We start from the raw sequence: 141,636 nt of genomic DNA on the forward strand, positions 1-141,636 counted from the left end.
ATTCCTTTGCCATGTCGTCATAGTATCTCTCTGATAGATACTTCTTCCTGAATAGTCTCTCAAACTCACTCCAAGTCAACTCCTCTCGAATTCCCTTGACATTCTTTACATCTTCCCACCAAATGTCTGCTTTACCTTTAAGACTAAAAGTCACTATCATGGCTTTCATGCTATTTAAGTAATCATGGAATCTAAAGAACTTATTCATCCCAAGAAACCATGCTTTTGCAACACATGACTTCTTCATTTCCCCATCAAATGTAGGTGCCTTTGCTTTCTTTAACTCATCTAGCAAATATCCCCTATCACTCCTCCTGTAAGGATGATAACAACGATGACCATGATATGTGTCTGAACCAGAACTAGAGTAAATAACATGTCCACTACATCATCTATCGGGTGTATCCAAGAATTCACCATCTCTGACCGTGTCATCTCTATCCAACTTGTGCCCACCATGAGACCTACTACCATATGCTCCATTAGTCCTATCCTCTTGTCCATGATTGATCCTAAGTGGTCTCTGTCTTTGCAAATTTGACAAGCTCTGAAGAATCACTGCATTGAACTCTACTTGTTTCTCATGTCCCCTAGCAAGTCTCTCTTGTGATTGAATGATTCAATCATTATCTTATTTGTAACTCCTTATTTCTACCTTCAAACTTATTAGAGTGTCTGCTATGTTAGGAGAATATCCCTCACCATGTTGCTCATCTGATCTATAGCGAGAATCTCGTGAGTTGTAGTCTACCATCTTGATAGTCATATTTGATCTTCTCTTCCTGCAAGTTATATCATGTCAGCTAAACCAAATCATAAACAAACCAACGTACCTCAGTGTGGTTCACGGGAGGATATCTCGTCTGCAAGATTGACTAGATTAGCACAATCATGTATAATCATAATCATCACAATATATAGACATCATCTTAATCAACATCCAGTTACCATGCATGATGCCACAACTACAACATCAACCAGACACAATGCATGCATAACAACATGTGTACGACACACATGCATACACAATACATACAAACACTAACATGAATTCACGATGAACACATTCTGACAACAACACCATCAACTTATGCATGACATCACAACGATATACATGACCACCACCATGCATACACAACAAGCACATAGACCACAAGCATAAGCACACATATGCATATGCAACCAACATGCACACATGACAACACATTCATCCAAGGAGAATAAAAACCAGACATCACCCAAGGAGAACGAAACCATGCTCTGATACCACTTTGTAACACCCTCCTCCCACATTTACCCAAGCTAACCAGTCCATCAGGGTAAACATGTGATGAAGAGTTACTATGATATGATTCAACTCCCCAAGTACAATTAAGGAAGTGGAACCGACATGACAAGACCAATCTGACCTTCCACACACGCTGCAAAACCTTCAGAAGCCAACCAACCCTTCTAGGTGACCAACTTGCTTTTTCACTACCCCATAGCCTTGGGTTCTCCCATGACAAGGAATGCTTGCGACTAGGACCCTCTAGTCATTGCCACAATAGAGCATCCATGCGACTGTGGCCTTTTCCAAGCAGTTTTGTGCTAGTGACTCCAGATTTTGTGCCACTTTTTCAAGGTCAGTACTCGGGCCACTGCCTAGAACTCCATGAGACTTCCAGAAATGACAATAACATCGAAATAAGGATACTAATGCAAACACTTGAATAAGGACTTGATCCAACCCCTACTACCCATGACAGACATTTCGTCAAACATATCACAAATATGTAATCTACAGGTCACAACAACAAATCTTAGCATAGGGGTCTCATACTTATCTGAGAATCATCAAAGAGGACTGGTATCTCCTCATAATAGCCACATTATTATCTATTAGGTCATTCATTCACTAACATTTCAGATACTAACCAAAACATGATGAGAGCCACACATAATAACTGTCATAAAACATACTTATAACCAACAAATAACCAAAGATATATCAATGAGGAAACAACCATTAAAGCCACATAATATCAAACACAGTTACTTATGAAAGTACCAAGGAAAAGGAGCTTTTATTAACATATGCAAATCTAGCCAAGTTAGGGACTTCCACGTACCACTCGACCATAAACTGAGGTGAACTAAATCTCTCTTTTAGCGAATCGCCATATTCTGAGCATGAATGTGGTATCTCCCAAAAGAAATCAAACCAAACCAAACCAAGGCTTCTAGAGTCAAACCCGCCTTAAACCTTAACTAGTGATTCCACCTCACGGTCGAACATCACTAACCATCACCAAATCGGTCTCTACTCAAGTTTTTCAGGGATCCAGAGCGTTTGTTCCAACCAAGGCTTCCAGGACCAGTAACTCAACCCACAACTATTGTTAGGCTCCAGACCGTTTGTCCAACTAGGGCTTCCAGAACTAGTAACTCAACCCACCAAAGGCTCCAGAGTGTTTTTCCAACCAAGGCTTCCAGGACTAGTAACTCAACCCAAGTTGTTACAAGGCTTCCAGAGTGTTTGTCCAACCCAGGCTCCAGGAACTAGTAATTCAACCCACAACCATAGGAACATGAGAACCAACCAGAAAACAAAAGGAAAGAAACCCACAACACCATGGCTATCTAGGAAATGGCAAGGCTAGGAAAAACCATTGTCAATCCAGGTAATCCTCCATGTCAATAGCATATCATGACCAACCAACCACATGCATGTGCCATGCATGCCAAAATTAACAAGGAAATCATATATGTAACTCGGTACCTATAAGAAAACCCGTTGTAGTTGTTGATATCGATGTCCTCTTGTGCTTTCCTCCTCTTCTTTTGCCTTCTTTCTCCAAATCCCAAGTATACCACATTCCTCCAAGAGTGCTCCAAGAAACTATGTGTGTCCAAGAGTATGATAGAGAGAGTAGAAAATGAGAGCTCCAAAACTGAATTGACAAAAAGCTACAAACTGATCCTCATAAGCCTTTTTATTAATTAGGCCTCTATTTTCTTCAATTTTCCATTATTTTCCTTCTCACATGTAACTTGTGACATTTCTCCTTCCTTGTCTCCTCTTTTCCATTATTTTCATAAATAAAATCCCAATTAATGCCACTTTTCCTTTCCAAATCCTTTGCCATTGCCTTTGACAATTTCCATATACATTAATTGATCACAAGTGATCCCATCACTTATGTTTTTTCCCAACATTCAGCTTGGAATACATTGCCCATGAAATTGGTTATTATTTTGCCTTTATTAACTTTATTACATGGATTTTTTACCAAGGTTGTTACAAAAAAAGACTGCAATTGCTCCCTTGTAGGCACCATGCATGCAACTAGAGGGTTTTAGTTGAATTCTAGCAATGTTGTGCCAGCGTCTAGGAGATAAGGGCACCAAAACAGAGTTTTATCTCAAGGCTTGGGCGCCTAGAAGGGTGGTTTATCCCTTGGGGGTCGTGTAGCACTTGAGGGAAGTCACTAAGAGTTTTGTCTTGTCAATTCCACTTCCTTAAGGTTATCTAGGAGGTTGAATCATATCATAGTAACTCTTCATCACATGTTTACCCCGACAGGCCAGTAACTTGGGTAAATGTGGGAGGAGGGTGTTACAAGAAAAATGTGAGTCTTTACAATAAGGTTGTAACAACACTATGGTACAAAAAGGTTCAAGTCTGAAACTGTGAGACCAACTTTAAAAGTGTATACTATAGTCAAAAGGAAGTATCTAACATTGTGGACCAATCTGTAGTCAAAGTCAAGTAAGTGTTTTTTCTTATGTCTTTATCATCTAACAATATGTTTTTAAGTTTGCCAGGAAGAACTACAAATGGAACATCAAATCGAAGGTACATAATTTTGAAGTATGTATAGTATAAAGTTTGATATCTATATGATTCTAGGGTTGGCTAGATATTGATATTTAGAGTTTGTAGAGATTACATAAAAAAACCTCATATTATTTGCTTGTTCCAAACCATGAAATCTAAAGTCTATAGGACAACTCCTTATGAAAAATAGAATTGTATGATATTTATATTTTGACATAATACTAATTACAATCCCTTGGAATTCATTCAAAGTAATATCCTCTTGAATTTAGATTTGAAAAACCCTAGTGTCTTCTTGGAAGTTCCAGTCAAAATTTTGTAGGTATATGGTGACTTATGGATCAAATACTTATAGCACAAGTTAACAAACAAGGGGATAAAAATACTTCAAAGGGACCCCTTCATTAAGCTTACCAAGTTTGTAAAAAGAAGTAATTCAAGGTATGTATAAAGACTTATAGTAAATCTTCTTCATATTACAAGGTACGATCATTTTAAAAGATTGTTCTACATTATTAACTCTTTCATGTCAATGTTTTTTAATCACGAGGATTCTTGTTTGGATAATTAATCTTAAGGTTGAATCTACCCTTATTATCTCTTGTTTTTTTGCTCACCTTGGTGAAACCTTGACCTTTCACTGTGAAATCATAGCCTTTCAATGTTAAGGGTATGTTAATGTTAATATTGAAACCCTAGTCTACTTAAGGGTTATTGATAAAGTCTAAAACATATAATGAAATCTTATTCTTTTGAAGTTTAGGTTTTGGATAATGTCTTGATAAAAACATTTGTCCTTTAGGGTTTACTGTTAATGTCTAGATCATATAATGAAACCCTATGTGTATATGCGTTTGTATGATTGAAACCCTAGCCTGGTCAAAATTGTTGTATATCTAACTTTGATGTATTGATGTTTGATATGAGATTCTAGTGCATGATAATGAAATCCTAGATATGTACATGTGAGTATGATAACTTAATTATCGATACTCATGTTTTAGTTTGTGAAATCTAGGGTTTCTAACAAAACCCTAGTAGAGATTGGTATTCTAGAACATGATGATATTATTTTCGATTATTAAATAATTTAGCTTAGATGATGAAAATCTAGGGTTTGCAACAAACTCTAGTAGAGTCAAACATGTAATTTTTAGATGAATAGTACTATGGTTGAATTATTATTGCTAATATCTAAGGCTTTGTGGCTCAAAGTTGAAGTCTAGGGTTTATGACAAAACCCTAGAAATAAGTTGATGTCTAGAATGTAAAAAGATGTGTCTCTTGCCGATTATGAACCTAACCAGGTTTAGGCATCTAATATCTAGAGTTTGAATGTTTTGATGATTCCATTGAAATAACCTCATGCTTTTATTTGGTTGTACTTCCTATTAAAGGTTTTGCAGGTACAAGATCTTCAAGATGTTGAGGATGTCTGATAATAATGATGAGCATGATGAAGGAAGCTATAAATGATGATGATCAAGATGACCTTGATGCCATGAGAAAGAATGAAGCCTAAAAATATTGAAGTATATCCAACATTTTTGTTCTTCCTTAATTGAGAGGGAGCATGGTTAGAAGAAAGGGCTACATCTCCCCAATTGAGAGGGAGGGCATATTATCACAATCATAATGAACACCTTGAAGTAAGAATGAATTTAAATAAATGAAAATACTACAAATGAATGTTTGTTGATAAGTATTGAGACTGGATTTGGTGTTGCTAAAGAAATGGAAAAGGAAAAATTCCAATAAAATTGAAGATTATATAACCAACATCAAAATTATTGAGGACCCCTAAGGTTTGTGTTTATTTGTATATATATACTTAAAGTTTTATTACTGATTAGGGTTGTGATTGTGTAGGATCTCTTCATAAAAGGGCTTAACATTTGAAGCATGCTTGGATTGGTGAATATATATATATGATAAGAATAGATGAAGCATCTTATGGCAAGATTCTTGGGAGGACATCTGGAGGACCTATGTGTTTATGTCTAGATCCTAAAGTAAGGAGGGTGGTGTTGGTCTTGGAGCTCCGACCTTGGATACGCACCTAGATCCCTGGGTTGGTGGTAGAGCTTAAAAGCATGATGGTACCGAGAGTGGCTAAAGCTTGAGTCCATCTTAGTCCCACCCGATTAGAGTACCGGGGTCAGGTGTCTAATCTGTAGCACTACATGTGCTAGAAATCTTCACAGTTCATATTGTTGGAAATACTGAGAGGGGGGTGAATCAGTATTTCTTTTTCTCACTATTGTTTTACTAGTTAAAACATATATGTTCAGAACACAAAATGAACAGCAGGAATAAATGCTTTTATTAATATAACTATGCAGTAAAATAAATACAATAAATAGAATGTCACAATTGGTTGCCAAGCTCCAACTTGGACTTTGGTGAGGCTCCAACCTCCTGAGCACCAACTCTATTTTCCCAAGACACCAATCTTGGACTTAGGAGCACCAACTCCCAAGGACTTCAATTCTGAGGCTCCAACCTCTTCGGTATACACTGGTGTGCTGCTGTGCTCTTTTCAGCTTCCACTGCTTCTGCTGCCCCTTTTCTTCTGCTGCTTCCACTATCTCATGCTCAAGTTATGCCATCCACCAACGACACCTACAGTTCTCTGTTTTTGCTGCTTTTATATGCTCCATCCCCCTGTCCATTCGTTTCCTCTTACATGCTGACTCTTTGGCTTCCTCCTCACTTGATCGCTTGACACTTCGGCTTCCATTCCTTTGCTTCTTCTATCTTACAGGCTTTATCGGAAGCGTTCTTTAGGCCGAAAGCCTTTTATAACCATGGACTTACTAGGAATCGAAGCCACCTTTTATCGGTGCTTTATAATCAACCATCGGAAGCCACCAACCAAGCCTTTAATCAACCATCACCGAGCGCTTTAATCAACCCGCCACACTTATAGACATATATGGAATTACCATAAAACCCCTCATGGCCATATGTAACCATATAATATCAATATACAGAACTAACATAAAATCCGCTTAACTCAATGTACACGGATCTCAAGGATTATATGGCTGCTTTCATAAATTTGGCGGGTCCGGATTTCGCAACCATAACAAAACTCTTAAGGCCTGACCTCCGATGAGGAGCGGACCCGATGCTCTTTTAGACTCCCTTCTATACTGGTTTCGGGTCCGATGTATATCGGCACTCGCTGTAAACAATAGTCCCGATCCTCCGACGGAACGCGAACCCGACGCCTTCTTATACTCCCGTCTCTATATTGAATTCGGGTCCGGGATATCGGCAGGTTCGCTTCAGCGGATTTGTAAGGCGAAGGTTTAGCGGACCCGATCTCCCTTTAGGCTGCTCTCTAATATGATTTCGGCTCCGGATGATTTCGGCGATCACTATAAAGAATAGACCCATTCCTCCGATGTAACGCGGACCCGATGCCTCCTTACATTTCTTTCTAAAATGACTTCGGGTCCGGGATATCGGGGTTATCACGGCCTCTTGCGATGCGATAGTTCTGCGGACCTGACGGCCCATTCAATTGTTCTGTATATTATTTCGGCTCTGTTTATGGGCGTACAGTCCTAAGCTCTTGCGGACCCGATAACCTTTAATGACCCGTTCTATAATGATTTTGGGTCCGGCTTTTCGGCAGGTTCGCATCGGCAGTTTTGTAATACAAAGGGTCTGCAGACCTGACGCTCCTTTAGGCTCTGTTTTATAATATTTCGGCTCCAATTATCGGCGATGTCACATATTGCTTCCCCCGATCCTTCCGACGCGATCACTCCGATATTCCGATTGCCGATTAGATCTTCGTCGTTCATTATTCTTTCAGATCGGACGATCAGCGCTAAATCGCATATCTCATCCTCCATTCTCCATTCCCCGATCGCCGATTTGGCGAAATATATATATATATATATATATATATGCCATCGGGTCCATATGTGCCGAAACACATTTAACTTGTGTTGTTTCCGCCAAAAAGGAAAAGGCCTTTGATTATTATAAATGCATATATGTAGATTTTGGGCGCTCAAACACTCCCGATAACATTAATACATGCATATGTGGGTTTCCATTGCCCGAACAACTCCCAATAGTATTAATGAAGGCATATATGGGTTTTGATCACCCGAACAGCTCCCGATAATGTTATCTGAGGCATATATGGCTCTGTTTGCTTCATTTGCTCCTCCGATGGCTCCTCTTGCTCCGATATGCTCCAATAGCTCCTCCGATGGCTCCTCTTGCTCTGGCACTCCTCCAATATGGCTCCTCTTGCTCTGATATATGTGGCTCCTCCGATATGGTCTGCTCCTCTTGGCTCCGATATGTCTGTCTCCTCCTCTTGAATATTGCCATATTAACATCAATGACAATCTGTGTCCAACAATCTCCCCCTTTGTTATTGATGGCAATATTCTTCTGCTTTCTCCCCCTTTGACATCAATGGCAAAGGAATGCATACGAACTCCCCCTGTCAAGTTGCTCCCCCTATCCTGCTGCATCTTTATGAATAGACTTGAGTGATGATAAAGAAATAACCCCCATCTTTTGTCGTAGGTGTTCGAATGCTTCCCGAGGAAGAGGTTTAGTGAAAATATCAGCTATCTGCTCCTTAGTACTTATATATTCCAGAGCGATGTTTTGTTCAGCTACTTTCTCACAGAGGAAATGATACTTGATTGGTATATGTTTGGTTCTTGAGTGCATCACTGGATTTTTACTGAGACTGATAGCACTAGTGTTGTCACAATATACAGTAATTGGTTGATCTGTACATATGTTTACATCCTTTAGCGCTTCCTTCATCCATAGCATCTAAGTACAACAGTCTGCTGCAGCAATATACTCGGCTTCGGTTGTGGATAATGATATGGATGACTGTTTTTTGCTGAGCCAGGATACCAAACAGTCTCCTAGGAAGAATGCATTTCCACTAGTACTTTTCCGATCATCTATATTTCCAGCCCAATCAGCATTAGTGTATGCAGTTACAGTCAATGTTGAACTCTTTGGGTACCAGAGACCAAAATCAGAAGTTCCCTTCAAATATCTGAGAATTCTTTTTACAGCGAATAAATGAGATTGTTTGGGAGCCGATTGAAATCTTCCCACCATTCCTACTGCTTGCATTATGTCAGGTCGTGTAGATGTTAAGTATAGGAGGGCTCCAATCATTGACCTGTAATGAGTTGCATCTACTAGAGGGGAGTCATCATCTTTGCTCTGTTTGTAGTTTGTGGTCATGGGGGTGCTCATGGGTGCACAGTCCTCCATTCCATATTTTTTGAGCATGTCTTTTAGATATTTGGCTTGAGATATATACAATCCTGCTCTGGTTTGAGATACTTGAAGTCCAAGGAAGTGGGATAGTTCACCTATCATTGACATCTCAAATTCTTTATCATGCTTTGAGAAAATTCATGGCTCATTTCATCATTATTACTAGCAAAAATCAGATCATCGACATAAACAAGAGCAACTAGTAACTTACCTTGATCTGTCTTTATGTATAGATTGCTTCCAGCCACTCCCTTTTTGAAGCCTTATTGTTGGAGATAGTTATCCAGTCTTGCATACCAAGCTCTAGGAGCTTGTTTCAGCCCATACAAAGCCTTTTTCAACTTACAGACTAGGTCCTTTCCTGCTGTCAGATCAAAACCTTCTGGCTGCTCCATGTAGACTTCCTCCTTGAGTTCCCCATTTAGAAATGTTGATTTCACGTCCATTTGATAGATTTTGAATCCTTTCGAGCAAGCAAATGCTAAAAACATCCTGATAGCTTCCATACGGGCCACTAGTGCAAACGTCTCTTCAAAGTCAACTCCTTAAATTTGCAAATAGCCTTTGCAAACAAGTCTTGCCTTGTTTCTGATAACCTGTCCTTCCTCATTCATTTTATTTTTGAACACCCATTTGGTTCCTATTATGTTTTTGTCCTTCGGATGAGGTACTAGCTCCCATGTCTTGTTCTTCTCAATTTGGGACATTTCTTCTTCCATTGCTTTTACCCAATGAGGATCCTTACTTGCTTCTGTGAATGTTTCTGGTTCTATCATAGATAGGAGGGCAATGGCTTTTCTCTTGGGTGAGGTTGTTATCCTTCTTCTGGTCTGCACACCTTCATATTTATCGCCAATGATCTGTTCTTCTGGATGGTATCTTTCTACATACTTCATCTTTCAAGGAGTATGAGACGGTTCTCTTTCCTCTTCTTCTTCTTCATCATCTATCTCTTCTTCTTTAGATTCTTCTTCTTCAATGAGAAAGTCATCTTCCTGTTCTTCAATTTCCTTTTCTGGAAGATCTTCGTCAAGCCTTGCTCCGTGGAGAGTATCCAAGAAATATCCCCTCATCAACCCGAGAATCAAATTTTCCAGGTGAACCATCATTTATTTTTATGAAGCACTTGCTTCCAAATATTTTGAAGTACTTCACCGAAGCAGGTCTTCCTTTCCATAGCTCATAAGGAGTTTTGTCACAATTTGGTCTTAACTGAGTCTGATTCAATGTATAGATAGCTGTCCCTACTGCTTCCCTCCATAATTTAGGTTGTAGGTCTGCTGCTAACAGCATGGTTCTTGCCATTTCTTGGATAGTTCGGTTTCGTCTTTCAACTACCCCATTTTGCTGAGGTGTTCTGGCAGCCGAGAATTCCCTTTTAATTCCATGAATATTGCAGAACTCACTGAACTCGTTTGATGTGAATTCTCCTCCTCTGTCTGTTCTGAGACACTTAATTTTTGAATCTTTTACGTTTTCTATAAGGACTTTTAGATTCTTAGAACACTCAAAAGTTTCAGATTTATACTTTATGAAATATATCCACATCATTCTAGTATAATCATCAACAAGTAACACAAAGTACCTTTCTCCTTGGAGTGCTTGATTTCTAGTTGGCCCACACACATCAGCGTGGATGATCTCCAAGGGCTTTGATGTACAGTGTTCCTTTGTCTTGTGGTTGGTTCTGGTCTGTTTTCCATGTTGACATGGACCACACACTGCTTGCTTTGGTTTGGACAACCTTGGGATGTCTTGTACAGCTTTGATTTTGCTGATATTGACCAGATTTTCGAAGCTGGTATGTCCAAGTCTCTTCTTTTTCCTTAAGCTTTGTTTCCAAGAGATCTTCTCTCCTTCTTATTTCCTCGTTTTCCACTTTGAGAGAGATAATTTTGTTCCGTAGTTTCTCGTTCTCTTCAATGGCACTTATTAACAGTTCATCCACATTTCCTTCTTGCCCCGAGTCATCATCATCTGTGAGTGCCATGAATAATGCTTCTTGGCTTTCATCATGATCGCTTTCCTCATCTGATTTCTTTTTGATGACCATAAACTCATCCTCATCAGACTCATCTTGCTTGGAGAGAAGGTTTTTCTTATTGAACCCTTTCTTTTTGTATGTCATTCTTTTAGAATTTCTTTCATCATCACTGTCATGTTTATGAGGACATTTTGCTGCATATTGACCTATTTTACCACATTTAAAACAGATAAGAGGATACTTGCCTTTAAGCTTAGATCCTCTCTTCAGCTTTCATACATATTGAGCCAATTCGGATTCCACATCTGACTGATCACTACAGTCATTCCTTTCTTTCCCTTTCTTTGACTTTGAGGTCTTGAATGCTGCATCTTTGGAGCTAGGTCCACCTTTCCTCATTTCATAGGCAGTAAGAATTCCATGGAGTTCATCCATTTTAAGGGTGTCAAGATCCTTTGATTCTTCTATAGCACTTATTTTGGAGTCAAATCTGTCTGGAAGGGACCTTAATACCTTTTGTACAATAGTACTTTCTTCAACCTTTGCGTCCAATCCTTTCAGGGAATTTACCACTTCAGCTACTCGGAGGAGGTATGCTGCAATATCTTCTTCCTCTTCCATCTTCAAACTTTCAAATTGTCTTCTGTGAGTTTGAAGCTTTGCCTTTTTGACTTTTGAGTCTCCATCGTACAAGCTAACTAGCTTCTCCCACATTTCTTTGGCAGAGTTACAGTGCATGATTTTTGTAAACTCGGAATCAGTGATTCCACTAGTGATGGAGTTCATGGCCTTTGCATTTGCAATGTAGGCTTTCCTCTCGTCTTGGTCTGTTGGAAGAGTGGAAGTCGCTTGGTATTCAGTTTGACAAAAATGCCAGACTTCAGGTCCAAGGGACATTAAATACTAAGTCATTCTTTTCTTCCAAAAACCAAAGTTAGTGCCATCGAACAGAGGAGGTTTTCCTGATGCTTCATGATTTCTCATCATGGTTGCTAATCCTTCTTCAAGCTGTTAGGCTAGAATGAAGAAGCCTGCTCTGATACCAATTGTTGGAAATACTGAGAGGGGGGTGAATCAGTATTTCTTTTTCTCACTATTGTTTTACTAGTTAAAACATATATGTTCAGAACACAAAATGAACAGCAGGAATAAATGCTTTTATTAATATAACTGTGCAGTAAAATAAATACAATAAATAGAATGTCACAATTGGTTGCCAAGCTCCAACTTGGACTTTGGTGAGGCTCCAACCTCCTGAGCACCAACGCTATTTTGCCAAGACACCAATCTTGGACTTAGGAGCACCAACTCCCAAGGACTTCAATCCTTTTCAATTCTGAGGCTCCAACCTCTTTGGTATACACTGGTGTGCTGCTGCGCTCTTTTCAGCTTCCACTGCTTCTGCTGCCCCCTTTTCTTCTGCTGCTTCCACTATCTCATGCTCAAGTTATGCTATCCACCAACGACACCTACAGTTCTCTGTTTTTGCTACTTTTATATGCTCCATCCCCTTGTCCATTCGTTTCCTCTTACATGCTGACTCTTTGGCTTCCTCCTCATTTGATCGCTTGACACTTCGGCTTCCATTCCTTTGCTTCTTCTGTCTTACAGGCTTTATCGGAAGCGTTCTTTAGGCCGAAAACCTTTTATAACCATGGACTTACTAGGAATCGAAGCCACCTTTTATCGGTGCTTTATAATCAACCATCGGAAGCCACCAACCGAGCCTTTAATCAACCATCACCGAGCGCTTTAATCAATCCGCCACACTTATAGACATATATGGAATTACCATAAAACCCCTCATGGCCATATGTAACCATATAATATCAATACACAGAACTAGCATAAAATCTGCTTAACTCAATGTACGCGGATCTCAAGGATTATATGGCTGCTTTCATAAATTCGGCGGGTCCGGATTTCGCAACCATAACAAAACTCTTAAGGCCTGACCTCCGATGAGGAGCGGACCCGATGCTCTTTTAGACTCCCTTCTATACTGGTTTCGGGTCCGATGTATATCGGCACTCGCTGTAAACAATAGTCCCAATCCTCCGACGGAACGCGGACCCGACGCCTTCTTATACTCCCGTCTCTATATTGAATTCGGGTCCAGGATATCGGCAGGTTCGCTTCGGCGGATTTGTAACGCGAAGGTTTAGCGGACCCGATCTCCCTTTAGGCTGCTCTCTAATATGATTTCGGCTCCGGATGATTTCGGCGATCGCTATAAAGAATAGACCCATTCCTCCGATGTAACGTGGACCCGATGCCTCCTTACATTTCTTTCTAAAATGACTTCGGGTCCGGGATATCGGGGTTATCGCGGCCTCTTGCGATGCGATAGTTCTGCGGACTCGACGGCCCATTCAATTGTTCTGTATATTATTTCGGCTCCGTTTATGGGCATACAGTCCTAAGCTCTTGTGGACCCGATAACCTTTAATGACCCGTTCTATAATGATTTCGGGTCCGGCTTTTCGGCAGGTTCGCATCGGCAGTTTTGTAATACAAAGGGTATGCGGACCTGACGCTCCTTTAGGCTCTGTTTTATAATATTTTGGCTCCAATTATCTGCGATGTCACATATCGCTTCCCCCGATCCTTCCGACGCGATCACTCTGATATGCCGATTGCCGATTAGATCTCCGTTGTTCATTATTCTTTCAGATCGGACGGTCAGCGCTAAATCGCATATCGCGTCCATCGCATATCGCATCCTCCATTCTCCATTCCCCGATCGCCGATTTGGCGAAATATATATATAGATATATATATATATATATATATGTATATATATATATATATATATGTGTATATATATATATATGTGTATATATATATATATGTGTGTATATATATATATATGTGTGTGTATATATATATATGTGTGTGTATATATATATATATGTGTGTGTATATATATATATATGTGTGTATATATATATATATGTGTGTGTATATATATATATGTGTGTGTATATATATATATGTGTGTGTATATATATATATGTGTGTATATATATATATATATGTGTGTATATATATATATATATGTGTGTATATATATATATATGTGTGTATATATATATATATATATATATATATATATATATATATATATATATATATATATATATATATATATATACATATATATATATATATACATATATATATATGTGTATATATATATACATATATGTGTATATACATATATATATGTGTATATACATATATATATATGTATATATACATATATATATATGTATATACATATATATATATGTATATACATATATATATATATATACATATATATATATATATACATATATATATATATATATATATATGCCATCGGGTCCATATGTGCCGAAACACATTTAACTTGTGTTGTTTCCGCCAAAAAGGAAAAGGCCTTTGATTATTATAAATGCATATATGTAGATTTTGGGCGCTCAAACACTCCCGATAACATTAATACATGCATATGTGGGTTTCCATTGCCCGAACAACTCCCGATAGTATTAATGAAGGCATATATGGGTTTTGATCGCCCGAACAGCTCCCGATAATGTTATCTGAGGCATATATGGCTCTCTTTGCTTCATTTGCTCCTCCGATGGCTCCTCTTGCTCCGATATGCTCCGATAGCTCCTCCGATGGCTCCTCTTGCTCTGGCACTCCTCCGATATGGCTCCTCTTGCTCTAATATATGTGGCTCCTCCGATATGGTCTGCTCCTCTTGGCTTCGATATGCTCTGTCTCCTCCTCTTGAATATTGCCATATTGACATCAATGACAATCTGTGTCCAACACATATCATTTTGAGATCTTCCATGTACCTCTATGTGTGTGTCAATATCAATACCTCCCTAGTTAAGAGGAAGTGTCGAAGAATGTAACTAGTGTTGGTCTTCATAATTAAATTTGAGTCATGTATCTATCAAAAGAAAGAAAGGAAAATTATTTATAACAGAAAAAAATTATTGACTTATTAAAGCATGGTTTTCAAGCTTCGGTCAATGGTCAATAGGTCAAAGCATCCATTGAGTTCCCTAGGATCTTTGTTGATTCAAAATCAAAATTATTATGTAAGAAATGCTTCTTGGGTTAATAGTGTCAAAGAAATAAATCTATTTTGTCTTGTCAAACCCTCCTCCCTCAAATCGGCCTCAAATTAATCTTCTACAAGCTATTACTCATGCCGACTCATTTATAGGCAACAACAACTCTAAATACCCATGTGAACTCGACCCAGTTGAGGTGCAGGTCAAAGAAAATTTAGATGGGTTAAAAAACAGTAAAGTCAAGAATTATAGGACAATGAAGTTAAGTATTACAAACATTGAAGGTAAGGACAATGAAGTTAAGTTTTGCAGGACCAAAGTATTATAGGACTGAGGTATCATTGCGGGATCAAAGTATTATAGGACTATGGTATCACATCATTGCAAGAATGAAGTGTTGAGTAGAGGACTCATGACCGAAGCATGTTATGAATATAGGATCAAAGCATTATATGATTACAAAACTAAAACATGATATAACTACAAGACTGATGTTATCTATGATCACGAGACTGAAATCCTATATGAATGCAAAAGCTATATGACTGCAAAGAAGGATGAACATATCGATGAACTAATTGTTGACTCATGGACTAGCAAATGTATTATTTATGAGCAAGGCTGACTTGATGGATGGAAGTTGTTATTGGTCTAGGTGTCAAGGGTCTTGGTCTATCTCATCTTAATTTACTAGTGAAGAGTTTGGACTAGGTTTTCCCCTGTAAAGGGGTTTTGCTTTGGTTGTGTGCCTACATTTTGTGTCCCTTATCATTATCTTCATTCTTTTTCCATTTGTCTCGATGAAAAAAACATTATAAATTATAAGAAAAACTAATAAGAAGAAAAGAGCAATCACAAGAAAATCACGAGAAATCTAAGAGAAATCTATCTAAAAAATCTAATCACCAGGATGCCCTTGATTTCTCAAGATTGGAAGGGTTAACTTCCTCAAGGAAACACACTTTTTAAATTTCAATGCAATCCTTGCTAGGGAAACTAGTAATTCAGTTGAGCTCATAGCTCTTAAGCTAACCCTTACTTTTGTTGCAAAAAAAAAGATGCAACAAAGATACAAAACTTTGGGGACTCCCTTTTGGTGATTAATTGGATGTTATGTAAAAATGCTCAGGAAATTCTTATGTCGAGGCTTATGTTCAAGATGATTCAAATCATTAAGTTTTATTTTAATAATATCTGTTTTCATCATGTATACACAGAAAGGAATGATATGGTTATTAGGCTATCAAAGGAAGTATTGTTATAAGATGTTGGTAGATGACATATTTGAGAGGAAGAGAAGGGTCTTTTTTTAAATATGGTCTTGGATTTTTCTTTTAATTCTATGGGTCAGTGTAGGTTCAGTTGTGGTTGTTTTGAATCTAGTGAACTAAGGTACATTAAGACATTTTTTTTTTGTATTTAGTGGAAGTAAAATTTGAATGATATTTTATATTATATGTTTAATCCTTTCAAGAAGGTTTTAGGCTTAGTCATTGTAGGTACCATCACTATGACGCCAAATTTTATTTGATTTTTTACCCATAAGTAATGTGGTTAAGTTTCAAAATGTCATCATAAGCAAATAAATATTTCATTTTGAACTAAGCGTTCACTAGAAACTTCCATCATGAAGATCAAACGATAATTAAAACCCATCAACATTGGAAAATAAATAGATATTAAATCATATACATCAATAGTCCATAATGAACAATTCAACCCTCATAACATTTAATTTTACAAGCTAGTAATTATTTATACAATAACACACATGTAATAGAATTTTACGGAACACGAAGTATCGTTCACCAAGGGTGGAGATTCTATCTCGGCTTGTTGCTTTTTTTTCTTCCTTGTTGTTGTCCACGTACATATCTGAAGGATGTTGCATCATGAATGAGCGTCATTGACTTACCGATTGACCTCCTAGCCTAGTCCATGGGTACTCTTCTTCCCCACGAACCCCCGAGTTGCAATGGGGCAGTAAAGTAGAGGAAGAATACTAGCCGATGGAGGAGAGCACTCTTGGCTTAAGATTTCTCTCTCTAATGACTCCACATCACCAAACTCATTATAGGTTTTGTATTCACTCACAATAGCATTATGTAATCCATCCAACAATAGGGAAAAAGGAGATCCCTCTTTCATAGTTGTCTCCTTCTTTTATAGGAGGCTTCATATGTGACACTTGGCACTTCATGCATAGATAATTTATTTTATTAATCTAAAAGTTTGATTATTCAACCACCCATGTATTATACAGTAATTTGTCGCACTCCCTGTCTCAGACCCTGAGCTGTTGAACTTTGTTGAAAATGTCGCAAAGCGACAAAAACTGTCAATGAATTCACCATGAAAAACATTGATCAGAGCATCCCTGAAGAAAAGAAGAAGAAATGCCTTGAAGTAATTTTGGAAGAGCTTGTCAAAAACCCTATTTGCAAGGCCAACGATACTTTTAGCAGGAAAACTCGTGTTGGTACCCTTTGGTCTAACTAGTGACTAGCGCTAACAATGTGACTTTGGATAGGAAAATCCACACTAATCCTCTTCAGGCAGTTTCTCCAAAAATGGAGCAGAAGCTTCTCTTACTAGAAGCCTCGAGAACGACGAGCTGGTTATTGTTGAATAAGGATATGGTTGAGTTCTCCCATTTTGAGTCCTTGATCCTACCTTTAGGGATATTCCCCTTAAGATGTGGACCTTCTTCCCCCTTTTGTGGATCTTTAACTCCCTCTCCTTCCCTATAAATGCATTCCCTTACACCCTCAAATGGTTGGTCAGACTAGATTGGTCATGCTGCTACTAAATTGTGCCTAATTGCTTCCAAATTGTGAAGGAGAAAGGAGAGCTTGAGAAGTCTTAGCTTGGTGTTATGCTCTTGACTTGCAAGAAGATACCAAAATACCAAATATGCGAAGAAATAAACCCAGAACACGGAACAATAAGAAATAACAGCAACTATTTTATTATTCAGGAAGGAAAGCAATGTTCACTTGCCTCTTCGAGGGGGCAACCTCCAATAGAGTTGGGCTCAATTACAAAATAAGACACGATGCTCCTCGAGGGGAGTCTCTATCCTTTATATAGGATTCATACATGCAATACCATGGTTCTTATTAATACCATCTATCTAATACCATGGCCCATTTGCAACTAACTGTGGTTCCTTCTTTAAATGCGGGTCAACCAGTTACAATTATTAATATGGGCTTTATTGACTCTTTACTTAACTATAAGTATGACTTGATCCTATTACATAAATAAAGGGGTTAGGATTGGACCCTAACATGCCCTCCCCCATAAGAATAGCCTTGTCCTCAAGGTTGAAGCTGCGGAAACTGCTGAAGGACAGTAGCTGGTTCCCAGGTCGCATCTTCCGGAGAGGTATCTTTCCACTTGACGAGGACTTCCTTGATTGTGCAGTCGCGCAGGTGCAGTTCTCGTGTGTCAAGAACCTGTTCAGGTTGAAGCCAGATTGACCCTTCTTCATCCAATTCAGGTAGACTGATTTGAATTCGGCAATGGTTCCCAATCACTTTCTTGAGGCATGAGACATGGAAGACTGGATGGATTTTTGCAATGGGTGGCAAAGCTAGCTTGTAGGCAACTTCTCAAATGCGTTGAAGTACTTGATACAATCTGTAGAATTTTGGAGATAATTTCTGACAACCCTTGTCTTTGAGTGATTTTTGCTTATATGGTTGCAGCCTCAAAAATACCTGATCCCCTTCTTGAAATTGGCGTTCTGAACGATGTTGAACTACCTGTTGCTTCATGCGGTTTTGAGCTTGATGGAGATTCTCTCAGAGGTGGACCAGCATGGTTGTGCGGTTCTGTAGGAGTTGATCCACTGCTTGTACCTTCGAGCATCCCTTGATATAAGAAGTAGGTGAAGGAGGGAGTTGACCATAAACTACTTCATATGGAGTCATTTTGGTGGTGGCATGATAGTTGGTGTTATACCACCATTCAGCTAGAGCTAACCACTGTACCCATAGATGTTGCTTTTCTAAAGTGAAACACCTAAGGTAGGTCTCCAGACATTTTTTGACTGCATCTACTTGACCATCAGTTTGGGGATGATATGAAGTACTGAGTTGTAGTTGGGTACCTTGTAGCCTGAAGAGTTCCTGCCAAAAGTTAATAGTGAAGATCGGGTCACAATCAGACACAATGGAAGTGGGCATGCCATGCAATTTGAAGATCTGGTCCATGAAAGATTGAGCTACCAAAGTCAGTGTAAAAGGGTGGGGTAGGGCGCAAAAATGAGCATACTTAGAAAGTCTGTCCACAACCACCATGATGACTAACTTGTTGCCTGACTTCGGAAGACCCGTAATGAAGTCCATAGAAACCTCCATCCAGATTGAGGCCGAAATGGGCAATGGCTATAATGTGCCTGGGGATTTGATTGTTTCTCCTTTGTGGCGCTGACATACGTCACACTCAGCTACAAAAGTAAGAATGTCCTTTTTCATGTCTATCTAAAAGAATGAACGTCGAGTGCGAGCATAAGTCTTATGAAATCTTGAATGGCCTGCAGTGGGAGATGAGTGTAACTCTACTAAAATGCGACTCTTGAGAGTGGATGTTGGTGATATCACGACTATGTCCTTGTAGTGAAGAATCTCATCCTGCCAAGAGTAGCCCGCTGTGGAATTTGGATCTGCCTGCAATTTATTAATGAGTTGGGAGAGAAAAGGATGTGAAAACCATTCCTTGCAAGCCTCTTCAATCCATTCTATAATGGGAAGGGAGATTGCGAGCAGGGTGCTTTCCTCCTCAAATTGGCGTAATAACGCATCTGCTACGACAAGTTCGCGCCCTTTCTTGTAAATTATCTCATAATCATATCCCAGCATTTTGTCGAGCCATTTATTTTGTTGTGGCGAGGATATACGTTGCTCCAAAAAATATTTAAGGCTTTGATGGTCTGTGTGGATTTGGAAATGCCGACCCAATAAGGTTGGTCGCCAGGTATCAACTGCATGTAAGATGGCCATCATCTCCTTCTCATAGGTAGATTGTCCCAGATTTGTCCCACTTAGTTATTGGCTAGTGAAGGCCAAGGGTCAACCTTCCTGCATTAAGACCGCCCTAATACCCGTACCTGAAGCATCACATTCAATCACAAAAGATTTGGTGAAGTCGGGTAGTGCTAATACGGGAGTGGAACACATGGCATGTTTGAGAGCTATAAATGCCTGTTAAGCTTCATCATTCCAGAGAAATGAATTTTTCTTGAGGATGTGAGTGAGGGTCTAGCAATGCGACCATAATTGTGGACAAATTTGCGATAGTAGCCAATGAGAGCCAAAAATCCTCTCAAGCTCTTCAAGGTCTTTGGTTGAGGCCAATCCTGAATTGCCTAGATCTTTTTGGGGTCCACCCTGACACCTTCACGCCCCACAATGTGGCCCAAATACTCAACTTCTTCCATGCCAAAAGAGCACTTGGACATCTTGACAAATAATTTATGCTTCTGGAGCAGTTGCAAGAGCAGATCTACATGCTGAAGATGTGTGGCCCAGGTGCGGATGTAGATGAGGATGTCATCAAAGAAGACAAGGACAAATTTTATGAGATATGATTTGAGCAGGTGGTTCATGAGGCTCTCAAAAGTGAATGGGGCATTACAAAAACCAAATGGAATGATCAGGAACTCATAATGGCCTTCATGAGTTCGGAAAGCAATCTTTGGAATGTCTACTTCTTTCATGCGAATTTGGTGATAGCTCAAGCGAAGGTCGAGCTTAGTAAAGAATCGAGCCCCATTTAGTTCATCCAGCAAATCATCGACAACCGGGATGAGAAATTTATCTTTGATCATCAACTTGTTGAGGGACCTAAAGTCTGGACACATATGCCATTCCCCATATTTCTTGAGCACCATGACCACAGGTGATGAATAAGGACTAATGCTAGGACGAATGACGCCTGCTTCCAAGAGTTCCTTGATTATTTTTTCAATTTCATTCTTTTGGGTGAACGGATATCTATATGGGTGCATATTTGGTGGTTGGGCCCCTGGGACCAAAGTAATGCTATGATCATGTTCCCCTCTCGAGGGTGGAAGCTCATGAGGCTTGTCAAAGACTGGCAGATGGTTGTTTAAGATCTATTGCATCTCAGGATGAATATGAAGAGAAGTGGGTTCGAAGGCCTGGATGGCATTAAATTGGGCTATAACTCCATGGTGGCCCTTTTTTAACAATTTTTCCATCCTATGTGAGTTGATGATAGAGGGATCACCCGCCTGGAGTCCGCGGAGGGTATGTGTGTGGTTGTTTTGCTTAAATCTCATATATAACTCCTAGAAATCCATTATGATTGGGCCGAGTGTGCGGAGCCATTCAGCACCCAAGACAATGTCACACCCTCCCATGTGTATGGCAAACATGTGGGTCTTTAACTGATAATCCCCCATTTGAAGTTTGACATTTTCACAGCGGCCTTCACATTTCATTGTCCCCCCATCAGCAATTTGGACCTGGAAGTTAGAGACTGCTCTAACAAAACAATGCACTGCTTCCGCGACTCTTTGATGGATAAAGTTATGCATACTGCCACTATCAATCAAGACTACTATAGGGCGATGCTTAATAAAACCTCTAATTTTGAGAGTTTGGGGAGAAGAAATCCTTGCCAAAGCATGAAGCGAGATAACTGGTTCTTCAGGTACATTGTCCAGCTGGTTGTCCTCATCTTCCTCCTCTGGTTCCTCAAGTGGTGGGGCTTCCTCCGATGAACTGTGATCAGTAGCATCAATTTGAAAGAATTTGGGCTCCTTGCATTTATGCCCGGGGGAGTATTTCTCATCACAGTAGTAACACAATCCTTGCTTTCTTCTTTCTGCCATTTCCGCTGGTGACACCTTTTGAACCTTGAGTGTTTGGGTAGTGCTTTGAGCCTGGGTGGGGCGACCCTTGGCTATGAAATTTGGGCAATTGGACTGGGCTGCTAACGCACATTCTACTTCATGAGCTATCTTGCAAGCATCCAGCCATGAGGTTGGGTGTTACAGCCAGACATGGGCTCGTATGGATTCTTTGAGGCCACTGACAAAACATTCCAAGTAGAACTGATCGTGTAGACCTCATGTGCGGAAGGCTAAGGCTTCAAAGGCTGTAATATATTCGTTCACTGTTCATGTCTGTTGGAGTTTAGTGAGACGACCCAAAAAGTTAGATTCGTGGTCAAAGCGATCCGTAAGAGCTTTTGCGAATTTCTGCCAAGTCACAGGCCTTCCATAGCAACGTTGATGCCACTGCCACCATTGCCATCTTTCATTGTCCAAGTACATGCTACCCACACTAAGTTGAGTCACATCATCTCTGATGTGATTCAGTGTGAAATATTGCTCCATTTTTGCTAGCCATGTGGTCGGATGAGAGCCATCAAATTTATAAATGTCCAGCTTGGGTGGTCGTGTCTGGGACTGTTGGTGGTTGCCAAAGAGGTGAAGAGAATGGCTAGAATCGCCCTCAATGTTTTCATTGAAAGCATATTCCTCCGAGTGTTCCGTCGACTTTCCCTTTGCGAGTGTGTCAGATAAGGTCTTGAGCGATGACAGTACTGCATCCAACTTTGTTTCAAGGCTGTCGATCTTCTCATTGGCCATAGCTTGAGTTCTAGTTTGTACCATGCACCAATCTAGTGCACTTTAAAATTTGGGACCGCCCGAAATTTTTGACGCTAAAAAGTGAATGGTACCACCTTGTTCAGCTCGTCGACCTGATTCTTATGGGCTAAGTCTCCTATAAGAAGGGATTCGACTACTGCAGTATTCCTAAGCGAGGAGTAAAAAAAAAAAGAGTCAGTTCTACCCATTGTCCTGCGAGAATTGCGCCCAGGTATAAGGGCCCACACAAATAGTCTGATCTGTCGACTCCCTCAACTGTAGAGTATGAGTAGGAATGTGGCAGTGATCAAACCCCTGCTACTATATTTGACTGGCGGATCTGATTTTGGCAACTGCTACCGAACCCAACGGCTAGATCTGAATGGCGAATCTGATAAATCTGATTGGCATATCTGATAGATCTAAATGGCAGAACTGATTGTTGCGGCTGCGATAAAACCCCACCTGCTAGACCTAATCTGGCAAAGATGATGCGTGATCTAGAGAGAGATCCGGAAACTATGGTCTCAAGGAGTGTCAGGTGCTACAGATCGCAATATACATAAGGGTCTGACAGTAGTACCCCAATTACACCCTAGTTTATCTCAAATTGACTCTTACATGGAGATCCTTGTGTTGGCTCTTGCCAATGGAGGTTCTATCATGAAACTAAATTTCTCTAATTTAAGTTATTATTCTTTATTTTCATTCACCTCCCTTTTTACTTAAGGAGATTAAACTATAATAGGATTAATGTTTTTAATTAATTATACATCCATTCCACCTTTTTCTTATTAAAACCTTGCACACTTTGGAGTTACTTTATATGCACATTATCTATCTAAGATTTTCCAAACGTGGGTAGGGCAGAGTTCTCAATTGATCTAATCTTTTTTATTTCTTCGTATTTTCCCTATACCCCAAGGTTTACTCTTGATTTAGTTGACTTGGTTTTAAAATATTACTTACTTCATTATGTGAATTAGTATGATTACCATATTTTAATTATATTTTAGCATTTTCTTCTTGATTCAAAGGGTGCCAAGTCGATCGTGCCCTTCAAGAACTTTCGTTTGAAGTTCCAAGGGTGCCATGCCAATCAGTTTCTTCTTGATTCCAAGGGTGCCAAGTTAGTCGTTCTCTTCAAGAACTTCCCTTTTTTTGAAGTTCCAGGGGTGCCACACCACTTGCCCTTTAAGCATCCATTGACTATGAGGCAGAAAACTAGGTGCCATGACAGAGACCATTATCATCTCCTATGTCGCCCTTTATAGTGAAACTAATGGTGATCCGGATTAAGGAAGTTATCCTCTCTTATGTCGCCCTCTCTAGTCAAACTAATGGTGTTGGGCATCAAGGAATCATCCTTGATGCACGCCCCCCAATAAAATCCTCGTGAGTGACCCAATCTAGGGTCTGCCCCCACGACATCATGATCTTCAAGGCAAAAGTATCCCAACACATTTTAGACCAAGTCATAGTAGGAGTGCTTGTGGGTGGAATCAGGACACTGTCCCACCCCTCCCATGATGTTCCATCTATTTGTACAACCCAATCACTCATGCGTGAGTCGTTCGACCAAGCAACTAACTTGTGCCTGCAACCACTAACATGTCATTAGAATTCACAATAGATTTATTTTTTTTATTTTTATTTTGAGACAATAGTATGTAACTCAAACCAAACTAGGTGTTGTTGACTCATCACATGCAAGAGCATATGGGTAGTCTCCTTCTGTTGTGGCCAGCAACAACCCCCCCCCTTGTTCATTTAAGTGTTGTCCAAAATACTAAATGAATGGGGACCCTTAGTTAAATTTCAGAAAAAAAAAAAAAAAAAAAAAAGCAAGAGTTTCCTTTCTTCAAAATAAGGTTACCATCGTAAGCTTAGGAAGGTCTTTTGAATATTTTTTAACCTAAGTCTATGATAAGGGAAATATCTTTAAAGCCGCATTGCAAAAAAGATAGGAAATACCTCCATTTCTCTATAATATCGGTATGCGCAAGACTCTCGTGTTAAGCATAATATCGCATCGCAATAAAGTAATACTCATAAGAAAAAAACTTCAAGATTTACCTATCTGCGATAACACCGATCGCAAGATCGCATATCGCAGAAATGAGCTGACAAGATTCGGCAAACATTAAACTTCTGCGACCTGCGATGTTGCGATCGCTGCGATGTTATATTCGTATGTTTGCGCGATCTGCGATGTTACGTAAGCAAATAATAAATCACTTCATCACGAATCCTTCGGGCACGCTATTCAAAGAAAAGCCACTTACCATAATCTGACTCAAGATCATGCGCTTTTAATAATAGTAAAGGAATTAGTTGTCAGCTATTAAATGAAATGAAGACGCGTGCTTTTGTAAAGAATTACTTCACGTAAGGTGGCATATTTGATATATCTGTTGCATTTAAAACTCTCCCATCACCTTTCTTGATCAGTCATTTCCATTTCACTCGTAGCTGCAGGAACGAAGAACTAAAGACGATTCAAAGCCAAACGCAGGAAGAAATGGGAAAGAAAAATAAAGCTCAAGGCTCTGAGGCGAAGGAAAAGACGAAGGAGATGGCGCCTTTGTATAGAGACACAGCCTGTAACAGAGACGCAGGGATATCGACATGGGAAAGCATGTACAGACTGCTTGAAGAAGAGAATCCCAGAATAATGAAGGTTGTTGTTGTCGCGGGCTCACAACGCTCTTCCGAGGCGTCCTTAGAGGAGCTAGCATTTTCATTTCTTCACCAGATAGCAGCAAGGCCCAAAATTCTACCATATACGGATATGATCAAGTGGATACTTGACAATGCAGAGATGAACAACAGACAATTCAAGATTCAAGTACATGGGCTCATTGGATCATTCGCTGCACAAGATTTAAAGCTTATGTATCATCTTCCTGAACCGCAGGCGACTTACAATGCACAATTCGTTAAGAAATTTGTGGCAGAGAACCCAAACCTAGCAGAGACCACCAAAGATTGGTCCAGAAAAGAGGAGCCACTCAAAAAAGACAAAAACGGTATGTATAGCACTGGTTCCCTCACCTCTCCGTATTGTTTTGCTGCGTCCATGCTTTGTAGATTATTTGGGATGCCGGATATCAATAAGTTTTTGTCTGAATGGCTACCATTAATAGATGCTGCCACAAATTTCGATATTATGGATTGGGCCAAGATCTTTTCTGATAATCTATACACGGCTATTATCAATTACCGGTCTAAAAGATCCTTATCTCAAAGGATCTATCCTCCTTTTTATCTGTCCGCATATGTTATGGATTCTATTTGTTATGTGTCTAAATTTCCCACTATGGGTTGGAAATGGACTACCCAGGACCCTTTACCTATCCATGTTTATCACAAGATGTTATGGGATTCTTAGTTCGTCCCACACTTCTACCAGATTTGTCACGGGCTTATCTTACCCTTGTATAGAATGATGTATGATGAAGACCCCCCGAGGTGCTCACCCGAGGCACAGATAGATATCATCCCCATCGCAAGATGGTTCGGGGAAGAATGGTTCACCTATATTAGAGTGTTTGGAAGCACTGTACCTCCTCATGTCCTGCCTCTATATATCCTCGATAAACTTTTGGCTCGGGAAATTGCATATCAAACCTGTTCAGAAGGCGGCCTGACCAAAGACCTAAAAGACAAAAAGAAGGCCATATGGCCTCAGTTTCCTGTAGCTTGTGGGGCCTTTTCATTGTTCGATGTAGGTCACGCTTTCACCGAAGTGGAGAATGTGACGTGTCTACAATTATTTAAATTCCCAACAAGGCCATTTGACCCAAATGAAGTTGCCCAAGATTTCACAACGAACGTCAAAATAAAAGTATTCGTTGGAAAGAAAGATCTGTTTAATGATTTATTTCAGAGTAAAAGCTCACTCCAGGAAATTTTGCGGGAAGCTCAGTCGAAGTTATCTCCAGATGACCTCCAAAGATTCATGTTATACAGGGAAAGAAGGCTGGCCAGTGTTCCTCTAGAGAAGCTGCGACTGCCTGCCAGAGAACTAACTCCAAGCGTTAGCCTCAGTGGAAACTCTAGCACTTCCAGATCTAAATCTAACACTGCGCAAGGAGTGCCTGAACATTCTAAAGGGTCTGGAAGCGACCAAGGAAAGAACGAAGAAACAGCTAAGGATACGGCTCAGTCAAGTGCAATGTCGCAACAGCAGGTTATCGCCTCCCCGCCAAGAGATGTCCCCCCTCTTGTCATTGAAGCACCACCTGTCACAACAAAATTGGACAAAGAATGGGAAACCTTCAATGAGCTGATCAATCTTGAAGGGCAAGCCCCAAGAACACCTGTGAACAATACACAGGTAGCGCAAGAAGTGGTTTCGACCATAGTCAGCAGTGTCACAGAAACGGAGCACATTCTTGTCGCTCCACCTTCTGAGCTTCTACTTAATGTAGAAGAAATTCCCCCACTGGACGTATTCTATAGTCCCCAACATAAAGCAGTTGTAAGGAAACAGAGGAAGAAAAGAAAACTAGAAAATACACTATCACAAGATGCTGAACATTTGGACGTCTTATGGAAAGACCCCAACAATAACCCAACTGAAAATCTCACTAAGTTGTCTCAGATCGCAAGAGCATATGCTTCTGCAACTATTGATAAGGCATCGGAAGTTCAGCAACTGTTGAAAGAACAAGAAGATCAAATACAGCTACTACAACAACAATTGCAGCAAGCCAATGCTAATATTGAAGCTTCCAAACAGCTCGAGAAGTTGCAGGAAGACTTTCAACAGATACAGATAGGCTATCAAAGAAGTCTAGACGAGAAAGGAAAACAATTGCAAATTTTACAAGAAATGCATAAAGATGAGCCTAATCTTGCGGAATTTATTTCAGAATCTATTGGCTTAAATGAGCAACTACTGTAGCAACAGGAAGAGTTGGGACGTAAGATATCACAGTGGAGTCATTATTGCGAGCTGAGCGATAAAATCACCAATCAAGTGGTAGACTTGCGGAGTGACTATGATCAGAGTGACAGACGAGTGACGGAATACTTAGCTTGTAGGATGAAGATGAAGGGAAAAGAGCAAGTGCACACAGAATAAACGAGAATCATAAAGAATTGCTCTTTAATAAATGGGACGATCAAATCGGGCATGCGGAACAAGCAGCGGAGACAGCGGCCGCGCAAGCAAGCATTCTTATCGACTGTGTAAATGAGAATTTACACAGGGCCAATTTAATCGAAGAGACCACCCCGGGGTACCTACCAAATAAACTACGACTGGAAGCAGAATGGAAGCAGAAGGCGCAGGAAAAGGGAAAAGCGATCCAAGCATTAAATAGGTTAAATTGGGAGTGTTACTGGGCATACTTGGTCAAGCGGCATAGTCAATGGATGATTGTGAAATGCATCATAAACGCGGCCGAAAAAGTAGTCCAGCTCTCATAGATTCTGTTTTCGCAGCCCAGCTCAGCGCAGAAGTCAGCCAGCCGACTCTCCTCAAGCCCATGATGAACACTTGCAGCTTTAAAGACCAAATTCAGAAGTAGCCTTATTTTAGAATGTTGTTTTTTCTTTAAAATTAGATTAGAAAAAGGACGGTCATTTGAAAACCGCATCCTAAATTTTGTAAATACACTATTATTAGAATTAGGAAGTAGTATTTTAACCCTTCTCATTGCATTTGGAGAGGGGTCCAGAAATTTGTCAAAAACTTGTCCTCGAAACATACACTTCTGCACCCTCAGAGGAGGTTTTGATGAATGAACGGATCGAGATTTATTAAAGTTTTGCATTTGATGTCTGCTACTGATGTTGCACTTTTGTACTCTTAGTAGATGTTAGAACAAGTAGAGATAAATCGTTTTTGCTTGAAGCTTATGAGTAGGATTAGTCATAAATGGTACTTTTATCTCTTGGCCATTTCTGCTTATATTCTTAAAATGATATACAATTTTTAGTTGTTTATATGTTACTGCATGAATGTGTGAGTTACCATTTGGCACTTTTGTACGGTGGAGTCATTTATTTATGTTTGATATATGAATAGCTTATTATGCGATATGCTGTTCACAACTGTTTTGCCTAACTTTTTGTGCAAAGTGGTTTATCTTAATTGATTTCTATTCTTATGATAGCTGAATGATCTTTATTACCAGTTATTGTTTGAAATCTCTTTAGATCGCATAATAGAAGAAATACACCCCGAGTTAGCATAGCTTAGATGTGTTGTTTCCCATTAGATTACAATAGCATAGAGTTAGTTTAAAAGTTTGAATTAAATTAGCTTTAAGTATTCTTAGATCAGCAACATCCAACTCTGCACACACACACATACACCCTTAGATTGGGAAACTGGTCCCATTATCCCCAATCGGACCCGCTATACCAAACAGATAAGGAGCTGCCAACCAAGGTCCGGACCGGGTGGGTATCCCCCTTGTTGTCGACCCGATTTTCGGGGCTTCAACATATTTGGCGCTAGAAGGAGGGCCTGAACATAGTGTCTGTTGGAATGATTTTCAATTGTAACATTTGAATCAGGATGGCTGCTCACAAACTTCCCATTTGGAGTTGCATCCATGTTTCTACCTCTTCGAACACTCCACCTGAAGTGGTAAGACTCTTGTCTCAGGTAAAATTCAATGGTAAGAATAATTCTTCTGCTTTTAATCATGCTCTTCAATTTATTCAAAGAGTTTCAAGTTCAGATGTTCAAAGAATTGATGAAGGCGTTTTATGCAGAATTTTTACTCTTACATTCACGGCGGAAGCTAGAAAATGGTGCAGAACCCTCCTAGTTGCCTCAATTCACAGCTGGGACCAATTCTTCAAGACTTTCATTTGTGAATTTGATTGTTATGACTATGACCAGGTATATGATGAAATTGATTATCTACGGAAACAAGATGAATCTGTTAGGGATTTTAATATGCGATTTCATCTTAATTGTCTAAAGTATGATCTTGAAAGTGAACTCATGGATGAAGAATCTTCAGATATGCTGAGCATTCCCTGCCTCCTATGTCTGATCAAGCAAAAATTAGTCCAAGCTTTGTCTCATTTTATTCTAATATGAATGAGAATTCCAATTTGAATATACAAATCAGCCATGATGAAGAAAGTTCCCAAAGCCTAGGAGACATGTATGCTCTAATGCAAGAAGACAAAAGCGAGGATGTTGGAGGAAAGCCTGCTTTGGAACCAGGAGATGACTTTGACACAAGGTCAGATAATATCGTTGCAAATCAACAAATGCAGATGCCAAGGTTAGAACAACAAACTATTTCTCTTTCAAAAAGTATCAGTACACAAAGGTATGATCTAAAGCCCGATGTCTATGAGGAATCTGATGAACAAAGATTTTTCCATGATGATATTTTCAAATGCATTGTTCCAGAATCGCATTTTTCTCTTTATCCTGATGTTTTTAGTGATGATAATTTTTCCCCTCTCAATATTAAAGATATCTCAAAAAGAACAGAGGATTATTCAAATGAGTCATCATTAGGTTTTCAAGATAAAAAGACAGCTATAGTACATCCTTTGATCATTTTCAAACAAGAACCACTTGACCTTCCTTGTCTAAAAATATATGACAAAAAAGAGAAATCTAGGGAAACCTGTAAAATCATTTATGATAGCTACTTTGACAACGATGATGTTGTTGATTTATCCCAAGTAACTCAACAAAGCTCAGATAATGAGAGATATTCTAATTCAGGAATCATATCAGTCAATCCTCATTTCAAAGTAAAAGATCATTTGCATGATTTTACTATCCAAGACAATACCCTAATCTATGATTCATATCATGAGGAAACCCCCATGCCTGTTCACAATGATAACTTGTCTTTGATTCACAAGACGGAATTCGAAATTGCTCGGATCCCATAATTCTGGCCAGTTCTTGTGAAAAACAAGATATTCCAAGTCAATCCCAGTTGTGTTGTAACATTATTTGTACAGATAATCATTTCTTTCTTTCTCACTTGCACTCATTTTGTACAAAATCGGATTGTGTTTTAAATTTTCAGACTTTTGATAGATTACTATGGTATGTTGAGCACCTTATCAAAGAACATTCGAAAGATGTGCTACCATTTTGGAAAACTAAACTGTGTCAAGGAAGTATAGAACTTTTTCAATTCCAAGATCAATCAATACCAGACTTCCTTAAAAAACTTCTTTGGCATCCAAAACACCATCAACGAAGGAAAGTACCTTTCGAAACTTGTCGGCAATTTGCGCCAATTGATAAATCTCTTTCCAGAAATTTCCATCTATTCTTCATTGATTTATTTAGTGATTTATATATGGAAACTTTCCTTTTACAAGAAATTGCTAAAAGCTTGACTTTAACGCACAGTAGGTTACAGGCCATTAAAACTGAAAAATCATATTCGCAACCTGGCTTGTCATCTTTCATATTACGAGATCATCAATCCATAACAGAAATTCATCCTGATTTTTATGATCCAATAGGTATCCAGTTGGAAAGAAGTTTTCATAAGAAAGAAATTTCAGACAGAATTCCAACTGAAGTTACACATTCTTATTCCACATCCAACATTAACAGTCCAAGAAAAGTTTTGTTCTTAACACTGATGTTTGAAAGTTACATACGTGTAGGAATAAAAATGAAAAGATGGTTCCATTGGAAATATCATTTCACCTAGTTAATTTTATGTATATAGTTAGAATAGGAGTAGGAGTAATTTAGCTAGGTTATTAGGTTTATAATTTACTTTTAATAGTTGGTAGGCAAAATAAGAGAAGAGATTATCCCTATTCTGTACATAATCCTAGGGAATGTCTATCTCTCATTTCGTTAAATATTTTTCTCCATAATAAAATTTGCTATGGTTAACAACATTTGACATTTACTAAAGACACCTTTTCTCTATCAAGATTTTGAACTTATGCTTCTATAAATAGCAAATCTTTTGGAAACTTGATCTTTATTATCAATCGAACTTTAACCCAGATATGATACTAGTTTCAACTCCAAGAAATTTGAAGAAAGCAATCTTAGTGAAGAAATTGTTTTATGTCAGTACAATGAAAGGCATCAATAACAAAATAAGGATTCCCTGTAGAAACAGCCATTTCCAAAAACCTCTATTATTGTCGTCCAGAACTTTCTTAAGAAAAAAAGTTGACTTCCTCCCCGCTAAAGAAAATCGCAGCATTTAGAAAAAAAACCCAAGGATACACTATATCTTGAAGAATAAGAGGTCTCATCACGAGCCGGCTTATCATGATCACAGATATTATAACTTGCTGACTTTGCCATTACTGTCCACCAAAACAGGGCAACGACTTAAGATTATTGAAATCACAAGACAAGGGGTCTCATCGCGAGCCAGCTTGTTCAGCAAAAGTGTAAATCAAGTGAATGACTGTGTCATAATTTGGCTACCAAACCAAGACATTGTTCTTTAAGAATAAAAAAAGGAAAAAGTATCAATCTGGGTTTTTTCTTTAAGAGTTGTAGATCACCTTAAGCAGGATAAAGGATCATTACTGGGTAATAGGTAACCCTGTCGAGGCTATGGACGCCTGCTGGCAGCAGAGGCTCTACCTGCGACAAAGGAGCATATTTAAAAGGCTACCACACAGGGAAGACTTTATTTTATTTTTTTTACAAGACCAAGTAATGGCGGATGTAAATGCAAGGACAAGCTGAGGATACAAGTAATTAAAATAGAAAGAGGTTGAAACAAAATATCATTGACAGTTTGAAGTACAATATGCTTTATCTTTTTATAATAAAGTTTAAGTTTTCTGAGAAAAAAAAAATTGTTTCGGAAGTTTGAAAACGTCAATAGAAGATCAGAGATAACTGGTTCTCCCAAGTGAATCGCCAATTGTTGTGGCCAGCAACACCCCCCACCCCCTTGTTCATTTAAGTGTTGTCCAAAATACTAAATGAATGGGGACTCTTAGTTAAATTTTAGAAAAAAAAAAAGCAAGAGTTTCCTTGCTTCAAAATAAGGTTACCATCGTAAGCTTAGGAAGGTCTTTTGAATATTTTTTAACCTAAGTCTATGATAAGGGAAATATCTTTAAAGCCGCGTTGCAAAAAAGATAGGAAATACCTCCATTTCTCTATAATATCGGTATGCGCAAGACTCTCGTGTTAAGCATAATATCGCATCGCAATAAAGTAATACTCATAAGGAAAAAACTTCAACATTTACCGATCTGCGATAACACTGATCGCAAGATCGCATATCGCAGAAATGAGCTGACAAGATTCGGCAAACATTAAACTTCTGTGACCTGCGATGTTGTGATCGCTGCGATGTTATATTCGTATGTTTGCGCAATCTGCGATGTTACGTAAGCAAATCATAAATCACTTCATCACGAATCCTTCGAGCACACTATGCAAAGAAAAGCCACTTACCATAATCTGACTCAAGATCATGCGCTTTTAATGATAGTAAAGGAATTAGTTGTCAGCTATTAAATGAAATGAAGACGCGTGCTTTTGTAAAGAATTACTTCACGTAAGGTGGCATATTTGATATATCTGTTGCATTTAAAACTCTCCCATCACCTTTCTTGATCAGTCATTTCCATTTCACTCGTAAGCTGCAGGAACGAAGAACTAAAGACGATTCAAAGCCAAACACAGGAAGAAATGGGAAAGAAAAATAAAGCTCAAGGCTCTGAGGCGAAGGAAAAGACGAAGGAGATGGCGCCTTTGTATACAGACACAGCCTATAACAGAGACGCAGGGATATCGACATGGGAAAGCATGTACAGACTGCTTGAAGAAGAGAATCCCAGAATAATGAAGGTTGCTGCTGTCGCGGGCTCACAACGCTCTTCCGAGGCGTCCTTAGAGGAGCTAGCATGTTCATTTCTTCACCGGATAGCAGCAAGGCCCAAAATTCTACCATATACGGATATGATCAAGTGGATACTTGACAATGCAGAGATGAACAACAGACAATTCAAGATTCAAGGACATGGGCTCATCGGATCATTCGCTGCACAAGATTTAAAGCTTATGTATCATCTTCCTAAACCGCAGGCGACTTACAATGCACAATTCGTTAAGAAATTTGTGGCAGAGAACCCAAACCTAGCAGAGACCACCAAAGATTGGTCCAGAAAAGAGGAGCCACTCAAAAAAGACAAAAACGGTATGTACAACACTAGTTCCCTCACCTCTCTGTATTGTTTTGCTACGGCCATGCTTTGTAGATTATTTGGGATGTCGGATATCAATAAGTTTTTGTCTGAATGGCTACCATTAATAGATGTTGCCACAAATGTCGATATTATGGATTGGGCCAAGATCTTTTCTGATAATCTATACACGGCTATTATCAATTACCGGTCTAAAAGATCCTTATCTCAAAGGATCTATCCTCCTTTTTATCTGTCCGCATATGTTATGGATTCTATTTGTTATGTGTCTAAATTTCCCACTATGGGTTGGAAATGGACTACCCAGGACCCATTACCTATCCATGTTTATCATAAGATGTTATGGGATTCTCAGTTCGTCCCACACTTCTACCAGATTTGTCACGGGCTTATCTTACCCTTGTATAGAATGATGTATGATGAAGACCCCCCGAGGTGCTCACCCGAGGCACAGATAGATATCATCCCCATCGCAAGATGGTTCGAGGAAGAATGGTTCACCTATATTAGAGTGTTTGGAAGCACTGTACCTCCTCATGTCCTGCCTCTGTATATCCCCGATAAACTTTTGGCTCGGGAAATTGCATATCAAACCTGTTCAGAAGGCGGCCTGACCAAAGACCTAAAAGACAAAAGGAAGGCCATATGGCCTCAGTTTCCTATAGCTTGTGGGGCCTTTTCATTGTTCGATGTAGGTCACGCTTTCACCGAAGTGGAGAATGTGACGTGTCTACAATTATTTAAATTCCCAGCAAGGCCATTTGACCCAAATGAAGTTGCCCAAGATTTCACAACGAACGTCAAAATAAAAGTATTCGTTGGAAAGAAAGATCTGTTTGATGATTTATTTCAGAGTAAAAGCTCACTCCAGGAAATTTTGCGGGAAGCTCAGTCGAAGTTATCTCCAGATGACCTCCAAAGATTCATGTTATACAGGGAAAGAAGGCTGGCCAGTGTTCCTCTGGAGAAGCTGCAACTGCCTGCCAGAGAACCAACTCCAAGCGTTAGCCTCAGTGGAAACTCTAGAACTTCCAGATCTAAATCTAACACTGCGCAAGGAGTGCCTGAACATTCTAAAGGGTCTGGAAGCGACCAAGGAAAGAACGAAGAAACAGCTAAGGATACGGCTCATTCAAGTGCAATGTCGCAACAGCAGGTTATCGCCTCCCCGCCAAGAGATGTCCCGCCTCTTGTCATTGAAGCGCCACCCGTCACAACAGAACTGGACAAAGAATGGGAAACCTTCAATGCGCTGATCAATCTTGAAGGGCAAGCCCCAAGAACACCTGTGAACAATACACAGGTAGCACAAGAAGTGGTTTCGACCATAGTCAGCAGTGTCACAGAAACGGAGCACATTCCTGTCGCTCCACCTTCTGAGCTTCTACTTAATGTAGAAGAAATTCCCCCACTGGACGTATTCTATAGTCCCCAACATAAAGCAATTGTAAGGAGACAGAGGAAGAAAAGAAAACTAGAAAATACATTGTCACAAGATGCTGAACATTTGGACGTCTTATGGAAAGACCCCAACAATAACCCAACTGAAAATCTCACTAAGTTGTCTCAGATCGCAGGAGCATATGCTTCTGCAACTATTGACAAGGCATCGGAAGTTCAACAACTGTTGAAAGAACAAGAAGATCAAATACAGCTACTACAACGACAATTGCAGCAAGCCAATGCTAATATTGAAGCTTCCAAACAGCTCGAGAAGTTGTAGGAAGACTTTCAACAGATGGAGATAGGCTATCAAAGAAGTCTAGACGAGAAAGGAAAACAATTGCAAATTTTACAAGAAATGCATAAAGATGAGCCTAAGCTTGCGGAATTTATTTCAGAATCTATTGGCTTAAATGAGCAACTATTGCAGCAACAGGATGAGTTGGGACGTAAGATATCACAGTGGAGTCACTATTGCGAGCTGAGCGATAAAATCACCAATCAAGTGGTAGACTTGCGGAGTGACTATGATCAGAGTGACGGACGAGTGACGGAATACTTAGCTTGTAGGATGAAGATGAAGGGAAAAGAGCAAGTGCACCCAGAATAAACGAGAATCATAAAGAATTGCTCTTTAATAAATGGGACAATCAAATCGGTCAAGCGGAACAAGCAGCGGAGACAGCGGCCACGCAAGCAAGCATTCTTATCGACTTTGTAAATGAGAATTTACACAGGGCCAATTTAATCGAAGAGACCACCCCGGGGTACCTACCAAATAAACTACGACTGGAAGCAGAATGGAAGCAGAAGGCGCAGGAAAAGGGAAAAGCGATCCAAGCATTAAATAGGTTAAATTGGGAGTGTTACTGGGCATACTTGGTCAAGCTGCATAGTCAATGGATGATTGTGAAATGCATCATAAACGCGGCCGAAAAAGTAGTCCAGCTCTCATAGATTCTGTTTTCGCAGCCCAGCTCAGCACAGAAGTCAGCCAGCCGACTCTCCTCAAGCCCATGATGAACACTTGCAGCTTTAAAGACCAAATTCAGAAGTAGCCTTATTTTAGAATGTTGTTTTTTCTTTAAAATTAGATTAGAAAAAGGACGGTCATTTGAAAACCGCATCCTAAATTTTGTAAATACACTATTATTAGAATTAGGAAGTAGTATTTTAACCCTTCTCATTGCATTTGGAGAGGGGTCCAGAAATTTGTCAAAAACTTGTCCTCGAAACATACACTTCTGCACCCTCAGAGGAGGTTTTGATGAATGAACGGATCGAGATTTATTAAAGTTTTGCATTTGATGTTTGCTACTGATCATGCACTTTTGTACTCTTAGTAGATGTTAGAACAAGTAGAGATAAATCGTTTTTGCTTGAAGCTTATGAGTAGGATTAGTCATAAATGGTACTTTTATCTCTTGGCCATTTCTGCTTATATTCTTAAAATGATATACAATTTTTAGTTGTTTATATGTTACTGCATGAATGTGTGAGTTACCATTTGGCACTTTTGTACGGTGGAGTCATTTATTTATGTTTGATATATGAATAGCTTATTATGCGATATGCTGTTCACAACTGTTTTGCCTAACTTTTTGTGCAAAGTGGTTTATCTTAATTGATTTCTATTCTTATGATAGCTGAATGATCTTTATTACCAGTTATTGTTTGAAATCTCTTTAGATCGCATAATAGAAGAAATACACCCCGAGTTAGCATAGCTTAGATGTGTTGTTTCCCATTAGATTACAATAGCATAGAGTTAGTTTAAAAGTTTGAATTAAATTAGCTTTAAGTATTCTTAGATCAGCAACATCCAACTCTGCACACACACACATACACCCTTAGATTGGGAAACTGGTCCCATTATCCCCAGTCGGACCCGCTATACCAAACGGATAAGGAGCTGCCAACCAAGGTCCGGACCGGGTGGGTATCCCCCTTGTTGTCGACCCGATTTTCGGGGCTTCAACACCTTCCACACTCAATAATCATCAATAACACTTGATCCATAATATTAGTCACCAATATAGTTTTGTAAGCTAAATCATCATCATGACATAATCATCAATATCTTTGTAACTATGAGCAAGAATTAATGTAAATAGACACATAATGGATCCATCATATAATTAAACATAGACATAAAACACATCCATCACAATTATTATCATCTTAACATCAACTAGAAAAGCAATTAATATCACATCCACTCATAGTAAGAGTCAAATATCTAAATCCTCAACCTGAGGTCCTTGAAGAATAATGTATCAAGGCTAATGTCATATCAGAGTCAGTCAACCAGAGTGGGCACTACGATCTTAACATCTAAGCACATACAAACTTTGTAGGATATAGGTGATTTGGGCATGAACTTATAAAGGTTAATTTTTTATATATTAAAGTACTTTGAAATGGACTTATTGAGTTGTCATAGATAATAACTTTGTAAGTTATACAAGGGCCTTTTTTAGATAAAATATTTGCAAATTCTATAGGTTTTATGAGTATTTATGAGGAATGTAATTTTGATTAAGTGTAAATATAATTACAAATTGTTTAGTTTTTATATATATATGAGAGAGAGAGAGAGAAATCAATAATTATCACAAATTTCATTTGTGCCTAAAAGTAATTTTAAAGGAAAACTTCTCGACCAAAACAAAAATTAGCTAAAAAAATTTTGGTGAAAAATCTCATGATAATCTATATAGTATTTGTATCACTTGAAAGAGACTTTGCGAGTGGGTGTAACTTTTCCCTTTAATAATTCCTTGATGAACATGTTTGGGCCATTAATAATTCATATATTTAAAGTTGAGGTGGGTAGGGCATGTTGGAAATACTAAAAGGGGGTGAATCAATATTTATTTTGAAGAAGAATCACAAAGCCATATAACCATATGTACGGCAAATTAACACACAAAAAGTAAATTGGCGGAAAAGGCAGAGAGCCATCATGTGGTCTCTCATGCTCATGTAATTCACATTATTCAAAAAATTCAATAATACATTTAAATACATGAGTAAGTGGTCTTAAGATAGTGTGTTTATCTTAGACTCACTTGGTTTAGACAATTTCTCAACTTACACACTAATTTAGGAGAGCTAGTTGGAGAGAATATCTCATCCAAACTAGACTCCTTAGTTTGAGGAATTATCATGATTTTATTTATTTAATTTAATAATTGGATTTATTATTGATTTTGAAGAGAGTGAGGTTAACATTCCCCCCGTCAATGATAAATCCAAAACGAACAAGGAACCACATTCCAAGTTCTCAAGTTGATCCTTAAAAAACATTTGCCTGAAAAACCGCCAAAGTTGGATGTTGAAGAAACTACAATATGAAGAGACCATGAGTCAGCTGCATGACTGATTCATCTCTGAATGTTGCTTGACAACTCCATCATGTGCCAAGCCACAAAAGGATCCAACTGTCCTTTGCTTGAAAACAACATCTAGTGTCCACTGACACAATTTGATGAACGCCCATTGGCGTATTTGCTGATGATGATCGCCCACTGGCTGATGAAGATGCCCACTGGTTGCTTCGCTGATGTTGTCGAGACTTTCAATCTGACAACCACTTGTCAATTTCATTGACATTTTCCCCCCTTTGTTAGCTGAAAGGAGAGGCAATCTTCTCCAAAATATATCTGAACTCCCCCTCTGTAGGTGGAGGAGTATTTCACTGGTGTACTCCCCCGTTCAACTGCACGAGAGTACCATCTTCATTTGACTGTTGGCTGCAATATGTGTGAGTGAATCCGATTGTAAAACTTGTACAATCTTCTGGCTGTGGATGACCATTCCTAGGGATCAATCCATGAATAATTTATCTTCAATCTGGCTGACTGTTGTTGGTTGCAACATTTCTCTAATGTATGATTTGACTTGTCGCAATGGCTACAAGGATGGAGATCAAAACATTGATTTTCCAGATGACTGGTTCTTTGACAATGAGAACATTTCGGTTTGTCTGCAACTTGAGTTTGTGTGCATTTATGTTTGTCTGCAACTTCAGTTTGTGTGCATTGACGTCGGTCTGCAAGTTGCTGAGAACTTGCTGAGGTGATTTGTTCAAGTAATCCGACACTGACGAACTGAATGGGCTTTGAATAATCAGGGATATGTAAGTTGTCGTTATCTTTGACATATCCTAAGCCGCATCAATTTCGATTACTTTGAATTTCTTCCCATGGCTTGATGATGGGTTTGGAAGAAAGTTGAACTGGAACAACTTCAACACTTGAAGCTGGTTGGATGAATGAAGTCGAATGATCAGTTGTCTCTGGATTGGTCAAAGACTTGGAAGCAACACGCTTCTCTTGCAACTCATTTCTCTGCAGTTGCGACTCCAGTTGAAGGAACTCAATTGTTTCATGTGCATGTTGAATATGCACTTGAATGTCAGCAAGAGTTGTTTTGTTGATGTTCACCATGTCGCCAGCTGATGATAAAATCAAATTGGTAAGAATCTTTAACAACTAAATGCTTGTCGCCATGTGAACTTGTTGGAACTCACACTCGCTTGCTTTTAATATTTGTTGGATTTGCAGAACTCGCTCGCTTGATGTTTGAATGATTCTTCCATGCTCACTTGAACTTGTTTTAACAATTGATTGTTTGACCTCACACTTTCTTGCTTTCATGCTCGCTTGATGATGATCGCTTTGCTTGAATGCTTCATTGACACTTTGTGAATGCTTCAATCAACTTCACACTGGCTCGTTTGTTGTAGATGTCGTGCTTTGAACTTTCACACTTGATTTTGACACGCTTGCTTTCTTTGTTGTTTAAGTGACACGCTCGCTTGCTTGGTTGTTTGAATGACACGCTCGCTTGCTTTGATTGTTTGAAGGATGATTGCTTGCTAGATGGCTTGCTTGATTGATTGCTGAAACTTGTGCTTTCTTGAATGTACTCACTGAATGTGATGATTTGTAAAAAAAGGAAAGGGTGTCGAACACTGTCGAAAATGCACCCAAGAGACAAATGGCAAGTTCAATCTTGATGACTCGGTTGAAGACTTACTTGACTTAATGTATTCACCTTAACAATTCAAATTATGGTGTCGGTTACAATCGAGAATGCACCCTTACAATTCAACTTAATTTGAATTTGATTACAATCCAACTTACAAATTATGAATTGCAAGTTATAGTTTTGTATTGAGCTTATTAAAAAATGGTGCAAGTGTAATTTCCAAAAAAATGTTGATGTAGATGACAGCTTGATTGGATGTTGATGTAGAAATGTCGTTGACAACTTGATTATGTATTGTTTCTTCTTGATTGCTTGTAGTTTGCTTGATTACATAAGCTTGAATGGAATTGATTATGTGTGTGCAATTTGCTCATGTGTTGTATGCTACATGTGTACCATATTAGAAAGATAGCACATGAAGGTTAGTGTCAAAACTAGACACAAAACAAAAACAATATCAAGAATCATGCGCCATCACAAACATACGAATGGTGTACCTAAGATCCCCTTATTCAATTTCGGGCGGATCTAGGACACAATCACCACCAAAAAGATATGTTTTATTTAAATATGAGAGTACATCAACCTTCACCTTCACAACATCGTGAATGAAATTTCTTCAACAATGAGAATGCTAAGCTCACAACCCCTTGAAGCAACTTGTCTTCAAAAATAAATGTACACTGACTCAATCTGCTAAAAATAAAGCTTTCTTCAAAATACAACAATGAGCTTCCCTTTTAAAAATCTTCACTTATCACTCCAAATTAAAAACAAAAAAACAAAAAACAAAAAACAAAAAAACATCTTATCTCTCCAAAAGAAATACTTTATAACCTTCACATACCCACTTCCTCTTCTTTTTAAATGTTTTACTTTTTTTTCCAAAAAGTAAAAACATTGAATAATAAAAGTTTTGTTTTAACCATTAAAAAAATATTCCCATATGTTTCTTATAACTAAAATTCGTGGGTCTGAACATTATTTATGAAGCACTCAAGACACACTTTGTCCTCAATTTATAAATACAATTAAAGAGAATTTAATGATACCTTCCTCCTTTTTGTGCATGTGGCCATGGACTAGAACTTCATGCTCTTCACTCAATACGTGGTTCTTGATTACAAAATGTTTCCATCAACGCTGCATTGGAACAAAAACAGTCAATTTCTACACCGATTCTCGGTTCTGTCCACAAGTTCTCTAGCTCAACGCACAAGATAGTTCTCGATTTCTACACCAATTTTCGGTTTTGTCCACAAGTTCTTTGGCTCAACGCACAAGACAGTTCTAAGGCAACCTGGTAATAAAAAAGCATTGACAGCATCCTTGATGATCTAAATCGGCTTGTCCACTGTACGTATGTGACACGACATGCCATGTGATGAAATATTTGTGAGTTTATCTTTTCCGAATTATACACGCAAATAATGTGACTCGTCATTATTGAATAATGCGTACATGTATGCATTTCAATATCAACACCACGCCAACGCATAGATTTGGAATCTAAATTCATTTTCAGCTCCCTCAGTAAATGGTATATTGTTTACTTGTGGCATTTTGTCGATTGGAAGGTTTGTGCAAACTTTTCATTATTGGACCTCACGACCCGGAAGATGCCACATTAGCCAACCAGAATACTCTCTGCCTTCAATGTAACTTTTGATAGATGGTGGTGTACCTACACCAGCAGGACATTAGCGGAGCACAACCCTGCTGCCTTCCCTCACTTCCTCCTTTCTCTGTGAAAGGTTATCTTTGGCGGTGGTAGCTATTTGAAACAGAGACTGGTGATGGATTAGCAGCCCAGAAAGGCAAGGCATGGGAGAATACTGGGAACTGTTTGTTTTGTAAGATGAGAAGCTTGTGGCTTACATATTCGTGCAAAGATAGCCAGGTTCATGCCCTCAACCCCATTGAAAGGACTCCCCGGACCTGACTCCAAGTTGAAAGAGGAAAGCTTGCGAAAATGTCTTGCTCCGATCCTTCCTCCTTTTACAATTAATCACTTACCAAACTTGCAGAACCTCCCATAGAGCAGAATTCCAAACCACTAGACTATGTAGAAGTGCTAGCTCAAATTCATGAAGAACTCGAAGCTTCTTCCAACCATGGAAAGTCAAACCTTTATTCATTGCAATCTCCTGTTTTCAGGGGCCTTGGTGAAGTGAAACTACTCCGGCGGAGTCTCAAATCTACCTAGAAACATGCTAGTACTATTCATGATAAGCTTGTGTATGCAGCCTGGCTGAAACATGAGAAACAAGGGGAGGAGATGATCAGTGACCTACTCTCTCAGTATAGCAAATGCATGCAGGAATTTACTCCCTTGGATATTATTTCAGAATTTTCACCAAAAGCAGCTTCAAATGATTTCTCATATTCTCCCATTTCGAAAAACTGGGAACCTCTACTTCAATGTGGCTCTGATACCACATGAAGAAGAATCACAAAGCCATATAGCCGTATGCACAACAAATTAACACACAAAAATTAAACTGACGAAAAAGGCAGAGAGCCATCATGTGGTCTCTCATGCTCATGTAATTCATATTATTCAAAAAATTTAATAATACATTTAAATACATGAGTAAGTGGTCTTAAGATAGTGCGTCTATCTTAGACTCACTTGGTTGAGACAATTTCTCAACTTACACACTAGTTTAGGAGTAGTTGGAGAGAATTTCTCATCCAAACTAGACTCCTTAGTTTGAGGAATTCTCTTTTCCAAAGAGAAAAATTGTAATCTTTCATTTATGTAAGAAAAATTACATGTAGTAGATGCCTGAGGCATATGCCTTATCTGTATGATCAGTCTAGTTCTTTATACATATTTTGCGATAGCAAAAACTTGACCTTGCCGGCCATTTTCAAAAAATAATACTGTCTATTTTGTCATAGCAAAAAAATATACAAGTTCCAGAATCTATGTATAATAAAAAAACATCAGCTGTAGCTACATAGTAGTCTATGGTTGATCCACCCTGTGGTAGTCCTGGTCTATGTACGGTCTGTGATGGTATTGATAGACCTCTGTGTCCCACTGTTCACTGATTATCCACATGCCTCGGGGAAGTAGCGAGCCCTCCTTGGAAAGCTTGTCAGCATCCTCATTGTATTCCCTGTGTATATGTTGACAAGAGATCATATTAAAGCCTGTTTTGAGATTAAGCACATCATTTAGAATATTTTGAAGAGAAATGGCATGGCATTGATTTATTGCATTGAACCAGTTTATGATGATTTGGGAGTCTCCAAAGATCTGAACAGAAATGCAGTTATGCGCAAGGGTGAAATGCAACAGGTGTCTGAGTGTAAGGAGCTCAACAAAATTATTAGTTCCTTCGCCCAGGCCAAGCTTGACTTTGTAATGGTGTTGTTCTGAGATATATAGGCAAACCCCCCCCCCCGGACATCCGTGAGGTTGTGCTGCCCCATCGAAGAAGGCCCATGGCCGGGTTTTATCTATATTACCAGGTCCTGTTATAGTGTGAGTGCGTGGTGGCACATCCTCAAGGACATCATGGAAGGCGGACATTGCCTGAGCAGAGAGAAATTGCCAGTTGACAAGCTGATTTTTGAAGATATAGCGGTTGTGCCCAAGCCAAATAGTCCAGCAGAGTATAAGGGGAAGGCATTGGTCTTTTTCCTTTTGATGGGCGATGATCCAGCTATTCTAGGCTTGTATGAGAGAAGGTCCCTGCCATGTGTTTCTAATTGAGAGTTGTTGAGTGATGGCTTGCCAGAAATGAGAGACTTGTGGACAGTGCAGAAACAAATGTTCGTTTGATTCGGATGCCTGTTGGCAGAGAACGCACCAGCTCGGCCCATATACAGATCTATGCATGAGCGCCTCTCCCATGGGGGTTTTGTTGTTTAGGACAGACCACATGAATAACCAGGTTCGAGGGGGAGCTTTAAGCTTCCAAAGCTGTTGCCACTAGCTATGGGGATGATTGGGCTTTCTGGCCTGAATAAGATGCAAGTATCCTAGCTTTGGGTTATATATCTCATGCTCAAGAGGGGTCCAAACTAGAGCGTCAGGTTCCTGATTGAGTATGATATGTGCCTCCTATAGAGCCCCTATGAATAAATCCCAAGATTGCTGCCACTGTGCAGGGATATCGAGATCATGTGTTGATCTCTAGTGCTGTCTGAGATAGGATCGATGGTCTTGATCTGCAATATGGGCTATCATCTTGACCTCCCTGCAATTTAGGAATTGAATGAGCTCCGGAGGGAGAATGTGTCGTTGCCCCCGCCTATCCACAGGTCAACACCAATTCTTAACGAAGAGCCATTGTTTATGCGCCATGACAGATCCACTCTTATGAAAGGCATAGTTTGTAAGATAGATTTCCAAACAATGGATATTCCTGCACTAGGCCAAGTTTGTTTCCGAGCCCAGTCCATGATCTGGAGTGGCCAGATGTACTTATGAAATGACACTGTTGTCCAGAGGTTGCTAGCAGTAAGGAGAGTCCAACTCATCTTTGCTGCTAGTGATTTTGCAAAGTAAGGCAGCTCTTTAATCCCCCAACCCCCCCATTTCTTTGGTAGGGCAATGTTTTTCCAGGATACCCAAGCGAATATTTTACCTTCCTTGTGCCCTTTCCAAAGGTATCGGCTACAGAGCTGTTGAATTCGGCTGAGGATCCCCTAGGGGATCCATGCAAGGGACATCCAGTATACGGGGGTGGCTTCCAGAACAGATTTGATCAGGACAAGTCGCCCTGCTCTAGAGAGTAGTCTGTGATTCCAACTTTTTAGCCTCTTTTCTAGCTTGACTACTAACCAGATCCAGTCAGCGATCCTATAGCTGTTTGGTTTTATCCGGAATCCCAGATATTTGAGTCCATCCGAAAGATTGTGGGGGGAGTACTGAAAATGAAGATTGACAGCTCTAGCTTCATGAGGTGTAATGTGAGACAAAGTGATGGTGGACTTGGTTTGATTCACTGTCATGCCAGTGGCTTTTTCAAAAAGGCTGAGGATCTCATGGAAAGTGGTCGAATCCTTGACACTGCCATCTAAGAATATCAGAACATCGTCAATGAAAATTAGGTGGGTGAGGTATAGGAGATCAATCAATTTAAGGCCCTTTAATCTACCCCCCCCCCCCCCTCTTTACCGAAGGCAATAAGTCTGTTGAGCCCCTCCATCACCAAGAGGAATAAGAGGGGAGACAGGGGACAGCCTTGCCTCAATCCTCGCTCAGCATGGAAGAAGTGTGATGTTGAGCCATTGATTAGTATGCTATAGGTGACGGTGTTGATACAACAGATGATCCAGTTGATGAAATCAATAGGGAAGCCTAAGTGGATGAGGATCATCTTAATGAAGAGCCAAGATACACAGTCAAAGGCTTTGGCAAGGTCAATCTTGAGAATAATGGCTTTCAGGTCTTTTGATTTAAGAGAGTGGATGGCTTCCTGAGTTGTTCCAATAGCTTCATGAATCTGTCTTTTATGGAGGAAGGCAAACTGTTCAGGGGAGATGTGATGGGATAGGATGGGGTGAAGCCGATTAGCTATGATTTTGGAAATGATTTTGTATAGAGTATTGCAGAGAGATATAGGGCGAAAATCATTGAAGGAGCTCAGGGAGTCTGATTTCGGGATAAGAGCTATGAATGTGGTATTGATGGCCTCATACATTCTTCCTGACAGTCTGCACTCTTCTACAATGCTGAGGAGGTCATGTCCAATGATGTCAAAGAAGGCAAGATAAAATTCGATAGGCCATCCGTCCGGCCCAAGGCTCTTGTCCTTTTGGAACCACTTGAGTGTTCCTTCCAACTCTTCTAGAGAGACAGGGGCAGTGATCTCATCTGTAGTATCTTGATCTACAAATCGAGGGAAGTGCCCTGCAACACGGATGATCTCTACCAAATTACATCTAGGAGGTTCTTTGAAGAGTTGTTGAAAATGGGCGATGCCCAACTGTGAGAGCTGGTGGAAAGTATGAGTAGATCCTCCCTCCGGGGTGGGCAGTTGCCAAATGGTGTTGGTAGCTTTCCTTCCTTTGGCAAAATTTTGGAAGTACTTAGTGTTGTCATCTCCTGCTTTGAGCCAAATGGCCTGACTCTTTAGCCTCCATGTTTCCTCCCGTTCCTTTAAAATCTTTGCTCTTTTGTTCTCCAGGTCAATCAAGTGGGCTTTGTCTTCAGGACTCATAAAACCCCTATTATTATCATCAGTAAGGCCAACAAGGTCAGCTTCCACAAATGAGAGGGTCTAGTTGTCCTTCCTTTGCTTGTCTTTGGCCCACTTGATGGTGAGCTTCTTGAGATGTAGAAGCTTTTGGCAGAAGCCTTCCGCCTTAGAATGATGCTGAGAAAGTGGATTTTGTGCCTAATGGATCTTGACCATCTCAATAAATCCCCGGTCCTGTAACCAAACAGAGTTGAACTTGAAGGGACCCAAGGTTTGATGGGAGGACCAGTGACTTCCAGGTAGATAGGAGAGTGGTCGGATATGCCTCCAGACCCTACCCATTGCCTATAATGTGATAGGAGTTGGTGTAGTTGGATCTTAATGACAAACCTGTCTAGTCTCCTAGCTAGGGTTGCCTCCCCAACTCTTCTATTCCTCCAAGTAGGCAGGGGCTTTATCATAGGAACATCCAGAAGTTGTGCCTGGTCAAGAAGGGATTCCATGACTTCTGAGAGGGGATCAACCTGTGCAGCAGAGCCCCAAGACTCACTGAATCCAATGGAGAAGTTTAGATCCCCTCCTAATATGAGATTGTCGACCAAGGATAGTGATAGGTTAAGGAGGTGTTGCCAGAAGGCCTCTCTTCCTTGGCATGGCCCATAAACATTCAGGACCCTGAGCTCCATGCCCAAATCAACAGAGTAGATATTTATACCCATATAACCCTTGCCTCCCCAGGTTGCCAAGGGTTTAATAGAGCGGGGATTATAACCAATAGCGAGACCCCCGGATCGTCCCGTGGCATCAAGAGCAGTGAAATCCATCCAGGGTAGATTGTCTGTAACGATTTAGTGACATGTTGAGCTTCTCCCAGGGTTTCTTGTAGGAGGATAATGTCGACCGATTCTACAGAGAAGAGTCTGCGAAGGGGTAGTTTTTTAGGAGAACTAGCCAGTCCCCTACAATTGTCGAAGAGGCATTTCATGGGGGAACCATAGCTGGGGTTTGCTTTGCTCTAAGAACCCGATCAATAGATGATTGTCTACCCGAGAGTACCTCAGCCCTGGCACGAAGGATTGCATGGGTGAGGTATGATTTGCGTCCTCTAGGTGGTTTGGCCAAGGAGGTGGGGGGATTCAGACCCAAGCCTGTGAGGGGTAGAGGAAACCTGGATGGAATTCTTGATCTGAGGTTATAGGAGTGAGGGGGATCTAGGGGAGATGAGGGGGGAGTAGGGGAAATCACAAGGTGGGTGGAGGGGGGAGTGGTGGAATCGACCAGATGATGGGGGGAGGGGAGAAGAAAATGGATGCTAGAGTGGAGCGGACATGAGCATGAGATGCAGATTGATAATGCAGTGCAGTAGATATAGTAACATAAGAAAGAGATGGAGATGAGGAAAGAGGAGTACATGCTGATCGAGCCGCTTCCACCGCTGCTCATGCTCAAGTCAGTGGTGGGGATGGAGGACCAGAGGATGTACTAGCTTCATGGTGCACTGGCTTGGATGGAGTCACCTTACAAGGAGGTTCGAGACCGGATATTGAGAGCTTCCTATTGTGGACAAGAGTTCCTTTGTCTTTTCCTGAGTCTTGCATTACTGTTGTCTCCTGTGGTTTTGTTACCAGAGGACATTCTTTGAAGATATGCCCAACCTTGTGGCATCTGCGACATCTAAATGGAACGCCTTCATAATCCAAGATCTGTACCTAGGTAAAATTCCTCCACTGCAGCATAATCCTTTCTTCCAAACCCTCTCGCATGTCTAGGTGCACCAATATGTGAGCTAATGAACGATTTTTGGATTGAACAATGGTTTTGTCATAGTCTAAGAATGTGCCAAGGGTGTTGCCAACTTTTATAAACACCTCTTTTGACCAGTAATGCAAGGGCAAGCCAGGTAGCCTCACCCATAGTGGCTCTACACCAATCTGCTCTCTCTCAGGATCGAAGAGAGGACTCCATCGCTTGAGTAAAACTAGTGCCATTTCAATATGCCAGAATCGTGCCAGAGCCAAATTTGTGTATTCTTCGTGTGCAAAACGGAGTGCGAACCATCTGCGGGCCAGGGTTTGGACCACTGGCAGTTGCTGGAAGATCTACCCCCAAATCTCCTTTACCCATAGCTCTAAACGCTCCACAGTGTAGGTTCGACCGCGAACCCTACCAACCAATACCTTGCTGGCGTTGTCTGTAATATCCCCCATGGAGAGGCCTTCGCCGAACTTGATAGTGTAGTCTTTTCCAAAGGCTTTGATACACTTGGTTTTCTTTTTCCCTGTCCGAGGCGCAGTGGGGTGTGATTGCAAATGATCTGCCGTAGTGCTTGTCGCCAGAGGTGGATTCGTTGTTCTTACCCTAACCACAGGTGTGTCAAAACATCCCGAAGGGTTCGCAGATTTCTGAGATGAGCCACCAGCTGCTTGTGGATTAGCTGCTTGCTGCGAGGGTGTATTTGTGTTTGTAGCTGGTCGAGAGCTAGGGTTAGGGTTTTGTGGGTAGCAGAGGTCAGCGGGAGGAGTGGGATCAAAGAGCGGGGACGAGCAAGAGGCTAGGAGGTTGAGGGTAGTGGGTGATAGGGGTGGGCAGTCAAGGCCGGGAGAGTCGATGGAGAGGGTTTTGAGGCGGGGAGAGATGTCGTTATGCCCAAGAAAGGAGACAATCAACACCGTTTACGAGCTGGACGAGGCAGTTGTTACGGCGACCGAGTTATGAGCTGGGTTGTGGAAAATGACTTGATCGGGGAATGGATTCGGTGAATAATCCACAGTGTCGAGGTCCATTCTGTCCATGGTTAACCGCGGAAAATGACAGGTGCAGACAAGGACCGGTGCTGAGGGTTGTCGGGTTGATTGTTATGGTTGCTGTGCAGGATTAACCAGGGTTATCGACAGTTGCAGGGCTAGGGCTGTAGAGCTCCATCCTCCCGGGAGAGCTTCCGAACTTCAGTTTGAGGAATTCTCATGATTTTATTTATTTAATTTAATAATTGGATTTATTATTGATTTTTAAGAGACTGAGGCTAACATATTTTCAATTGTTACCTTTGCCAATTAGATCACTTATATTGAGAACACAAAATGACCAATAGAAATAATTGATTTTATTAATATAATCTTTACAATGAATCAAGTACAATATAACTAGGGCTCCAACCCTTGATGAAGACACCCAGGGCCAACCTAGGATGTGCCAAGCACCTACTTGGACTTTAGTGAGGCTTCGACCTATAGGGCTTCAACCATATCTTATTTCAAGGCATTAACCTTGAGTTTAGGAGCACCAACTCCAAGGACACCAATCCTATAGCTTTGCTTTTGTCAAGATACGTTTGGTTGTACTTCATGGCTCCCCAAGTCTTCTTCATCGAGCTCTGTCAATCTTCAGCTTCACTGTAGTCTCCATGCTACATCGTTAATGACAATCTTGTCAATTAGAAGGTATTGCCACTGCACTTCATCGTACCCAAGCAAATTCTCCAAGATCACCTCATGATGTCTTTAATGCATCATGGTCTCCAATAATGTCTTCTTTAAGATGTCTTCTAGAGACCTACAAAATAGTGCCTTCAAGATTGTCACTAGGTCGCTCCAAATGATAACTCCAAGATGTGCTCAATAGGTCTTCTACAAGACTTTAAGGGTATGCTTCACAATATCTCTTCCAAGTCTTATATCAGTGGTCCTCCTTCTTCAAGCCTTCAATTTCTTGACAGAGCCACATATGTTTTACACCTCTAGATTTATTATTTTTTAAGGTACACAAATTCCATACTTTTTTTACCCAAAAAATTCACCTTTTTCACATAGGTATGAGGCTGCAACAGGTAGAGGCCTTCATCGCTGGTTAGTACCCATCACAAAAATTTACAATATTGTCATACTTGTGTCAAAGAGTGCTAACTCAATTATAATTGTGAATGAAACAAGATAGCACCAATCCGAGCCTCTGATCTTCTATACAGTTCGAGGTCTGTAGCATTTGATCCCTTAATAGGACTGTCTCAAAGTCCGAGCTGTTGTAGGATTATCTCCATAGGCATGAGCCCTAATTCTGGACTGCAACAATTTCGAGGTTTGGTTTAATTGTTCTAAGCCTTAATCTAAGGCTGCAACACAGATCCAAGCCTCAAAACAACAATATTGTTCCATCCTTTCATAAGAGGCTTGTCAATTCTCCAACCCGCAGTCCAGTCAACCCTTAGACACCCTTCTGCAGTATCTTTGTCATCAATCCACAATTTTTTCCCCTTTTCTGTAGCTTCCACAGGTGTATAACCCTTGTGATCCAGGTGGATGTTGGTGGCCACCCACCTATCCCATTTGGACCCCCACAACTGTCTCTTTCAGCTTTTTTAGTTTCCTAAATTGTAGCACAGTTTACTATTTTTAGCAGTTTTTCGGGTCCTGAACTTCCGGAGCCGTTTTGAGGCCCTAAACGACGTTTTTTTGGGAATCTGGGGCAACATCGGTCCATGGACCGATGTTGCCTCCCAAAGTGGTAGTACTCAGATAGATCTTTCTAACGAGCTATCGTACGCGTCAAACGGAAATTGTATGCCAAAGTTACAACCCCGGGAAATTGATGTACCAATTTACCCAAACGGGGCCCACAATTTGGCGTTTCATCTTCTAGGGTTAGGTTTCGGGATGTGAAGGGTTTTTCCATTGTTTCTCAACAATAAATAGGCCTTCGAGCCTCATTGTAATACAGTTTTTAGAACAGTTCAGAGGCATGTAGCCGCACATCTCTTCTCAGAGATAAGCTACCATCGCCCTAGCTAGTTTATTTCCATTTCTGGTTGTAAGCATACTTCAGTACTTTCCATTAATGAAATGAAAGATTATTTCCGCTGCATCTCTGTATTTATGGTTATCGCATCTCTGTATTTATGGTTATCTCTGTAATCTATTGCGTTCCTGTTTAAATCCGGAACAGTGGTATCAGAGCGGTCTGCTTTTTCTCTGTTTTTCTTTGCATGTCCCCAACGAGGTCGGGATATAAGGAGTTAGGGCTTGAACTGGTCGAACCTTTGCAAGACCAGCCTCGCAAATCCCGACGGTCTCCCATGGCGGTTGAGAAGAAAGACGAGGGGGCAGGAGATCCTATCAAAATCTTGCTCGAAGAAGCGCTCGAGCGACAAAGGAACGCGATGATGGATAGCTTTGCGCAGATTCTTCAGCGGCTACCCAGAGGCGACACATCGGCTTCCAACAGCGACTCTGGAAATGCCACACCCTTCAAGGTACAAGTTAATTTTGAAATCCCCATCTTCGAGGGTCAAATAGACGCAGATGCTGTAGATAAATGGTTAAATCTGCTTGATGGGTATTTTTCTGTTCATGAATTTTCAAGTCGGGAAAGGATTGTTTTCGCTCTTCTCAAAGCAGCCCCCCACGTCAAGGACTGGTGGGAAACCTACTGCGAGCAGAAGGATGAAAGCACAGGCTCACTATTTTCAGCCGCACCCACTTGGAATGACTTCCGGGATGCCATCAAGGAGCAATACTACCCTGTCGGAAGCTATGAGGACAAATACATCAAATGGACCACACTGCGGCAGGGACGAGACCAAGGTGTGCCGGAGTTCACAAACATTTTTCATACCCTTCGCACACAGTTGGGTATCAAAGATACTGAGCTGCATCTGGTACTCAAATACCGTGGCTGCCTACACAGATACATCCAGGAAGAGATGGGGTTCTTGAACATCTCCTCACTCGGCACAGCATACCGATACGCTGTCAAAATCGAGCAAAAGTTCAAACAGAAGAAGCGAGACTTTGGATCTGCAAATCCGAAGCCCAAAGGACAAAGCCAAGGCGGGGTGACCCAAGACAACCCGTCGAAGCCGCAAGAAAAGAACAACACCATGAAGCCGAAGAAGGACACAGGGAAGTGGTGTGAGTTCCACAAGAGTCCCACTCATAACATAAGTGAGTGTCGGACCAAGCAGTCGCTGGTGGCTGAGTTGAAGGCTTCTGAATCAGATGGATGTTCCGACCCTGAGCCAAAACCGGACAAGGGGAATGGCAAAGGGAAGCAGATCATTGATGCGGATCCCAGCGCCACTGTTGCCACCGCCAAGATCCAGAAAGATGAGCCCGAAAATCCAGAGGAAGGGGAGCGTCTTTTCCACTCACAGATGTGGGTGAAGGGTTCGCCGCTACAATTCATTGTCGACAGTGGCAGCCAAAAGAACCTTATTTCAGCAGAGGTCGTGAATCGGTTGGGCCTACCAACTACACCACACCCACAGCCATATAGTATCGGGTGGCTTCATGAAGGACGAGATCTCAAAGTTCGCCAACAGTGCCGCCTTCCCTACAGCATCAAACCCTTCACAGACGAGGTATTATGTGATGTTACACCTCTGGATGTTTGTGATGTATTATTAGGCCAACCATACTTGTGGAGGCGACATGTTGTGTATGAGTCAAGGCCTCGTGCTGTCATTATTTCTTTGAATAATTCATTATACAGGATACCAGAGGTAGCCCCACCTACCGCCACATCTTTGATCACTACCAAGAAAGGTAGCAAGCTCATATCACAGACCAGGAAATTCATTTGTCTGGTTCACTCCCAAAATAAGGGGAAGATCGTTGCTACATCCATGACCCCTGCAAAGGGTTCCTCCATGCAGCAGCAGCAGCAAAGGGATACGGTCATGACAAAACACAGGAACAACTTCTCCTCACCCACATGGGTACCACACAAGTTTCAGGTGGGCAACAAAGTCTGGTTGCATCGACAGAAAGAATGCCTTACCAGAACCCATCAGAAGCTCAGACCACTCTGACATGGTCCTTACAGCAGTACCAAGGCTATGGGGAACAATGCTTTGGAGCACATCATTCCTCCATTCCTTCGCCTGCACCAAATGTTCAATGTGGACCATCGTCGACCATGCTTCCCACCATCACTGGACACATCAGAGATTGCAGGACAAGTTCAGCAGATGGAGGAACTCAACGCAATGGGGACCATTGCTTCCTAAGGGGGGAGGAATGATCCAGGTGGATGTTGGTGGCCACCCACCTATCCCATTTGGACCCCTACAACTGTCTCTTTCAGCTTTTCAGTTTCCTAAATTGTAGCACAGTTTAATATTTTTAGCAGTTTTTCGGGTCCTGAACTTCCGGAGCCGTTTTGAGGCCCTAAACGACGTTTTTTTGGGACTCTGGGGCAACACGAGTCTAATGTTGCCTCCCAAAGTGGTAGTACTCGGATAGATCTTTCTAACGAGCTATCGTACGCGTCAAACGAAGATTGTATGCCAAAGTTACGACCCCGGGAAATTGATGTACCAATTTACCCAAACGGGGCCCACAATTTGGCGTTTCATCTTCTAGGGTTAGGTTTCGGGATGTGAAGGGTTTTTCCATTGTTTCTCAACAATAAATAGGCCTTCGAGCCTCATTGTAATAAAGTTTTTAGAACAGTTCAGAGGCATGTAGCCGCACATCTCTTCTCAGAGATAAGCTACCATCGCCCTAGCTGGTTTATTTCCATTTCTGGTTGTAAGCATACTTCAGTACTTTCCATTAATGAAATGAAATATTATTTCCGCTGCATCTCTGTATTTATGGTTATCGCATCTCTGTATTTATGGTTATCTCTGTAATCTATTGCGTCCCTGTTTAAATCCGGAACAGTGGTATCAGAGCGGTCTGCTTTTTCTCTGTTTTTCTTTGCATGTCCCCAACGAGGTCGGGATATAAGGAGTTAGGGCTTGAACTGGTCGAACCTTTGCAAGACCAGCCTCGCAAATCCCGACGGTCTCCCATGGCGGATGAGAAGAAAGACGAGGGGGCAGGAGATCCTATCAAAATCTTGCTCGAAGAAGCGCTCGAGCGACAAAGGAACGCGATGATGGATAGCTTTGCGCAGATTCTTCAGCGGCTACCCAGAGGCGACACATCGGCTTCCAACAGCGACTCTGGAAATGCCACACCCTTCAAGGTACAAGTTAATTTTGAAATCCCCATCTTCAAATAGACGCAGATGCTGTAGATAAATGGTTAAATCTGCTTGATGGGTATTTTTCTGTTCATGAATTTTCAAGTCGGGAAAGGATTGTTTTCGCTCTTCTCAAAGCAGCCCCCCACGTCAAGGACTGGTGGGAAACCTACTGCGAGCAGAAGGATGAAAGCACAGGCTCACTATTTTCAGTCGCACCCACTTGGAATGACTTCCGGGATGCCATCAAGGAGCAATACTACCCTGTCGGAAGCTATGAGGACAAATACATCAAATGGACCACACTGCGGCAGGGACGAGACCAAGGTGTGCCGGAGTTCACAAACATTTTTCATACCCTTCGCACACAGTTGGGTATCAAAGATACTGAGCTGCATCTGTTACTCAAATACCGTGGCTGCCTACACAGATACATCCAGGAAGAGATGGGGTTCTTGAACATCTCCTCACTCGGCACAACATACCGATACGCTGTCAAAATCGAGCAAAAGTTCAAACAGAAGAAGCGAGACTTTGGATCTGCAAATCCGAAGCCCAAAGGACAAAGCCAAGGCGGGGTGACCCAAGACAACCCGTCGAAACCGCAAGAAAAGAACAACACCATGAAGCCAAAGAAGGACACAGGGAAGTGGTGTGAGTTCCACAAGAGTCTCACTCATAACACAAGTGAGTGTCGGACCAAGCAGTTGCTGGTGGCTGAGTTGAAGGCTTCCGAATCAGATGGATGTTCCGACCCTGAGCCAGAACCGGACAAGGGGAATGGCAAAGGGAAGCAGATCATTGATGCAGATCCCAGCGCCACTGTTGCCACCACCAAGATCCAGAAAGATGAGCCCGAAAATCCAGAGGAAGGGGAGCGTCTTTTCCACTCACAGATGTGGGTGAAGGGTTCGCCGCTACAATTCATTGTCGGCAGTGGCAGCCAAAAGAATCTTATTTCAGCAGAGGTCGTGAAGCGGTTGGGCCTACCAACTACACCACACCCACAGCCATATAGTATCGGGTGGCTTCATGAAGGACGAGATCTCAAAGTTCGCCAGCAGTGCCGCCTTCCCTACAGCATCAAACCCTTCACAGACGAGGTATTGTGTGATGTTACACCTCTGGATGTTTGTGATGTATTATTAGGCCAACCATACTTGTGGAGGCGACATGCTGTGTATGAGTCAAGGCCTTGTGCTGTCGTTATTTCTTTGAATAATTCATTATACAGGATACCGGAGGTAGCCCCACCTACCGCCACATCTTTGATCACTACCAAGAAAGGCAGCAAGCTCATATCACAGACCAGGAAATTCATCTGTCTGGTTCACTCCCAAAATAAGGGGAAGATCGTTGCTACATCCATGACCCCTGCAAAGGGTTCCTCCATGCAGCAGCAGCAGCAAAGGGATACGGTCATGACAAAACACAGGAACAACTTCTCCTCACCCACATGGGTACCACACAAGTTTCAGGTGGGCAACAAAGTCTGGTTGCATCGACAGAAAGAACGCCTTACTAGAACCCATCAGAAGCTCAGACCACTCCGACATGGTCCTTACAGCAGTACCAAGGCTATGGGGAACAATGCTTTGGAGCACATCATTCCTCCATTCCTTCGCCTGCACCAAATGTTCAATGTGGACCATCATCGACCATGCTTCCCACCATCACTGGACACATCAGAGATTGCAGGACAAATTCAGCAGATGGAGGAACTCAACGCAATGGGGACCATTGCTTCCTAAGGGGGGAGGAATGATCCAGGTGGATGTTGGTGGCCACCCACCTATCCCATTTGGACCCCCACAACTGTCTCTTTCAGCTTTTTCAATTTCCTAAATTGTAGCACAGTTTACTATTTTTAGCAATTTTTCGGGTCCTAAACTTCCGGAGCCGTTTTGAGGCCCTAAACGACGTTTTTTTGGGAATCTGGGGCAACTTGGGTCCAAGTGGTAGTACTTGGGGAACATGGGGCAACATGGGGCAAAGTGGTAGTACTCGGATAGATCTTTCTAACGAGCTATCGTACGCGTCAAACGGAGATCGTATGCCAAAGTTACGACCCCGGGAAATTGATGTACCAATTTACCCAAACGGGGCCCACAAGTTGGTGTTTCATCTTCTAGGGTTAGGTTTCGGGATGTGAAGGGTTTTTCCATTGTTTCTCAACAATAAATAGGCCTTCGAGCCTCATTGTAATACAGTTTTTAGAATAGTTCAGAGGCATGTAGCCGCACATCTCTTCTCAGAGATAAGCTACCATCGCCCTAGCTGGTTTATTTCCATTTCTAGTTGTAAGCATACTTCAGTACTTTCCATTAATGAAATGAAATATTATTTCCGCTGCATCTCTGTATTTATGGTTATCGCATCTCTGTATTTATGGTTATCTCTGTAATCTATTGCGTTCCTGTTTAAATCCGGATCACCTTGTTATATGGTTCACAAGGTGTGAACTCGGTTTCTATGTCACTTGTAGGATCTTCACCGAGATTTCTTAACAAAAACAGAGGTCTAACCTCTTATATATATACCTATTAGTCCTCACAATGAACAATCATGTCCTCTAGGGCATGCCGACATGAATTGTCTTTAAACAGGTCGACTCAATATGCAGAGTATTAATTTAATATTTAAAAATCATTTTCTCCTAAAATATTAGGAGTTTAGGGTAATATAATAGCTCATTGGAAAGGAAAAATTATGCTCTATAAGATGGTCTATGTCTAATGGTGAGATTCTGCCTCTAAGGAGGTGAAAAAAATAATAATGTGACTGGTCATTATTTCATGCTAGAATGGAGAGTGGGGCTTCTTCATTGGGATTCCTTCGTTAATAATCATGTCCTTGTCATGTCCTTGTCTTCAGAAGGTCAACATGTCATCATCATGCTTGCCTTCTTCAACGTAGGGACACCATCACATCCTTGATTACCTTCTTCATCACCTTGTCTCCTTCAACATTATTGGAGGTACATGTCATCATGTGTATGTCATAGAGATGCATAGGCAGTCTTACAATTATGTTCATCAAGTGTGGTCCGCATATGTCATCAAGGTCATCAAGGGCATGATTAACACTTCTTGTCTTATACATGATTAAGCAAGAGTTATAGTCATCCTCTAGAATCTTCAAGAATATTTTTCATTCCAGACACTACCATATTGACATCAATGACAACCTAGATTAACAATCTCCCCCTTTGACATCAATGGAAAATGGGGTGCCCTAATACTCCCCATGTCAAGCTGCTTCTTTTCTTCACGAATAGTAGTTCTTCATAGGTATGTTACTCCCCCTGTCACGGTGCTCTTCTTTCTGGAAATGTTGTTCATGATAGATGTGCTTACATTCCTTTATGTGATGAACCAACTCCCCATGTCTGCACAACCTCCTCTAGCTCGGGAAAGATTACTTGCTTAGTGATCAAGTGGAAGACATCTTCAACAACAGTCCATTGGATAGATAAGGGATCATGTTCTTCAATGGAGTGTTTGTGAGAAATGATCTATCAAAGAATGATTGTCAATATAGCTCATCAAGGATTTCATAAGGCCCATTCACGGATGGTTTTTGCAAGAATGCTTCATCATCATAAGCTCCCCTAACCATATGCACAGTCTTCCTTTTGGCAGAGTCTCCCCATCAAATACTTGGAATATCAAGGATAACTTCATCAGGTCAACAACATATGTTGTTGGCTGGAGTGCTCGAGAGACTTATGGATTCAATTTGCTTCCTCCTCCATACTTGTGTAACTTTCTTCTCTGGCACGGTTCTAGCTTGTGTAGGGGCCCAAGTCAATTTACAATAAGAATTCATGAATAAGAATTCATGACTTCTTGCAACATTGCTTCTCGAAGATTGACGGGGACCATTGAATATATCTTTGTGATATGCCCTACAATATTTTGCCATGTGCCCAAAGTTTGTACAAGAATAGCAATAATCGAGAAATATATTTGGTACCTAGGAGAAGAAGGTTTCCTTAATGTACATCTGAAGTCCTTTTTCCTTGGGATCCTTTGATGATAACCATTTCTTCTTGCATCCTTGACACCATCTCCATTTCTTCTTGGAGTAGGATTTCTTCCAATGTCAACTTGACTCTTACGTTTGCTGGGAGCATCAACATTTCTTCCTGGCTTCCTCACATCCTTGGAAGCATTTTCCTTCTTGCTTGAGGATTCACCTGCATAGCCAAGACCTAATTTCTCAAGGGGAGACCTTTGATGACTTAAGATGTAATCTAGGGTTTGAGAAGTTTCCAAGTTCTTATTCAACAAGTCAAATTCCTTTTTAAGAAATACAATTTCTTCCTTCATTTTCTTGCATTCTTCATCCTTCATCTTGGTTGCTTCACATGAATGGGCCTTAAGCGAAGTGATTTCAAATTTTAACTTGGTGATGTCATCATCATTTTCTTCTAGTTGGCATATCATGGTGTTTCTCTCCTTTTCTGCTTCATCAACTTGTCCTTCTATGCATGTCAAATCTTCCATCACCTTCTCAGCTCCTTGTGCTTGTTTCCTTTCTTATTCTAGTTGAGATCTAAGGGAGGAGACCTCTTCCTTGTATTGACCAATCTCTGCTTCAAGTTTGTTCAAGCTTTTGTGCCTTTGTTCAAGGTGGCTTGACAAGGTATCTTCTTGTTTCTTTGACTTATCTAATTGATTTGTCATGGATATGGCTTCTTCATGATGCTTTCTCTTGTTTTGATGAAATTATTCCTTAATCTTGGCGAGCTCCTCGTATCTTTCTTGTACTTGAAGCTTAACAAGGTCAACTTCCTTCCTTGTCTTGTCTTGGTCACCAACTTGCACTTTCTTCTTAAGTTCCTCATTTTCCTTTTTCAATTTGTTAATCTCTTCCATGGTAGCCATAAGTTTAGTGAGGAGATCTTCTTTAAAATATTTTTCATTCTCTTCATTTTCCAGGTCTTCTTTAGCCTTGATGTTATCACTCTTATCTTCCCCTTCCTTGATGGGTTTTGGATTTCCTTCTTGTTTTCCATCATTTTCTTGACTAGATATCATTGTGAACGCTCCTTTTGAGTGAAGATCATGAAGTTTATCCCATATGCCTTTTTCTGACAAACATTTTTCAAAATTGGCCTTCATAGAATCAGGTAGCCCATTCAAGATCGCTTTCATTGCTCTTGTATTATGTTCCTTGGATTCTCCATCCATCATGCTATAAACAATCACTGATTTCCAGACTTCAATGCCTTGGGTCTTTAATAAATCTCTCATTCTTGCCTCCCATATATCAAAGTTTCCATTGAACAATGGAGCCTTCACAAATTGATTGACTTCAATTTCCGTGGTTGAGGGAGACACATCTTTAAGAGGATTGGAGACTTTCTTCCTTGGCTTTGCCATTTGTGTTCTAATGATCAACCTTCAAGTTGTTAGGCTTGGAGTGAAGGTATTGGCTCTGATTCTAATTTTGGGAAATACTGAGAGGGGGGTGAATCAATATTTCTTTTCAATTGTTACATTTACAGTTAGATCATTTATATTTAGAACACAAAATGAACAATAGAAATACCTTCTTTTATTAATATAATGTTTACAATGAATCAAGTACAATATAAGTAGGGCTCCAACCCTTGATGAAGAAACCCAGGCTCCAACCTGGGATGTTCCAAGCATCGACTTGGACTTTAGTGGTCCTCTAAGTCTTATATCAATGGTCCTCCTTCTTCAGGCCTTCAATTTCTTGACAGAGCCACAAATGCTTTACACCTCTAGATTCATTATTGTTGAAGGCACACAAGTTACATACTTCTTTACCCAAAAACTTCACTTATTCACATAGGTCTGAGGCTGCAATAGGTAGAGGCCTTCATCACTGGTTAGTACCCATCACAAAAATTTACAATATTGTCATACCTGTGTCAAAGAGTGCTAACTCAACTATCAATGTGAACGAAACAAGATAGCACCAATCTGAGCCTCTGATCTTCTATACAGTCCGAGCTCTGTAGCACTTGATCCCTTAATAGGGTTGTCTCAAAGTCCGAGCTGCTGTAGGATTATCTCCATAGGCCCGAGCCCTAATTTTGCAATGCAACAGGTTCGAGGTTTGGTTTAATTGTTCTAAGCCTTAATCCAAGGCTGCAACACAAATCGGAGCCTCAAAACAGCAATATGATTCCATCCTTTCACAAGAGGCTTTTCAATTCTTCGACCCGCGGTCCAGTCAACCCTTAAACACCCTTCCGCATAATCTCTGTCATCAATCTGTAATTCTGTCCCCTTTTCCACAGCTTCCATAGGTGTATACCCTTGTTATATGGTTCACAAGATTTGAACTAGGTTTCTGTGTCACTTGTGGGATCTTCACCAAGATTTCTTGACAAAAACAAAGGTCTAACCTCTCATATATATACCTATTATTCCTCACAACGAATAGTCACGTCCTCTTAGGCAGGTTGACATGAATTGTCTTAACACAAGTCAGCTCAATAGGCAGGGAATTAATTTAATCTTTAAAAATCAATTTCTCCTAAACTATTAGGAGTTTTGGGTCATATAATAGCTCACTGGAAAGGAAAAATTATGCTCTATAAGATGGTCTAGGTCTCATGGTGAGATTTTGCCTCTAAGGAGGTGAAAATAAATTTTTAATGTGACTGGTTGTTATTTAGTGCAGAAATGCAGTGTATGGCTTCTTCATGGTGATTCCTTCGTTAATAATCATGTCCTTGTCTTTTTAGGGTCAACATGTCATCATCATACTTGCCTTCTTCAATGTAGGGACACCATCATGTCCTTGATTACCTTCTTCATCACCTTGTCTCCTTCAACATTATTGGAGGTACATGTCATCATGTGTATGTCATAGAGATGCATAGGCAATCTTACAATTATGTTCATCAAGTGTGGTCCACATATGTCATCAAGGGCATGATTTACACTTCTTGTCTTATACATGATTGAGCAAGAGTTATAGTCATCCTCTAACATCTTCAAGAATATTTTCCATCCCGGCCACTGCCATATTGACATCAATGACAACCTAGATGAACAATTTCCCCCTTTGTCATTGATGGCAATATTCTTTCCCTTTCAATATTCTCTCCTCTCTAACATCAATGGCAAACAGGGTGCCCAAATACTCCCCTTGTCAAGTTGCTTCTTTTCTTCACGAATAGTAGTTATTCATAGGTATGTTACTCCCCCTATCATGGTGCTCTTCTTTCTGGTAATGTGGTTCATGATAGATGTGCTTACATTCATTTATGTGATGAACCAACTTCCCCTGTCTGCACAACTTCCTCTAGCTCAGGAAAGATTACTTGCTTAGTGATCAAGTGGAAGACATCTTTAACAACAACCCATTGGATAGATAATAGATCATGTTCTTCAATGGAGTGTTCATGAGAAATGTGTTGGAAATAATACTGAGAGGGGGGGTGAATCAGTATTATTAAGTCAAATGTTCCTTTTCAAAATCAAATGATATACGCTAGTTCAGTTAATTGAATCCGCGTATATACGCAACTATGCAGAAGAAAACCCGCGTATATAATGTAAACTTTTTAATTTACTTTATCTTTCTGATGTTGATTGTTAATCTGTGATTCAGAAGCAAATAACCAGTAACCAGAACCAGTAAAACAGAGCAAAAAGACAATCGTACACAAGAACACAAGATATAAGGTGGAAACCCAATGTGGGTGAAAACCACCTGCTGCAATTCGTCTATATCTTCTCTTTAATTAGAAACTTCTTTTTACAATTGTACTGGTGCAGTCCTTTACCAGTACACTGGCTGCAACCTGCAGAGAGCTACAACCCTCTCTCGTTTTCCAGCTTCTCCTGGAAGGGATCTACAACCCCCTTAGCTCTTGCACTAGCCAAGATACTAGTACGTAGCTGCTGGCCTACAGAAGGCTATAACCTTCACTGTCTTTCAGGGACCACGTTTCATAAATTTTCAGATTGGATCCACAAATAACATCAATCAAGAATTTCTGCATCAACCAATCACCTTTTGACCAATCAAAACTGAATCAACATAAACACTTCTCTGACTACTGTACCCAAATCACAGTAACAATATCACACACCAAATCTGAACCCAGAACACTGCAGCAATAAACAGAAGTAGCAAGAATATAAATCAAGATATGTATGCTACTTCACTATTCATCAATCTGCATGTATACGCTTCTGTACCACAACCAACCTGCGTATACGCTTCTTTCATTCACAGAAAAGGCGTGTATACGCACCTGCACTTAACTGAACCTGCGTACAGATCTATAAAGGATAATTTATTCTTTTAAAACATTCAGTCATTAGTTAACCCAGATTATCAGATTTATAGATCAAGAGAGCGCCACATATAACTGATCAAAATCATACAGAGATACCAATGTTCAAGCCTTGAGATTTTGATCCATCAATAGTCCTTATCCTTCTTGCGCTCAGGTGCCTCCTTCATTCAGATCTAGATCTGCACCATAACCCAATCACCAGTATTCCAGATCTAGAACAATATCAGATATTCAATAAATCAGATGATGTCTTGCCACATGATCTCCTTCCTCTTTTATAGTTTTAGGCCTTCCACAATACCACGGTCCAAAACCATAATAAATAATACCAAGGGCCCAATACCTGGGGTCAACACTTCTGACGAGATACCATGGTCCAAAACCATAGGTTCAAATTCCAAGGACTAACGACCACGGACCAAAAAATAAGTTTCCCACCATGTACGTGCTTTTATGTGCGTGAAAGTGCGTGTATATGCATACGCGACTTTTGAACGTCTAACCCGCATGTATACGCGTCTTCGGCAAGGTGAACCTGCGTATACAAGATTTCCTTCATCCTGAGAGCCTGAACTGAGATCTGTCACCAAAGTGAGTTGCCATCAAGGACAACACCTGTACCATAGCACCACACCTGTGCCATAATGCCAACAAAATGATATATCAAAGAATGATTGTTAATATAGCTCATCAAGGATTTCACAAGTCCCATTCACGGATGGCTTCTGCAAGAATGCTTCATCATCATAATCTCCCCCTAACTGTATGCATGGTCTTCCTTTTGGCAGAGTCTCCCCATCAAATACTTGGAATATCAAGGATAACTTCATCACGTCAACATCATGTGTTGTTGGATGGAGTGTTCAAGAGACTTCTGGATTCCATTTGCTTCCTTCTCCATACTTGTTTAACTTTCTTCTCTGGCATGGTTCTAGCTTGTGTAGGGGCCCAAGTCCAGTTACAATCACATGCCATATGTCCAATGTTATGACACTCGAAGCACTCTATGTTGTCCATGAATAAGAATTCATGACTTCTTGCAACATTGCTTCTCGAACATTGACGAGGACCATTAAATATATCTTTGTTATATGCCCTACAATCTTTTTCCACGTGCCCAAAGATTGTACAAGAATAACAATAACCAAGAAATATACTTTGGTACCTGGGAGAAGAAGGTTTCCTTGATGTAGTTCTGAAGTCTTTTTGCCTTGGGACCCTTTGATGATAACCATTGCTTCTTGCATGCTTGACACCATCTGCATTTCTTCTTGGAGTAAGATTTCTTCCAATGTCCACTTGACTCTTGCGTTTGTTGGGAGCATCAACATTTCTTCCTGACTTCCTTGTTATTTGAAGCATTTTCCTTCTTGCTTGACGATTCACCTGCATAGCCAAGACTTGATTTATCAAGGGGAGACCTTTGATGACTTAAGATGTAATCTAGGGTTTGAGAAATTTTCAAGTTCTTATTCAGCAAGTCAACTTCCTTTTCAATAAAGACAATTTCTTCCTTCATTTTCTTGCATTCTACATCCTTCATCTTGGTTCCTTCACATGATTGGGCCTTAAGCGAAGTGATTTCAGATTTTAACTTGGTGATGTCATCATCCTTTTCTTCTAGTTGGCATATCATGGTGTTTCTCTTCTTTTCTGCTTCATCAACTTGTCCTTCTATGCATGTCAAATCTTCCATCACCTTCTTAGCTCCTTGTGCTTGTTTCCTTGCTTCTTCTAATTGAGGTCTAAGGGAGGAGATCTCTTCCTTGTATTGGCCAATCTTTGCTTCAAGTTTGTTCAAGCTTTTGTGCCTTTATTCAAGGTGGATTGACAAGGTATCTTCTCATTTCTTTGCCTTATCCAATTGATTTGTCATGGATATGACTTCTTCATAATGCTTTCTCTTGTTTTGATGAAATTCTTCCTTGATATTGGCGAGCTCCTCATCTCTTTCTTGTACTTGAAGCTTGACAAGGTCAAGTTCCTTCCTTGTCTTGTCTTGGTCACCAACTTGCGCTTTTTTCTTAAGTTCCTCATTTTCCTTTTCCAAATTGTTAATCTCTTCCATGGTAGCCATAAGTTTAGTGAGGAGATCTTCTTCAAAATATTTTTCATTCTCTTCATCTTCTAGTTCTTCTTTCGCCTTGATGTTATCACTATTATCTTCACCTTCCTTGATGGGATATGGATTTACTTATTGTTTTCCATCATTTTCTTGATTAGATATCATTGTGAATTATCCTTTTGAGTGAAGATCATGAATTTTATCCCACATGCCTTTTGCTGGCGAACATTTTTCAAAATTGGCCTTCATAGAATCAGGTAGCCCATTCAAGATTGCTTTCATTGCTCTTGTATTATGTTCCTTGGATTCTCCATCCATCATGCTATCAACAATCACTGATTTCCAGGCTTAAATGCCTTGAGTCTTTAAGAAATTCCTCATTCTTGCCTCCCATATATCAAAGTTTCCATTGAACAATGGAGCCTTCACAACATGATTGACTTCAATTTCGGTGGTTGAGGGAGACACATCTTTAGGAGGATTGGAAACTTTCTTCCTTGGCTTCGCCATTTGTGTTCTAATGATCAACCTTCAAGTTGTTAGGCTTTGAGTGAATGTATTGGCTTTGATTCTGATTGTTGGAAATATTGAGAAGGGGGTGAATCAATATTTCTTTTTAATTGTTACTTTTACTAGTTAGATCACTTATATTTAGAACACAAAATGAACAATAGAAATAACTACTTTTATTAATATAATGTTTACAATGAATCAAGTACAATATAAGTAGCGCTCCAACCCTTGGTGAAGAAACCCAGGCTCCAACCTGGGATGTGCTAAGCACCTACTTGGACTTTAGTGGTTCTCCAAGTCTTATATCAGTGGTCCTCCTTCTTCAAGCCTTCAATTTCTTAACAGAGCCATATATGTTTTACACCTCTAGATTCATTATTGTTGAAGGCACACAAATTCCATACTTCTTTTGCCCCAAAACTTCACTTATTCACATAGGTCTAAGGCCGCAACAGGTAGAGGTCGTCATCACTGGTTAGTACCCATCATCAAAATTTACAATATTGTCATACTTGTGTCAAAGAGTGCTAAGTCAACTATCAATGTGAATGAAACAAGATAGCACCAGTTTGAGCCTCTAATATTCTATACAGTCCTATGTTTGTAGCACTTGATCCCTTAATAGGACTGTCTCAAAGTCTGAGTTGCTGTAGGATTATCTCCATAGGTTCGAGCCGTAATTCTGGACTGCAACAAGTTCGAGGTTTGGTTTAGTTGTTCTAATCCTTAATCCAAGGCTGCAACACAGATCTGAGCCTCAAAACAACAATATTGTTCCATCCTTTCATAAGAGGCTTGTCAATTCTCTAACCCATAGTCTAGTCAACCCTTAGACACCCTTTCACAGTATCTCTGTCATCAATCCCCAATTTTGTCCCCTTTTCCGCAGCTTCCACGGGTATATAACCCTTGTTATATGGTTCACAAGATTTGAAGTCGATTTCTGAGTCACTTGTAGGATCTTCACCGAGATTTCTTAATAAAAATAGAGGTCTAACCTCTTATATATATACCTATTCGTCCTCACAATGAACAATCACGTCCTCTAGGGCAAGCCGACATGAATTGTCTTAACACATGTCGGCTCAATATGTAGAGAATTAATTTAATCTTTAAAAATCAATTTCTCCTAAACTATTAGGAGTTTCGGGTCATATAATAGCTCACTGGAAAGGAAAAATTATGCTCTATAAGAAGGTCTAGGTCTCAAGGTTAGATTCTGCCTCTAAGGAGATGAAAAATAATTTTTAATGTGACTGATCGTTATTTACTGCATAAATGGAGTGTAGGGCTTCTTCATGGTGATTCCTTCATTAATAATCATGTCTTTGTCATGTCCTTATCTTCATAGGGTCAACATGTCATCATCATGCTTGCCTTCTTCATTGTAGGGACACCATCATGTCCATGATTGCCTTCTTCATCACCTTGTCTCCTTCAACATTATTGGAGGTACATGTCATCATGTGTATGTCACAGAGATGCATATGTAGTCTTCCAATTATGTTCTTCAAGTGTGGTCCACATATGTCATCAAGGGCATGATTGAAACTTCTTTTCTTATACATGATTGAGAAAGAGTTATAGTCATCCTATGGCATCTTCAAGAATATTTGCCATTTCGGCCACTGGCATATTGACATCAATGACAACCTAGATTAACAGGGCAGGTAAACCTATGTAGACTAAGTAATGAATGTTGTCCCAAGGGGGTCTCATACATTAATTTGGCATTTGACTAGGTTGTCACCTTAAATTATATTATTATTAAAAAAATACATGAATGAAATCTAGTAAAAGAATGGAAATATGCATTACTCCTTGATGGAGCTTCAAATGGAAACATAAGTAATGTTAGTGTAGGTAACATAACATTGTTTGCAAATTTTCACGGGGATTGAGAAAGGGAGTAGGAAATTATGTTTTTATGAATAACAAATTTATCAAAGTCATTCTTTTCATGTGATTGACCTTCAAGGTAATTATATGTGTTTGGGATTCATATCATAATTCATTTGCTCCTAGGGACATCCATTTCATTAAGCTTTACAATTGAAAGGGTTTATGAGCAAGCAAGTATACCATTGCATTAATTTGATTCCCACCAACTCTTATGAGATAAAAGGGAGCATAGTGTCTAAACATACTAACTTGCAAATGACAAAGCCACACTTGAGTACATATTTTTCGAGAGAGGATGGAGGAGGGATGATGGTTTTCTTGATACATTCTCTACCATGATGAGAAATTAGAACTTTGGAGTAAGATAACTAGGTTTAAGATGTAAAGGGTCACCTACAAGTAGGTTTCCCAAATGATTATTAAAGTATTGTTGATTCATGGCATATAACATTAGCAAAGGACTAGGGAAGATCAATCTTCGAGTTCCCTTGAATGAGCTCTTAAGTATAAATTAACTATACATTGATATGTGTGCATGATCAGGTGCTAAAAAAAATGGCTCAAAATTCAAAGTTGTCAGATAGGTGTGGAACTTGAACGATCGCGTAGTGTTCGCCATCCTAAATTTGACGCAACTCATTTCACGCGAAACAAACTCTGTATGCTCCCCGAAACATGTTCTGTTTGTTTTCCTAAATAGGCAAATTTTACAAAAAAATGCAGACAACCTAGTCAGTAGTTCGTACTGGCTGATGTGACGTTGACTGGGCATGCCTACGTGGTAGGGTGACTGTGCAAGTGATGTTTGACCTCCGACGAATGGTGTAGCGCCAAGTGGCACGTTGTTATTGGTGATGATTTGGACGAGTTTTATTGGATGGTTGGTGACCAACCATAGGCTGCCACGTGGCCCAACTAGGGTCCGCCATGTGGTAGCTCGAGGGCCGCCAAAAATTCATTTAAAGTCTGGGCAGTAGCGGCGAGGTTGAACTCGCAACCTCCAAGCGACAAGACCAAGCCCTTGCCAATACACCATCGTTTAGTTCTTATTAAACTATGGTTTCCGTGCATATTTAAAGTTCATGTGTTGCACCATCCGGGGAAAGGGCCAGCCATGGGGGCCAACCCTTGGGTGCGCCACCCAATATTACCACCAACGGAATGGAGTGGGGGCCCGACTGGCGGGGGCGGGCCATTGACCTTAGCCCAGGGCACATGGCCCCCATGTGACCCAAATTTTTTGGATTTAAGGCCTTAGAGGGCATTTAATCCATCCGACAATTTCGCGTGGAATTAGGTGAAATTGGCGCTCAGTTAGTGGAATTGGGGGCGAATTTGTAGGATGGTGTCGGATTTTGGGGAAATTGAGGTGTGATTAGCAGAAAGACTTGGGGAAGCGATAACTTCTTTAGTTTTTGACCAAATGAGGAGCCAAAAGAGGCTAGACATGTATTTTTGGGCATTCTAGAGCCATTGGAACATGTTTCAGAGCTATCCGAGCATTGTAAACTGATGTATTCACACTTTTGAGCATAATAGAGAGGGCCAAGCCATTGGAAGTAGAACCAAGGAGATGTAGCCCAGGTGGGGTGAACTCCTTCATCATGTGTTGTTGTGATATTGTTTTGGTGATGTTCATGTTTGTTATATGTTGTTGTTCAATCATTTTTTTTATGTTAATTTGTACATGAAATTTACATAAAAACACTCAAAACCTCATGTTTAAACTTGCAATTAACCTCATGAATCCTTAAGCACTTTTACATATTCTGAAGAGGAATTTAGCACAACAAACCTAATTTTCCCATTCAGATCAGTGCCACCTTTACCTCAAGGAAGTTATTGGACTAGGGCAAGTCAATCTTCAAGTTCCCTAAAACGAGCCCTTGAGTATCAATTGAATACACATGCCATTTCCACCTTAAGAAAGTTTTTAGACGAGCCTTCTCAAGATTCCATGCTTGGACAAGGTAAGATTATCCTAGGTCTCTAAAAATGCATTGTACGTAGTAATGCTTGATTTGGAGTTATTACCCTCAATCTTTTTTGACGCGCCTTTGTTAGTATGACAGATGCAATATTTCACCCATGTTTAGATTCCATTTAGTGAGAGCCTCTTTATTCATGTGAGGCCTATCACCTTATTGTCCTTCTTAGACTTAGAGGTGATATTATTTCACGCTTAAAATTTTGCGACTAAAGTTTGAACTCAAACTTTCAACTCTTTCTTGTCTAGTTTTAATAGTAGCATGCTTCCTATATATTACTATGTCAAACACTTGTGGAAGAAGATAAGGTACAAATCATACAATGGATTCTATACAGGTGGATTTATTATTTAAGGCATACCCCATGTTGATACATAAGGAAAAATTTATTTTCATTTCATTGTATATTACAATCCTCCTCTCCTACCTTGAGCTTCTGTTGGAAGTCTCATCAAAGTTTAGTGTGAAGAATTGGAAATGATCATATTAGGTATATGATTATTTTTAAAAGAACTTCTTTGCAACTTATGAAATGTTTGACTAGATATTTAGTGTTTTTAGTTTTTATTCTATTTATGTTTAAGATTATATTTGTTAAATTTGTTTGAGCTATTGTTTTTTGCCTTGAAAGTACTTTATCATGTAACTTATTTTAAATTTATATATATATTTTTACGTATATCTGATATTTAATTAAATTAGAGTTAAGATAAATTTATGTTGATATGATACTAACATACAACAATTTAATTTAAAAATGTTTATATCCATGCTCCTATATTGAAAGTTATTTGAATTGATATATTTGCTCTCCATGTGGAAAGGGTTGTTACCTTTGATTTATTGTGATATTAGGTTTGGTGTTCACCATGTAATCCATAAAAAGAATTCACTGAAGACAAGTCAATGCTCCTAACATCATAGACTGATGGAAGTAGTATTGATTTTTAAAAACAAAGCTCATGGCTCAAATGTAGTTTTAGCTTTATTAGGGAAAGAAATTATCAGTGTCTTGGGACAGGCATGATATTAATTAGCAACTTATGTAACATAGATAATTATGACCACGGTCATGATTCTCTTAATGATGAGTTAGTGTTGTTAAAGTCAAATTACCTTTCATTTTTGCTTATTTCAATAAGGTATTTTAAAACATAGTCTAAAGACCCTTTCCACATGGCTGACAGACATAACCACCACCCCTTCCAATCAATTGGTTTAAAATGAAGTTATTTTCTCAACACACTCGATTATAAATGGAAATAACATTAAACAAATTGGATAGTGACAATTCTAAATCTCCTTTTCTCAAATAAACCAGTCTCAAGGACTTGGCAGGATCCACAAAAATAATGGAAAAGGAAGTGAAAGGACCTACAAGATGATGATCAACTTCTTTTAACCTATGTAATAGGTGTTAATTACAACCTTTGTATTGTCTTAATTTGACAAGCTTCCAACATGTATTTAATTATCAAAACTTGCTTTATTTTTAAATTACACACTCATGCCTTTCTCTTAACATAATAAAGAGCTTAAAAGTTGTTTTTAAGTTACATTTGTTGTTTTTTTATTCAAATATTTATTAAGTCATGAAATATTTGTTATGATATGAAGTATGTGTTATGATATTAAGATATCATATTTACATATCACATTTGCATACAAAAATTTAAGATACATTTTATAACTTAATATGGATGGAATGTATTATAAAGCAATCTTTAAACACTTTTCCACAATTTGCAAATGTTACATTGTTATCTAGTGTAAGCCCATAAACAACTATTATAACATCTATCATAATAAAACTAAAATAAATATTATAACATCTATCTTAATAAAACTAATAAAAACATTGAACAAAACATTCAACAAAGACAAGTAACTCGAAAAATCAACCTTAAACATTTTACATAATAGTCAACAATATTTAACTACATAAATTAAAAAAAAAAATATAATATGTAACATTTATACATTAAACAAGTGCTACACATTAGCTACTACTTGCCACTTAGTTTAAACATAGCTAAATTAAAATAATAAATAAATAAAAATGCATATACCACATACAAAAAATAAAAATACTTGAGGAAATAGATGGTAGGAATTTCAACAGTTAAAACCCTAATATACCATACAATTTTCAGCTACTGAAACTCATTTTCCAGTTGAAAAATTATGCATAATTTCAACAATGTATAATGAAAAAGATGGCTAGAAAAATCTACAATCAACCCATGGTTGTCCCATGAAATTTGTTGTCCCATGAAATTTCCAATGTCCACAATGACATCTTTCAAATGAGAGCTACATTTTTCTATAAAACAAACTAGTTTGAAGACAAATCACTGCACGAATAATTATTGTGTAAAATAATAATAATACATATATTAACAGCAAATACATAGCGGTAACTTGTATAATATTAAAAGAGGTGAGCTCGTTGGGGCCAACTTGTGCAGTGCAACACAAAATGATATAATACTGATTTGTAATGCAACACAAAATGATATAAGACTGATTTGTAATGCAACACAAAATGATATAACACAGATTTGTAATGCACCAGGTGCTTATCACACAATTTTTGCAGAAATCTACTATTTCACAATTTTGGGATGACCGATGAGGAGAAATTTCAACCGAAATATAAATAACCACACTAGGTCACAACTAAATCCTCATCAATATAGATGAAAATATGAATATGTAAAATGTTTTTTTAAAAGCATACAACACAAAGATATAAATAAAAATATGATTACATTAAATTATTTAGTTCTAAACAAATATAAAATTTAATCTCACATGTATTAGTTATGACAACGATAACAACTATGTTGAATAATGAATGCAATAATCATATGGACCACATTGCCAACTTTAACTTCACAAGTTGTCATTTTCCATATCTCTGATAAAAATTGAGTAGAATGAAGAATGAGATTTGTATATACAAGACAGTGGGAGAAATTTTCACTAGAATTTTGTTTTAAATTTATTATTATTTTATTTAAATTGTTTTATACCAATTTAATTATATTCATTGAAATATAAGTTTTATTGTATAGTTGTTGCTTAAAAGGAAATAAAATTATAAAAAGGTGAAAGAGAAACAGAAAGTCAAATTAAAAATTGAGACAAAACACTATGATTAATGGAATTGGAATTGAGGAAACATAAAGCAATAAGAAATGAAGAAAAAAGTACAAGTCAAATTAAAACAAATTATTGAAAAAGTTTTTTTTTTTTTTACTCTTTAAATTTTGTCATCTTAAATTGAAAATTTGGAGGAAAAATTATAATTTATGAAAATAATAGAAAAAGAAAAAAGAAAAAGAAAAAGAAAAATTAAATAAAAAGGAAATAAAATAGAAAACAAAAAGTTAGTAACTAATAGAAATGGAACTATTAAAAACCTCCCATCACTTTATAAATAAATAAATTTAAATAATAATAAAAACTAACAAAAACTGAATTCACAATATTAAATTACAGACAAGTGACATTATTTTTTTTCATAAAAACAAAATAATAGAAACTAAATATATAATGAAATGAAATAATATTTTAATCAAACTAAAAATAATCTATGGGACCATTAGTTCCTTGCTTTTTGCCTTTTGCAATTCAATTATTTTCTTATGCAAATTGATGACACATTCCAAAATGAAATGTTTTTGGATTCCATTGCTCCAACACAAAATGTACACACTCATTCTTCCCAAACTCTTTTAGGCCTTTTCCACTGTCCTGTTTCACATCAAAGTTGATGCTAGTTACTTTTTAATTGAACAATAAAAACACTTACCCTCCACAGAATACTATCTCCAATACCTCACCAAATTAATAAAAACTAAATATTATAATAATAAAAAAAACACCACACCATAACTTACTTAAATTAACTATAGTTCCATTTATCCCTTTAAAAATGTTAAATTTGAAGGAGCATAAAATTTCAGATAAAGTACATTTTCGTGACACCAAAAGCTAAAGTAATAGAAATGACACCAAAAGCTAAAGTAATAGAAATGAAAAATAGGGAAATGCCTAAATATTTTTAAAAGATTGACTTTATTCTTAAATAGGTTGTTCTCTTCTTGCTTGCGAGGATTCTGGCACGAATTTTGTACCATCAAAAGGTTCGGCTGAGCACAGTTTTTGCTTCTAATACCCGGCTCCGCTTGAATCTGAATCTCGCATTGTTTTCAGCTTATTTACGGGAGTTTCTGCGAATTTGGTGGTGTGTTGATTGGTTTTGGTCCACTCGACCGTTTTTTTTCTCTGGACCACTGTATATGTTCGGGTTCTCGTTCTGAGTAAGTATCTCCAGCTTTTGCCTCGGATCTTCGTTTTGTTGGCAAACAGTGATGTTTTTGTTGCTAATGATGCTGTTAGTAAGGTCTTTTTATTTTGGGTTGTGTTGATGGTGGTCGTACGGGGAACTATTTATTATAAACCCTAGTGGGTAGTAAAGGCAAATGTTTGTTATGTCCGCAGTCGAATCATTGCAGAGTGTGTTGCACATTTTGTTATTTCAGGGTAAAACTCACTAACCTACACGATTGCCGGGTTAATGTGAGCCTCACTGGTATATTATTGAATGAACAGTTGTAAATAACCTTCTGTACATATTGTGATATAATTAATAGTTAAATGGCCTATGGCATATCCGTTTAGAATGCGTTTCTGATCATTACTCGAAACTGCGTTGAGTGACTGGCCTGAAAGACTCTGTTGCTCTTATTGCATTTTTAGTTTCCGATCAGTAATTTGAAATCATACCTCATACTAGATATTGAATTGTCTGTGTGGTAGGGGCATTCCATTAACATCAAAACTGAATGATAACTTCTCGGCTCGGACATCTTTTAGAAATGCTGGCAAAGCACAGGGGCCTACCTAACAGATCTTAGGTCCAGACCTTCCCCACCATGTGAACCGTCTTTAACCCGTGCCCAATCGCTTCAGTATCTTCCTCCCTTTTTTTTTTTGGTTAAAATTTATTTTGGATGAAATATCTGGGCAGATCCAGCCAAAGGGATCACTTCCCACTGGCTTATTAGTAGAGCCTAACCCCGAGGGCATTGAAGAGAATTGACCCCGTGACCTCACATTTAGCAATGGAACTTGACCAATTGAACTAACTTTTGGGGTTTTTTTTATTTTAGAGAAAATATTTAGGCAAATCCACCCAAAGGATCACATCTTGTCGATTTATTAGCAGAGCCTAACCCTATGGTGTCGAGGAGAATTGTCCTCATGACCTCCCATTAACGAGGTGCTCTTAGCAACGAGAACTCGACCAATTGAGCTAACCCTCCGGGCTTTTGGCTTAAGTACCTAACCAGAACAGAGAACTGTTTTTTTGCATGAGCAAACCGAGGACCTGCCCTTCCCTTGGGTTATGAGGAGTCCATGACTTTTCCCCATTAGAATGCATAAGCAAGGAAGGAGGTAAGCAACTATGCAGAAGCAGTTTGTTAAACCCAATAAGTAAACAAGTCACAATCCTCAAAAAGAAATATAAGGTATGGTTAGACCTCCCTTCCAGGTAGTTGAGGCTTTTAAGTTTGAACTAAATGTCCAGCAAATATCTTCCAAGACACTACACGTGTATTGACAACAAAAAGTTTAAACAGCATGCATGCCAATGCCCCTTTTAAGCCTGAATACTCCAGATATAACATTGTTTAAACCTGTAAGGTTTCTGTTTACAGTGAAGACAAACATGCTATCATAAAAGTCCTGGCAACTTTTTGGCTAATTGTCTCTTTAAGTAATTGTTCCTGTATGGAGAAGCTCATCATCACTTTAGAGACTAATGTACCTACAATACCCATTTTATAGACGTAGAATCCAGTTACCTTGCAGTGTGCACTATTCTTGTAAGCAATGTGCCTTTCTAACAGAACCCATATGGAATCTAGATTACCCAGTATGTTTACATTGAAGACAAACATGCTATCATAAAAGCCCTGGCAACTTTTTGGATAATGGTATGTCTAAGTAATTGTTCCTGTACGGAGAAGCTCATGATCACTTCAGAGACCATTGTACCTATAGGCTATAATACCCATTTTATAGATGTAGAATCCGGTTACCTTGCAGTGTGCACTAGTCTTGTAAGCAGTGTGCCCTTCTAATTGAACCCACATGGAGTCTGGATTACCCAATAATTATTACCATTCCTTAATATCACTTAAGCACCATGAACAAAAATAAAAGACTATCATAATATTTAACGGTGATAGGGATGTCAATGGTTGGTCAAGAGGTTTATCCTATTTTAGGCAAGGACTGGATAGAAGTACAGGAAAGGAAAATTTACGTACAGAGAAATGGACAAACCTATCTTGATGTGTGTGTGTAGAATTTGTTGAAACAGGGTCATGTTGTGTTGGCCTAAAGGTTCATTAATTGGCGGTGGCTAGGCTGCAATTACAATATCCATCACCATCAATAACATGCATTTTTTAACTAGCACTCTATATTTTCACTAACATTCTTCGATATGGGGCAAAAATTTCCATCGGATCACTGCTTAAAAGAAGGAGAAGCAAGAAGCAAATTGTTATGTTTTCAATAGATCAATAGAAACCAACTAGAATTATAATACACCCACCAAATAGATAAACAAAGAATGAACTTAAGAATTACAGGGAAAACCCTTGAAGGTAGGGTAACATGATGAATTATTCCCCAAGGAAAGAAGACACTCCACACGCAAAGCTTTGCTACAATTACAATATACTTCATAATACATCCCGTTGAGTGGTTATACTTTATATAATATTATTTACTTCCTAGAAACATTCCAAAGAAGCAACTCTGTAGTAGGTGGAACTTTTTTTTTGGTTTTTGAGAGAAAAAATCATTATATTCCAATAAAGAGATATACATGTTTCAACCCATTGGGACTACAAAATTACCAGCTTATTCCTAATATAATCTTGTTGTCAAGAGTTGAATTTCAATAAAAAACAAATGCATACAAAGATGGGGCACAAAAGCCTGAAAATTTCCAAATAGAATTCATTAACACAACATTATACCATCATAATGAAAATTAAAAAATAAAGTACATATCCTGAATTGTTTGACAATCAAACACTTGTGAGTGATAAAAGATCTGTCATGAAGAGACATAGGTTCCTTGGAAAGCTCATCTGCGTTTTGGTTGAGTTCCTTGTAAATGTGAGAGAAAGAGTTTTATTTGAAACCTTGCGTAACGTCTTGAATTAGGTTCATCAAAGATTGAAGACAAACATTCTAAATTTTTATTTTATCCTTTTCCTAGTCAATAACAACTTTAGAGTCCCCTAAAATATGCAATTTAAATAAACCAAGATGTTTAGCTTTGTGCAAAAGTGTCTACAACAATGTTATTGGAACCGAACTAGTGATTGAACCGAAAAACCCTCTGAATCATGAACCAGTGAAAAAACCATACCAAAAATATAGTCGACCAAAAACACAAAATATTCAAATTTTAAAGAAAAACGTATATATTCATGTGCATCCGTGGGAATCCAAACCATTTTACGCAAATAAGCAAAAGCCATAGCATCTGAGGGTGCACATAACCAAAATAGCACTGAGTGCAATCCATCTTTGAATCGAAAATACATCAACAAACAGGCTCTAAATGGTCTCTAACATCCAAAAAAAATCATGCTACAACAAATACCTACATATCATCAAATCACTGCGTATATTGGTATCCTCATCATTAGTATCACCCTCTAAGCATTAAAATAATATAAAAAAATATAGAATGCCAAATCAAGATTTTGTTTGAGTGATGGGTACATTTTTAGTAGGGTCATGAATCATGATAGACCAATGCCACTAACCTCAAGGTACATAGAGGGCTTGATGTTTTTGATTAAATACTAGTTCCATACCCTCGCACATGACAAAATCTAATGAAAACGTTACAATGCCCCCAATCTTGAAATCTTGAAAAATTGTTAAGTCCACGGAATTTTGAGTGAGATCTAAATTTTACTTTCTCCATACGAAATCCGATGAGGTTGGAACCACGTTCAAACACATCCTTAAGTCATTTCATGGTAATGTTAAAAATTTAAGTAAAAGTGAAAATGAAAGATATAGGAGAATGTCACTTTAAGAATTTAACATTACCATGAATTACATAGCAATACTAGGGTCATAGGCTTAAATATCAGGCTACCCCACTCAAAAGTTCATGTTTTAAAGAAAAATGTGTTTGGAACATCTTTGGTCATTTTGTATGGAACTGCCTGGTTCGGTACAAAACCAATTGGTTCAATATCGTATTGGCCAATTCCATTACAAAATCGGCTGGTTCAGTATCGAACTAGCTGTCTCTGGTTCCAAACCTCGAATCAGACCGGTTTGACACCCAAACTAGTCGGATCAACTAGTCCTGGTCTAGTTTCGATAACACTGGTCCACAATGTTGCCAACTCCACTTTCATGTTTGAATTGAGTGCAAGAGCATATCGAAGATGGAAGAAACACCAACACCACACCAAGGTGGGTGACCTTGATTGACTTTGTCGATAACCCCCAAGGGATTTCATAATCGAGAGAAGGCATAGTAGGATTGTGAGGCTTAGCCTTCTTCATCTCACATTTGAATCATAGTATTCAAAACTGCCCGGGTCGAACTGTTAAATGGTCAAACTAGATGGTTCATTGGGCTCTGAGGTCAACCCCGCCAATGAATTCGATTCAAGCCTAGGCAGACATTGGTTTGGCACCAAACCGGTCGGTTCGACCATAAACTAGCAAATCCTGTCATAAATCGGCTGGGTCATTACCAACGTGGTTAGATGTCACATTTGTGGGGGAGTTGGGGACCATTGATGGTGGTTTTTCAGGTGGTTTTGGAGGAAACCCGAGGTGGTTTTCCCTTTAAAACAACTCCCTTGGCCATAAAACTAACCCCCTCGCTAAACCCTAAACTTAAACAAAAAACCTAACTCAATCCTAACAATGCTGGCAATCAATGGTAATGTTAAATTGTTAGAGTAAAAGTGAAATTTTTAACATTACCATGAAATGACTTAGGATGCTTGAGAGTGGTTTTGACCTCATTGGATTTCATATGGAGAAACTAGAATTTTAGATCTCACTCAAAATATAGTAGACTTAATGGTTTTTAGGATTTCAAGATTTGGGGGATTACAATGTTTCCATTTGATTCTGTCATGCACGAGGGTATGAGATTGGCATTTGATCAAGAGCATGAAACCCTTTAAGTACCTTGATGTTGGTGGCATTGATTGTTGAACTTCGTTGATGTTGGTGGTATTGATTGTTGAACTCCTCTACCACGGCCTTAACAAAAATGTACCCTTCACCCAAAGGAAAATAATTGTTTAGGCATGATAAGCTTTTTCTACCATATTAAAAGGGTGAGGAGATGAACCGTTCACTCAAACCAAAATCATTGGTTAGGCATGTTAAACTTTTTCAATTTCTACCATATTATAATGTTGAGCAATACAAGTATGAAGACTTTGAGCTAGATGATGTTTATTTAGCTCTTATTGATGATCCCATTTCTAGTCGTGCTGAATTAATGACGAGCTTGATAAGTGATCATGTTGATCAATGATTTGTGGTTTTGATGTATAGTTTTGTTGCTGCTACTACTACTACTATTGAGGTCGCAGAGGAGTCTGAGGAGTTCTCAGACTTTGAGCCAGATGATGTTTATGTCGCTCATGTTGATGATCGCATGTCTAGTAGTGGTGATGAGTTTGATCACGATGAGTGATTATGTTGATCATTGATATGTAGACTTGTAGTAGGCCAGTGGCCCCATAGTTTGTAGCATTATATTTGGACTCTAGAGGCCATTTGGAGCCTCATTGATTATGTATTTTGTTGTTGATATGCATTGCACTCGGTGCCATTTTGATATATTCACCTTTGCATGGTATATAGATGAACAAACCTTGCATATTTTGTCTCTATTGGTTTGGAATCATGGTTTTAAATCTTCAAAATAGTTTTTTTCATTAAAATTTAATTATTTTATGTATTTTTTAAAGATCAATTCATTGAGATCGAACCAATCCATTTTTTCTGGTTTCGGTTCAAAAAACTAGTTTGATAGGTGAACCGGTTCGGTCACCAGTTCCGGTTTTACATATCACGATTTGAATTCTTTGGTCACTTTTTCAATCAAATCAAAGACAACCCCCACCAGTATTGACTTGTCTTGAAAGATACATCTGTAATAAGCCCACTTGATAAAATATGTAAATAAACAAGAAAAATAACCACAACTAGCCATGGATGCATTAAATAACCAATTTTTTATGCACTCCTCTAGAGTGGGTGAATTCTAGCCTACTTTAGGACCAAATTTATCAGCAATAGAAGCCCAAACTTAGGCAGTGAAAGAATAGGAAACAAATAGGTGAAGGATCGATTCCCAGTTTTTCATGCATGAAGTGCACCGATTGGGGCTGATTTGGCCTCTTTTCAAACCATTATCCCATGTCAACAATTTATTGTTGAGAGCTAACCATAACAACATTTTGTCCTTCAAACGTGAATGGATCTTCTACGCATGTTCCCACCACCATAGCTTGTCTATAAGAAAATCCGCTTCAGCCTGTGCTTTCTAACTAATTTTTACAGTGAAATTTCTTTTAGAAGGATTTTTGGACTAACAAAGAGAATCCTTCTCTTCATCCAACTTAACAAAACTAGAAGAAAGATTACTCATATATATGTTCCATTCTTTAACATAATGATCTTGTAGACCCTGTGGATTTCCACCACACTCTTTCGGCCTGATCATGATTTGCAGATTTGGCATCCCAAAGCAAGAATATACCTAATCTTGCAACTCACCTATGAGGGCCTCAGATAGCTTGAAGCTTCCATTAGTGCCTAGCCACAAATCTTTGCCAAGCCTTACCTTCGTACTATTTCCCAAACACTAGACAGTCTAGGAGTCGATAAGAGGAAAGGCAACCACGAATGCTTTCCGCACAATTGAACTGTTGTTTATAGACTTTTGGGGGGAGCAAAGCTGTTTTTCAACTTAAAGGCCACCAAGATACTTCGAGGCCATCATCCTGCGCCAAGGAGATTTTTAGCAACGAATTCTTGACTAAAGAGATAAATATTCTTGATGCCCCAACCCCCCAACCTCTTGGGCTAGGCAATCCTAGACCACTTGACTAGAGGAATTCCCTCTGATTGTTGATTACCTGTCTAAAGGAAATAAATAACAACCTTCAGGATTTTAGTGAGGATCCCTTTTGGAACCTTTGCTATTGAGCTAGCGCTTTGTTCTTCCAATGGAGTCGCCAATAATGTTATGTTAATATTTCGTATGCGGTACAAAACACACGTTTCGTGTCCCTGGCAACGACGCCAAAATGTTACCGCTCAAACTAGCAGGGTACTTGCTAGGTTAAGAGCAATAGTGAAGCTAAAGCCCACTGTCACCGCAACCAAAGCTTCCTACTCTTTACGGACTTTCACCAATGGGAGGAGACCCGATATAAAGAGAATCACTTATGAAGGATAGGTCAACTAAGATGAATGTGAAGTGATCTTAGGGACCCTTTCCTAGGGGAGACACAAGAATGGGACTTGCTTGATTTTTAAGCAAGGTACAAAGCTTTCTGGAAAAGGGGGATGAGGATTTAAGGCTATGTTGCACGAAACTTCAAAGAACCTGACGTTTTGGGCCGTACCCATACCCGAAACTCTAAAACTTGGCTGAAACTCGACCGAAACCTAACCATCATGTAATCATCTATTAGAGTTAATATAGACTTGTTTTTCCTTTTAAATTATCACATCTATGGGTCTTATTCCCTTTTTTCTTGCAAGATAATGTGTTATTCTCTTATATATATATATATATATATATATATATGACGTTTTGACTGACGTTTCGATCGACGTTTCCATTTTTGGGAGGTGACGTTTCTAAACGCACCCGTTTTGGAAACTCCAAAATGTTTCGGCGTTTCGTGCAACTTAGATTTAAGGTCTCGGTTTAAAAAGTATGAATTTGAAAGGAGCTTCCCAATCCCTAAAATCCTTATGGAACTTGGTTTCCCAAATGGCTTTTGAAGAGTTGATTTTGACAAGATACAGGATCACATGGGACCAAGTGGACCCAGGTTAGGTCAAGAGGAAGGAGTTTAACAACCAATGATAGACTTGACCTAAACAAGGAGGAGAAGGGGATCAAAGAATTGATTTTCACTTGAAGGTGCAAAATGATCCTTATGATGGACTAGCCTAGGGAAACTTAGGGCAAAAAAACCAATCTCGAGGCTAGGACTCAGATATCTCGCAACCCCACTGTCGGAATTCCCTCAAATTTGAGCCTCTTGGTCTAGAGAAAATCGCTTTCTCTACTTGTGTGTCTTCACCTCTCCCTTATTTTATCATCTTCATCAAGCCCAATATCCTAACCCTAATCTCCTTTTTAGGAAATCTAGGAGATCGACAATTGAGATCATTTCTAAGTCACTTAAATATTTTAGTTATTTATCTTTAGAAATTGACTTAATAGTCCACAATAATTGACTATAATTATTGTACTTTTTCTAAGTTAGACTTACGAAGAAGACAATTCACTTACTCCGTCAAGCAAGCACCTAAAGAGGCAATAAATCATCTTCTACATGCTAAGACACCAAGCTTATATATTCCGAAGCTACCACAAGTTTCAACAATATGCACCCTTGCTATCTATATGAGACACTTTGCATATTTGTATATAATGGTTTGGATTCATATGGGATGCACATGAATATTTACGTGTTTTGTTCAAACTTTGAATATTTATGTATTTTTTGGTCAATTGGTTTTTTTTTCAGTTCCCAATTTTGTGGTCAACCAGTTCGATTGCCGCTCTGGTTTTGATAAAATTGGTTCATTGTCCATTATTCATTTTTAGTTTTAACTTTTGAGTCTTGACTCTAGATATTGATGAACTTAGACCAAGTATTTGACTCTGTCACTTTCTAGTATTTTTGAGTTTGAGTAATTTCAATTTAGTATTCTAGTCTTGAGACTTTAATATCTACTATTTTGCTTAGTACTAATATAATTCTAGAATAATGAATGATGAATTTTAATCAATGTGTAGAATATTTTACTATTTCTATTTCATTGAATCATTTATGACGTATTAATCAATGTATTTCATTATTGAATTTGAATTTGAATCATATTTATAATACACACACACACACACACCCTGACAGTCCCCCAACCCCCTGAATTTCCCTAAAATTTGGGGGTGCTTCCACACATACCTCCCCCCCCCCCCCCCCCCCGTCCCGGAAACTTGGTGGAACATTGTTTTAAACAAATATTTGAAGCTAGAAAATAACCAATTGGGAGAAAAAAACATGTTTTTCCTTATAAAAAGTCTATAACCTTGGAAAAAACTGTTAGTGTCCCTTCAGAAGATGAAATTCCTAGAATTACAGTTGTCTAGTTCCAAAAGTTCTTTTTACAGGACCATATAGTAATGGTGACAGTGACACAGAGAAGTGGAAACCTCCTACTCTTACCATTGCAGCAAATAGTTGATTCGACATACTATTGTGACTGATGACATGTGACACGTGTTGGATGCCGTGTGGAAGGATACAATAAACCCCTGGGGTGTTAGTGGAATTTAAAAATCTTTCCAGTGCAGACACAAAATTTTATATGGAAATGGGGCATTAAAAGTTAAAACAATTTGAGGGTAAAATTAAATGGTAAGTCACATGGTTTTTTAAAACTAAACTCATGAAGTTCATGTTCTAAAAAGAAATTGAAACTGTGAAGGTTACCAATTTGGGAGGAAAAAAACATATGATGAAGTCTATAGCCTTGGAAAAGGTCTACACTTAATGAAGTATATGTTCTATTTATGGAAAAACAGAGACGCTTGACTAAAAGATTGATATATTGTAGAAGGGAAAATTATAATACTTCTATCAACATGATATTGTGGAGAATAGCATTATGGTTGGTTTGTTTGATTTATGTGCATAATTGATGTAGAAGCTTGAAGGTATGGCAGATTTAAGGTACTCAATAGTCTATTAACATATTTTTTGTATTATTTTAATCTTCTTTTGTTGGTCTAATTCAGGGTTGCTTCTACTTTTCTCCGTTTTATAGGTTGCAAGATGAAGCTTGACTTGAGTGGCCTTGAGCCTGCAACTCTCCATCAGCTGTCAAATGATGATCTTTGTGATGTTTTCACTCCAGGTCCATCATTCAAGATTCCTAATGATGCAGATGTATGTTATTTTCCCTTATAGATGAAATTGAGCATTTCAATTAAATAGAGTTAATGATGTTCATTAGGATTGAAATCGTACTGCTAAAAAGTATTGGCAGAGCAGTATTTGTTTAATTGAGAGTTTCATTCTTGAGATACATTGGTGACTATGAGAATTTGAGTTTTCTTCTTTCATAAAAAGCTGAATCAATATGTTGATATGATTGAATGGAAGTTAATTAATTAAGGGTTTCAGACTTGAGATACCTTGGTGACTGTTAGGAGTTTGAGTTTTCTTCTTTCTAAAAGATGCTGAATCAATATGTTGCTCTGTTTGCTGTGAACTGTTGTTGGTTTTGAAGGGTCCTTTATATGATTACCATGAGGGATGGATTCTAAACTGAAACTATTGCTCAACAATCATGGGGCATATTCTTAAACATAATGCTTTTGTTGTTAGTTTAGTCAAAAGAGTTATATCTGAAAAGAGGAGAACCTTTGTCGTATTCATTTATATCAGATTAACTGCAGGCTAAAATTTCACCATGTTTGCAGTTTGATGGCTTTCAAAAGGCAGCAATGCAAATGGTGAAACCAGCAAAAGGGACGACAACATTGGCTTTTATATTCAAGGAAGGAATCATGGTTGCTGCTGATTCTCGTGCGAGCATGGGAGGATACATTTGTATGAACTCTGTCCAGTCCTTTATATTTCTTATATCCTTTAGTATTATTGTTTTGTAAGGTTCAAATGATGGTATAAGTAAAACTTTAAAGGTCACATTGTAGTGGGATTTGCCTAATTTTGTTTAGAATTAATTTTCATTGTTAGTGGGATTGTATGAAGGTTTAAGTTGTTAGTGATTGTCAAACTCAAGTGAATTACAAAATGTGGTTGTGTTGAACACTTATTGTAGTTGCACTAATGATAATATCATATTAACTGGCAACCAAGTAGTTCAGTGCATTTAGACACAACCCTGTGTATTAAGAGATAAAGATAGAAGCAAAACACTGTGAATGCAATATGTTAGATTCGACCTTGGGGAACATTCCGTGATATATTTCAATAGATGATTAAGATGCATGATCCAAAATGGATGAAATGCCACTTCTGGTTCCAAAAGGGATAGGAAGACGAGGTTGGCTAATTATGTGGACAGGCCAAGAAATGAATAAGTTGCTGGGTCGAAGGCCGATAATTCAAGAAACAGTTTATATCAGAGTTTTGTGCAAATTGATAATTTATTGATGTAACTGATTACCCCGAGGGTTAATATACATCAAAAGATTTCCAATATGAGCTAAGGAAAGTTGCAAACGAAATTCTTACGAGAAAGTTATGGTCTCTAAAATTTATATATATATAGACACACATACACAAAATTCTTATGAGAAAGTCATGGTCTCGAAAAGTTATATATATAACTCAATGCATTATATACATAATTGCATAGGAGTCGCTCTCAGCTTTTTCTAAATCCCTTCCCCTCGTTCCCACTTTTCTAGGAACTTAGGAATGTGGTAGAAATGTTGCTAATCGGGTCAGAACTCTTCTGGGAACTTGGGAGTCTCAACTTCAAGGAAATGGGAACTTGGGACTGAGTTCCGATTTGAAAGTTTTAGATTAAAATTCTATTTTTTGTATTAATAAAGACCATTTTCCAATATTATTACATTAAAATGTAAATATTTTTTTTTCAATTATTATGGATACCTATTTTATTACAAATATTTGTATTATATTTATTTGAAATGTATAAGGACATCAACTCCTTGAAGGTCTTTTTGAGGGAATGGGGTGTATAAACCAGACCTCCAAGATTATTTTATGGTGATAAGGTTTTTGAAATTACTCTTCCTTCAACTACCTTAAAACTCTTTTCTAAGATGACCATCGTCTTCTGCTCATTGAGAGTTTTCGAACAATATAAATTTCATCAAAATATGAGCTCTGGGATGTAAAGTTATGCTCATTTGAAGATTTTCCCTCCCAAGCGCCACTTGAGCATCCATACCATTGCCATGTAGCAGTCTTGCTCTCATGTTCCCATCATACAATGACATGTCAACTACATGTTGTTGAGATGTGGCAGTCCTATCCCATGTGTCAACACTACATAGGGCCATGTCCTATCCTATCCTGATGCTCATAATTGGATTTGCGATTTTCAAAAATCCATATTATAATGATTTTTTGGATTTCCTATCTTTCGAATCCATTCAAATCCAGGATTTTCTTTTTTCTGTTGTGGCTATTCCTTATGTTGGATTTTTCACACGGTCAAGAGGCACATCTTGATCTAGGAATACTCACAAAGCCCCACTTAAATATAAATTTTGGATTTTTGATCTTTTGTTAATTGTCGCATCCGTCATCCATGTCACCTCCACAGGCCTACCACCTAGGCCTCCACCTCAATGAATCTATGCCTCCGAACGACGTTAGCACCCCCGACATCAACTTGGGTCCATGTCGGTCAAACTACTGCTCATTTGGATATCTAGGTTTTAGCTTTTTTTTCAGAGCCATCTATGTTAATTTTCCAGTGTTCTATGCTTAACACAATCACTTATTTCAATTCTTCTTCAATTAGAAATTACTTTATTCAATATAAGTTCAATCCTTTGTTGAAAAATGTGTAACTAGGTTCGATCTTCATAAATATGAAATGTACTTTTGATTCTTGAAAATTGTAAAATGAAAGAAAATTATTATAATTATTTTTTGGAGCATGGGTTTCATGCTCAAGGTATTTTATTTTATAGGTCAAGCATCCATTGAGTGCTTCTAGGGTTTGTCCTAGGTCAAGAAGTCAAAAGAGTCATTGTCATAAGTTGAAGACCCCTTTGGGCATATTGTAACTTGTAAAAAAATTTATTTTTGTCCTTAAAAGTGTCAAAATACCCTCTAAGATCAAGTCAGCCTAATTTGAGGAGCCACATCCATCTTTGAGAAGCCTATATAAAGGAGGAAACTCGACCTCCTTGGAGCACATTCACCTCTCACTCATTTAAGTGAAGGAAGAAGAGGAAGAAGGCAACGAAGAAGGAAGAGGATAAAGAAGACTTGGTTTTGGGCTAATTCTGTCTCACACATGCGAAGGAAGGATAGGCCTTCTGCAACAGATCTAGGGTTTTCCTCTACAAGTTCGATCTTGAAGAAGAGAAGGCAAGAAGGTCAAGCGAAGGCCACAAGAAGCCATCCTCGAGCTCCAGAAGTTAGAGAAAGGCAAGCGAAGGTCTAAGGACGTCTTGGGAGGCTAAAAGAAGCTCACACGTGTGGCAACAACAATTGCAAGAGGGCCGGAAATTTCAGATCTGCAGTGGATGCCGAATTTTTGTAGTTGGAGGTCGAAGTTGTGTTATTGGAAGAGATTTGACTGGGTTTGACTTGGACAAGGAAAGCACATCATCCGGAAAGGTTGGACTTGGTCTTGGAGGGTATTGGTCTTGGTCTAAAGGTCTTGGAATTCATCAATTGAAGAATCTATAAGGAAGAGAAGAGATTTGCGGGTTTTCCTCTCAAGTGGAGAGGTTTTGGCCCTGGCTTGCAGCCTATATTTTGTGTTCTTGTTCTTCTTGTTTTTGGTAGCTGTTTGATGATACACAAACATAATAATAATAAGTGAAGCTAATAAGTAAGATAAGTAAAAAGACATCACAAGCAATTATCAAAGAAAGAGAAATCACTCTAATCATTGCCCTTTAGATTTCTCAACATGGTATCAGAGCTAAGGTTGGCTAAGGGCATTATGAAGATCTCTACTACATTGAAGAAGTTTCTCAAGAAGTGTTCAAAGGTAGCAAGCCATCTCAAGAAAGGTATCAAGGAAGCATGGAATCTTCTATTTACTCCAAAGAAGGAAGTGACCAAGACAAAGGATGAAGGACTCTTCTTAGCACTCACTGACACATTTCAAGATGAGAACATTTGGGTGATCGATAGTGGTGCATCAAGACACATGACTGGTCATCACAAGCAACTAAAGACATTGTCAAAAGGAAAATCTTCTTACTCCGTAGAACTTGGAGATAATAAGAGCTACCCCATAAGAGGAATTGGATCAACCTCGATAGAACTAGAGAATGGAGGCAATATTCATCTCAACAACATCTTATTTGTTCTAGGTTTGCATAAGAATTTACTCTCCATTTCAAGCCTAGAAGATAAAGGCGATAGAGTGGCTTTCATGGATGGAAAAGTTGTAGTATGGAGTAAAAACTCAAGCATAGAAAATGCTAGAATGATTGGCATTCGTGAAGGAAGACTTTACAGGTTGATATCTCCTCTTGCTCAAGCCCTGGTTCACATTGAAATCAACCCATGTGAGCTTTGGCATAGAAGATTTGGTGATCTCCATGTCAAAATCCTTCCAACTCTAAGTTCAATAGTAGTAGATGCAATCCCTGAACTAAAAGATCATGAAGGAGCATGCAAAGGATGTGCATTGGGTAAGAACAACAAGAGACCATTTGGAAGCAGTGCTTCACGATCAAAAGAAATCTTGGATCTTATTCATTCTGATGTTTGTGGTCTGATGACTTTTAAATCATTTGGAGGTCATCTATATTATGTCACATTTATAGATGATGATTCAAGGAAAACTTGGGTTTACTTGATGAAATCTAAGGATGAATTATTTACTGAGTTTCAAGAATTCAAAGCTAAAGTAAAGAATCCTATAGAAAGAAGAATCAAGATGCTAAGATCCAATAATGGAGGAGAATATATATCCAAGGAAATCGTAGCTTTCTGTAAGAAGTCTGGAATTAAGAGGGAGCTGATAGTCCCATATAATCTCGAACAAAATGGAGTTGCAGAACGAAAGAACCGATCCATTGAAGAAAGTGTAAAAGCAATGTTACATGATCAAGACTTACCGAAATTTCTCTAGGGTGAAACTACAAAGACAACTATATACATACAAAATTGAAGCCCCCACAGGTCACTAGATAACATAACTCCTGAAGAAGTATTCACTCGAAAGAAACCTATCGTAGATCATCTCCGAATGACTAGTTGTCTTGTCTATATTCATATACCTAAGGACAAAAGAAATAAGCTGGATCCATCAGGCATGAAGGGAACATTTGTTGGCTATAGTAACTCCTCTAAGGCCTATAAGATCTACATAAAGGAAGGACACCAAATAGAAGTCAGTCGAGATGTGATATTTGATGAAAGTATTACATTCAAGAAATCAAAGGATCTCCCTATGGACTCTAATGATGAAGAACTTACAGTGTTTGAAAAAGAAGTTATTAGGGAAGAAGAAGAATCAAATCATGAAGATGAACGTCCCAGTAAACCTATACAACTTGTGGTTATCCCCGAAAGTAGAAAGAGACCTAACTGGTTGAAGTCTACACTACTTGATGTAGAAGGTCATGGAGCAACTCAAGGCACATTCAGGGAGAGCAAGAAGCCCAAATGATACTCTGGCTATACAACCTACATGACAAAACTAATAGAAGGAGAGCCATCAAATTTTGAAGAAGTTTTCAATCACCTAGAATGGAAGGATGCCATCAATGAAGAATATTAGTCTATAATGAAGAATGGAGTTTGGGAGATCGTACCTAAGACTGAAGACAAATATGTGGTAACTTCTAAAATGATCTACAAGATCAAACATGCAGCAGATGGAAGTATTGATAAATATAAGGAAATATTTGTGGCTAGGGGCTTCTCTCAGCAAGAAGGCATCGACTACGAAGAGACATTTGCTCTGACAACAAGGTATGCAACTATACGTTTGTTGGTCTCTTTGGCAACATCGATGGGATGGAGCATCCACCAAATGGATGTCAAGAATGCATTCCTGAATGGCACAATTGATGAGGAAGTTTATATAGAACAACACTTGGGATTTGAAGTTAAAGATAGAAAGGCATATGTGCGCAAATTGAAGAAGGCATTATATGGCCTCAAGCAAGCACCAAGGGCATGGTATGCTAGGATGGATGCACACCTTCAAAGATTAGGCTTCACAAAAAGTTTTGCTGATCCAAAACTTTGTATTAAGGTGGTGAAGGGAGAGCCGGTAATCATTCTTCTGTATGTGGACGACCTTCTCTTGACAAGGGTGGAAGGTCGAATTGAAGAATGTAAGAAGCAACTAGCAGCAGAATTTGACATGAAGGATCTAGGGCTGATGCACTACTATTTGGGACTAGAAGTCTGGCAAGGACTTGATGAGATCTATCTAGGTCAAGGAAAGTATGTGATAAAGATGTTGAAGAAGTTTGACATGATGGATTGCAAACCAATGATAACCCCAATGATTACAAATTCTAAAAGACTAAGGAGTTTCGCATCGAGCCCTGTGGATCCTTCCAAGTATAGACAATTGATTGGCTACTTGATGTACTTGGTGAATACTCAACCAAACATATGCTTTGCAGCAAGTGGATCCAAAACATGATCATTGGATAACAACAAAACATATTCTGAGATATCTGCAAGGAACCATCCACTACTACCTGAAATACGATAGGAGGAATGATGTCCAATTGATTGGATATACAAATTTTGACTAGGGAGGCAGTGAGCAAGATGGAAGGAGCACTACAGGAGGATGTTTCAGTTTGGGATCCTCCATGATCTCATGGATGAGCAGAAAGTAAGATACAATTGCTTTGAGTAGTGCTGAGGCAGAGTATATTGCAGCCTGTGAAGTAAGCAGAGAAGCGGTTTAGTTGAGGACGCTGCTATTTGACCTATTTGAAGAACCTATGGGCCCTACAGTGATACATTGTGATAACACCAGTTGTATTCGATTGTCTGAAGACCCAATGTTTCATGGAAAGATGAAGCATATCAACAAGTATCACTACATTCGGAAGCTAGTACAAGATGGTGTGTTGTAGCTACAATATATCTCCACCGATGAGCAGGTAGCTGACATATTGACAAAATCTCTTCCTAATAAGAAGCTTGTGTATTTGAGAAACAAGCTTGGTTTGGTTGATGTATTCTCCTTAGTTGAGAGGGAGAGATATGCACACCATTTTTGTCCTCACTTGGGAAGGCAAAATGGAAGATTGGTTAAGCATTTGGCATCAGATACTCTTTTAGGATGTGGTAGGGCATCCGAGATAAGGCTAGTCGTGGACCAATATTCTTTGAGGACTAGATATCTAAGACAAGAATAGTCCAAGGAAGGTAATACTTTGTGAACACCTGGGTGGGGTATGTACCTTGAGAGACATTGAGGATGTTGTCTATAAATCATTGGTCTCGCCAGCATTGTGCTCTGATCTTGTGGAGAGATAGCGCTATTAGTCAAGGCCTTGCTATATGACAATGCTGGTTGTTATGATGCTAAACAGATGGGTTACCAATCCGAATCTTCTGATGAAATCTCTTTAGATTGAAAATGTCGATGTACCATTGATGAATACCTCCCTAGTTAAGAGGGAGTGTTGAAAAATGTTTAACTAGGTTCGGTCTTCGTAAATATGAAATGTACTTTTGATCCTTGTAAATTGTAAAATGAAAGAATTTTTATTTTTTGGAGCATGGGTTTCATGTTGAAGGTCTTTTATTTTATAGGTCAAGCACCCATTGAGTGCTTCTAAGGTTTGTCCTAGGTCAAGAAGTCAAAAGAGTCATTATCATAAGTTGAAGACCCCTTTAGGCACATTGTAACTTGTAAAGATTTTTTTTGTCCCTAAAAGTGTCAAAATACCCTCCAAGATCAAGTCGGCTTGGCAACTGGCAACTCAGCCTAATTTGAGGAGCCACGTCCACCTTTGAGAAGTCTATATAAAGGAGGAAACTCAACCTCCTTGGAACACATTCATCTGTCACTCATTCAAGCGAAGGAATAAGAGGAAGAATGCAACGAAGAGGGAAGAGGAAGAAGAAGACTTGGTTTTGGGCTAATTCTCTTTGACACGTGCAAAGGAAGGCTAAGGTTTTGCAACATATCTAGGGTTTTCCTCTACAAGTTTGATCTTTAAGAAGAGAAGGCAATAAGGTCAAGTGAAGCCATCCTCAAGCTCTAGAAGTTAGAGAAAGCCAAGCGAAGGTTTAAGGGAGGCTAAAAGAAGCTCACACGTGTGGCAACAACAATTACAGGAGGGCCGAAAATTTCAGATCTGCAGTGGAGGCCGAAATTCTATAGTTGAAGGTTGAAGTTGTGCTATTGGGAGAGATTTCACTGGGTTTGACTTGGACAAGGAAAGCACATCATTCGTAAAGGTTGGAATTGGTCTTGGAGGGTATTGGTCTTAATCTAAAGGTCTTGGAATTCGTCAATTGAGAAATCTATAAGGAAGAAAAGATATTTGCGGGTTTTCCTCTCAAGTGGAGAGGTTTTGGCCCTGGCTTACAACCTATATTCTATGTTTTTGTTCTTCATGTTTTTGTTTGCTATTGATGATACACAAACATACTACTAATAAGTGAAGCTATTAAGTAAGATAAGTAAAAAGTCATCACAAGCAATTATCAAAGAAAGAGAAATCACTCTAATCATTGCCCTTTAGATTTCTCAACATCTTCCAATACCAATAAGAAACTATAGATAGAACAATAATCTAAATGCACAATAGAAGACAACCAAGAACAATAGAGACACAAGAGTTGGTCAAAGACTAGTGAAAAACCCCACAGGGGAGAAAACCCTTTCAAAAATTCTTCTTCTAATAGATTGTCATCAAATGTTTAGCAGAGAGATACATAATCCAATTGCATCAATAATGAGTCAAAGTCAAACCTTTGACCAACCAATATCCAATCAAAGATAAGCCCAAAAGTCAAATCTAGTCAATAAGTCAAATTTGCAAATTCTGTCAAAATCAACTGTAGGGAACGCTGCCCTAACTAGTGAACAGTCAACGGTTAAAGTCCTCCAAAGAGTTCAGTCAAAGCAATAGCAAATTTGGCTTTCCAAGCTCGGTCAAACCGTTTCCAAACAATCAACCAATCTCCCATTGAATTTAGTCAAAGTCAAAGTGTTGACTTGTGGAAACCCCAACACAAAATATGAAGTCAACGCTGGTCAAAATGCTCATAAAATTTCAATCAAATTAGTAGTCAACTCGACCTCCCAAACAGTCCAAGATTTTGGTCAACTAAAGTCAAAATATCCAAGTCAAAGGTTGGTCGCATAGATCCAAAACAGAAGTCAATGCTGGTCAACAAATTCTTCCTTTCTCTCCTTCGCATGTGTGGCCTCTAACTTGCAATTTTAGAGCTATACGAACCAATCACAAGAAGAATGTGATGTGTGATGATGCCTCCAAGTGATGTGACATGTGGTCTATTTATATGTGGCCTAGGCCGACTTGAACTTTTGTGCATAACTGGGTTTCACATTAAAATAATATTTTTCCTTGTGCAAATTAAATTCTTCCAAGGGCTAAAAGGGTCTTCTTCAGATGAGGAAGGCTTCTTAAAGGAGGGAGTTTCTCCCCAAGCTGCCAAATTTCAACAATCTAGAACTTGAAAACCCCTCCAAAAGACCCTATTTTGCAAAACCATGGATTTTCATATTCCATTCACCTGCCACGATAGGTGACACGTCAATTGAGACGTGAACTCTTGTACCACATCGCCATGTCATCATGCCACATTACTCAAAATCCGCTATTTGTGCCATTTTAGTGTGACACATCATCATGCCACATCAATGCTTGCCTACCCATAGGGTCTGGGAATACTCATGTGGACTCCACGTGTGACGTAACGCCATAACGGTTTGCTACATTGACATCTGGATTTGGGTTTTTCAATTAATCCTTCTTTTTGATTTTTCAGGCTGCCTAAACTTTTGCTCCCTAACATATTTTGGTTGTTCTTCTTCGATACTTGACAAAATCTAGTATCGATTCACGACTCTCGACAAATTTCAGATCTCAACCCTTTTTTCTCAGTTCGGTTGGCAGGTTGTCAATTGTCGTAACTCCAGATTTTCTTCAACATTCTCATCGATTGAGCCATCAGGATATATATCACATCTCCCATTTGATTTGGTCTGGACCAATTAACGAATTGTCAACTAACGAAACCGGATTTCTATCAGTTGACATTCCTGTTAATTGGGCCATTGGGACTCAAACACCTCTCCTTTACAACTTAAAGCCAGTCTGGTTAAGGGACCGCTAGGCCATTGGAAGAATTGGGTGTTGTCCCTTATACCTTGTGTTCGGGCCAATTAAAAGAGTTCGACACGTAAGCCCCTTTTGTGGTTGAGCTCTTGGTCACAACGCTTGTCGACCCATGTGATCAAGGGCTGAGGCCAAAACCTCACATCCCCAAATTTTGAAAGTTAATCCCAATTTTTTCTATGGAAAATGCAAGCTTTTGATAGAGTTTTCCATTATGCTCCCAAGGATTGAAAGTGACTCCAACAAAGCAAATAAAAGAACTTGTCTAAAAGACTCTTAAGCTACATAGGTTTTCACCAACCATGGAGGCATCTAAAATCCTTCATTTCATAGCCATTTACCAGGCTTTTCTTCGAAGGAGTTGAAGGAGGCCAATGTTCACAATTTGCCTCTATTTGAGGCCCTTAAACCTATTTATCCTAAATAGGGATACCTTTTAACTGATCAATAGTCCAAGCAGGGATACAACATAACTGTTCAATCTGGTAGATGGTCTAAGAACGACCAATCACAATCACTAAAAGGCCACACAAGCCCATTTTGAGCCTTTCAACCAACTTTTGACCAGTTCAAGAGTTCTTCAGTGAACTATTTAACACTTTACATGAAATGTTCTGTGCAAATTCCTTCCTCTAGGTCCTAACTTTACAATCAAGGCTTTTACACTTGCATCTAGGTGCACATCATCAATAGGACGCTTGATTGTAAACAACAAATCCAAAGCTTCTTTGGCCTATCTAGAGTAGACTGAGCTCCCTGAGTTGCGACTCACTACGAGGCTTGCACAACCAGCCAACCATCCTAGCTATCCAAGAGGCTGAGGCGTTATTCTCCCTTATGTGTTGTGTTTGCGTTATATTCTTTGTACGACTAGCCCCACGGGTTGTATGTTGTGTTGTGCGTAATGGGGGGTGAGGGGGAGTATAATTTTGGACAATTTTTTGTGTTTGTTTTTGCCTTTTTTGGCATATGATTTTCACTTTTAGTTGTTTTATGGTGCATGGTGATTGAACCCATGATTTTGTAATTTTGGTAAGGAACTATGGTTGTATTCTAATCCAAGGTAATGGATTGGTGGTTTATGGATGATGCACTGAAAATTCTTTCTGGATTCACTGGTTTGGTTTTCTAGGGTAAAATCTGTGTTAATGTGTGAGTGTGCCATTACATCTTTTCTGTTTTACTAAGAATCTGTTTGCAACAATTAACTGTATAGGGTTAAATCCTACACTATCTTTTCAGGCATACTTTTTTCTTGCAAAAAGGTCTATTACATCCATAAACGTTAAAGATAACCAAGACTAAGTATTTCCTAGTCCCTTGCTCAAAATCATGAAAACACATCATAAGAGCACATTAAGATCAACAAGAAGGGAAATATATATACACAGTCATCACAACCAAATTTACCATCTCATATTATAGACATGTATCACATAGACTGGGATGCCCATTCAACAAGTAAATACATAGATATATCGTATACACAATTTATCAATCATTTCTATTTTAATGATTATGATTTACATCACAAATTCAAAGTGCACAGGGGCACTTATCTGATCAAGATCAAATGTTTCCTACAAGTGATGAGGGGTAGTTATCTGATCAATATTATGCAACTGATGAAGGGTGAGCTACATTCCACCCCACCATAGGCATAGATGTTTGTTCTATTGTTGCAGCTAGCCACCCTTGAGCTAGACCATGAAGCCACGAGGGAAGTTCTTATTCAACCTTTATGGGGTGGAGTCATGAAAGCCACTCCTCTTTATCAAGTCAAATCCCACTAAGCTGAGAGTTTGCCCAAATGTTATGGGTGTTTTCCCTACTGTTCTGCACAACAAGCACCTAGAGGGAAATTCTCTCTTAGGCTATCAATGGTGTAAGGATGAAGGATATTCTCCTTCATCCACACAGAAATTAGTATACTGTCTTTCAACTTACTGAGCCAAAGCCTATTATTATTCACAGTGTTGCCTCAAGGGGCTTGCACAACACAAAGGGAGTTCCTCATTGATCTGGTAGTTTCTTGGTACCTACCCCATTTTAATGTTTATATTAGACAGATTACTTAGCATTTCTTGGCTCTATGGCTCTAGTTGAAGACTTCAACACTGGCTTCTCTCACCAATCAAGTGTATCTTAGTTACACACAGGCTGTTGTGTCTCATAAAGTCTTTAGCTTCCTTCTATTAAGAGCAATTGTTTCCGAACCCTCGTGTGCCTCAATTTCTCTTTTCCACACTATAGCCTCCTCTTCTCACGCTTGTTGATGCACACACTGCTCTCTCCATCTCTCGCACACACCAACGATTGCTTGTGAATGCTTCTCTCTCTCCCTTTCCTTCACGAGTTTCCTCTTCTTTGTTGGATTTTGTGTTAGATCTGTCAATCATGGTTGAATCATAAGCTTTTGGTTAGACCCTAGTTGTCTTTAAATGGTTCTCTGCCCATGCCTTAGGATAAGACAGTTTGGGGTGCAACCCAATTACTTCTGTAAATATGGAATTTATTGCCACATCCTTCCCATTAGATATTTTCTTGGGAAAGTTGACAATTTTAGACTTTATGAATATTTGGTTCAGCCAAATAATTTATTGGCTAGGATTAATTCCATAAATCCTTTTTACTGTCTTCCTTCCCTTCTCATGGTCTGTATCAAGGCTCCACCTCTTCATCAGTTGTTATAAAAATATAATTATAATTGTTCTAGGTCTTTTAATTACATTTACATGCCCATACAATTATCATTAACATAATTAATTACATTTACAATCTGTGGGGGATTAAATGCTGGGGTGTTACAAAATATCACTATAACAAGTTACCACAAAATCTAGCAGGCCTTGTCGATGGAAACTCTACAAGACAAGAGCTAGACAAAGTGCTTAGAATGGGTTAGAGGCCCAATGTCACCTCAGCCAAAGCCCCCTGCTTTGTACGTACTTTCATGAATGGGAGGATTCCCGGTAGGAAGGAGATTACTTATGGTAAACATTTTGCTATAATCCTGTTTTATTGAGTAAATTTGCTAGGTTTTAGGGTCTTCAGGGCCATTCTTGAGATTAGTAGTTAACAGATGCATTTCTATGTTTTGACTACTTGTTAGATCATAATTGCACTTGACCTACACCCCCCCCCCCCCCTAAAGTACTGTAATAGAAACTCCCCAGATCCATTTTGGCATACAGTTATCTAAAAAAGTGGATTCAAATGGATACGAGGAAAGATCTGTTTTTTAGTTCCATGTATTCATTTTTTGGTTTGCTTTTTGTCTTTAGATTATCATAGCCTAGGCTGCACGTCCAAAAGGCGGATTAAAAAGTAAAGTAGTCTGAACCCTAAACTTGAGGTTTGGCATTTGATTCTTGCATCATATTTTGGTGCTTTCTTTATGTGTGAAATTGAACATAAAATTATACTATACGGGGGGCCTTTGCACTTTTTTAGATTTTTAGGCATAGATTTATATACATGTTTTGAAAATTGGTGCTTGTTTCTGGTCAGCTTTTGTAGCTTGATCTTAACACTTGCAGTTTGCAAAATTGAGTTTAAAGTTTTAAAATTTAATTATCTCGTCTATTGATGGACTCTGTGATGGATTAAATTGTATCTTGTCTATTCGTGTACCCTGTGATGGATTAAGTGAGAATGGGCTGTTGTGCATATCATGCATGAATTTGTGGAAATTATCTAAAATATGTATAAAATTTGTCACGCACAGACATATTTTTGCAGGTGGATTAGAGCAAAATGGAGCATAGATTGGCACTTAGGGCCATTATATCAGTGCCTTCTGTGGCATATTAGTATCAGTACCAGTACCTTAGTGGTTCTTTTTGTTGGTCCTTGTCCCTTTGTGATACCAACAAAAATTATTCATTTGAAGTTTGATCTGATTTCTGGTTTTGTTGTGGGGAGTGTATTGGCTTTCACTATAGCTTTTGCTTTGACAAATGGAATCCCATTAATATGGTGGGCGCCTTTGTGATTCTACCCCTAATTGTGTTGGATGATGCAAAATATGAATCAACCTTGCATTGTTCAACTTTAATTACTTATGTAAATTCTCTTTCTGAGCTGAGGCATGCCATTCTTTTCCTCCATTTCATTATTCACAATGTTGAACTCTTGTGTGAGGGTCTGGTAATCTGGATTTTCGATTTCAATCCTTAAAGTTCCATATGGTACATTTGCCATGACTGTTTCATTTTCATCGTCTTTGTTTATGGCATGAATATCACAATTTGATTAGGACATTGGGGGCTAGTTTTCATTACTTTTGTTCTACATGAAATTGTTTCTTCCAAGTTTGCAGTTTATTATCTGACAGAGTCTCTGTGATGATGAACATTTATCACCTGGTAAATTCGAGACAATGAAACTGTATTGCTATAGAAACAAGGTCTTTATGGAGCTGCATACATATTATGAATGCTTGCAAACAAGTGTGCGTAGCATTAGAGACCCATTAATAAGGGACTATATTTAACTTTATTCTGGAACCGAAAGTTTAGCTTTGTATAACTGTGGAGTGAATTAATAATGTTGCCCCTAATGTGATACATAATAGGAAGTGGTTCTGACATGACAGAACCTGGTTGGAAATTATTTCCTTAGGTACTTAAAGAATTTGACACTACTTTTGCGTTGTATCCTTGTACTATGATTTTAGCTGTTGTGTTTTTCACATCTTTAATCATTTACTGTATCGTGTCATTAATTTATATACTGAATGTATGGTTTAAGAATAATCAAACGGTGAGATTACCATTCTGGGATTGCGACTAAAATGAGGGTCTGAGGGTGTAAATATTGGCTACTCTCTTGTCTTGCAAGTGCTCTGTATCTGATTTTTTGTTTTGTTTTTGTTGTGACAGCATCACAATCTGTGAAGAAAATTATTGAAATCAATCCTTATTTACTTGGTACTATGGCTGGGGGTGCAGCTGATTGCCAATTCTGGCACAGAAACCTGGGCATTAAGGTATACGATTTCAGGCTAAAGCACTAGTTCACTTTCTTCATGTTTTGTTCATTTAAGGTACAAAGTGATGTTTATTTATCTATAAACTGACATGGATATTCCACTGTAGCAGTCCATCACTAGAAATCTTACGAGTTTCTGTAGACTCTTTGTTATGCAGTGTTTTGCTTAATATTAATATTTAATATTACTAGTTTAACATTTGAAATACTGAAATAAAGGAAGTTAAAACTAATATCACACCACCCACAATGAACACAAGATGTACACCTTGGGAAACACAACTAGAAGGTGAGGACTATGCCTTGCTCTTTTCTTCTTAGATATGAAATGCAGCTACAAAGAAAGATGAAGTCACTATTGAATTGCCATTGACACTGGGACCTGCATGGCTGCTATAGGGTCTTTTACTTCCACAGTTCCACTCCCTTGCTCTGCTCAACTATGGAACAATGATTGTTTAACATGTCTTCATAGCACTTTAAGGGTATAGTTAAGATTTTTGTATGCTTCAAATCCTATTTAGGGTTAGGGTTTTTGTTAAATTTGGCAACTAGGGCCAAATTCCACCTTGGACAGTTCATATGATGCAGCTGATATTTTTATTGGATTCCTCTCTTTGATAGGTGTAGGATTGATCTAAAGATCATCTCATCCTAACATGTACAAATGGAATTATGAATTTATTTTGTTTATGGACAAATTGTCAAGGTCGGCCAGCGAACCAATGTAGGCTCAGAAGCCCAACAGTCATGTCTATTCATCCTCAACGTTTGCATATAAATAGAAGGTGCCTTTGCCTCATTTGGACATCACTCACCTTCTTACACATCTCTCTCTCCTCTTATGATTGGATAAGGATTTTAGGACAGCCTCTCTCCACACGTGCGAAGAAGAAGAAGAAGACTGTTTTCTGCGTTGACCAAATTTCAGGGACAGTTTGACCAAGCGTTGACCAGCAGCGTTGAATTTGTTTGACTGCAGATTTGTGGGATTCTTTCTGTTTGGGCAGGCCGCATTTCTGGGCACAAAGATTGAAGCAATCCTTACTGTTTGACTAGTGTTGACTGCAGCTTTGACTTGTGTTGACCAAGTTTGACTGAGTATTTTCAGACTGTTTGGGCTGATTTGATTTGCTGTTGGAGGCCGAGTTGACTAAATTTGCCCGAACTGTTTTGGAAGTCAAAATCTGCCCTGTTGACCAGTATTGACTTTTTGTGGCTGCTGTTTGATTGGACAATATTCACTTTGATTAGGCAAGTGAATATTGCATATTGTACTCTCTCTCTCTCTGCTGAACTTTTGAAGAATAATAAGAAGAATTGGTCAAAGGGTTTCCCACATTGGGGTTTGTCCCTGGCTAACGCCATATCTTGTCTTGGCTTGTCTTCTACTGTTATTGTTTATGTTCTATCCGCATTTTACTATCAGGTTAATGTGATTGCTAATCTGGAAATTGATATTAGGCTAATAAGAAAATTGAAGTAAATTGCTCTTAAGCATAGAACATACCATTGTTATCTAAAATTAACATGGAATTGGAGCTGAGGTGAAGACAAAGCCCAAGCAAGAGTGAAAAGAGCAATCACTGAGATTTGTTGGACAAGAGTCAATGGCCTCCACATCCTACTTCAAATTTGATGACAAGCTTCATGATAAGTCTGATTATCATGCATGGAAGATGTCTCTTGATTTGACTTTAGAAGTGCAAGATGTTATGGACTATGTGCAGGGAAAGATTTATGAACCTCTTTCTAATGCACCGGCTGCTGCTAAGACTAAGTACAAGAAGGGTGAAGTCAAAGCAAAGAAGATCATCAGTGATGATCTTCTATTCATAAGCATTTCGTTGCTTACGTCTCCGATTTGAACACATCAAAGGAGATATATGACAAGTTGGTTGGCATAAAGAAGGATATAAAGAAGGGAAGAGGTGAAGACATTCAATCCTACTTCATGAGGATTATTGAGATAAAAAATGATCTTCTTTCGATTGGAGAAGCTATTGCTAATAGAGAGCTTACTCTCATTGCCCTTGGAGGACTCCCTCGTGAATGACACGTGTTCAACACTACTATTCTTAACAACGACAGGATTCCATGTTTTGAAGAATTGTTGACTAGATGTTCTCAAGAAGAAACAAGAATGATGGAACTAGATATGCCTTCAAATAGGGATGATCCTACTGCATTCTCCGCTAATGCTAAAAAGAAGAACAATGCAAGTGCAAAGAAGCAATGTCAAGGAAGACCGGGTTTCATGAATGGAAGGAAGGGAAGATGCTTCATTTGCAACAAGTTTGGCCACTATGCTAGGGAGTGTTCTAATAGAAGGGATACACCTCAAGATGATGACAACCACAACAACAACAATTTCAGGGGCAACAACAATCAAAGGAATGGCAGATTCAACAACAGAGGAAAAAAGAATGCTCCCGCTACTCAACATGGAAATGGTCGCCCTCCCAAGAGATCAAGAAACTCCAGGTATGATGAATCTAATGTTGATGATAACAAGCAAAAATAATTTTATCTTATATCTTCCCTCTCTACTGCATCTCAAGGCATTTCACTGGGTATAAGGAAGCTCTTTCAAATCTGATTGAAAAGGATACAAATTTGGAAATTATCCTTGGAGACAATGCCACCTATCCCATAAAGGGAGTTGGGAATGTTGCTCTTCAATTGAATCAAGGTAACACCATTCATCTACAAGAAGTACTATATGTACCCAATCTAAATAAGAACCTGATATCTATCTCGGCAATGGAGGACAACGGATTCAAAGTGGCATTCATCGATAGAAAGGTACATGTGCGGAACAAAAATTTCAAAGATGCATTTACACTTGGATTCAGGGTTGATACCCTATATCAAGTTGGAGGAAGTCCATTGGGAGCTATGTCTTGCGACACATCACTTCAATCCGAATTATGGCATTGAAGGTATGCTCATCTATATTATAAGGCTCTACCCTATGTGAAGAAGATGGTGATAGGTATGCCCGAATTTAAAGTAGAACATGAAGGTGTTTGTCAGGGGTGTGCCGAAGGAAAGCATACAAGGGGACAACTCCCCTCCAATGATAGCAAGACTACCGACATATTGCAATTGGTTCATTTTGATTTATCTGGTATGATGCCCGTGAACTCTTTGGAAGGATATTTATATTATGCTATCTTTATGGATGATTTCTCTCGCAAAACTTGGATTTATTTCTTGAAGAAGAAGGACAAAGTATTCGCATGGTTCTGTTTTTTCAAAGCTTTGGTCAAAAGTCAAACCGGGAAGAAGATCAAAATATTGAGGACCGATAATGGAACCGAATATGAATCAAATGATTTTAATAACTATTGGAGAGAAGCTGGCATTAAGAGGGAGACTACTACCGCATATACTCCTGAAAATGGTGTTAATGAAAGGAAGAACTGTTCTATCGTAGAAGCCACTCGTGCCATGCTTCATGATCAAAGCCTTCCGAAGTTCTTATGGGCCGAAGCTGCAAAAACTGTCATGCATGTTCAAAATAGATGCCCTCATCAAGTGTTGGACTCCAAAACTCCGGAAGAAGTTTTCACTGGTAAGAAACTTGATGTTTCTCACTTTAGAATTTTTGGTAGCCCTGTATATTTTCATGTGCCGAAAGAAAAGAGAAGCAAATTGGATGCTTCTGGGAAGAAAGGAACATTTGTGGGTTACAGTGAAACTTCAAAGGCATATAGAATCTATGTGCCTGGTCAAAGAGAAGTGGATATAAGTCCTGATGTCACCTTCGATGAGGATGCTGCCCTTGGGAAGATTAGTTACCTTCCTATTCCAAGGAAGGACAAAGAAGAAGATTCAGGAAAGCAGGGAGAACCGCAGAATGAGCCAATGCCCGATGCTGAAGGACCAGTGGATCCCATTGATCCACCCCCTCATGAGTCCTCCTCCTTCAAAAGGAGACCCTCATGGCTTAGGGAAACTCTCGAAGATGCCGAGAGACATGTTGCACCTAGGGGGACATTTCATAAAAGTAAGAAGTTGAATAGGTACCAAGGGTACTTAACTACAATGAGCACCATTGTTCAATCTGAGCCTTGCACATTCAAAGAAGTTGTAAAGCACCAAGTTTGGAAAGTGCTATGAACGAAGAGTATGAGTCAATTATGAAGAATGATGTCTGGTATGTGGTCCCTAGACCCAAGGATGAATCTGTTGTCACCTCGAAATGGCTCTACAAGATCAAGCATGGAGCTGATGGAAGTGCTGAAAAGTTCAAGGCTAGATTTGTTGCTCAAGGCTTCTCTGAAAGGGAAGGTGTGGACTACGATGAGATATTTGCACCTGTTGCCCGATATACCACCATCCATTCGATTGTTGTCCTTGTTGCCCCGCAAGGATGGAATCTACATCAGATGGATGTCAAGACTGCCTTCTTACATGGTTCAATTAAGGAGGAAGTCTATGTAGAACAACCCGAGGGGTTCGAAGTTCAAGATCGTTAGACACATGTATGCAAGGTGAAGATAGCCCTCTATGGGTTGAATAAAGCTCCCCGAGCTTGGTATGAGAGGATCGATGGCTATCTGATGAAGCTGGGATTTACAAGAAGTGGAGCTGATCCAAACCTTTATTTTAAGGTTGAGAATGATAGACCTCTCATCTTGGTACTTTATGTGGACGATCTCTTTCTGACAAGTGCAAACCCTCTTATTCATCAATGTAAGAGGGAGTTGGTTTTTGAATTCGAGATGAAGGACCTAGGACTGATGCATTACTTCCTAGGGTTGGAGGTATGGCAAAAGCCAGGTGAGGCTTTCCTTTCTCAAGGAAAATACATTGTGAAGCTACTTGAAAGATTTGGGATGATGGACTGCAAGTCTGTGACTACTTCGATGGAACTTAACTTCAAGAAGTTATGTGGAAGTGCTGCTGGGCCCGATTTGGGAAATCCTTCTGAGTATCAACAATTCATGAGGGCCCTGATGTTCTTAGTGAACTCCCGTCCGGACATATGTTTTGCAGTGAACACATTGAGTCAGTTTATGGTCAAGCCTCATCACATACACTGGATTGTTGCCAAGAATCTCTTGAGATATCTCCGAGGTACAATCACCTATGGATCGAGATACACTGTCGGGAATGTGAGGCTCCATGGTTATTCTGATGCTGATTGGGCTGGCAGTGTGGTGTATCATAAAAGCACATTTGGATGTTGCTTCTCTCTAGGTTCTGCTTCGATATCCTGAATGAGTAGGAAGCAAAAGTCAGTTGCTTTGAGCACCGTTGAGGCTGAATACATTGTTGCTAGTATGGCCTCCTGTGAAGCTGTTTGGTTGAGGAAGCTCTTTAGTGAGCTATTTTGACATGTGCTGGATACCACTGTGATCTATTGCGATAACCAAAGTGGGATTCGTCTTTCTGAGAATCCCGTGTTTCATGACCGCTCCAAGCGTATTGATATTACGAAGCCCTTCGGGAAGGTCAAATTCTTAACCTTCCGTGAACGACTTGGAGTCGTGGAGAGACCCTCTTCTGAGGGTCCCGTATGAGATGGATATTGAGCTCTGGGAACTCCAGGGGGCTTGGGGTACTTCTTGGAGTGATGAACGACCATAGGGTGAGTGGTTCACCTTACCCTAATGGTGTGTGATATATAGGGTGAGTGGTTTACCTTCCCCTATGATACCCCATGTTGAGATATGCATAGGATGAGTGGTTCACCTTCTCCTATGGCATATGAGCAGCATGAATGGTCATCGTCTCCTATCGGTACATCCTACCCATGCAGTCTAGGACTCATGGGAAGTACCTCTCATTCGGCCAATGAGTAGGGAAATGAGGATAGGGACCATAGTACTACCAATGGACGCATCGTGTACTATTGTACTCCCCATGCTAGGATGTTTGATATTGATCTGGGATTAATGGAGACTGACTTCGAGTTAGTGGAGAGTATTATGATACACTCTCGATTATTGGAGACTGAATTCGGGCCAGTGGAGAATGGTATGATACATTCTCGATCATTTTCCTCCTCATTATTTCTTCATGGTTTAGTAGAGCAACGATGGTACAAATTGTTAGACGGTTTGGCAGGTGGAGTTCCTCCTAGTTGAGAGGGAGTGTTAAATTTTGCAACTAGGGCCAAACTCCACCTTGGACTGCTCATATGATGTAGTTGATATTTTTATTGGATTCCTCTCTTTGAGAGGTGTAGGATTTATCTAAAGATCATCTCATTCTGACATGTACAAATGGAATTAAGATTTTTTGTTTGTTTGTTTGTTTATAATGGACAAATTGTCAAGTTCGGCCAACAAACTAATGTAGGCTTAGAAGCCCAACAATCACGTCTATTCATCCCCAACGTTTTCATATAAATAGGTGCCTTTACCTCATTTGGACATCACTCTTTGTTTATGGACAAATTGTCAAGGTCAGCCAACAAACTAATGTAGGCTCAGAAGCCCAACAGTCACATCTATTCATCCTCATTATTTGCATATAAATAGGTGCCTTTGCCTCATTTTGAACATCACTCACCTTCTCACACATCTCTCTCTCCTCTTATGGTTGGGTATGGATTTTAGGACAACCTCTCTCCTCACGTGCGAAGAAGAAGAAGATTGTTTTCTGTGTTGACCGAATTTCAGGGACAATTTGACCAAGCTTTGACCAACAACGCTAACTTTGTTTGACTGAGGATTTATGGGATTCTTTCTGTTTGGGTAGACCGCATTTTCAGGCACAGAAATTGAGGTAAGCCATACTGTTTGACCAGTGTTGACTGCAAAAGGGTTTGACTGCAGTGTTGACCAAGTTTGACGGAGTATTTTCAAACTGTTTTGGGCTGATTTGATTTGCTGTTGGAGGTCGAGTTGACTAAGTTTGATCGAGCTGTTTTGGAAGTCAAAATTTGCCCTGTTGACCAATGTTGACTTTCTGGATAGGGCTTTCTATGGTTGCTGTTTGATTGGACATAATTCACTTAGATGGGCAAATGAATATTGCATATTGTACTCTCTCTTCTGCTGAACTTTTGAAGAATAATAAGAAGAATTGATCAAAGGGTTTTGCCACATTTGGGTTTGTCCTTGGTTGGCGCCATATCTTGTGTCCTCTTGTCTTTGCTTGTCTTCTACTGTTATTGTTTATGTTCTATCTGCATTTTACTATCATGTTGATGTGATTGCTAATCTGGAAGTTGATATTGGGCTAATAAGAAAACTGAAGTAAATTGCTCTTAAGCATAGAACATACCATTGTTATCTAAAATTAATAGTTTTGGCATTTGGACTCTGTAGAATCATTTTGAAGGCCCACATGTGACTAGATTATGTGTGAATAATGGGAGTTGATGTGGAAACCATATGGTTTCATGGTGGTCAATGGTATAGGTTGTTGAGTTATGTAACTAGGTTCGGTCTTCATAATGACATATGTAATGTTGATTTTATGTATTCAATGAAAATAGAAAAATAAATTTATTATCATTGTTCTTGATGTGTGGGTTTCATGCTCAAGAGAAATTTATTTTTAGGTCAAGCTCCCATTGTGAGCTCTTAGGGTTGATCATTGAATTATAAAGTCAAGAATGTAATTGTCATGTATAAGAGACCCTTCTTGGGCATGTTACATGTTGTAAGAAAGTCAAAGTCAAGTCAAATAACTCTCCAAGACCTTGTCAAGTGCTTATGATCAAGTCGGCCTACAAAGGAGCAAGTCAGCCTCTCTAGAAGATGAGGTCCGCCTATTTGAGTGCTCATGAAGAGCTATATAAAGGAGAGCTTGACCTCACTAAAGGATCACTCATGCATCAAGAAAAGTTTGATCAAGGAAGAGTAAGGTGTCGTATGCCTAACGAAGGAAGAAGGAAGAAGAGCAAAGCTTTTTCTGATCTTTTTTGGGCTTATTCTCCTCCACATGTGCGAAGGTTAGGGCATCATTTGCAGCAGTGAAAGCCTAAAATTGCATCCACTTAAAGGGAGCCAAAGTTGGGTCAAAGAAGGTCAAATAAGCAAGTCGAATAGTCAAGGAAGGGAGTCCAGGTCAAGTGAAGTCAAAAGGAGGACAATCTGTCCATATTCCAGCCACAAGTGTGATCTAGGGTTTATGTAGAAGAGGCCGAAATTGCAGGTTTGCAACAACTAGCCGAAATTTTGAGCTAGGGTTGAAATTTGAACCTGTGGTACAAGTTTGACTAGCGTTGACTAAGAGAAGGAAAAGTTCATCAAGAAGAAGCATTGACTTGGTCTTAGAAGGGTTGTTAGTCCAGGTTCTTGGTCTTGGAATTAATCAACTGAAGATTCTATAAGAAGAAGAACAGTGGGTTTTCCTCTCAGTGTTGGAGAGGTTCTGGCCCTGGCTGATAGCCTACATCTTGTGTCCTTTGTCTCATTGTTCCTTTTGGTTTGTTATCCGTTTGATGAAGAAGAACACATAATAATAAACAAGTCAAAGAAGAACTTAATTAAGATAGTAAAAAGTCTTCACATGCAGTTATCATTGCTAGAGAAATCACCTCATCTTTCTGCCCTAGATTTCTCAACATGGGATCATAGCTAAGGTGACAAGTCAAGGAAGGGTAGCTCAATAAAGGACAATCAAAGATCGAAGTTGGAAGAAAAGTTTCAAGGACATCAAAACATCAAGAAGATTCTCTCATCTCCAAGGGATTTCAAGGACAATGATCACATCATCATCTTGAAGAAAGTCAAAACCCTAGTTCATTCAAAGGAGGCATCTACACTTGAAACTTTCTTGGGATCCTCGCTCTATCATCACATCAAAGAAGAAGATCTCAAAGACCCTATCTCTACTCAAGAAAAGGAATACAAATCAAAGCATTTTGAAGTCTACTCATCCAAGGGAAGTAAGAAGAAAGGCGTGGTCATCATCATCAAAGCATCAATAAGTCATCATCAAAGGCATCAAGTTGAAGAGTTTATGTTAATTTTAGGTATGTTCTATGCTTAGAGCAATTTGTTCAATTTTCACAGTTAGCTCCATATCTTTTCCAGATTAGCAATCACATTAGCATTAAAGTAAACTGCAGATAGAACATAAACATAAATCGCAGAAGACAAGCCAAGACAAGGGGACACAAGATTTGGCGCTAGCCAGGGACAAACCCCAATGTGGGGAAACCCTTGATCAATTCTTCTTATATTTTCTTCAATAGTTCAGCAGAGAGAGAGAGATAGTACGTTTACAACAGAAGTCAACACTTTGATTTATCTAGATAAATCATAAGAGCATAGATCATCTCTAAGAAGATGATACATGAGATCAGTTGAAGACAAGCTGCTTCAACTAATTCTCCAAGGTGATTCCTTCACCTATCATTGTGCTGCATTTCGTCATCATGCTGCACCTCACCGCGTTGCACCCATCATCATTATGCTGCATCTCATCACGCTTCATTAATCATGACTGTACCCATCACTGTACTTCATTATGTGCCATTGCTGCACCATGTTGCCATCCTGACCTATGTGTTGGCTGTACCTTGCTTGCTTGTTGCCCCTAGCATGCTTGTTGTTGCATGCTAGTTGTAACATTGCATGCTTGGTGTATTTGCTGCTAAGTACCATACAACTGTCTCAATGTTAGTTAGCTGTCCCTTGCATGCTGCTCTCCTTCGGAGACAGATGCTTTGACTGTTTCGACAGTTTTTGCAGTTCCGATTGTTCCCGACAGTTTGGTTGTTCATGGCAGCCTCGACAGTTTCGATTGTTTGCGGTAGTTTGGTTGTTCATGGCAGCCCCGACAGTTCCGACAGTTACGGTTGTTCCCAGCAGCCCCGACAGTTCTAGCTTTTCTGGCAGTTCCGACATTTTTGGCTTTTTCGACTTTTCTGGCAGTTCTGGCTTTTCCGGCATTTTCGGCAGCTCCGACTTTTCCTACAGTTTCGGATTTTCTGGCAGTTCCGACTTTTCCAGCTTTTCCAACAGTTCCTACTTTTCCGGCAGTGTCGGCTTTTCCGGCAGTTCCGACTTTTTGCCCTCTGGATCAGGGCAACGTTATTCCTTAGGATCTCTCCTCCTACTAAAACCCAAAGACAAGTAGAGAGAGGAAGAGATCCCAAGTGTGTTGAAATGACTTAGGCCACCTCTATTTATACTAAAACGTTGAGCACATGTGGGGTTTATTTGGTTGTTGACCGACCTTGACGAATTGTCTTATAACGCAAATAAATTCATAACTCCATGAATACTTATTGGAATCGGATGATCTTTAGATCAATCCTACACCTCTCGATGAAATGGATCCAAGAAAAATATCAGCTGCCCTAAATAAGACGACCCACGTGGAGTTTGGCCCTAGTTGCCAATTTTAACAGTTTATCATCAGTCTTCACTTGACAAGTAAGTATTTTCACTTCTATGTCTAAATCTAGTAAAATGACTTCATTTTGCAAGGGGAACAACAAGTTGGTTGGGTCATCGAACTTCCTTGCATGGAGAGGGAGGATAGGCTTAATCCTCAAAGAAAATGAAGTTATTGATCATGTCAATGGTAAAGTCTCCAAACCATCTGAGGAGCATGCACTATCTAAATATATGAGAAAGGATCTAAGGGCTCAAAGGATTCTTATAGAATCCATCAAGGATTCCCTCATCCCATATGTAACAGTGTGAGACATCAAAAGGTATATATGATAAGCTAGCAGAATTATTCTCTGAAAGCACGACATGAAAAGTCATATCACTAAGATTTGAACTATACAAGTTGAGAGCATCAAAGGATGAAGGGATATCTTCATATCTTACCAAAGCATCACAAATAAGGAATCAACTTCAAGATCTAGGAGAGATGATATCTGATAAAGAAATGATTACCATTGTTCTAAATGCACTAACTGATGAATAAGGTAACCTTGTATCAAAGGCCTATGAAGAGAAGAAAGCTATCCCATTCAATAATTTATGGTCACTATGCAAGATTGAAGAAAATAGGTTGAAGGAAAAAAGTGATGTAGGATCAAATGAGTAGGTTCAAACATTTGCTGTCATGACAAGAAGAAAAGGAAAATTTGGAAAGTTTGGTCCTCAGAAAAAGAAGAAGATCAATATGTCGTAGATCCAATGCTATGGATGTCAAGAATATGGGCACTACAAGAGAGAGTGTCCTAAGCTCAAGAAGGACAACAACAAATGAAGAAGGGAAGAAGCCCATATCATTGAAGAAGTGGAAGAAGCTGAAAAGAAGAAGGACGAAATTTAAAGATCTCTACTATTGTTGAGACAAGTCTTCCTCACCTAGTTCTTTTCAAGTTTCTATTTTCTATTGTAAATTATAGCTATCATGATAGGAATTGTTAGAAGCATGATAGGATGCATCATGTTATGAGATGGCATCATAGAAGCATACAATTGAAAGCAAGAGCTCGTGACATCATCGTATAAAAGTATGAAAGATAGTTGAAATAGAAGAAAATGTGTTGAAGGAAAAAAGTGATGTAGGATCAAATGAGTTGGTTCAAACATTTGCTGTCGTGACAAGAAGAAAAGGAAAATTTGGAAAGTTTGGTCTTCAGAAAAAGAAGAAGATCAATATGTTGCAGATCCAATACTATGGATGTCAATAATATGGGCACTACAAGAGAGAGGGTCCTAAGCTCAAGAAGGACAACAACAAACGAAGAAGGGAAGAAGCCCATATCATTGAAGAAGTGGAATAAGCTGAAAAGAAGAAGGACAAAATTTAAAGATCTCTACTATCGCTGAGACAAGTCTTCCTCACCTAGTTTTTTTCAAATTTCTGGTTTCTATTGTAAATTATAACTATCATGATAGGAATTGTTAGAAGCATGATAGGATGCATCATGTTAGGAGATGGCACCATAGAAGCATACAATTGAAAGCAAGATCTCGTGACATCATCATATAAAAGAATGAAAGATAGCTGAAATAAAAGTCTATAGCAGTCACCTATAGAAGGATGTAGCTCTTGGAAACCTCATTCGAAGCATAAGTAGTACTTATGGAAGAAGAAAGTCATTTAGTATGGAGCTCATCATACATCATTCAATAGAAGCATTTGCTGCATAAGGATGATCAAGACCCTTCGTTGAAATCTTCATTGGAAAGTTCACCTACTGAAAGAAGCGTCTCATCAAAGTATTCCACCTTGTATGAGATTCATGGAATGATGGTATGATGTCATAAGAAATGATGCAGGTCAAAGTGATTGAAGCTCTTTCAATCAAGGAAGCCGTTGAAGGAAGTTTAGATGACCTAAAGGAGGAAATGAGGTATGTATGCACATATTTAATTGAGTCATGTCATATGGTTACAGATAACATGGATAAATACTCTACCTCATGAGCATGATCAAGAGAAAGGGATCTCCTCCTTTTTAAGGATGCATGAAGGCATGGTTCACATATTAACTAAAGATGAAATCAACATAATAAGTCCTCATATGGAATATGTGGTGGTTAACAAAAATAAAGGAACTATGGATAGAAGTTCCTGGGATGCAATATGTGAAGAATGTAAGGAGAGATCATGAAAAATGCAACTATGAAGAAGGCTATCAACATTGAAGGACTAAAAGATTTGACTTTGATATCTCCATGGGAAAGATATAGAGATCTTGATGAAGTCTGAAAAAGAAAGGGATGCTTGACATTGTATATCTTTTTTGGAGATGTGTCAATAGACGTGCAGGATGTTGATGCAAACAAAGAGATGTCATGATGAAAGACCATCACAAAGGTAATTTTGATTTAATGTTCATTTTCTAATTTTTAAATAATATCTGGATGGGCTAATGCAGGGTTACCAAGGAAGGCGCTGTAGATGCCATCTACGACTGATATTCATGTGATAGGATGAAAGATCCTCAACGAATCATGACACGAAGAAGGTAGCAAGGCATGAAGGAAAGCCAAATATGGACTAATGGATCACTTCCCGATGAAATGAAGGATGACATGACTAACATGATTCATGAATGAAAGTGATGGATGGTCTGTGCCCTACTAAGAATTTCCAAAAGATGTAGACTCCATAACAAAGAAGAAATTCATGCTATTGAAAGACGAAGTCCTACAAGTAGTTGGTTGTCCCATGATATCCACCTAGAGAGCTGCTGGAAGCAAGTTCCTGGTTAAGGGAAAGCTTGGTCAAGTCCTTGGTTAAGAGGGAGCTTGGGTACATTCCTTCATTGGAATGGATATATCCTCCCTGGTTAAGAGGAAGAGATAAATGCATCATTCTTGTCTTCACTTGGGAAGATAGAATGGAGGATTGGGTATGTATCTGGCATCCGATACTCTTTGAGGATGTAATAGGGCGTCCAAGATAAGAGTAGTCGTAGAGGACCGATATTCTTTGAGGACTGAGAATCCAAGATAAGAATAGTCCTAGTGGAACATACTCTGAGTGACCCCGGGTGGGGTATGTTCCAAGAGAGACAATTATGAGGGTGCCTATAAATCATTGGTCTTGCCAACATTGTGCTCTGATCTTGTGGAGAGAGAGAGCAATTAGTCAAGGCCTTGCTATTTGACAATGCTAGATGATATGATGCTATACAGACGAGTTACCAATCCAACTCTTATGAGAATTCTTCAGATTGAGAATGTCCAAGTACCTTGTATGGATTATGAATACCTCCCTAGTTAAGAGGGAGTGTTGAAATATGTAACTAGGTTCGGTCTTCATAATGACATGTAATGTTGATTTTATGTATTCATTGAAAAGAGAAAAATAAATTTATTATTATTGTTCTTGATGCATGGGTTTCATGCTCAAGAGAAATTTATTTTTACGTCGAGCTCCCATTGTGAGCTCTTTAGAGTTGATCATTGAGTTATAAATTCAAGAATGTAATTGTCGTATAAGAGACCCTTCTTGGGCATGTTACATATTGTAAGAAAGTCAAAGTCCAGTAAAATAACTCTTCAAGACCTTGTCAAGTGCTTATGATCAAGTCGGACTACAAAGGAGCAAGTCGGCCTCTCTAGAAGATGAAGTCTACCTATTTGAGGGCTCGTGAAGGGCTATATAAAGGAGAGCTTGACCTCACTAAAGGATCACTCACTCATGCATCAAGAAAAGTTCGATCAAGGAAGAGTAAGGTGTCTTATGCCCAACGAAGGAAGAAGGAAGAAGAGCGAAGCTTTTTCTGATCTGTTTTGGGCTTATTCTCCTCCACACGTGCGAAGTTTAGGGCATCATTTGCAGCAGTGAAGGCCGAAAATTGTAGCCACTTAAAGGGAGCCAAAGCTGGCTCAAAGAAGGTCAAATTAGTAAGCCAAATAGTCAACAAAGTCTAGGTCAAGTGAAGTTAAAAGGAGGATAATTTGTCCATATTCCAGCCACACGTGTGATCTACGGTTTCAGCAAAAGAGGCTGAAATTGCAGGTCTACAACAGCTAGCCAAAATTCTAAGCTAGGGCTGAAATCTGAAGGTGTGGTACAAGTTTGACTAGCATTGACTAAGAGAAGGAAAAGTTCATCAAGAAGAAGCATTTGTTGAAAAGTGTAACTAGGTTTGGGCTTCACAATGGCACGTGTAAATGTGATTTTATGTAATTGATGAAAAGAAGAAAATAAAATTATTTTTGTAGTACTTGAATCATGGGTTTCATGGTCAAAGAATTTTATTTTAGTTAAGGTTCCCATTGTGAACCTTTAGGTTTTTGCCATCTAGTCATAAAAATCAATTTGTGTCAATGTCATGTATGAAGGACCCTTCTTAGGCATGTTACATTTTTGTATGAGTCATTAAATGTATAATAAGGCCCTCCAAGACCAAGCAAAGGCACCTCGTACAAGTCGGTTACAAGATGGAATAAAATATCTTCACCAAATGACATGTCGGCTCGCCGCTCACCCTCTAACAAGTCGGCCTAATTGATGAGGAAACAACTATAAATAGGGCAGCTTAGATTTCATTTGGAGCAGAGATTTTCGGTCAAGCAAGTCTGCAATTAGGAGTGCGAAAATCACTTAGAAAGAAGTCTCATAACCCAGCAAAAGGAAGGAAGGAAGAGCGAGGATTGTTGGGGTCTGTTTTAGGGTTAATCTTCACTCACGTGCGAAGATAGGGACTCTTTTTTCTGTTGCAGAAGAGGCCAAAGTATTGTAGTTCCATAGGAAGGTCAAATCAAGAGAAGACAAAGGTGGATCTCAAGCTGAGTTACCTAAGAAGAGACCTCCAACTAAAGCGAAGGAAATCAAGGCATAAGAGAAGGTCATATGCATGAGTTAGGGTTTCTGAATTAGCACCAAAAAGGTTGCAGGTCTGAAGCAATGTCAAGGAAGCCGAAATTCTAAAGAGTAGCTGAGAAGAAGGAAGGAGCAGAGGTTTGACTAAAGCAAGAAGGATCTCATCAAGGAAGTTTTGTGACTTGGTCTTGGAGTGGCAAATAGGTCAAGGGTCTTGGTCTTGGTATTCGTCAATTGAAGTCTCTATAAGAAAGAAGAATTTGTTCGGGTTCTCCTCTCAAGTAGGAGAGGTTTTGGCCCTGGCTGATAGCCTATATTTTGTGTCTCGTCTCTTTATGGTTTATGCATTGATAACTATTTGATGAAGAGTAACACTATAATAACATAAGTAAAAGAAGATCCTAATCTAAGAAGTAAAAAGCATTCACAAGTAGTTATCTATCACATGGAAATCACCTAATTGTTATGCCCTAGATTTCTCAACATGGTTTCAGAGCTAAGGTGACAAAGTCAAGGAAGGGAATCTTATCAAGGGACACTCAAGGATCAAATCTCGAGGACGACATCAAAGCGAATCTAGAAAATCATCTTGAAGTCAAGATCTACAAAGGAAGTATCAAAACCCTAGATCAAAGAAAGTATACACCGACAAGAAGTCTTGGAATCCTCAAGTCATCTCAATAGACCTCAAAGACCCTAATCAAGTTACGGGACTTATACAGCAAGCAAGACCAAGAACATTGTCATCAAGATTCTAAAGAGATCTCTCTCTCATTCAAGCAAGATCCTTAATATTGAAGATATCATGAAGAAGTCATCATTGATCTTCATCAACAAAGACTCCACCATCAACAAAGATATTGAATTTTTTTGTTATTGATATTTTTTTTAAATGACACATGTCAACTACATGTTGAGCATTGGCATGGAAGGAATTGCACCTCCCTTGTACTGGGTTGTAAAAGGTACCTTTCGTGACAACTAATGTTGCAATAAGTACATATAGGGAGCGTAAAGGTAGGCTTCCCACATACATATACCACCTTCTCAAGTTGATCATCCCTCTTTACATCATTGAACAACACCCAAGTTGATTATGGTGGTTTCCACCTAACTAGTAGGCTTAGCACCTCATTGTTACAATGGTCACATATCTAACATATAACAATGAGTCCTAACATACATAACAATGTTACATAGGGATGCACACCCTTGGGTAGGGAGCACAATCCTTTTGTTTCCCACATATCTGAGACAGGAAACTCAAAGGGGGATGTCCTTGGGTAAATGCAAGGGGGTCATTTCACAAGAAATAGGGGATGTTTCCCTATTGTGGGAAACTCCTAGTTGGCTACCCTATGGAAAGGGGGATCCCCAGTTGCAACCACCATATTTTTGCCCAATGGCCTTAGAAAATGTCAAATTTTTAAGACAAAACCACCAAGAAAATAAAAACCTAACAGTGAATTTGAACATTTGTTTTCACGCTTTCTTTATTCATGTTTGTGACCTCTCCTTGTTTCTTATATATTCATTTTTTTTTGGATTTCAGAGAGGGTCCTCTTTGTTAAGGATTCCACTGCTTTCTAAAATTTGCTGGTGTCTCAATGCATTTCCTAGACACATTTCCCTGTTCCTGCATCCTCCTGTCCCATAAACTTAGTGGAACATTGTAAATAGCTAAAGGTCAATTTCTGTTGGAAAGACGGGTTAATAAATGTTTACAAGAACTTTGTGATGATTTGCAAAATCTTGATTTCTAGCTGCTGGTTTCCTCTATTAGATATGGATGTCCTATAGTGCTTGATTAGCTTCTTGTCACCCTCGTAAAGGTAGAGCTTTTCCAATGCCATCGAATTGTCCTAGACTATTCCCCCTGTTTAGAGACCCACCAAAGCATACAGAACCACATAAAATAGGAAATCGTCTTTTGCACAAAATATCCTTTAGGGAAGTGTTGAAGGGAGAGGCAAATGAATATACCAATACTAATGCCAATACTAGTAGACAACCTAAGGGGTATGACCTAACTAAAGGACATGACTGTTCACCATTGTGACTAGTCAATGCATTAAGTACACCGTCACAAGAGTCGTATCATGAATCTCATATCTATATTATTCGTCATTGTATCATGAATCTCATATCTATATTATTCAATCATTTATTGATTATATAATTATTATCATATATGGATTTCAATTTACTATCCTTATATTGGATATTTCAGAAATGAAGTATTTTTATTACAGTTGACATCAATAGGTCCATTACAAATATCATTTTACAGGTTAGCATTGTAACCCAGAAATCCTAGCATGGATGTTGGTTCCCAATACGTGGCCTCCTGATTATGGTAGACTGTGAATGATGGTTTGTTGAAACTTATGGTTGCAATTGTGAAGAAGAAGATGCATGCCACGAAATTCAGTGCATATTTTGTTTTTGAATACAATGCATCATAAGACATGTGGGCATGTATAGCATATGTGAGGAAATCCAAAATCTATTATTTGCACAGTTTATGATTGTTGATCACTGTAATCAAAGAGAAGTTGTGCATGCTCACTATATAAAGGATCTTTGTATCTTGGTTTGTAATCCCACTCAACACCATTATGGTGTATTTCTTAGTCTTTGTGAAATTGAATTAAATTTGGATATATTTTGTTGGAGTTTTTTTGTGGTGTGTTTCATTTAGCTGAAAATGAAAGATATGCAAGTCTTAAGCTATTCTTCAAAATAATATAAATTCTATTCTGTATGAAGTTGTTTCTGGGTTGAGGCCAGGCTTGAAAATCATTGCACTGGAATTGAACTTTATTATGGGTATATGGTAGTTGAATTGGTACCTTTAGGCAAACAAGGGGCTTCAGTACAATTCAATGGTGCAGTCTAACTGTTCTATGTTTTGACCTTTTTCACTGGAATCCGGTGATACAATTTTGCACAAGATTGTAATTTTTCATTGTTAAAATTGCATGTTGAATGCATAAATGGATTTAGAAGCACCATTGAAAACCCCCTAGGATACTAGGATTATGCACACTAGGTAGCTCAAACCTGCAACTCCAGCAAATCCCTATTGGATTTCAGGTAAAATTGTCTGGAAAATATGCCCGGGTAAGGACCAGAATGTAGAACAGTTAAACTATGCTATATTAAATTAACCCAGGTTAAAGAAAAACCTGCGCCACTTTTAAATATTTCACACCCCATTGTCAATTTTGGATTGATGGGACACTTATTTATTAGTAACAACACCCCTGCATGAATGAAACTTACAGTGGATTCATATCCCTCTATCAGTGTATTGTGGTGGAACAGACAATCACAAGTAGAATACGCTATGGAAGCAATAGGTTTTGCATTTTATTCAATTGGTTTAATGGAAATGACATTAATCTGATGATAATATGGATTGTATATTGTCAATGTTTTATGGATATATTTGTGTTATTGAGTTCTTTATGTGAACCTTAACTTGTAGGTAAAGTAAAGCGGTGTTAATTCAAATGGGATGTCATTAATATTATCGTCAGCTTCAAGCATGCCCTAAGATTTGTGAATTCAATGTTCCAATGCTTATTTGCAAACCCCGTGCACATCTTTTGTTTGTTTGATTAAGCATTAAAGTGCTCACTGCAGACAGAAAATCAATCATATGGTTACGACAAAGTCTACACCTCAATTCAAAATCTATATTTTAAGAGGCCCTCCTCCTTATCATTAATCCTAAAATAGAATCCATAATCTTTGTAATGTGCGAAACTACCTCCAATTAAATCAGCGAAAAAGCTATAGTTTAGATGGCTCCCTTCCTATCATTAATCCTAAAATAAAAGCACTAATCTTTGTCCTGCGTTGAAAGCCACTATTAGTAATTCAAGCTCGAAGTAGTGTGAAGTCAATTGATGAAGTCTCAAAATAAGAAAAATAATCCCTCCATATTCTCCATAGCTTGAGCTTATGTGCTGCTCAATGTGGCAACGAAGTCAGACATCATCGTATTGTACATGTTCATATATAACATTGTGGAGGGATCAGATTGGATCCTGAAACATCGTCTATCACTATCAGTAAAGTGTAGCAATGTTGGTGGAGGTTGAAGTGGTCTGGCTTCATGGATTCATCCATGTAAACAATGTAGCACTATCTTGAAGTCTCTATAACTTAAATGTCCTGGTCATTTGAATGTAGCCGGAACTTTTGAGCATGGCATTGGTAAACACTAAATTGATGATCACGAAAATGAGTGCATAACAAACCTTGGTATTCTCCCTATCATACAGTGAACACAATAAATTGCTTAAGGCTTAACATAGGGGGATGAAATTGATAACAAGTTAATTCCTGATCCCTGTTGCTTCATTGAGGATAATTCATGTTAAATTCAAGTAGATATATGGGGATGAGTGTCTGTTTGTGTAAATGTGGAATCTTATTTACTCATTCTCATAAAGAGAAAAAGCATAGAGGCAGATGACACTGTTCTTGGTTTATGCTTCCAAAGAGCTTCCCCTGGGAAAAAAAAACATTTGAAAAGACAATACTAGATTCTCAACCAAGTTTCATGGGACATAAAATTGTTGACAGCTTTGACCAAGGACGTGAGAAAGTAAAGGTCCTCATAATATTTTTTGCCTAGATTCTCTCGCATAGTTACTTGTTCTGAAGTTGAAATGAGATCCTCATAGTAGTACATCTATGTTGGAATGTTTCTTAAAGCCCTTTTTCATTCTAATTTACATACCTTGAAGTGGGGAAAGAGAACACGAGGGAATTGGGGTTGGTTATGATAGAAGGGATTATAACTTTGGTTGGAGAGCATGGCAGGGAGGGGACTAGTTTTGGTTTTTGTGACCTCAGGAGGGCTAGACCCTGTGCATTGGCTAGAGTGACTGCTTTTCTTCTTTCTTGGGTGGGATGAAGTGTTTGGGAAATGCCATGTAAGCTTAAAAAAATGCTACCCAGGGCCAAGAGGGCATGTTTTTAAAAAAATGAACCTACCATAAACATATCAGAAAATGGGAGGATACACGAGGACACATAGCCAAAAAAATAAACTGTCATGAACAACATGGGGCAAGTAAACACATTTTCTTTAATTCTTATACTATTTATATAAATTGTAACTTCTCTTTGGATCAAATCGAATCAAAGTTTACCTATAACATCAGATAAATATTAGATTTTCTTAATTGTGATAGATTAATATCTTAGTTGATTGAAATTTATTTTTACATATCCTATATGTTAATATTAGACCACAGTTTATATATATATGAGAAATATGCTTTGTAGAATCTCTTTGGCTAAACTGCAGGTCTATGAGGGGTGTGTCAAAGTCACCTAGGACTGAACCTGGCCTCATCTGCATCCACTTGTAGGGTTTGGAACCTAGGTTTCTTTGTTAACACACAAGCCCAAACGCTTAGCTGCTTTCTGTTAGATGACACTCCCATGAGCAAAAAATTTAGCTGTAGCTGTTGAATCTCTTTGGCTAAACTGCAGCCCTATGAGGGGTGTGTCAAATTCACCTAGGACTGGCACCTGGCCTCGTCTGCACCCACTTGTAGGGTTTGGAACCTAGGTCTCTTTGTTAACACAAGTCCAAACACTAGCTGCTTTCTGTTATATGACACTCCCATGAGCAAAAAATTTAGCCGTAGCTGTACCGATTAGTGTCAGGTCTTAAGGATAACAATAGGGTGGGTTTTGATTCACTTGTGTGTGTGGGGAGTGCAATGCAAGCCTCAGACATTTGACCATAACCTTTGAATGGCCCCATGGCAGCCTCAGGGGCCAAACACCCTCATGGAAATTGAACTTTCGTCACTGGTGAAAAGCTCCTCATTCCTCACCAATGCATCCAACTCTTTTGGGAAAAAAGGGTTTTAATATTATCACATATTACATATAAACTCATAAAGAAATGTGTGACCAAATTTTGATTCTTATTGTTTATTTTACTATGTTGAAGGACAAAAGATGAAGGACCAGATAATTTCTTTATGTATAAACTGATCCAAGAATATAAATCATAGCCGACAATTCCTTTTATGGATAAAATAAAGTTAAACCACTCAAACATCCATGCATTTCGAATCTGATGTCTCCTAATTTACTCTGGCCATTCTCATTCACCCAGTTTAGGGTATGCTAGGTACTTGATATTACGGTTACTTCGATTACAATTTTCTTATTCCTTTGCTTTTGAACAAGGATGCCTTGGAGACTTCACTATCATTCATGCTATTATGATTGTGTTATAAGTAATCAATTGGAAAAAAATGCGACTAAAGTATCTCTATTCCTTAAGAAATGCTTGAAGTGACACTTATTGGGGAAAATGGTCATCACTAGTTTCACTAGCGATATCTATGATGTTAATGCATTATGATTGCTTAGGTCTTTGTTTGGTTGTAGGAATCTTTCTTCTGCATTAGCCTGAAGGTATTATCATTATTTTACCTATAGTTGTTATTTAATTTCCTGGTTCCTGATAACAGTGTCGGTTACATGAGCTGGCAAACAAGCGGAGAATATCAGTGACAGGCGCTTCTAAATTGTTGGCAAATATCCTCTATTCATATAGAGGAATGGGCCTGTCAGTGGGTACAATGATTGCCGGATGGGATGAAACGGTAATAGAAAACTTGATGTTAATAGTGGTAATGTTTTATGTTATGTGCTCACAAGAATAATAATTCCATTATTGTCTTTAAATCCACAGGGCCCTGGTCTATATTATGTAGACAGTGAAGGAGGAAGACTTAAGGGGACACGTTTTTCTGTTGGATCTGGTTCACCGTATGCTTACGGTGTCCTGGACAGTGGGTAGGGTTTGCCAGCAATTTGTAAAGTTCTGCTCAAATTCTATTGTTGGAAGTTCAATTTGTGCTCATTTTTGCTTATCTTATGATCACAAATATAGGTACCGCTGGGATATGCCAGTGGAAGAAGCTGCAGAACTAGCTCGACGCTCTATATACCACGCTACATTTCGTGATGGTGCCAGTGGGGGTGTGGCAAGTGGTATGTAGCATTATATAATTTGACAAACTTGATATATTTCATTATAGATGTAATTTCTTTATGATCTTATGGGTAATGAATGTTCTTTACTTCAGTGTACTATGTGGGTCCGCAAGGTTGGAAGAAATTATCTGGTGATGATGTAGCGGAACTTCATTACAATTACTATCCAGTCACAGAAAATGTCGTAGAGCAGGAGATGGTTGAAGTCAGTGCTTGAAAGCATCTTATGCATTGCACCATGCAACTTGAGTTTACTGGCTTACTTTACAAACTACTGCATGTTTTGTATGCAACTTTTCTCGTTCTTTATTATTGTGAAAGGGAAAACCTTGATTATTAATTGGCCTTTCTCATTATAAGGAGGTTTCTGTCAGAAACAATCTATATTTTCAATCATAGAAATTTTCAATTACTAGTTAAGCCTGACTTTCCGAATAATCGATGATACACTAGTGTAAACCATAAAAATTTTAGGCTTCAGTTACTGGATTCTCCATCTCTTTGCATGAAGTTGTGTATGGTGTGCATGATATGAAGGTCAGTGGAAACACTGCTCGTGGTGATGAAAATCTACAGGGGTTTGACCTCAGCTAATGATTTTCCATGAGTCAACAAATCTTGATTTGTGGTTCATAGTGACGTTGAAAAAGATGGCAACGTATCAATGTTGCAAGTGTAGTATTGGGGAGTATATGGTAGGTTTGGAAAAAAACTCATTAGTGAGGAAAATTTTGGAAACAGAAAAGATCAGAATATTAATTTAATTAATTATTATTATTATTTTTTAATTTAAATGAACAACATCACATAATCTTATTGAGTAACAAACATCAAATAATTACATTGCTACATTAATACGACAATAAAACTGATCTATGAAATGTATAAGAAGTCAAATAAAACTGATGGATATGTCTATTACAATATTATAATAAATGTTTGTCATCACGATGGAATCAATTATCTACAATGATAAATATACTATTGATTCCCTCGTTCACTTTTTATGAGCAAAAATATTGACTTTTTTTCGAGCAAAAGTAATGGCTCTTTTTCTAGAGAAGTCCTTAACATTGGAGTGAAATGTTTTCTGCTAATTATTGCCTCACTCTCTCTGTGAAGGTTCTCTTCTACCTCCACGTAAACCTCCAAAGGCCATTGTGCTGCAGCATCCTCTCCACAGGTCTCTGCGTTCGAACACACCTCTTCCACCTTTGGTGCATCCTTTAACCACTATGAGTGCCTCTTCCATGAGAGGCATTTTGGTCCCCACCCTCCCCTGGTCTCCACCTCCCCCTAGAGTGGCACTTCCATGATAGGTCTCTTGGTCTCCACCCTCCACTAGAGTGTAGTGTCAATCCAATCCAACAAATTGCCTGCATGTCAGGGTTCTTACATGTTGCTAGACCCATAGAGGGAGATTACTGTAGATGTTGCTAGACCCACAAAGGGAGATTATAGTAGATGTAGGCCTTGTTGTAAATGCACGGTAGAAGAAATATTAGAGGGTCACAAAATTATGAGTCTTGAGGTATAAGAAATAAATAAAAAAAATAATTTTAAACTATATGACATTTTTATATGATAACAAATATGAAAGAGAATAAATGAATACAAAATGATGCATACATGACTTTCTAACCTATTTGTACAAATTTCTCAAAGCCAAATGTTCCAGTGCCCATTTTATATATCTTCAATTCTTTTGTAATGTTTGAGCATTCATTTGGATTCATCGCCATCTTGTGAACACATGAGGTATTTGTTTATAACCTCGACATTAAATTTAAATTCAGGAGTAATAGAACAAGAGGTAAATGTAGAGTCTTGTTGCATGAATCAGATGATGAAGCTTTTATTTCCATTGATCATAAATTCATTGTGAGGTCAATGATTTTTTCATGCAATACTTGTAACCTTGTGATAGTTATTGATAGCTTCCTTTGGCATAACCATGGCCTCATACAAGTAGCCTGTTGTGTGTTCTCTTCATCAACTAGCGAAAACATTTTTAATAAAGGTTTACTATTATTGCACTCTTTCAACACTTGAGCAAAATGGCCTTTGGAACACAACTTGGCTAATGACATATTTACCCAATTTACAACTAAATAAATCATTCCATTTTTTTCAGCTGCAAGCATATGAGTGCAGAGATCTAGAAGAAAAGTGAAGATGGTGGTGAAATGTGACTGCAGGGCACACGAACCTTGTAAAGCTTCTCACTAGGGTAAGAATGTGTATATGATTATACATAAATTTTGTGATATTCCACTAATTTAGCGATATCCTTGACAATAAGTGTTCTCAAATATGCTTTAAAAGATAAAATCATCACAATGCTACACAAAGTCCAAAACAATGTTAGATACTTCTCCATAAGGTACTTATGAGCAATGATACAAGTAGTTGTCTTATTTGTTATGATTTGTGCATGTGATTGAGAGACATCAATTCCATGTTCCTTGTAAACTTTCACCTTAGGGTAAATAAACATAATTAGACATAAATGATTTTGTGTGGCATTCTCGTTGATTTAATGATCTCTTTGATATAATAATTTTTGCCTATATTTTATAAAAACAAGTCAACGCATTAAGTGGGATAATGAGTCCAAAACAAAATTGGATACTTCCATAAGCAACCTATGAACAATGATATAAATGTATAAGTGTTATTTGTTATGACTCAGAAAACATGTGGTTTATATATTGGTTGGATCCCTATAACAATTCACATGATAATGTTACATTTCAACATATGCATTGATGAACAAATTGACTCTTTGAGACAATTAAACAAAAATTGAAAGTCTTGCCACTCCTCTCTTTGTAATTATTTGACAACATGATGGATCTAATGGTTTCCCATGATCCTTTGAACTTCTTCAATTCATGATTAAACATTATGTTTTTATTTTAGGCTCTATCAATTCTTCATAAGGAGTTTTGTACTTGGGCCATTAAAAATTGACATCAGACACTGTTTTGTATAAACTGTTATTATTTGTAATCGTTGAATTTTAAGAATAATTATACATAAATTACATATACAAGTTTAACCCAGCGCCCCCCCTCACACATATATAAAGAATTACATAATTCATAGGAGTAGTGAGTGGTGAGATGAAAATGTTAAGTTACTTATAATTTTGTGAATTTATAATTGTTGTGCTCCATTCTTTGATCCAATTGAGCACAACAAAGTGTGGGTAACAATTCTCCACCCAGCGAACCCCTCAGTGAAACCATTGAGAGCTCTTAAACCCTCAATCTACCTTTGTCAATGTCTAAACCTTGCTATCAAAAATTTTCCAGGGAAAACATATTTGTACCTCCTCCATTAAATAAAAGTCCTTTGTCCAAAAATAAAAGGAAAAACTCCATGCACATGATGCACTTGTACTCTTGCAATCTTTATTTTTATTTGAATATTTTATTAATTTAGACTTTTCATAAATTTATTTTACATACTTTTACTTTTTTCTTTTATTAACATAATAATTGTTATTTATTTATTCTTAATTAATTTATTTATTAGTAATAGGGGCATTACATACTCCCCCCTTTAAAGAATTTCATCCCAAAGTTAGCTTTGATTTGTGTTACTTAATTCTCCATGTATCTTCGACATTACTCGTTGAACTTGTATAAGCCCATCGACTATATTTGGGATTGAAAGTTCTTAGGGAGCATGAGTACTTGTAAGAATTTTTTTTACCAACTTTTGGAACTACTTTTAAAGCCTCTAAGTTTATGTGGTCCCAAGAGATCAAACTTTTTTCGTTCTGTCAAGGCTCGAAGGCATTAGACCGCTTTTTGACTAGGGCTTGAAGGCATTACGCTTCATCTTGGTCTATCAGGGCTCTAAGGCATTGGACTTCATCTCTGTCTATCAGGTCTTCAAGGCATCATACCTCACTTCAATCTATTAGGGCTCTAAGGTACTAGGCCTCTCTTGGTTTATCAGGGCTCTAAGGCACCAAGCCTCTCTTGGTTTATTAGGGTTCTAAGTCACTAGATTTCATCTTTGTCTTTTAGGGCTCTAAGGCACTAGACCGAGGCATCATATTTTAGGGCTCTAAGCACTAGACCAATACATCCAATTTCGTACTCATGCATCTCGAAGCATCTTGAAAGGTTGATCCAAACTCCCTCTAGAACTACTTAGGTACATAGTTTCAAGTATCTAAGTCCAATGTTTCAAGTATCTAAGTCCAATCCATAACTCCATAGGCTAGCTACACTCCAACCATTTTTCGGACTTGGGCATTACAATTTCAATATGAACACTCAACCTTCTCAAGATGGTTCCATTCCCATTGAGAATTATACAAAACAAAATAAACATTAACATAATTTATTGATTGACTATTTTCCCGAGTCCATAAGGTGTTATTTCAAAGTTTTGGGTTCCTATGTTATCATGAAACAAGGACTACATAGTAGCGAGTACCTGCCCGCCTAAATTAAATGTAGCTAAATTAAAGTAATATACATAAAATTAATTTTATATATAGAACACTTACTCTTAGAAAAAATATTTTATTAGAAATATTTAAATTTTATAGGTTTATCAAATAAATTTAAAACTATTAAATATATTTTGCATATGTTTTATTATTATTTAAATTTATTAAGTTTTAAATTATTATTATGTATATATTTTAAAATATCATTATTATTTAAATTTATTTTAAAATAATATATATTAAATAATAAATATTTATTAAACAAAATACTTTTATAATTAAATATTTATCACAAAATACAAATATAATCAATTATATATATAAATAAATATAAATTGATTTTTTAATTAAAATTTATTATTTATTTTAAAATAATATAAAATAATTTTATTTTATATATAAATATATTTATAATTTATTTGATACATTAATTAATTTTTCAAACATGCCAAATAATAAGTATCCAATAATTAATTTACAAATGAATTTGAAGCATTGAAGCCATCATGAAACATTACTAATTCTAAAAGTCATATCTAAGTACTATCTAGTCAAGTTCGTGGTGTTTTTCTTAACTTAAATATTATATAATATGAACCAATATTCCATGTACATCAATGAAAACATAGCCATGAATTCAGTAGTTTTCCAAAAAACAATGCTTTCATAAGATAAAATATCATATTCAACCATGAAAAAACTCTAGTGACTAAAATAGTAGTTTTTCAAAAAACAATACTTTCATAATATAAGATATTATATACAACCATGAAAAAATTCTAGTGACTAAAATAGTTTTTATTTGGGCCACAATTATGTTACAATTATATTAAATAAATGAATTTTTATTCGATAATAAATGGTTATTTATGAGAGTTTTATATATATTTTTTTTTGTTCTTTCTCTTCTTTATATGATACTACCTAAGCACCTACAGGGGGATTTGAACCGGTGACCTATCGCAAAGAGTGCCTTAACAGTACACCCATTCACCGTCAATCCAAAGCTTCATGGGCATTATATAAATCATTATAAAGTACATTAAATTTATAATTAAAAAAATGGGTTTTAATATGATAGTGGAAAGTTATTTATGAGCAATTTATTTAAATTATTATTAAGTACATTAATTTTATAATAAAAAAATGAGAGGTACCATGAATTAAAGCACTTGAATTTTGTAGTTTTCTTATGATGCAGATGTGGAGCCACTAAAAAACTCGTTAGTCGTGCACCTTGCTCTCTGCCCAAGCCGTATGAGACAATCTATGCCAGCTATTCAAACAAGCCACCTGCTAGTACACCTCATTTTTTTTTTTTGCATATCTCATTAAAACTTCTGGATGGTGAGTACAATTGATAGTGAAATACAATCATTACATAATAAGAGGGTGAAACAATAAGATTTAAAATAAATAAATTAAAACATTATTAAAAAATATAACAAAACATAATTTTTAATGTTAAACTTTAGAAAAAAATATAATTTTTTTTAGTCAAAACAAACTAATATCAAGTCAATGGAAAACTGAATACATCATATCCTACCAATGACATACCAATGACAGATATAATAAATTGGCTCTCTTGGTCCATTGATAGATTTCTTACAATTACCACCTTATAGCATGCAACTAATGCATTGGTTATAATCACAACGATATCATCACATAAAACAAGTTATATGCTAAATCTCACATGTCAACATAATGTTATTACATCATTTTATCACAACATCCTAAATAGCAAGACACCATATGTTCACACATATCCTCATTAAACATCTTATAATAAACATTGCATGCAATTACCACATCATCCCATCATAAAATATCAACATCATATTACAACACTATCTTTATTAAAGATATAATATTACATCAATATAATAAATGGAATCTCATGTTAACATAATATCATAAATATGACAATCATTTCAATATATATCACATATATACACATCATAAGCATTTTTATTATGATTAATTAACAAAACCAAATTTATTAATTTGTTGTATAAACAATGATTACCAACTATCATATTTAAGACAATAATATCATTTCACATCCATTTAGGATATGGGCTAGATCATCAATATTATGAGTGTTATGTTCTCGTTAGGATACCAATTGCGTTATGGAAATCATTTCATATTCTTCCAACAAGATAGTTTCAATTTATAGGATATGTAGAGTCACCCTATTGGTTTGTTCAGGTTTTCATATATTTTCCTTATTTAAGTACATCATTAAATTTTCAAGTGAGCTTCATCATCTAGAGCATTAATCTCTAGTCATGTATTCTTTTTCGCCTTAGGAAATTTGGTGAAATTTGACATTAAGCTATTATTAGCCTTATAACAAGTTTTCAATCATCAATTTAAATTCTTGGCTTTGTATATCTCTTGATCGTTACCCATGATTATTACATCCTTTTATATCTTTTGCTAATCCATTCTAGGGATGCTATACCTGACGAAACATAAAAACTGATCATCTTTATTCTCTCTCGGGAAGATTAACTCATCTAATCCAAAAACATAACTTGTTTTTAGGCATACATGCTTAACTTATTATTAGGCATACATGTTTTTTAGCCTTTATTCTAGGTGTTTGCTTATCAATTTCATTCAGCAGGATTGTTGGTTGAGAGAGAGACCATTTCACTTTCTCACACTAGTGATTCATCTATTTTTTTTTTCAAATTCCCTACTAGTCTCTATTTCTTGAAACCTATGGAAACATGCACTTTCATAACAATATTCTTAATAATTGTTAAACGATCCTCTAAGGTATAGCTCCACATTATCTTAAGATATACCTATATTGATTCGAGATTTCATTTGATGTGTATTTTTGCGCAATTGTATTTCGTTGCTCAAGTGTTTCTTCAATTAAAGTTAACTATTAGATGTCAATTTTATGTCTCTAACATCCCTTAGTTTTTCTCAATTTCAAAATTTAGTTAGAGATTCTAATTCTATGCTCCTTCCACATTGAGGATTCACACGAATATCATTTTTCTTAGTTTTTAATTTGATTATTTTTAATTTATGTGCACCACCCCCCTCTAGTGTTAGAATTCAATCAACATTTTATTGCTATTATTTTTAAATTTAGAATATTCTCCCCACTTGTTTTGGGATAGTTAGAATATCTAATTTGATAAATTTTTAATTTTTTAAGTTTTGGATTAAATCTATCCCCATAATCCCTTTTTCCCAAGTCTTATCTAAATTTTCAATTTAGATTTCACTCTAAAATTATTTTTGTTTGTACTCTTTAACTTAAGTGCTTAGTCCATTAATTTTGATTTCCAATCTTCTTTTTGTTTTATGATAACAAGGGTGCCAAATTCGCTGTGTCCTTTGAGACCTCCTCATGCAATTCCAAGGGTGACATAAGTTTTTTCCTTCAAGTATATATGACTAATAGAGGGGAAAATATGCACGACAATGGAGACCACCATTACCTTCAAGGTTGTCATTTGTTGTGGGACTAATGGTAACTAAGGATCAAGGTGTTTAACTTAATGCACACCCTTCAATGAAATCTCTTGAGTGCCTAAATCCACGTTCCACCCTCATGGCATCGTGCAACTTCAAGGCGAAGGCATCCAACACCTTCCAACCCAAACCACGATGGGTGTGTTAGTGGGTAGAATCAAGGACATTGTCCCACCCCCCATGAAAATCCAATTTGGTCCATACAACTCCATCACCCATGTGTGAGCCATTTGGAAAACACGCAACCTGTACCTGCATCCACTAACTTGTCATCAATATGGTGTAACTATCTATATAAATTTGGATTTCAATATCAACAATAATCAATAACCAAACCATGATAACTGTCCCTTCTCACGCCTGTGTGCCACCATGGTTTGCTGCCACACTCAGGGAACTATCCATAACATATGATCATAATAAATAGTCATTACAATAGATGCATGATAAACAACATCAAAAACATCAATATCAACTAGTATTATGACCATCAACATATTCCAAGTTGGTAATAAAAATATGTACAACATGAGTCATCATCAAATGAAATAATAATTAGATCATCAATGTCTGATATCCTAAAAAAAAAGAGTATGTCAATATTTGTTTTAGAAGTCAAAGTAAAACTAGAAGTGTTTGTCACAAGTCAAGCTAGAATGAAACACCACACATAGGGAAAGATTGAGTAGCCATTAGGCATAAGTTGGTTTACAAATGTCACCCCCCAAGTGTTGGGATTCCTTTCAATGACCATAACTTAGTTTCTGTTAGCTCTATACGAAGGGAATCTTCTTGAAGAATTGGCTTGGTTGTCATCTAATCAATTATTTAAAAAAGACATTGAAACTACCATACACTTGTTTGATATGGTCCAGGAAAAGGATTAGAAGAATTAGTTAACTTTGGGGCCACATTCAACTTGAATAACTATAACAAAAACATTACTAACATAATCTAGAATCTCATCCTTAATTGTAAAGGCTACAAATTTGGTGGTGCTAATAGAGATGGAACATAATAAAGGTTTCGAGAAATACAAGCTAACTACTAACTACTAACTAAGTGTTAGATGCACATTAGAGGAAATTTTAGCCTAAAAGTGCCCATGAAAGTTTCACATACATAATATGTAAACCAATCAATATCCTTTAAGTTTTAAAAAAGGTACATGTAAATATTTTGGAGGGAATATATATATATATATAATTTTTATTTATTTATTGTATTTTTGGCTTCTCCTTATAGGTTTACTCAAATTTCAAGTGTAGACAATCATTGGATGCAAAATTGATTTTTCATCCAACAATAACCCATTATGCATACTTCTCTGAAGACCCACATTGATTAAAGATAAAGATACATTTTTTTTTTGTCGATCAAACCACTTTCATTAGATTTTCAAAATGGCATAGCATACAAAATTTGTCTCAACAATCCCCATAGTCTCATTCCGACCAAACTTTTTGAGGTTGGGGATTGGAGGATGCCAAAAATGACACTTAGCATACATTATTTTCGTGAGGCGTAGAAGCCATGTCATACTAGTAATAACCAAAAAAGTGACCATAAATGACATCATCAAATCAAGGAGGGGGGTGGGGGAGAAGTAAAGGGGGAGCATCAAAGTAACCAACATGATCATGAATGTGGAAATAAATATATTCCACTCTCTCTTCCAAGTTGTGAATGTCATCATTAGTGTGACATAGACTGTCCAGTTGAGCTAATATTTCATTTTGACTATATTAAATATCGGTAAGGTAGGACACTATCTCATTAAGGTCGTCATGCCTGTGGTCCATTAGGTTGTCCAAATCAATTTGGATGTGTTGCAGTTGCTCAACAAGGGATTCCAAAGAAGCCGGGGCCTCCCAAATCACAATAAATGTAAACTTACTGCATTATAACACAATCATATCTTTTCAACAACCCAAAGGATCACAATCCTTCAAGTGATGGCTCAATTTTTCAAAAACCCTAACTCACACTTCCTTGAAAAATCTCTTTCACATTTTTAGTTTGGCATTCCTAGTTGAGATGTTATTTGCCTAATAATTCTTTATTTACTTCTTGCATTCTCAATATCTACACTACAATTAATCGAAGAATTTACTCCCATGAAGCATCACTCTTCAAGTAAGAAAAAAAACATGTATGCATCCTCTACTTAACAACCCAATGCAATACTTATTATTTTACTATCAGTTTCTCTCATTATCAATCTCATTGTTTGGAAGAAATCATATATTGTGTTTTTAATTAGTCTAACTAGAATACAAAACTTAAAACTTTGTTCTTTGACTGGCCCTTTAATGATATATAACATATGCTCAACAAACACTGCCAAGCTTGATATGAAAGTCTTTGAAAGGTATAAGTGACTTTGAAAGGTATAAGCTATCATTGGCACAAAATCAATGGAAAGATAGTTTTTACATTAAATTTTATAAAAGGCATAATATGTATTGCTTATAAGTTGCTTACCATGACAATCTAAAGATAAGTGATAAGAAACCAAAAAGTATCGCAATCAATTAAGTGCTTAACAACATTATATTGTTCAACTAATAATCATACAAAAAAATTAAAGATCATTCCAAACTCTACCCAAAATATTCAAAAATATCATTAAGTACAATAAATGAGAGGCCATATAAACTATATTTAGATATTATTTTTTAATGCCATGTAGATTTTATTTTTATTTTAGTTTCTGAGCTAAGTTGAGCCTAGGCCAAGGCCAGCCCTAGCGTTGGATGGAAGAACGATCCGCCCACTAGTGGGATGTTATCACCAGGATTGTGCAAAGCTCGATCGAGCTTGGACGCCCCTTAGGATAGTTTAATGCCCCCAAAAGTGGCTCCCATCCTCAACCCCTTCCCATGAGATTTGAACTAGTGATCTGGTGAGGACTAAACCCCACACAAACTAATTGGTCTACACCTCATGGGTCACCATGAAGATTTACACTCAATATATTTGTCTCTTCTATCTACTCATGGTAATCTTTAATTCACTACATTAGAGATGTGAAATAATAATTTTGCGAAATAACCATATTGGGTTTATAATTCTGATATATAATTTACTTGTATATAATTTTGTTGGGTATAGCTCACAAGAGTGCCCAATGACTAAAGATCAAACCTGTGCTTCTTAAATTAATGATACTTACAAGGATTTACATATATGAAGTGCCATATTATGTCATTTATTTTGTGACAAGTGCATATTAATGTATTATCAATAAATATGTTCTTTATGGCTTTAACTTATCATCATATCCAAAGATTCACCTAATATCCAAATATTCAACTAATATAGGTCAACACATGCCTCCAATTGTACAAGTGTATTATTATCATGCTCTACCATTATACTTTACTTAACAAAGATATATTATGCACATATTAGTTTGAACACAGATGTATTTGTTGGGCAATTTAATCAACATCACCAATAACCCCCAAAAGAATAGAAACCATTGCTAAAATGGTGGAAATGTTTTGCATTTCTCACAATAATTTCTCATCCATCAACCACCACCTCATTTCCATGAATTAAGGCTTTGCTAGGTGCTTTGCTAGCTAACTTAGCTTGCAATGATTGTTCCAATTGCGAATGTGACCTTGGGGTTGAAGTTTTGGGGGTCAGAGTCTTTGGGGCAGAGACTTTGGCAACACATTTCCTTTACTTTTATGAACTTTAGTGCAAACACCATTGCTTGCATTAATCACTGAGGTAGTTTTAGGGAAACAAGGGTTTGAGTAGGTGGGGGCACCTTTAGGTTAGCTTGGATCATGAACAAATAGTGATAGATTTAGCAGTCTGAGCTTCAATAGAAAAAGAAAGTGATGGGGAAATTGATGTAGTGAAGATGTTAATAGTGGATCCAGTTACCAATCTTGATAAACACATTTTTTGAGGTTTTTTAAAAGGTTGAACCTAACAGAAGTTGTATGTTGTGAACGAGGGTGATAAAACTATTGAGGTTCATGGTAGATAAACTCTCCTAATGACGTTGCAATCTATGCTAGAGTTGGCCAGAATTGGATCGGAGGTCAGGTGGTCTGGAGTAGGATAGTTGTGTATCATTTTCAATGGAAATGTCATGGGTATAGTGAGGAAAAAGCACCATGGCATCATACATACCTCAGGGCCCTAAAGAAAGTTTTCTTGTACATGTTTTGGGTCACTAAAATTAAATAGAAACAATCCTTTGGTTAGCCTATATGTATGGGTGCATTGTCAACCCTATGACACCCTACCTCTCAAATACAATTCCATGTGATTATCTTAGGGGGTCCTTGCCCTACAAAATAAATATCCTAGGATGGAACACACCCTGGATGAATTATATAAACTATCATATTAAAAATAAATAAATTCAATATGAAGAAGAAGGCCATTACCCTGTGATAAACCTTTGGTCAAATTTTTGAGAAACTTTTGATGCCATCTGATATTTTCAGGTCAATAGCAGAGCAAAAAATGACAAAGGAATTTTTGAGTGAGGCCACAATCCCTCCCTTATGATCCAAAAGTCATAGCAAGATAGGGCCGCAAAGTTGTAATAAATGCAAAAAGACCACACAATAATGCAACCATAACTTTGCAACAGCCCCAAGGATCACAATTCTTCAAGCCTCCGCTCAATTTCTCAAAAAGCCTAGCTCCCTCTTTCCATGAACTTTCTCTTTCAATTTTTGAGTTTGGCATGCCTTGTTGAGATGATATTAGATTACTTCTGCTTTCTTTACTTTTATATTCTCAACAATTGAACCGCAATCAGTCGAAGATATATTTTTCTCCTCCTAATAATTAATCTTCAACCAAGAAGAAAGCATGTCTGCGTTTGCAATTTGACAGCCCAATGCATTGCTCAGTTTTTTACTATCATTTTCCCTCATTCTTGATCAATATCATTGCTTGAAAAAATTATATAATCACACTTCTAATTGGCCTAGGCAGGGTAAAAAACCTATAATTATGTTTCTTGCATGACCTTTTAGTGATATATAGTATATCTTGAACAAACACCACCAGACTTGATATGGAAGTCTTTGAAAGGTATAAGATGGTATTGGTATAAAATCAATCAAAGGATAGTTTTTACATCAAACTTTGTAAAAGACATGTTATAATCTTTTTACAGGTAGTCTACCACGATAATTAGAACATAGGTGGTAAGATAAGAGCAAAGAGGTCTAACAATCAATTTAGCACTTAAAAATATTGTATTGTTTGAGATTTCAGGAAGAAATCTGTGTCAAAATTATGAAACATCCAGTGTTGGGTGGACTCTCCACCTATCATCAAGGAATAAGATGAAAGTTATAATATATGATATGCACTCAATGCAATTGTCTATAATCTATGATCTGCACTCAATGCAAGTGTCTCTTATGGAAATATTTGATTACACTGCATTAGAGTAATCTCAACAACGATTGTGAGATAACTATTTTGAAAAACAATCGTGTTGGGTTTATAATCCTGATATATAATTTAATTATATTTAAGATTTTGGTTCTACATAGGTCATGAGAATTCCGAATGCTAAAAATCATCCCTGGGACTCATATATTAAATATACTTATAAGGATTTACATATATGAAGTACCATATTATGTCAAATATTTGACACAAGTCCATACTAGTTTGTTTATTAATAAACATGGTCTTAATGGCTGGAGTTTATCATGATATCCAAAGATTCACCTAATATAGGTCAACACATGCCTCCTACTGTATCGGTATAATATTATTATACTATGTTGTTATACTTTTCTTAGCAAGATATAGTATGCACATATTAGTTTGAAAATATAGATATATTTGTTGGGTGGTGTAATCAACATCACCAATAGTCTCCACAAGAGCACAATTCATTGTTAAAGTGGTGGAAACGGTTTAAATATCTCACTATAATCTCTCACCCAACAATATTAGAGATAAAAGTAGTGGCATTATGAAAACCACTACATACACGAAGGTTTTCCATGATCTGGATATGCATGACTAGGCTTGTATTGATGATTCCAAAAGCAATGGTGAGCTTCTCACTATGACTACATAGCATGTTTTCTTTCACCTCCTCCTCCACATCTTGCAGTATAAGGTTTGTGTTAGGTATGTATCCTGCATCCTTCATTTGCCCATACAAGGTTTCCAACATTGCATAGATATTTTTAGACTGAGGATGGATTTTGTCTCTTGCAATGAATGTATGCACCTTTCTATTTACTTCAATAAAACTATGTCTTGGTTGCTTCTTCACTTCCCTCTCTTTCATCATTGTCAATAACTTGTTGCATACTCCCACCTACCTGCCTCAACATAGATATTTGAAAACAATACATAGTTTCCATAATTCTTTGGTTCTAATTCAAAAAGGTGTTTCGTTGCTTGTTCTCCAAGCATAATATTGCAGTGAATTATGCATTCCCCAAGCAAGCGCACCCCCCCCCCCCCCCCCCCCCTACCCACACAACAACATCAGGCTCTAATGACATATTTTTTTACAGCGTCATGAGCTTCATCTAGATGCCCACCATGCCTAAGAAGGTCAACCAAGAAAGCATAATGCTCAAGCTTGGGTTCAAGGCCATAATTGGACTTCATGCAGTGAAAGTATTGTCGGACCTCATCAACTAGCCTGCATTAATGCAAGCCGTCAAAACACCAATGAAGGTGATATGATCAAGCTTTGTGCCTGTCTCTTGCATTTGAAAAAAAAGAGCTAGAGCATCCTCACCTTGTCCATGAGTTCCATATCCCAAGATCATTGTGTTCCATGAGACGACATTTCTACACATCATCTTGTCAAAGACTTGTCTAGCAATGCCTACATGCCAACATTTGGCATACATATTTACAAGCCCATTTCCCACAAAAACATCATATTCATATCCACTTCTTATAACATAACAATGGATCTGATTTCCTTGTTCCATAGCCAATAAATCAACACACACAGGTAGAACACAAATCACGGTGATTGAATTGAGTTTTATGTCCCGGACTTGCATTTCATTGAACACTACCAAGGCTTCATGGGGATAGCCACTATGGGAATAACCAGCAATGATAGCATTCCATGCTGCAACATTTAGTTTAGACATCATTTTAAGTGATTTATAGGCAACATTTACTACAAACTCATTGCGCAAAACAACATTAGATTCAAATATGTTGAGAATTGTAACTAGCTTTGGTTCTCATAATTTTCATTTGTATCATGTCATGCTGTAACTCTTATGTATTCACCAAAATAAGAAAGAAAATTAAGGAACATTATTTAAAGCATGGTTTTCATGCTTGGTTATTGGTCAACTAGGTCAAAGGTACCCATTGCATGCCTATAGGGATTTTCATAAGTCAAAGTGGCATTGTCATTGTGTAAAAGACCCCATTGGGATCTTGGATCAAAGGACAAAATATCATTTTTGCATTAGTAAAGTGTCTAGAAGGGCTCCAAAAGATAGGTCGGCCAACCCTATTCATGTCGGCCTAGAGAGGGCTATTTGAGCCACTCAGACAACTGTATAAAGAGGATGCATGACTTCATTTGGAACAGGAAAGGATTGCAAGTATATTTGATCTGATATGAGGATAAGTCAAGAATCATACGAAAGCTAGAAGAGTCGAGAATAGAAGGGAAGAATACTTGAAGGTTTCACATCCCTATTACACTTACTTGGGACATCTTGCATATACGAAAGGGCTAATATTAGCTCTAGATTTGAAGTTGCAGAAGTAGATTGAAGACTTTGTTCTTGGATGAAAGCAGGTTGGTCAACTTGTTCTTGGTGGAAGCCCTAGTCTAAAGTTTGGTCTTGGAAGTCTCCTTTGAAGTTGATAAGAAGAGAAGTTCTTGTGGGTTTTCCCCTGTTGGAGGGGTTTTTCCCTAGCATGGAGCCTATATCTTGTGTTCATGTGATCTCTATTTTTTTGGAATTTATTTGATGATGAAAAACACTAACATAATCAAGAATAAAAAGAACATAAATTCATAGGTAAATGCCAAGTAATTGAAAATGGATAACACATGTTGCCCTAATGGATTTTCCAACAAAATCCACTTCTTATTACATAACCATGTATCTCCTTACCTTGTTTCAAAGCCAATAAAATCACACACACATGCAAAATAGTAACCATGGTGATTGAGTTTGGCTTTATGCCCTAAACTTGCATTTCCCTGAAGAATGTCCAGGATATATGATGATGACCATTCTGGGAATAACCAATAATGTTTGCATTCCATGACACAACATTTCGTTTAAGTATTCTTTCAAATAATTTGTTAGCAATTTCAACATTGCCACATTTGACATACTTGTCTACAAGCCCAGTGTCCAAAACAACACTAGATTCAACACCCCTCTCTATTACATAACTGTGAAGTTGTTTACCTTGTTCTAGAGCTAATATCATTAGAGAAAATTTGAGGTCTAAAATTGTCCTCAAAACAAAAAGGTACAACCAAAATCAATTTTATAAGAAACAATAGGATTCAAGATGATGAGATCAACCATGAGGGATGATTCACCATTTTTGGAGTAAAAAAGTAAAAAGATTAAAAAATAAAAACTAAAAAAACTAAAAATCTACTTTTTCAATTTGTATTTTCAACTTATCTCCCTACAATTTCACTCAAATTTTAAGTGGGAGAACTCGTTGGATGAATTTAATTCCTCATTCAAAGATTACCATGTTGCATACTTTTGATGGACCCTTCTACACGAAAAATGAGAAATACATGAAAATAGTTATTGCAATCACGATTTTCATGTATTTCTCACTTTTCGTGTAGCAGGGTTCATCGAAAGTATGCAACATGGTACTCCTTGGATAAAGAATTAAATTCAACATCCAATGAGTGCTCCTGCTCGAAATTTGAGTAAAACCGTAGGGAGATAAGTCGAAAATACGAGTTGAAAAGATAATTTTTCCTTTTCCCTCTAAAATTTGATGTTGTAATCTAATCTTATTTATTATTTCCATCATTATTTTATAATACTCCTTAGGATGCCTAATTTAGACCTTAAAATTTCTCTAATGGTCCTCACAAGTAGGCAGAACGCTAACCATCGTGAATAAGTTAGGTTTTACAGTATGGATTTGCATTTCTTTGGAGAATGTCAATGTTTCATGGGAATACCCATCCTAGGCGCAACCAGAAATCATTGCATTCCATGATACAACATCTCGTTCAGGTATTTTGTTAAACACTTCACATGCATTCTCTAAATCTCCACATTTTAAATACATTGACACTAGCGCAGTACCCACAAATACATTAGTTTCAAATCCATATGCAATGATATTTGCATGAATATTCCTTCCCACTTGCAGATCTGATTTGTTTTTGAATGCATTGATTACGGAAATAAATGCCAACTTGTCCAACTCTATGCCTTCCTGTTGCATTTGGTAATAAATCCTAAGTGCTTCATTGAAAGAGCCATTCTTTACATAGTGCATGATTTAATCGCTCACTAAGAAAAAATTGATTTATTTGTGTTTGTGTAAATCCATCTTAGTGCATTTTCTTTGGTTTCCATATGTTAGTGAAAGATGTCTCTTCTTCTTCTTCACTTTCCTCCTCTGTTGTTGTTCAATTTTGACCACAATAGTGGAAGCGGAAGTAGGAAGAGGGCCATAAAATAAAGATAAGAATAACTATGCAGAACTAAGCACAGATGTTGATGCATGTGATTGTTGAATTTTTTTTTCAAATGAAGAAATCGCGCCTGTAACAACTCTTAGGTGTACATAGTCTTTCCCGGGATTGGACCACAAGACCTGTGAGGACCAAACCTCCCCAACTAACCATTGGACCACATCCATGACACCATTGGACCACAACCACGATATAAAAGGAAGCTTAATGTAGACATAGAGGTGAAGATGCGGTAAAAGAAAATTGGGAAAATGACATATCCATTTACACAATAAGACCTGCCATTATTCACGATAAACTCTATACCAACAATATTTCCATCATTTTGGCACCAGTCAATTTAATTTTACTGTTTCTTTGAATGGTTTTAAATCAATTGTTATAACCTAATCAACCAAAGAATACTCTTGATGCCCAATCTGTCATTGCTTTGTTCAGGCTTTTTAAGTTGCTTCGGTTCTAAAACGGTCAAGGGAGCAGAGCAAAACTTATCAAAGCTTGGGATATCTAAGTATCTGAGGCAATGGACAACTATTGTGCCTTTTTCTAACCATCACCAACTACTCAATAAACTCTACTAATATTGACAACCAATAGAAGCTCGAGAATGAGTAGAGTGGGTTGCTTAGTTCTGATTAGGTGGGACCATACAAGTGGTGCATGCAAAGTTCACAAATTAGAGTTTTCATGATAAGAAAATGATGTGCAATGTTTTCCTTTGTGAATAGTGATTTATTTTTCATTTTCCAAATATATGAGATATTACTGTAATCATTTGTCAAGCTATGAAGTTCAATAGACTATGGAAGAAAATCTCCCGATGGCATAGACTTTTAGGAAATGGGAGACGAGATTGATTCAAGTAGTTTTAACGACTAAGTCACATAATAAGAAGAATAAGTGTTTAATAGTTTCTCTTTTTTTAACAAAATAGGTATTAATGAATGAATGAATTATATTTTAACGACCGCGAGACTAAGAATAGTCTATGGGACCACCAACCTCCCTACTTTTGACCTTTTGCAATTCAATCCTTTTTTCATTCAAATTGCTGATGAGTTGGCCCATCTTTCTAACAATCCCCTCACTAAAAAGACAATGCCAAGGAACCAACACTAACATATTGCCATAAGTGTCCCTGATGTCTTTCAAAGCATGGCATTCCAAAATGAAATGTTTTTCTGATTCCACTACCCAAGAACTGCAAAAAGTACACAGCCATTCCTCCCAAGATTCTTTATGTCTTTTCCACGGTCATTCTTTACACTAAAGTTTATGTGAGTTAGCTCTTAATTGGCCAATACGAATCTTTGCTCTCCATAGAATGTTAGATCCAACATACTCTTTTTGTTGGGGATCACAAGTGGGGTTGAATTCCTCAACATAGTACTTCTTCTTTCTACCCAACTCTTTTCCCCATATACACTTACAAAACTTCTCCATAACAAAATTCTTTAACTCCTTGCCATTTGTGGGACAATCATTGAGGTAGATATTCCATGGTTGCATGCATTTGTTGTTTTGTCTCATCCATGTTTTCTTTCTTTCACTCATGCCTTCATTTAAGATCACTTTAGGCCATCTACCTACTCCCATTTGCTTAATTATATTTAGATATATTATGAGACGCACCATAGCAATTTCTTCGATGGGAGTTTCTCCTGTTTCACTCAACATTATCTCATAAGGAACCCAAGTTTTTATTTTAAACTTGCTCATGATCAAGCGTTTTTGGTTTTTTTCAATTTGTTTCCATTTTGAGACGGGGGTGATGCTAGCCCACAACTCATAGCCATACAACATCATTGGACAAACTAGGAGTCCAAAAAGCACTTTAATCATTTTCCAATCCCATATCTATACTTCTCTACATCTATTTTAAAGAGCATATAGTGTTTTCTACCCTCCTAAAACTCTCGTATTTCTGTAGTTCTCCCAATTAAGCTTGTTATTGAAATCAATCCCGAGGTAATTGTACTTATTTAATTCTTCAAGAATTTTGCCTTCAAAATAGAACCTATGTTGGCTCTGCTTCCTTTTATTAGAGAAAATCATTATTTTTGTCTTGTTGGTATTGACATTAGAGAAATTTTGAGGTAAAAAATGGGCCTCAAAACAAAAATGTACAACCAAAATCAACTTTATAAAAACCAATAGGATCCATGATGATGATTTCAACCATGGGGGTTGATTCACTATTTTAGGAGCAAAAAGAAAATGATTATATATATATATATATATATATATATATATATATATATATATATTTATTTTTTATTTTATTTATTTTAATTTTTAATTTTTTAATTTTAATTTTAATTTATTTATTTAATTTAATTTAATTTATTATTTTTATTTTTATTTTTTATTTTTATTTTATTTTATTTTATTTTGTTGAATTGAGGCTTCTGTGATCCATAATATTTATAAGTAGAGCTTCGGCGTAAATCACATAAAGAGAGACATTTGTCGACGCGTTTCGAACCAACTAGTGTGGTTCATCGTCAGGACAAGTTGAAGAAGCAGATCCAGCTTAGCATGATAAATAGTCCGAGCAGAGTCTCCAACGGCTAAATTGACTAACGACTAATTTTGACCTTAGGACCCAGGTCAAATTCTTATTTATTAATTTAATATTATTATTATAATTATTAATATTTTTTTTATGGAAATAAGTTAAATTAGGTAAAATGGTTGGTTTTAAAAGGGAATTTATTTATTAATTTAAATTTGAATATATATATATATATATATATATATATATATATATATATATAATAATATTAGGTTATTAAGGTAAAAGTTAGGATTAATAATTTCAATGGTTGGTTTGATAATTTATTTATTTATTAAATAATTATTATTGGTATTATACATATATATATATATATTAATCATAATTTAATGGTTAGTTTATTTTTAAATAAGTTAGTTAAAATATAAAAATAAAATAATTTTAAGGTTAAAGATGTAATTATTTATCTATTTAAAATATCTATTAACAATTATTTATATATATATATATATATATATATATATATATATAGATTCTAATTCTATAATTAAAGTTAGGTTATTAAGGTAAAAGTTAGAATTAATGGTTGGATTAAAGAGATAATTTATTTATTTAT

General features: G+C 38.1%; 1 protein-coding gene and 1 pseudogene across 3 annotated transcripts; one reads left to right on the plus strand and one right to left on the minus strand.

Annotated features, from left to right (window-relative positions):
• Positions 1-73,326: 73,326 nt before the first annotated feature.
• On the plus strand, positions 73,327-121,259 carry LOC149150987 (proteasome subunit beta type-5-B-like). Of its 3 annotated transcripts, XM_089441315.1 has the most exons (9): positions 73,372-73,405; positions 73,476-73,582; positions 83,421-83,542; positions 84,079-84,208; positions 98,526-98,632; positions 120,311-120,445; positions 120,535-120,638; positions 120,736-120,836; positions 120,932-121,259. In XM_089441315.1, exons 3-9 carry the CDS (start codon positions 83,429-83,431, stop codon positions 121,054-121,056), a joined length of 816 nt encoding a protein of 271 aa, XP_089297441.1. In that variant the 5' UTR covers positions 73,372-73,405; positions 73,476-73,582; positions 83,421-83,428; the 3' UTR covers positions 121,057-121,259. The 3 variants fall into 3 exon arrangements, with proteins under 3 accessions (XP_089297442.1, XP_089297440.1, XP_089297441.1); XM_089441316.1 differs by having other exon boundaries at positions 73,327-73,582; positions 83,392-83,542; XM_089441314.1 differs by having other exon boundaries at positions 73,330-73,582.
• A 14,211-nt stretch (positions 121,260-135,470) lies between these two features.
• LOC149150988 (pentatricopeptide repeat-containing protein DOT4, chloroplastic pseudogene) lies at positions 135,471-135,941 on the minus strand (annotated as a pseudogene).
• Positions 135,942-141,636: the final 5,695 nt, after the last annotated feature.

Source organism: Pinus tabuliformis, chromosome 9, assembly GCF_031772625.1.
Source record: "Pinus tabuliformis cultivar Carrire ecotype Pingquan chromosome 9, CPIR1, whole genome shotgun sequence".
NCBI classification, from domain to species: Eukaryota; Viridiplantae; Streptophyta; class Pinopsida; order Pinales; family Pinaceae; genus Pinus; species Pinus tabuliformis.

What these genes read in the sequence shown, in the direction of transcription:
- LOC149150987 (XM_089441316.1), top strand. Translation starts at nt 83,429, where the DNA reads ATGAAGCTTGACTTGAGTGGCCTTGAGCCTGCAACTCTCCATCAGCTG. An exon ending in AGATTCCTAATGATGCAGAT is followed by an intron (nt 83,543 to 84,078) that starts GTATGTTATTTT and finishes CCATGTTTGCAG; the next exon opens with TTTGATGGCTTTCAAAAGGC. An exon ending in CAGTGGGGGTGTGGCAAGTG is followed by an intron (nt 120,837 to 120,931) that starts GTATGTAGCATT and finishes TCTTTACTTCAG; the next exon opens with TGTACTATGTGGGTCCGCAA.